The sequence below is a fragment of the Stomoxys calcitrans genome, chromosome 2, assembly GCF_963082655.1.
Source record: "Stomoxys calcitrans chromosome 2, idStoCalc2.1, whole genome shotgun sequence".
Lineage (NCBI taxonomy): Eukaryota > Metazoa > Arthropoda > Insecta > Diptera > Muscidae > Stomoxys > Stomoxys calcitrans.
Genome location: NC_081553.1, coordinates 68,319,420 through 68,463,598, shown reverse-complemented (window position 1 = coordinate 68,463,598; position 144,179 = coordinate 68,319,420). Strand labels below are relative to the sequence as shown.

Genomic DNA, 144,179 nt, shown 5'->3' with positions numbered 1-144,179 from the left:
ACTATGTTATCTGTTTTTCTTCTCATGACCTCGAGCCCCAGATTCTAAAACACAATATTTTTTAAATTTTAGTTTTTTTATGTAATTTATTTTTTTATTTTTAATTTATTTTAGTTTTATTTTTTTTAATTCAATTTCTTCAGTTTTTATTTGTCAATTTTTTAAATTTTTTACTAAACGTTGTTTTATATTTTTTATTTTTTAAGTTTTATTTTTACTAAATTTTTTAATTTATATTTTTCTGTTGTTTTTTTTTTTACTTATTATTTATTATTATATGGTCCTAATTTGTTTTAATTATTATTTAATTAAGTTTGAATTGTTTAAAGTTTGATTTGTTTAATGTTTGTACAAATAATTTTTCAATTTTTTATTTATTTAAATTTTGTATCTCTTTTTTTTATTTAATAGTTTTTTTGTTTGTTTTATATGTAAAAATTTTTTTTTTTTTTTTTATTTTTTATTTTCGTATTTTTTTCACTTTTATCGATTTTTTTATTTTAAATTTTTGTATTTTAGTTTATTTTTTACACGTATATTTTTTTGTATTGATTTTTTTAATTTTTATTTCGTATTTTTTTTTTTATTTTTATTATTTTATATTTTTTTAAATTTTTTATTGTTTATTTTTGACATTTTTTTTTTTCTTAGTTTTATTTGTGTTTCACGCAATTAAATTCTTTTAGAATTTAATTTTTAAGTTTTCCTTTAGTGTTTTTTTGTTTTAAATATTTTTTTTATTTTTTTTTATAGTTTAATTTTATTTATTTTTTAGAGTTTTAAATTTGTTTGTTTTGATTTATTTTAAAATTAGCTTCAGATTTTTACTTAATTATCTTTTTTAATTTTTAATTTTTTTATCTATATTTTTTTTATTTTTGTATTTTTTTTTTAATTTTTTGTTTAATTTTATTTAACCTTTTAATTTTTAATTTTCTATTTTTTTTATTTGTTTTTTATTTTTTTAATTTTTTTAAATTTTTTTTATATTCTTTTATTTTTTTTATTTTTATTTTTTTTTATTTTTTTTTAATTTTTTTATATATTTTTATTTTTTTTTTTCTATTTTTATTTTTATTTTTTTTTTATTTTTATTTATTTTTTTTATTTTTTTTTTATTTTTTTTAACGTTTTTTTTTTATTTTTTTTAACGTTTTTTTTTAATTTTTGGTTTAATTTTATATTTTTCCTTAAGAATTTGGTTTTTCATTCCATTGTTCTTTAACGATTTTTTCTTGTTTTAGTTTATGTTTGGATTTTGGCCTAATTTCTGTTCCCTTGCTTAATTTTTTGATTTGTTTTTTAATGGTTACATTATATGTTAAAGTTGATATTCAATCAAATTTTGTCTCTCCGAAGTTTTTTTTTTTATTTTGTCTTTTCGATATGAATTTTTGCATATATACTATTTGTGAAAGGAATTATGATGATGAACGAGGGAAATGAGAGCCGAAATGCAAAGAACAATTTCATTTTTTTTTGAAATGCTTTGAGTTTTGCTGTTAAAGAGTGTCATTGATGAAGGCTCGTGTCATGTCATAAGGCTTAGATATTTCCTTAGTTACCTATTTTATATTTCTTTGGTTTTCTTAATTTGGGATCTTTACGAGAAAAATGCTTTGGTAATATGTTTTGGTATTTTGTAAATGTTCTCTCTTTATCTCTCAGTTGCTTGCATTTCGGCTCTTTTTCTCTTCGCTCTCATTAACAACCCGCAAATGCCTAAAAATAGACAGGGATTTTGGGCTTTTAATAAAATCTGTATAGGGACTTACCTTTTTGCAAACTTGGAAAATGGCCAAACCAACCGAGACAATGAATGAGAAGAAACCCAAGCCCAAGGCATTCATGGCCTTAATTTTCAAAATACCTATGGCCATGGGAATAATGGTGATGGCTTTCAGCAAGATCAAGACCATGATGGGCATGGCCATTTTACGCAAACGATGTTTCTTGCCTGTTGGGAGAAAATTTAAAGAAAAAAAAAACAAATTTTAAAATTTATGTTTGCGGTTTTTGGGTGGCAAGTAGAAGAATTAGTAAAAAAGCATGCAACACACCCTTCTTGAAAAGGCCTCCCTTCTTACCCTTGCCCTCGACGACACCGTCTCCCGCAAATTTGACATTGAGATTTAATTCATCATTGGCCAAATTACGGGATGAGACAGTGACTTTGGCATCAGCCATAGGCAAGTCCATGGTAACGTCGTGGCCTTGCAAATACTTCTCAACAACATCGAAGAAATTGCCAGTGGAACGAGCTTCACTGGCGGGTGATTGATAGCCATTTGATTTAACCTCAACATTGGAGATCTGGGAATAAGAAAAAAATTAAGTGTTTCTTAAAAAATTTGTTTACCATTTTTTTAAACAAAATCAATTATGAAATAAATTTTTAGAAAATGATTAAAAAACTAAAAACAAAAATATTTTTAAAGAAAAGTATTTTTAAAACGGAAGAAAAATGTTACAGTAATATTCATATAAAGAATTATTTTTTTATTAAAAAAATTATTTATTTTTTTATTAAAAAAATTATTTATTTTTTTATTAAAAAAATTATTTATTTTTTAATGACAAAAAATTTATTTCTTTAAAAAAAAATATTTTCTTATAAAAATTAATTTATAATAAAAATTTTTTATTAAAAAAATAATTTTTATTTTAAAACAGATTTTTTAATAAAAAAAATTGTATTTAAAAAATTGTATTTTTTATAGAAAAATATTTTTTTTTAAGAAATACATTTTTTTGTTGTTAAAAATTTGTATTAAAAAAATAGATTTTTAATTAAAAAATTTTTATTAAAATAAATTGATTTTTAATAAAAAATTTTTATTATAAATTATTTTTTATAAGAAAATATTTTTTTTAAGAAAATAAATTTTTTGTAAAAAATTAATAAAAATTTTTTATTAAAAATCAATTTTTTTAATAAATTTTTTTTTTATTAAAAATCTATTTTTTAATACAAATTTTTAACAACAAAAAAATTTTTTTCTTAAAAGAAAAATATTTTTCTATAAAAAATAATTTAAAATAAAGATTTTTTATTAAAAAAATCTATTTTTTTAAATAAAAATTTTTTATTAAAAAATCTGGGTTTTAATAAAAAATTTTTCTTAAAAAATATATTTTTTTTAATAAAAAATATTATTAAAAAATCTATATTTTTAATCAAAATTTTTTATTAAAAAATATATTTTTAATAAAATTTTTTGATTAAAAAATATATATTTTTAATAAAATTTTTTTATTACAAAGAGTTTTTTAATTTAAATCTTATTTTTTCTTAAGAAAAGTTTATTTTTAAATTATTTTTTTTTTAAATTTTTCATTTTTTTTTTTTTAATTTTAAAAATATTTTTTTAGTTTTATTTTTTGTTTCACTATTCTCATTTCATTTGTTTTTCCACTCACCTTAAATTCATCTTTCGTCATCACTGTATCCACAAGCCTCATAGCTCTCACCTTCACACAAGCCATGCTGTCAGTGCCGCTTTCACATTTGGCATTTTCCTCATCGATCATGCTCTGCATGTTGACGGCATGACAGGTGATGGCCGATAAACCCAAAAGGGCCACAAGGATCATGTATTTGGAAGACATCTTTGTTGATCTTCAATGACTCTCTGGCACTGCTGCTGCTGCTGCTCCGATATCCCCACTGGTGTCCGTCTGTCAAAAAATGTGTACCAAACTTCCCAATTCTCAAAAGGCCAACCGACGAGCTCTGCTGTGTGGTCAGTGTGAATTGACAATTGCAAATAATAATTAAATTTCTATTGTCGACGTTTTTTATACTAAGCATTAAGCAGACAAAAATAAAACAAACAACATTCAATGAAAAACAAAAAAAAGTCGTACTCGAAAATAAAAACAAAAAAAAAAATCAATCGATTTCAGACGCAACTCTACTCTCACACACAACACAAAAGTCACTGTCAATGGTGGATGTGCACAAAAACTACAATGTAATGTTGGCCGGGTTGGACGCGCTGGCCAATTGAAATGACAGACATGGCCAACGGCTCAACCATTACCAACACCACCATTAGCAACTCAGAGACCATGGCTTCAACAAGGGCCAAATTGCTTGCCATTGTCTCATTTCTGCAAGAGAGCCATCTCAACGATATGCAAGAGCTTCACTGGATTTTTACCACAATGGCGTATGCTTAATATTTTCCCAAAGACCATAACGTAGCACACCAACGGGGGACCTAACCCTCTCAGACTACCTCTTTTTTTTTCATTGAATCGAATTTCATTCATGTTCAATATTCCATTTTATTTTGTTGCTGCTGCCGCCTGTCTGCTGTGCACTGCATTTTGGAATCTTCTCACGTTTCTCTGTCGTTGATATTGTTGATGTGCTCGAAATGTTTGTTTTTTCTTTCTGGTTTTCATTCAATCAAATTTCTTTGCCTTGGTGGTTCAAAAATCTCGTTACCAAGTATCACCATGCCTTTGTTAATTTTTCTTTATAGATTTCTGGCTGCAATATGAACCTAATTAGAAAAGCAATTTATCTCAATTCTTCTTGATATAATGAAGAACTAAAGTTTTGGGATTAATTCTAGTGTTTCTAAGCCAACAATTATCACAAACTTTATTTTTTGTTTTGCCAAAATTCGTCTTAATTAGATTTTTTTAAGGAATGTTAAGAAAAATTTCCCACATTTCGTAAAATGTGGGAACTATATCTGGTTATGGACCGATTTGGACCCTATTTCGCACAGTTGTTGAGAGTCCTATATGCAAAATTTCAGCCAAATCGGATAAAAATTGTGGCTTGTAAGGGCTCAAAAATCAAATCGGGAGATCGGTTTATATCCGAGCTATATCATGTTCTTGACCGATTTAAACCGTACTTAGCACAGTTTTAGGAAGTCGCAACAGAACACTATGTGAAAAAGTTCAGCCACATCGGACAAAAATTGCGGCTTCCAGGGTCTTAAGAAGTTTAATCGGGAGATCAGTTTATATGGAAGCTTTATCGAAATCTGAACCGATATGGCCCATTTGAAGTCCCCATCGACCGACATAAATATTTAATGTCTGTGCAAAATTTCAAGAGGTTAGCTTTACGCGGTACGACCGCTATCGTGATTTCGACAGACGGACGGACGAACGGACATGGCTAGTTTGACTTAGAATGTCGAGACGATCAAGAATATATGTACTTTATAAGGGTCCTAGATAAATATTTCGAGGTGTTACAAATGGAATGATTAGATTAGTATACCGCCATCCTATGGTGCTGGGTATAAAAAACTAAAATAAATGGACAACTGTTTAATTTAAGTTTAACCGACTAGCATCCCGGTGGTCCGCTTCGTTAGACCCGTTTTAGATACTCCATTTTTACTGTAGGACTTCCAAAAACTTAGGTAGTCACTCAGTTTATAATATTATGAAGTTTTGTAATCATTCCGTATAAAATTTCAGAAAATTATTAAGTCGCCTAATATATATTGTAAAGGTTTAAGCTCATTTCGTGAAGAAAGTACCATTTTTAGTACCCAAAAGTAAAGCTTTTAATAATCTTCTCGTCATTTTGAGAACTTTAGATCATTCCGTTAAATATACAAATAAAAAATATCTTTTAGTTTCCCAATATATTCTTTCAAAATACAAATTACACCACAATTAGTTTGTTTTCTTAAACATGTCGTATTTTTGTACGAAATAGCTTAGTTGTGTCTTTATGCAAAATTTCAGACCTCTAACTCTAAAGAAATTACCAATTGGTACCAATTTCGAACCAAAATTAATGCATTTTAATAGAGAATAAGTCATCAATCATACATTTTTTAGTTGTACCTACATGCCAAATTTCAGACCTCTAGCTCCATCTGCACAGAAAGTACCAATATTGGTACCCAAATGTACGAATTGCAAAAAGATCATAGTCATCTGTCATAGTTTTCATAATTGTATCTGCATGCTAAATTTTAGACCTCTAGCTCCATCTGTAAAGAAAGTACCAAATGGTACCAATTTTTGTACCAAAAAGTACGAATTGTGATATGATCACCTATCACATATTTCCTAGTTGTACCTACATGACCTTTAGATCCTTCTATAAAAAAAAAGGCAAATGGTACAAATTGCGGTACTAAACGTACGTTTCGTCGGTGACAGTACTATTTTTCCCTTTTTGATTTTCATTGTCATCGTTTTGCACCAGATGTCTTAAGTCAAAATTCAAAATTCTAGCTCCATCCATCCGCCCTGTACAAAGTTTATCCATTTCGTACCTTTTTTCCAAAAACTCTTACAGCCACCAACTAAGGTTGCCACAGTGTTCCTAAGTCTCAAAACTCAGAGCTCGAGTTCAATTTACAAAGAAAGTACCAAATAGTACTAAACGTACTATTTCTCCCACTTACGAAATTTTTTTACCAAATCTTATTTTTTCGAGTCGTTCTTTAATTTGAGCCCAAGAACATAATTCTAGCCTCTTCCGCTCATGTTGGGCAAAAAAGTACCATTTCGTAGTTTTTGGTACTCTTAAGTATCTATACCAACGAATATCACCAAATCCAGCCTTATCCCTTTGAACCAAAACCAATATTTTGTGCAAAATTTCATGAATTTAGCTTAAGCCATTTGGATTGTTTGAAGTATGGTTAAAATCGGTCTATAACCTGATATACCTTCCATATAAAACAATCGCTCGATTTCACTTTTTGAGCCTCTAGAGGTCACAATTCTTTTCTTTGGATGAAATTTTGCATGTGGTGTGGTTGACTTCTAATAACAGTGCCAAGTATGGTCCATAACCAGATTTTCAGATTGCCATATTGGTTCAGATTTGGGCTTGATCAGATTAGGATAAAGCCCCATATAAGCCGATCTCCCGATTTGAATGCAACGGCTTCTAGAAGCCGTTGTTGTTGTCCGATTTGAATGCAATTTTGAACGGAGTGTTCTTTAAGGACTTTTTGGTACCGCAACAAGTGCGGTCCAAATCAGTTATTACTTGATAAAGCTTCCATATAAACCGTTCTCCCGATTTTGCACCTTATATAAGTTCAAAACTGTTCAAAATTACATACTTCTAAAAAGCATTTTATTAAAAAAAAAATTATACCCATCGTAGTAAGGTGCAATGTACACTAAATCTCAAAATATTGATCTGGACGAATAAAGTTTATACAATTCTTGAACATTTTGTTCGTCCGTCTGTCCCTCTGTCTGTCTGTGAAAATAAATATAACAGTTGAACGAATTAAGGCCAGGCTAGTGTATTGATGACGATTTTTATAACAACCACCATAGGATGGGGGTATACTAATTTAGTCATTCCGTTTGTAACACCTCGAAATTTTGATCTTCGATCCCATAAGGTATATGTATTCTGGGTCGTCTCGACATTTTGAGTCGATCTAGACATGTCCGTCCGTACATCTGTCGAAATCACGATAGCGGTCGAACGCGTAAATCTATCCGTTTGAATTTTTGCACACATACTTACTATTGATGTAGGTCACTTGGAATTTGCAAATGCTTTCTTTCGGTTCAGATTTAGATATATCTAACATATAAACCGATCTCCCGATTTGACTTTGAGCCCATGGAAGCCGCAATTTTCGTGCGGCTTCCAACAACTGCGTCAAGTACAGTTCAAATCGATCCATAAACTGATATAGCTCCCATATAAACCGATCTTCCGATTTGACTTCTTGAGCCCTTACAACCCGCACTTTTTGTTTCATTAGGCTGAAATTTTGCATATAGTGTTATGTAATGACTTTCAACAATTGAACTAAGTAAAGTGCAAATCGGTGAATAATCTGGTATAGCTCTCATATAAACCGATTTGCCGATTTGAATCCTGATATAGCTTTCATATAATCCGCCTGCAGGGCTGTATTATGGTCAGGCAGTCTAAATCAGATCTCAGTCCCTGGGTTCTCAATGTAGACCCCCAGGCCCACTCTCTTCTCTAGCTTTGATTCATTCGCGTAACATGATCTTCTAGATGGCAATACTAGGGTTCCGTCAATCAAAGACTGTGCCGCTGGCAGCAGCGCCTCAAATTCCACCTCAAGTGTCGTCTCAGGTATCAGATCGTAAACCTCTTCCATTCCTTCCAGGTTTCCTATCATCGTCTCAATTATACCGCGTTGGTATGACCTGCTCCTATTCTCTATCCATTCTCCCATCGCTTTAAGAGTTTTATAGCCGCAATGGCTGCCTCACACTTATTATTTTGTCTATGGGTCGAATATCTAGAATAGTCTCCAGTGCCCTGGTGGGAGTGGTCCTCATCCCTCCGCCTATGCCAGGACAACGTGTTCTTTGAACCTGTTGTCCTAACGTTGCATTTTTCTCCAAACAACTGAGGCGTAACTAAATATTGGCTTAATCACGCTCCTGTAGAACCAGTGGACTATTTTCGGATTTAGGCCCCATTTCGAGCCTACGGCACGTCTTCATAGTGCCCAACATCTGTGAGCCTTTTTTGTGCACTCCTGAATATGACACTTCCAATTCAGTTTCCTATCCAAGATCACACTTAAGTATTTGACCTTGTCAGATATCGAAATCGTTCTATTGAGGAAACGTGGTGCGTTATAGCATGTTTACATTGAAACTTTTATGATCCGTATTTAAGTAAATCCAAAAACAACTCCCGTCCGTTTACACTGTGTTTTTTTTTGGATTAAAGTGACATACACAAGAGTACATGTGCATACATCAATTGGCATATCACACACAACCATACACAATTTTTGAAAACAGTTGCATAATTTGGTACTTTTATCGATCATTTAGCCAAGAAGTCGGGTTTATTTGGGATTTAAGAAGTAAAAGCGTGCTAAGGACGGCCAGACCGAATTTTATATACCTTCCAACATGGATCGAATTTGTCGAGTTCTTTTCCCTGTATCTCATTTTTGGCAAACATAGGATAAAAGAAAAGAATTGCTATGCTATTGGAGCTATAATCCGATTCAGACCATAATTGAATAGAATATTAGAGACCACAGTAGATATCATTGTGTAAAATTTCAGCCAAATCGAATACGAATTGCGCCCTTTAGGGACTAAAGAAGTAGAATAGGGAGATCGATTTATAGGTGAGCTTTATCAGGCTATAGACCGCTTCACACCATATTTGACACGCATGTCGAAGGTCTTGGGAAAAGACGTTGTACAAAATTTCAGACAAATCGGTTAATAATTGCGCCCTCTAGAGGCATAAGAAGTAAAGATTCAAGATCATTTTATATGGCAGCTTTATCTGGTTATGAACCAATTTGAACCATATTTGACACAGTTGTTGGAAGTCATAAAAAACACGTCATTTAAAATTGCAGCCAAATCGGATAAGAATTGCGCCCTCTAGTGGCTTAAGAAGTCAAGATTCAAGATCGGTTTATATGGCAGTTATATCAGGTTATGGACCGATTTAAACCATACTTAGTACAGTTGTTGGTGGTCATAGCGAAACACGTCATGCAAAATTTTAGTCAAATCGGATAAGAATTGTGCCCTCTAGTGGCTCAAGAAGTCAAGATACAAGATCGGTTTATATTGCAGCTATATCAGGTTATCAATCGATTTGAACCATACTTTGTACAGTTGTTGGGAGTCATAGTGAAACACGTCATGCTAACCAAATTGGGTTGGAATTGCTCCATTTAGAGGCTCAAGAAGTCAAAACCCCAGATCGGTTTATATGACAAATTTATAAGGTTATAGACCGATTTCAACCATACTTAGCACAAGACACCTCTTGCAAAATTTCAGCCAAATCGAACAAGAATTGGACTCTAGTGGCTCAAGAAGTCAAGAATTAAGATTGGTTTATATGGCAGCTATATCAAAACATGGACCTATATGACCCATATAGGTCGACAATATATATACTTTATTGGGTCTTAGACGAATATTTCTAGGATTTGCAATCAGAATGACTAAATAATTGTACCCCCACTCTATGGTGGAGGGTATAAAAATTAATCCTGCAAAAATGGGATTTATTTTTGTGTGATAAAACCTGCAAAAAACTCAAGATTTAGCACTTAAATCTCAAAAAGGCCATAAATCCGGATATAGCGACCAATGTAAACGTAGTTTGAATTGGCCCACCTTTGTCTTCCTCGTGCACAAACAGATTTCTGTCTTTTCTGGTTTAACATTGAAACCCCTATGTCTAGCCTAGTTGTGTGCCATTTGCAAGATCCTTACCATCTACTTAGCTGGTAAGGATCCTTACCCTTTGAAGTATTTTAACATCGTCTTCATAGCAGATGGGTTCGAATCCCTCCTCAATAAGCATCTGTAATAGGTTATTTATGGTTATCACCCATTGGAGTGGCGATAAAATTCGCCCCTATGGCGTGTCCTGTGCCACTTTCTCCCTTATATTTATGTCATGGGATCCACAATTTATCCACCTATTCCTTAGCATATGGTTTATCCAGTGGTGGTTTATCTAGATGAACTCAATCATTAGTCCTGCAGAAAATGGGCTTCTTGGGAGTGGTTGATGGTGTAAACGTCTACTCCCTATTCTTTGGGCTGTATTGAGTTTCCTCTCACTTCTATCTATCAGGCAAAAAGGTTTCAATAATAAATTAATAAAGCTGAAACTTTCATTCAACTGGTGCTCTATGTTGGAAAAACTGAAATCTTTTCACATTTTTTTCGATTTTCATATCGTCGATATTAATATAATCGAAATGCTTGGTATTTGTTATTAAATCTTTATTGACATTTCAAACTCTCATTACTGGGAGCCACAATTCATTCCTCTGCAACATGTATTGATATCATGTTCGGAAATACAATTATCAAAGAAACGGTTCAACTTGATTTTTTTTGCATTCTACGAATCAACTGATATTGATGTCTATCCCTATGTAATTAAGTTTATGTGAATGGCATTTTGCGGTCATATTCTAGGGCAATAACAATGCGATTTATGAGGTTTGCTTTGCTGGATGTGCGCTAGGAATAAATTAATCTTCAGTATTTGTTCGCTACGAGCATGAGATAGGGGAACTCAATTGAGACGTTAATAAAACGAGTAAAAGCGTGCTAAGTTCGGCCGGGACGAATCTTGGAAATCTATCACCATAGATTCTTCTAAAATATGGGAGATATATCTATTGTAGTTCTAGAGCGAATTGGAACAGAACACTTTATGCAAATTTCAGCCAAGTCGGATTAAAAATCGCGGCTTGTAGGGGCTCATGAAGTCAAAACGGGATATTAGTTTATATGGGAGCTATATCATGTTCTTCACCGATTTAGACCGTACTTGGCACAGGTGTTGGGAGTCATTACAGAACACCATGTACAAAATTTCAGCTAAATCGGACAAAAATTGCGGCTTCCAGGGGCTCGGGAAATCAAATCGGGAGATCGGTTTATATGGGAGCTATATCAGGTTAAAGACCGATTTCGACCATACTTGGCTCCGTTGTTGGAAGTCATAACAGAACACTATGTGCAAAATTTCACTCAAATCTGACAAAAATTGTGGCTTCCAGGGGCTCAAGAAATCAAATCGGGAGATCGGTTTAAATGGGAGCTACATCAGGTCCTTGACCGATTTATACCGTACTTGGCACAGTTATTGAAAGTCATAACAGAACACTATGTGCAAAATTTCAGTCAAATAGGTCAAAAATTGTGGCTTCCACGGGCTCAAGAAGTCAAATCGGGAGATCGTTTTATACGGGAGCTATATCAGGTTAAAGACCAATTTGGACCGTAATTGGCTTCGTTGTTGAAGGTCATAACAGAGCACTATGTGCAAAATTTCAGCCAAATCGGACAAAAATTGCGGCTTTCAGGGGCTCAGAAAATCAAATCGGGAGATCGGTTTACATGGGAGCTATATCAGGTTCTTGACCGATTTAGACCGTACTTGGCACATTTATTGGAAGTCATAACAGAACATTATGTGCAAAATTTCAGTCAAATCGGACAAAAATTGTGGCTTCCACGGGCTCAAGAAATTAAATCGGGAGATCGGTTTATATGAGAGCTATATCAGTTTAAAGACCGATTTGGACCGCACTCGGCTCCGTTGTTGGAAGTCATAACAGTACACTATGTGCAAAATTTCATCCAAATCGGACAAAAATTGTGGCTTCCTTGGGCTCAAGAATTCAAATCGGGAGATCGGTTTATATGACGGTTTATATTCAGAGTCGATCTAACCATGTCTGTCCCTCTGTCGAAATCACATTGGCGGAAGCGGAACCCGTAAAGCAACCCCCTGTAGTTTTGCACATATACTTCTAATTTATGTATATCGTTGTTAATTGCAAATGGGCCATATCGGTTCAGATTTGGATATATCCCCCATACAAACCGATCCTGCGATTTGATTCTTCATCCCCTAGAAGCCTCAATTTTCATTCGATTTGAGACTTGAGTCATCCATGCCAAGTATGATCCGATTCGGTTTATGAACAGATAGAGCCCCCATATAAACCGGTCCCCGAATTAGAATTTCATCGGATTTGGGTAAAATTTTAAACAATCACTTGAGTCATCCATGGCAAGTATGACCCGATTCGGTTTATTAACAGATATAGCCCCCCAGATATAGATCCCCGGAAAGGTCGCCCTAATTACCGATATCCCGATATGACTTCTTGAGACAAAAAAGAATCACGTTTTTAGCGGAATACATGGTAATGCGTACCCAAGATTTGGCCCGGCCGAACTAAGTACGTGTTTACTTCTTATTTATATTATTTCTAAATATCTATCCTGTTTGTCTTATCGTTCTGAATCTATCTTGGCATATTCGTCCATCTGTCTGCCTATCAAAATACAAAAGCGATACCACGAACAAAGTTATTTGCTTAAAAAAAAAAATAATTTATTTTTTTTCTGTTTTTATTTCCAGTTACATCGACATCTTCGTGTTATTCCTGGTAAGTAAGAAAAATTAATATCCTGCTCTGCAGAATAATTTGTTTAACAGATATCGTATGTTGTCCAATTATTGATTCTTGGGCAATTATTGTTCGTTTTAATCTGGTAATCAGAGCTCGCTGCCAACTCCGCTACCGGAACGCTTAGATTTTATTATATACTGTCAACATAAGATGCATAACACCCACGTCGTTTCTATGTGATGTTGAAATATACGTGCCAAACTTGATCAATATGCTAAAATTCATCGAAATCGGGTGGTAAATGCGCCTTTTAGGGCTTCAAGTCCGTTACTCCACACATTGATCTAAATGCGGGCTATATCTGGATAAAGTCCAATATAGCCCATCTCGAACTTGACCCGCCTATGGACAAAAAAGAATTTGTTCCAAATTTCAGATCGGTATTTCTATTTTCGAATCTGTAGCGTGATTACAACAGACAGACGGAGAGACGGACGGACATGGCCAGATCGTTGTAGAATTTTGCGACAATAAAGAAATGAAAATTAAAAATTTTGCCCATGAACATTCCACTAAGGAACAGGGGCAAACTTCTCATATATCAATGAGTGAAGTCTGATTCAAATTTAAATTCAATGATAAGGGGGCCTCCTTTTTATAGCCAAGTCCGAACGACGTGCCGCAGTGCGACACCCCTTTGGAGAGAAGTTTTACGTGGCATAGTATCTCACAAATATTGCTAGCATTAGGAAGGGAAAACCACTGCTGAAAATTTTTTCTGAGGTTTTCGCCAGGATTCGAACCCAGGCGTTCAGCGTCATAGGCGGACATGCTAACCTCTGCGCTACGGTGGCCTCCAATCAAGAAATGACGAAATGAATACACCGCAATCCTTCGGTGGTAGGTATAACCAGTAAGGAAAGGCAAAAGTCGGTCGGTGCCGACTTTATAATACCCCACACCTACCCTTTAAATACAAAAGTGGGACTATATCTAATTCTGAGCCAATTTTGATTGACCTCGACGGATGTATTCAGATAGGTTATTAAAATTACTGTATCAAATTTCGAGCAAAGCAAACATGTTCAAAATGTCATAACTACGGTTGATTAATGACGAGATATGGGAGCTATATCTGAATCCGAACCGATTTCGATCAAACTTTATGGATATTGTGGAACTCGTCGAGGAAAGCGTTGTACAAAATTTTGGGAAGATTGGTCAATAAATGCGCTTGCAGTGGGTCTAGGAGTGAAAATCGGGCGATATATGTTTATGTGAGCTATACCTAAATCTAAACCGATTTCTATAAAATTCACCAGTAAAATTGAGGGTCATAAGCAAATCTTTCCTGCCAAATTTCGAAAGAATCGGTTGACAAATGACCATTTTATTGCTGTATTACTACAAATCGGACGAACATATATATGGGAGCTATATCCAAATCTGAACCGATTTTTATCAAATTTACCAGTAAAATTAGGGGTCATAGGAAAATCCTTCCTGCAAAATTTCGAAAGAATCGGTTGACAAATTACCATTTTATTGCTGTATTACTGCAAATCGGACGAACATATATATGGGAGCTACATCCAAATCTCAACCAATTTCTCTAATATTCACCAGTTATATTGAGAGTCATAAGAAAATCCTTCTTGGCAAATTTCGACAGAATCGGTTAACAACTGACTATTTTATTGCATTATTACTGCAAATCGGACGAACATATATATGGAAGCTATATACAAATCTGAACCGATTTGTTCCAATTTCAATTGGCTTTGTCTCCAGGCCGAAAAACATGCCCATATCAAATTTGAAGACGATCGGATAAAAATTGCGACCTGTAGTTTGTACACAAATTAACATGGACAGACGGACAGAACGGCCGGATGGACAGACAGACAGACGGACATAGCTAAATCGAATCAGAGAGTGATTCTGAGTCGATCCGTATACTTATCAATGGATCTATCTTTCTTCCTTTTGGGTGTTACAAACTAATTCACTAAGTTATAATACCCTGTACCACAGTAGTTGTGTAGGGTATAAAAATGTATTATTATAGGCCTTGCCAATCTTTGCGAACCTACGACGAGGAATATACGTTAAAGTGCCCCAAAAATCAAAAAGTATTTTTTTTTTAACAAACGCATACCCTCCATTTCGAAACTGATTAAAATGCAATTTGACAAAAGCTTTCAGATGGGTATTAAAACATTTCATATAAAATTTCGTGCAAATCGGTTTAAAATTTTAGCAACTACGTCCTTATAAGTGTAAATCGGGCGTATTATATATGTGAAAGCTTTCTCTAATTTTGAAACGATTTTTGTCAAAATTCAAAGTGCTTGTCTTTTGGCTAAAAAGATAAGAAGCGCCTCATTTTTTTTTGGACAAATGGATATTCATCTTGATTGAAAAATAGACCGACGGACATTCAGTACAGAAAGGATAGATCGGTCTGTAACCTGACATAGCTCCTTTTTAAACCAATCTCCCGGTTAGTCTTCTACGGCCCCTTTATGCATGATTTGGCAGAAATTTTTTTGGGTAAAGAACACATCTTCCCTTCAACTAAATTTCTGTATTGTTTTCGAATGAGTCCGATTTACTTTCGGAACAATCGAGTATCGCTGAATTGGTAAGTGTGGCAGCAGCCGTTTCCATTGCTCTCTTTCGCTAAGATGGGTGGAAGGTATTGGCACTAGCGAGTATGCCGCTGAAATAGCCTACGCGGCCTTCACTCAACAACTTGTAGTTTGTAGAAGTTCTCATCTTCTTTGCACATCCATTCGCTTTTTATCTTGGTTATGTCAAACAATTCCTTCAATAAATCAAAGTTTAGTCTTTTTCTGCAGCGCTCGTTGTCTTTAAGAAGTTTTTTAGTTTTGCACAAATGGCTTGATCAGATGTATGTGGGAAGTTTAATGTTTTGCTCCATAGGGACTTTAAATCTATAGCAGTTAGATCGATCCTCTCTCTTCGTGGACTTAAGAAGCGTTAAATGATGGGGGTTTTCACAGGCATGCGACTCCGTTCACCTAATAGTCCTTTAACAATTGCCACGTTGCATGACAAAGGAAATGCTCCAACGTCTCACCATCTTACCCGCATGCCCTACACATGCTATCACTTGCTGCACCGATCCTACATAAGTGAGCTCGTAGTGTCCCGTTATAATAGCTTCGTCTTCTCACGATCTGGATACCCCCATAGGATTTTCGCCGTCCTATCAACCGTTTCGCTGTTCCACAATGTTGCATGCGCATTCGTCGCCCACGCCTTTAACTGGGACTGCATCGACCCGAAAGGTTTCGGGTTAAACAAGTTTATTGACGGCAGTCCTCTGGCCTTCACCGCCAAATCGTCTGCCCTTTCATTCCCTCTTACTCTGTTATGGCCCGGCACCCAATCAATGCGGATTTTGCCATCCTCAGAGAAGGCGTTAATCTCCTTGTTACACTGCAAGACTGTTCGTGACCTTACCGTCCTGGTTGTTATTGCCCTTATGACAATTTTACTTTCCATAAAAATGTTCACACTTGACGTCCTCGCGTCAGCACAACACCACTTCATACATTCCGTGATTTCCCGGATCTCCGCCTTCAGCACCGTATTATGGTTAGGCAGTCTAAAACAGATCTCTGCCCCTGGGTTCTCAATGTAGACCCCAAGGCCCACTCTGTCCTCTAGCTTTGATCCATCCTTGTAACATGATCTTCCAGATGGCAATACTAAGGTTCCGTCAATCCAAGACTGTGCCGATGGCAGCCGTGCTTTCATCTCAGGTATCCGATCGGAAACCTCCTCCGTTTCTTCCAGATTTCCACTCGTCGCCTCGATTATACCGCTATGGTATGAGCTGCTCCCATCCTCAATCCATTCTCCCATCGCCTTTAGTCTCTTAATCGCAGTGGCTGCCTCACACTTAATCTGTATGTCAACGGGTCGGACATCTAGAATAGTCTCCAGTGCCCTAGTGGACGTGGTCCACATCGCTCCGCCTATGCCAAGACAACATGTTCTCTGAAGCTGTTGTATGGTCCTTATGTTGCATTTTTTCTCCATAGCAGTCCACCAAACTACTGAGGCGTAACTAAGTAATGGTCTAATCACTGTCCTGTGGAGCCAGTGGACTATCCTCGTATTCAGGCCCCATTTCAAGCCTACGGCCCGTCTACATAGTGCCCAACTTCTGTGATCCTTCTCAGTACGCTCCTGAATGTGACACTTCTAATTCAGTTTCCTGTCCAAGATCACACCTAAACATTTGACCTTGTCAGATATCGAAATCGTCTTATTTAGGAAACGTGGTGCTTTAAATTGGCCCACCTTCGTTTTCCTCAAGAACAGGTTTTTTGGATGGGGCGTTCACCTATGTACTTGACCTGACCCGTAATTTAACCATCGGAAATATGTTGTTGGGCTACGCTTCTGGTGGAAACGAAAATTCGCTAAAATCGTGTTACCTATATTTTTAAAAGGGTGATTTTTTAAGAGCTATAGGAAAGTTTTTCAAAAAAATAAACACACAAAATTCAGAAAAATTTATGAATAATATGAATATAATTTAATGTTTGAAGATTATTTCATGCAAATTTTGACCGTGACTGCTCCTCAAATGGTTCATCCGCTTAGTTCAATTTTGGCATGCTCTTTCCAACATTTCGGAGGGTATCTTACGAATAAATGTTTCAATGTTGACATCCAAAACGTCAATTGTAGCGGGCTTGTCTGTTTAAACATGAATTTAAATATAGCTCCACAAAAAATAGTCTAAAGGAGTTAAATCGCACGATCAAGGCTGCCCGTTGACCGGTCCCGAATGTAAAATAAAATTTTCACCAAACTCGCCTCTCCATAAGTCCATTGTTACGCGTGCTACTTGGCATGTGGCACCGTTTTGTTGAAACCACATGTCATGCAAGTCCAAAAAAAGTTGGATATCATTTCACAGTAGCGCTCACCATTCACAGTAATGTTACGATCCGCATCATCTTTTAAGAAGTACTGCCCAATGATGCCACCAGCCCATAAACCGCACCAAACTGTGACCTTTTCTGGATGCATTGGTAGCTCTTGCAAAGCTTCTGGCTGATCTTCACTCCAAAATCGACAAGAAGGAAGAAGCATGCTTTTTGATAATAAAATTCAATGATTTGCAAGCGTTGTTCGTTTGTAAGTCTATTCGTGGTTAAATTGTAGAACAAACTGAAGTTAATTGACAGCGAAACAAAACACGAATCGTGCCTAAGCTGTTTAAACTAGTGTTGCCAAAATGATAATAGCTAAAAAACACCCTTTATGTCTCAAATATAAGCAAAATATAAGCAACCGCTCATCTTTGTTCAAGGCCATGTATAAAGGCGTCTAAAAAAGGTTGATCTTAAAACTCCAAACTCTTTAAGGATTTTTCTTTACCTAATAAAGGGTGATTTTTTTGAGGTTAGGATTTTCATGCATTAGTATTTGACAGATCACGTGGGATTTCAGACATGGTGTCAAAGAGAAAGATGCTCAGTATGCTTTGACATTTCATCATGAATAGACTTACTAACGAGCAACGCTTGCAAATCATTGAATTTTATTACCAAAATCAGTGTTCGGTTCGAAATGTGTTCATTCACCGTAACGTTGCGTCCAAGAGCATCTTTGAAAAAATACGGTCCAACGATTCCACCAGCGTACAAACCACACCAAACAGTGCATTTTTCGGGATGCATGGGCAGTTCTTGAACGGCTTCTGGTTGCTCTTCACTCCAAATGCGGCAATTTTGCTTATTTACGTAGCCATTCAACCAGAAATGAGCCTCATCGCTGAACAAAATTTGTCAACATTTGAACACATTTCGAACCGAACACTGATTTTGGTAATAAAATTCAATGATTTGCAAGCGTTGCTCGTTAGTAAGTCTATTCATGATGAAATGTCAAAGCATACTGAGTATCTTTCTCTTTGACACCATGTCTGAAATCCCACGTGATCTGTCAAATACTAATGCATGAAAATCCTAACCTCAAAAAAATCACCCTTTACTATCATCCTAATTACCAATTTTCCACCATACCCCTACACCATGACCTTGACATTTTTTCACAGTGTAATATGTCACAAATCGCCACCATCCACAGATAGAGCTTTCACTGGAAAAGCGAGCAATGACTAAGTTGCGCAATAATTGTTTGTGTATGAATATAAAAACAAGTAAAAAGGCTTTAAGTTCGGCCGGGCCGAACCTTGGATACCCACTACCTCGGGTTATATAAAATCATCTTTCGTCGTAGTCCGGTGGAAAATGCATAATTTATGCCCCTATAGCAGGCAGCTGTATCATCATATGGTCCAATCTTGACCAAATTCTGCACGGACATTGATTGGTCTAATAAGTGCAAGTCATTGTTCAATTTTGTGGAACAAAATATTGGTCTTTTTGGTAGCCATATCCAAATATAGACAAATCTGAACCATATACGACATGGATGTTGAAAAGCCTAACATAAGTCGAATTTCAGCGAAATTGGATTATTAATGTGCTTTTTATGGGGCCAAGACTTTAAATCGAGAGATTGATCTATATGGCAGCTATATCCAAATCTGATCCGATCGGGGCCAGACTGAAGAGGGCTCACCCAACTCACTGTCCCAAAATTTCGGCGAAATCGGACACTAAATGCGCCTTTAATGGGCCCAAAACCTTAAATCGAAAGGTCGGTCTGGGTTGGGATATATCCTCTGCTTGTATCAGAATGTCATATGTATCTGTGAGATGGAGGGACTCGAAGGTCATTTTCATTCCGAAAGCAGGAAAATCCTACCACACGACGAAGGCGAAAGAGTTTCGTCACATTAGTCTGTCATCCTTTATGCTGAAGACTCTTGAAAGGTTGATAGAAACATATCTAAGGGCAAAGATCCCTGGAGATCGCCTGTCGCGGCAGCAGCATGCTTTTAGTAAAGGCAAATCCACTGAAACAGCCCTTCACGACTTAGTCGGCTACATAGAGTGTTCTCTCGCTGTCAAGGAATATGCAATGGTAGCATTTCTTGACATTGAATGGGCTTTCATGAAGGAGTTGGAGTTCATAGGCATCAACTCTTCCGTAAGAAAGTTTACTTACTTACTAAAAGATGCATTATGGCAGGCTTGGGATCTGTGGATCTTAAAAGATGAGTCGGCAGAGGAACACCTCAAGGAGGTGTACTGTCTCCTCTACTTTGGAATATAGCCATTCAAAATGCATTAAATTTCTTTTAAAAAATCCGCAATTACTTTTTGGGCAATCCAATATTATTGTCTCTGGACGAAAAAGGTGTGAAAGTGGTCGCGTATGCTGATGACGTGGCAATTGCGGTTAGGGGAAAGTTTCCCAGCACTCTAAGAGATATACTTCAGGAAGCTCTACGTGCAAAAGCCAAGTTGGCTATTGAAAATGGTCTGGGTATAAAACCGTGCAAAACAGAAGTAGTTGTTTTCAGCAGGAGATACAAGTTGCCTACAGTGCAACCTGTCTCCTCGGGTGGAGAGAATGTTCAATTTCCAGAGAGCGCAAAATACCTATGTATTTTGCTGGACAGGAAACTGAACAATCAAATCAACATTTTGGAAAGGGCAAGAAAGGCCACTCTTGCCCTATACACGTGCAAGAGAGCCATTGGCAAAAGTTGGGGATTTAGACCGCGTGGCATGCATTGGGTTGTCAGACCTATAATGCTATATGGTGTTGCGGCCTTGTGGACGGCGCTTCAAAAATCCACCTACTGCTCAATACTTAACCGGATCCAAAGGATGGCTTGTTTGTGCATCACAGTCGCACTAAGGCCGACTCTATCTGATGCACTGAATTAAATGCTACATCTTATGCCTCTGGACATTGTGGTTACCCAAATTGCAGCGACCACTGCCGTGAGGTTAAGGTAGCTTTCTCATTGGTCATGTGGCGGCTACGGATACTGTGTTATCCTTAATACAATATCCGATGTTCCAGCCAGTGTCGATTACACCCTACCTGAGCCGCTTTTTGATAAAAATTACTGTACCACTATTCCTGATAGAACCGATCGAAACTTCGATATCCCTGGTAACAGAAGTTACATAGACTTCCATACGGATGGTTCCAAACTAAACGACCAGTTGGACTTTGGGGTGTACTCTAAAGATCTAGAACTGGTCATATCGAAGAGGTTACCCGACCACTGCAGTGTGTATCAGGCAGAGATCCTTGCAATTAAGGAAGTGGTGGAATGGCTAAGATATAATGTCTTAATGACGATTGGCATATCTTCTCGGACAGCCAGTCGGCCATTTAATCCCTGGGGAACGTATTTCTGAACACAAAAACCGCCCTCGACTGTCGCAAATCTCTTAACGAGATGGCTGAATAGTTTAATATTCACCTGTTCTGGGTGCCGGGCCACAGAGATATCCCAGGGAATTGTAAAGCAGATGAGCTTGGGAGACTAGAGAGATATCCCAGGGAATTGTAAAGCAGATGAGCTTGGGAGACTAGGAATTACCTTACACACTCCAGGGATACTGGAATCTGTGGGTATGCCTCTAGCGACATGTAAGCTAAGTTTTCAGGACCAGGCCCGAAGAGCAACGAATGCTAGATGGTCCCAAAGAGGGGGCTGTGAGCATTCCAAAACTATGTGGTTTCATCTAGACTTGAAGAGGTTTACTGCTTTGCTGTCATTGGCTAGAACAGACGTCTCAGTCATTGTATCCGTCATGACAGGTCACTGTCTCATCGGAAATCATGCTGACAGACTGAAGGTTGCCAGCAACGACTTTTGCAGAAGCTGTAGGGACATCAAAGAAAAAGAGACTATAGAACACCTTCAGTTAGAAGGAGATCCACTTAAGGTTCTCATTTCTGTCTGATTTAACGGATGTGAACATTCGCAAGTTACTGGGCTTTCTAAAGCGATCTGGATGGTTCGACGGTAGGAACTAGAAGGCATCTTCCTTCTTCTGTTCCTGTGGTATCACAATGGACGAAAACGTCTAAGCAAGTCTGATACCATACTGCCACTTAAACCTAACCTAGGCTATTCAAATCTGGACCTATCTGGGCCAAATTGCACAAAGTTATCGAAGAGCCTAACGCAACTCACTGTCCCAAATTTCAGCGAAATCGGTCACTAAATGCGCCTTTTATGGGCCCAAGACCTTAAATCGAGAGATCGGTCTATATGGCAGCCATATACAAATCTGGACCTTTCTGGGCCTAATTGCACAAAGTCATCGAAGAGCCTAACGCAACTCACTGTCCCAAATTTCGGCGAAATCGGACAAACAATGCGCCTTTAGACCTTAAATCGAGAGATCGGTCTATATGGCAGCTATATCCAAATCTTGACAACATTGAGGAAGGATGTCGAAGGGCCTAACACAACTCACTGACCCAAGTTTTTGCAAAATCGGGCAATAAATGCGCCGTTTAGGTGGCCAAAATTTTATATCGAGAGATTGGTCTTTATTTTTTAACCGATTTCGCTGAAATTTGAAACAGTTAGTAATTTTACGCTTCCGAACATAGGACCCAAATATGGTTCAGATTGGACTATATTTAGGTATAGCTGCCATATAGACCGATCTGCCGATAAAGGGTCTGAAGCCCATAATTCTTTATTTATTACCCGATTTTGCTGAAATTTGAAACAGTTAGTAGTTTTACGCTTCCGAACATAGGACCCAAATATGGTTCAGATTGGACTATATTTAGATGTAGCTGCCATATAGACCGATCTGCCGATAAAGGGTCTGAAGCCCATCAATCTTTATTTATTACCCGATTTTGCTGACATTTGAAACAGTGGGTGGTCTTAGTTCTTTCGACATTCGTCCCAAATATGGTTCAGATCGGAAAATGTTTCATACAAAGCGATCTGCCGATGAAGGGTCTGAAGCCCATAAAAGCTTTATTTTTTATCCGATTTCGCTGAAATTTGAAATACAAAATTCAACAGTGACTTATATTTATTAGACCACTCAATATCAATGTCGAATTTGTCAACATAAGCTATCCAATTTTCCCCGGATTGTGAAGAACGGAGGTTTTCATATATACCCGAGGTGTTGGGTATCTAAAGTTCGGCCCGGCCGAACTTAATTCCTTTTTACTTGTTAAAGACTGTAGCGTGATTTCAACAGACAAACGGACGGACATGGCTAGATCGTCTTAGATTTTTACAGTGGAGGATGTATTTCGATCTGTTGCAAACGGAATGACAAAATGAATATACCCCCATCCTGCGGTGGTGGGTATAAAAATATTAATATTTGCATAGCATTTTAGTTTTTCATATTTCCTGTTGTTGACTTTCCGGCCGCCTTAGTGCAATGCCTGAGTTTGTATGTTTAATTGGTTTAGTTACATACTTTTAATATAGTTCAAGGTAAATAACGACAACACCAAAATTGAGCTTTTGAATCCCAAATTTCTTTTACATAAACTAGCCTACCGGCACATGTAATGTCAACAAACAAAATGACATGTATGCGGAATTTTCCTCCATCGCTATGCAATTCCAATAAATGTTATGTAATTGCGATTTTTGAAAATATTAAACCATAAATGTCAAGGCATATCAAGTTAAGGCATGTTTGTTTAGCTTGAACTCATTAAAGATACCTCCCCCCACCACCACGATTAGGTTAGGTAACGGTTACAAAACATTGCGTATCCGTACAATATTTAAATATCCAACGGTGACCAATGCGCACATAGCCATGTATTTTAACAAGTTTGGAAATGTTTGTGCGTGTTTCGGACACGTTTTCCGGCCCCTTTGGGGTTGCAGGCTTACAAGACCCACAGCAGAATCCCTACGCTCTGTGTACATGAACATGCGGCACTGCACCATGACCACTACCACATAAGTGGCGTCAAAACGAAAGCGTGGTAAGATACAAAATTCAAATTCACTGAATGCCTGGCAAAATTATTTTTACGCATTGCATGGTACTCGCATGAATTTTGATTGTTTCTACGTAGGGGCCATTTCAAATTGAATTTTTGGTTGAATTTATGAATTTATATGTCCGCCTTACAAGACTTAATGGAAGTGTCTTTGCTAGTACCCCAAAAAAAAAAACAAAAACCAAACAAAACGTTGGTTGACATTTGGTTACAAAGTTTCACCAAATGGCTTGCCTGTGAGTGTGTGCTAACATGACACCTATTCTGAAGACGCGTGGCAGCCCATGTCTTGCGGATCTTCTCATTTGCTATTCCCTAGGCATAGTTCGTCTTTTGGCTACTTAACATGCATTTAAGCAGAAATTATTTCAGAAATTTCATTTTTCTGCATTAATTGTCTTTGTTTTTCTCATCACCACCGGCCTAACCCCCCGGCTCCGTCAGTCTGCCTGCTGGCGGGAGGCGTATGTTTTGGCTGCCCATTATCATTTGATCACAATTGCAAGGTGCGTAAACAATTTTGGCATTATAATTACCTCAAAGTGAGCCAAACCATAGTCGATGTTGTAAAACATAATGTAGCTAAAAATAAAAGCCAGATTTTTACATTGATTTTGTGGAAATTGTTGCACGCATTTCTTAACGAATTGCAGACATTGGTATTGTGGGCAGACATTGCAGGAGAATAACCTTCACTTTCGAAAAAGGTCAACCCAGGGCAGCCAGCTTTCAGTTGTCAGGTCGTTAAAAAAATCGTATAGAATGATGTTGCTAATATTTGTGAATGTGGTGTATTTTAGTTTTCATAATAATTATAACACATTAGAGTGTCCCAAAAAAACAAAAATTATTTATTTTTGAAAAGCATAACCTCCAATTTTTTTCCTTTTGATACCAATAAACGAAATATTATGGCGGTCTGTTAACGACAACCAATCAGTGCCGCTACGACGCACAGTGGGAGAACATCGAAAAAAAATTAGGTCAAACCAGTAAGGAAGGGCAGAAGGCGGGCGGTGCCGACTGTATAATACCTTACACCTACCCTATAAGTACAATGTGGGAGCTATATCCAATTCTGAACTAATTTTAATGGATCTCGGTGGAAGTTTTCAGATGGGTTATTAAACAATCCGTATCAAATTTCGAGCAAATATGTTCAAATTGTAATAACTACGGCTGGCAAATGACAAAATTATTGCAAATAGCTCCCATATATATGACGAACATATATATGGGAGCTATATCTAATTCTGAACTGATTTCGAGCAAAATTCTCATATATTGTGGTAGTCGTCGAGGAAAGCGTTGTGCAACATTTTGGCAAGATTGGTCAATGAATGCGCTTGCTGTGACTCTAAAAGTTAAAATCGGGCGATATATATGTATACGAGAGCTATATATAAATCTGAACCGATTTCCATAAAATTCACCAGTAATGACGAGAGTCAAGAAAAAATCCTTCGTGCCAAATTTCGAGAGATTCGGTTAACAAATGAGAACTCTAATATAATATTTCTCAAAATCAGACGAATATAAAGGGTGATATTTTTGAGGTTAGGATTTTCATGCATTAGTATTTGACAGATCACGTGGGATTTCAGACATGGTGTCAAAGAGAAAGATGCTCAGTATGCTTTGACATTTCATCATGAATAGACTTACTAACGAGCAACGCTTGCAAATCATTGAATTTTATTACTAAAATCAGTGTTCGGTTCGAAATGTGTTCATTCACCGTAACGTTGCGTCCAACAGCATCTTTGAAAAAATACGGTCCAATGATTCCACCAGCGTACAAACCACACCAAACAGTGCATTTTTCGGGATGCATGGGCAGTTCTTGAAATCCGCATATAGAGCAACCCTGCAATCAGTAGCAACGCCCCAGATGAAGGAGAGGTGAGAAAGGAAGAGAGGAGAAACGTCTATTCCGCAGAAAGAACAAGGAAATGGAAAGACGTAAGTGTGAGTGAATTGAGATGTACAGGAGTCAGAATGAAGTCCGGAAATTCTACCAACGCATTAAACATCAAACAAATTGCTTTGGTGCCGGCACATCCCCCTGCAGAGACAAAGAACGAAATCTGGTAACTGACACAGATAACATGCTGAGGATATGGAAAGAAAATTTTACCCAACTGCTAGTGTCCGACGTTGACGGCGAAGAGGATATCGCAGAACCAATCAAGGATGATGTTATAGAAAGTTAACCTCCTACTCAGAATGAGGTCCAAGTAGCAGTGACCCGGCTAAAGAACAACAAAGCAGCAGGAGCCGACGGGTTACCCGCTGAACTGTTTAAGACCGGAGGCGACACGCTGATAAGGCGTATGTATCAGCTTTTCTGCGCAATCTGGCTAGAAGAACGCATACCCGATGATTGGAACCTCAGCATCCCGTACCACAAGAAAGGAGACAAGACGGAATGTGCCAACTACAGACGAATTAGGCTCCTCCCTAAATTCATTTGAATTTTCATAAATACATACGAATTTATATAAATTTATATGCATTTTCATTATATTTATGAATTTTCATTAATTCATTAATTTTTACAAATTCTATGAATTAAATTCTGTGTATTCTCATATATTCTATGACATTTTATAAATTCTATTAACTTTTATAAATTCTATGAATTTTTGTTTGTTTCTCTTCTAACCAAAGACGAAACGCGTCCCATAGTGGTTGGTGTGTGTTGCTACCTTTGCCTTTCCTTTTCCATTTGCATCATCGATCATTCAGCTCGTCTCGAAAGAGAAAAAAAACAAAAATTGTAAAATTTATTAATCTCACCCTAACAGGCAAGTAAATTTTCATGAATTCAGTAAATTTTCATAAATTCTATGAATTTTCCCTCATGCTATTTATTTTCCCACATTCCATGAATTTTCACAAATTTTATGAATTTTCACAAATTCTATAAATTTTCACAATATCAACATCACAAATTCTATAAATGTTCACAAATTCTATGAATATTCATAAATACTTTTTCACAAATTCTATGAATTTTCACAAATTTTATGAATTTTCACAAAATCTATGAATTTTCACAAATTCTATGAATTTTCACAAATTCTATGAATTTTTACAAATTCTATGAATTTTCACAAATTCTATGAATTTTCACAAATTCTATGAATTTTCACAAATTCTATGAATTTTCACAAATTCTATGAATTTTCACAAATTCTATAAATTTTCACAAATTCTATGAATTTTCACAAATTCTATGTATTCTCACAAATTCTATGAATTTTCACAAATTCTATGAATTTTCACAAATTCTATGAATTTTCACAAATTCTATGAATTTTCACAAATTCTATGAATTTTCACAAATTCTATAAATTTTCACAAATTCTATAAATTTTCACAAATTATATAAATTTTCACAAATTCTATGAATTTTCACAAATTCTATGAATTTTTACAAATTCTATGAATTTTTACAAATTCTATGAATTTTTACAAATTCTATGAATTTCCACAAATTCTATGATTTTTCACAAATTCTATGAATTTTCACAAATTCTATGAATTTTCACAAATTCTATGAATTTTCACAAATTCTATGAATTTTTACAAATTCTATGAATTTTCACAAATTCTATGAATTTTCACAAATTCTATGAATTTTCACAAATTCTATGAATTTTCACAAATTCTATGAATTTTCACAAATTCTATGAATTTTCACAAATTCTATGAATTTTCACAAATTCTATGAATTTTCACAAATTCTATAAATTTTCACAAATTCTATAAATTTTCACAAATTCTATGAATTTTCACAAATTCTATGAATTTTCACAAATTCTATGAATTTTCGGAAATACTATGAATTTTCACAAATTCTATGAATATTCAAAAATATTATGAATTCACAAATTCTATGAATTTTCACAAATTCTATGAATTTTCACAAATTCTATGAATTTTCACAAATTCTATGAATTTTCACAAATTCTATGAATTTTCACAAATTCTATAAATTTTCACAAATTCTATAAATTTTCACAAATTCTATGAATTTTCACAAATTCTATGAATTTTCACAAATTCTATGAATTTTCGGAAATACTATGAATTTTCACAAATTCTATGAATATTCAAAAATATTATGAATTCACAAATTCTATGAATTTTCACAAATTCTAAGAATTTTCACAAATTCTAAGAATTTTCACAAATTCTATGAATTTTCACAAATTCTATGAATTTTCACAAATTCTATGAATTTTCACAAATTCTATGAATTTTCACAAATTCTATGAATTTTCACAAATTCTATGAATTTTCACAAATTTTATGAATTTTCACAAATTCTATAAATTTTCACAAATTCTATGAATTTTCACAAATTCTATGAATTATCACAAATTCTATGAATTTTCGGAAATACTATGAATTTTCACAAATTCTATGAATATTCATAAATATTATGAATTCACAAATTCTAAGAATTGTCACAAATTCTATGAATTTTCACAAATTCTATGAATTTTCACAAATTTTATGAATTTTCACAAATTCTATGAATTTTCACAAATGTTATGAATTTTCATTTATCGTATGAATTTTTATATGTTTTATGATTTTTCATAAATTCTCAAGGTATTTTCATCAATTCCAAACCATGCTGTTTCCTCAACCACCCAGATCATCACAAAAGAAACGGCTCCCCAGTAAGGAGAGCCTACGTCTCTGTAGACCGGGACAGGAACACAGCAAGTGCTCAATAGTCTCATCCTCATCGAGACAATTTCTTTAGAATTCATTGTGCGGTATCACCATACGCGCCGCCATTCGGCTGACCGATGACCGACCATAGCGCTTCGCTGTCCGGCAACCATCTACCGAGTCCCACCTCGCCACCGACGCCGCCCTGCCCATCCCATCTACTGCGTTCAGTAGCTCGACATATGCCACGTAAGCAAGGCCGACGACTGCTCCGCCCGGCGCAGACGAACCCTTTTGGCGCACTCGTCCGCCCTCTCATTTCCTGGAATCCCTTCATGCCCATGAACCAATGTCAGCGTCATATCGTGGGCCCGCAGCCTATCCAGGGATTCCAAACAGTCCGCCACACATCTCGACCTCACCATCCTCGAACCCAAGGCCCTGAGCGCCGCCATATTGTCCACATAAATTTGAGTTTCGAGTACGACAAGGCCCTTGTCAGAATTTTTCTTGCGGCTACTGCAATGGCATAGACCTGAAAGACCGTACACTCGTCTGGTAGTCTCAGAGACATACTGATATTGATAGCATCAGAGTAGACCCCCAATCCAGTCCCTGACTCCATATTGGATCCATCTGTGTAGATCGAGGTCTCATCTTCCTCAAGTACACCATCCGCTCTCCATTCATCTATCGCAGGAAAACGAATCGCGAACGCCCTCACTCCAGTCGGCACTGGTGCCAGGTAATCGGAGATCCTCCTCAGTCTACCTTCCGTATACATAACACCCAGAATCGAACTGTGGCCGCAACCATCCTCCTTCAGCACGCTGAGCTCTCCCATCCTAAGCGCGACCCTGGCGACGCAGTTCCATATATAGGCGCCAATGGGCTGCGTATCCAGCATTGCCTCCAGGCCTGCCTGCGGTGCGGATCTCATTGCCCCTGCGATCCCGACGCAGACCAGTCTATGGACCTTCTCGAACTCCCTCACACACGTCCTCTTCGCTACAGCATCCCACCATACCAGTGTTCCATAGGCCAGTGCTGGTCTCACGATGGCCTGCCTGCGGTGCGGATCTAAGTGCTCCTGTGATCCCGACGCAGACCAGTCTCTGGAACTTTTCGAACTCCTTCGCACGCGTCCTCTTCCTACGGCGTCCCACCATACCAGTGCTACATAGGCCAGTACTGGTCTCACGATGGCCGAATACATCCAATAAATCATCTTAGGAGTCAGCCCCCACTTCCTACCGAACATCCTCCTGCAGGAGTAAATAGCGCACAGTGCCTTACGGCTTCTTTCCTCGGTGTTCCTCTTCCAGGACATTTTCGAATCGAGGACTATGCCTAGGTACTTCGCCTCCTTCGAAAGCCTCAGGGAATCAAGAACGGGAGTCTGAACTCCGGTATCTTATATCTACGCGAAAAAAACACCAGCTCTGTCTTCCTTGGGTTGGTCCTCAACCCCATCGCGACGAACTCCTCAGTGACTCTTCCATGATCCCGCTGATCGTCGACAGAAACTTGCCTACTACTCCACTACCTACCGAACATCCTCCTGCGCACAGTGCTTTACGGCTTCTTTCCTCGGTGTTCCCCTTCCGGGAAATTTTCGAATCGAGGACTATGCCTAGGTACTTCGCCTCCTTCGACAGCCGCAGGGTGATCCCGTCCAAGGACGTGAGTCTGAACTCCGGTATCTTATATCTAAGCGTAAAGAGCACCAGCTCCGTCTTCCCTGGGTTGGTTCTCAACCCATTTCCTCAACTCGACTGCGACCACCTCCTCAGTGACCCTTCCATGATCCCGCTGATCGTCGACAGAAATTTGCCTCAGACCAGCAGAACGACGTCGTCCGCATAAGCGACAATCCTCGTGCCGTTCCCAACGAGATCCATCAGGATTTCATTAATCACGAGGTTATCCCCTTACAAATGCAACTTGTCGCTGTGCGGCACGCCGTTCGGACTCGGTAGTAAAAAGGAGGACCCCTATCATTCCTTAATGAAATGTTCCTACTGTGTGACTTTTCGTTTTAACACATTTTTGTGTAAGGACACTTTCCAAATTTGTATGAACTGTATACATTGGTTTTTTTTTTTAATTTTATTTCTTGTTTATGATCCCAATTATCCATTGCCTGCCAATTATACTGCAAATTTTATGTAGATTTAAAAAACAAAAATCAAAACATACCGCCCTAACGCCGCCAAGCAATTGATATTCCATTTAGGCTAAGGCGAACATAAATCTTTTCTTTTTTGTGTGCTCTACGCTTTTGCATTACCTAACGGAAGTGCCTACCAAATTTCAATTGTATTTTGTAGGGTATTTGAATATTGACATGCTTCACAACATTGTTTGCTGCGGTTGATTTGTTTGTGACCCATGTCATCATCATAATCAACAACATCATCTGCTCGACGTCTTGAGCCCGGTCCTCATTGTGATGTCTGAATTTAAATTCAGCAGAGCTACCCACGTTATTGAATTTTAATTCCGATTACATTGAGTGCCAACTATGGACTGCATAAGTGACACCTTATTTGGCTGTATTTTATAATACGCACATACTCGCAGTTACCCGGCTGACAATCAAAAAGGGAGAAAAACATATCAAATATGCCACCAGAAAATAAAAAATAACTTTCACTTAGGGCGATTTTGGCACTAATTTCATGAAAATATTTGAAATTTTTCACAGATAAGAGAAAAAAAAAAAAAAAAAACTGCATTAAATTAATTGCTAGTGCTACTGTTTCCGGCAATATCCGCAATGCATGAAAATAAAACTTGATGCAGATGTTATCAACTTGTTAAAGGTTTACGCAGACACTAGAAAATTCTACTATTTGTTGCATTAGTGCAACAATTTAAATATCGTATGTTTATATTTCGTTAACTTTTTCTGTGAAAATTGAATTTTGATAAAATTTTTATGAAAACTTTAGTTGAAAGTTTGGGCAAACTATGTGAAAGAGATGCTACGATTGGGCATTGCTTGATTTTTTATGGACACACGAATAAGAACCATTTCCCTCTATAAGCATGTTGTAGGAGATACAGCCAATATAAAGTTTTCTCTCTAGAACAAATAGTTTGGGAGATATAGCCATTTTAAAGTTTTCTTAATGAAGTTTCGATGTTTGATGGATTTTCGATGAAATTTTGAGTATTTTGATGGAGTCACGAAAAAAGCCACATTTACCTCAAGGTTGCATAGTTTACGAGAAACAGCCACTTTAAAGGTATCTAAGTAATGTCTGTAATGTTGGGAATTTTGATGGAGTCAGGAATTGAAGCCCATTTCCCTCTGAACGCATAGTTTGGGAGATAAAGCCATTTTAAAGTTTTCTAAGTGAAATTTCGATGTTTGATGCATTTTCAATAAAATTTCCCTCTTGGACGCTTAGTTTACGAGATACAGCTATTCAAAATTTTTTATAAAATGTTGAGTTTTTTTGATGGTGTCACGAAAAAAAGCCCATTTCCTATAGGACGCATAGTTTAGGAGATATAGTCATTTTAAAGTTTTTTAAGTGAAATTTCGATTTTTGAAGGATTTACGATGAAATTTTGATTATTTTGATGGAGTCACGAATTAAGGCCCATTTCTCTCTATGACACTTAGTTAAAGAAATACAGCCATTCCAAATTTTTTCCAACGAATTTCGAGTTTTGATGGATTTTGATGGTGTCACTAAAATAGCCTATATCTATAGGACGCATAGTTTAGGAGATACAGCCATTTTAAAGTTTTCTAAGTCAAATTTCGATGTTTGATGGATTTTCGATGAAATTTTGAGTATTTTGATGGAGCCACGAATTAGGGCCCATTCCCTCTAGGACGCGTGGTTAAAGAGATACAGCCATTCCAAAATTTTCCAAGCGAAATTTAGATTTTTGATAGATTTTTTTATGAAATTTTAAGTATTTTGGTGCAGTCACGAATTAAGGCCCATTTCCCGCTAGATACAGCCATTCGAAATTTTTCTAAGCGAATTTTTTTGGATTTTCGATGAAAGTTAGATTTTTTTTGATGGTGTCACTAAAAAAAGCCTATTTCCTATAGGACGCTTAGTTAATACAGATACAGCCATTCCAAATTTTTTCCAAGCGAAATTTTGAATGTTTGAAGAATTTTCGATGAAATTTTGAGTATTTTGAATGAGTCACGAATTAAGGCCCACTTCCCTCTAGGACGCATAGTTTAAGAGATACAGCCATTAAAAATTTTTCTAAGCGAAATTTCGATGTTTGTTGGATTTTCGATGGAATTTTGAGTTTTTTTTATGGTGGCACGAAAAAAGACCATTTCCTATAGGACGCATAGTTTAAGAGGTAAAGCCACTCAAAATTTTTCTAAGCGAAATTTCGATGTTTGTTGGATATACAATGAAATTTTGAATTTTTCGATGGTGTCACGAATTAAGGCCCATCTCCTCTAGGACGTATAGTTTAGGAAATGCAGCCATTTTAAAGTTTTCTAAGTGAAATTTAAATTTTTGATGGATATTCCATGAAATTGTGAATTTTTCGATGGAGTCACGATATAAGGCCAACTTCCCTCTAGGACTCATGGTATGGGAGACATCCATTTCAAAATTTTCGATTTTTGATGGATTCTCAATGAAATCTTGAATTTTTCGATGGAGTCACGAATTAAAGCCCATTTCCCTCTAGGACCCATGGTTTAGGAGATACAGCCATTTTAAAGTTTTCTAAGTGAAATTTCGATTTTTGAAGGATTCTCAATGAAATCTTGAATTTTTTGATGGAGTCATGAATTAAGGCCCATTTCCTATAGGACGCATAGTATAGGAGATACAGCCATTTTAAAGTTTTTTAAGTGAAATTTAGATTTGTGATGGATTTTCGACGAAACTTCGAATTTTTCGATGGAGTCACGAATTAAGGCCCATTTGTCTCTAGGACGCATAGTTTAGGAGATACAGCCATTTTAAAGTTGTTACAGCGAAATTTCGATTTTTGATGGATATTCGATAAAATTTTGAATTTTTCGATGGAGTCACGAATTAAGGCCCATTTCCCTCTAGGACGCATAGTTTAGGAGATACAGCACTTTTAAAGTTTTTTTTGTGAAATATCGATTTTTGATGGATTTTCGATGAAATTTTGAATTTTTCGAATTAAGGCCAAGAAATATGGCCCATTTCCCTCTAGGACGCATAGTTTAGGAGATACAGTTTTTTTTAAAGTTTTCTAAGTGAAATTTCGATTTGTGATGAAATTTAGAATTTATCGATTGAATCACGAATTAATGCCCTTTCCCTCTAGGGCGCATAGTTTAGGAGATAGAGCCATTTTAAAGTTTTCTTAGTGAAATTTCGATTTTTTATGGATTCTCAATGAAAACTTGAATTTTTCGATGGAGTAACGAATTTAAGACCATTTCCCTTTAGGACCTATGGTTTATGAGATACAGCCATTTTAAAGTTTTCTGAGAGAAATTTAGATTTTTGATGGATTCTCAATGAAATCTTGAATTTTTCGATGAAGTCACGAATTAAAACCAATTTCACTCTAGGACCCATGGTTTAGGAGATACATCCATTTTAAAGTTTTCTAAGTGAAATTTCGATTTTTTGATAAATTTTCTATGAATTTTGGAATTTTACGATGGAGTCACGAATAAAAGCCCATTTCCCTCTAAGATGCATAGTTTAGGAGATACAGCCATTTTAAAGTTTCGATTTTTGATGGAATTTCGATGAAATTTTTATTTTTTCGATGGAGTCACGACGCATTTGTTTAGGACGCATTGTTTAGGAGATATTGCCATTAAAATTTTTTTTTTTAATTAAATTTCGATTTTTGACGGATTTTCGATGAATTTTTGAATTTTTCGTGGAGTCACGAAATAAGTTTTCAATTTTCATTTTCATTTTTTAATGTTTTCATAACGACGATTGACATAATTATCTTCTCAGGCAGGCTTTAAACTCCTGGAGAACGTATTTCTGAACACAAAAACCGCCATCGACAGTCGCATATCTCTCAACGAGATGGCTGAACAGTTCAAAATTCACTTGTTCTGGGTGCCGGGCCACAGAGATATCCCAGGGAATTGTAAAGCGGATGAGCTTGCGAGACTAGGATCTGCCCTACACATTCCAGGGATACTGGAATCTGTGGGTATGCTTCTAGCGACATGTAAGCTAAGTTTTCAGGACCAGGGCCGGAAGGACAACGAATGATAGATGGTCACAAAGGGGAGGCTGTGAACACTCCAATACTATGTGGCCTAATCTAGACTTGAAGAGGTCTACTGCTTTGCCAGAACAGATGTCTTAGTCATTGTGTCCGTCATGACTGGTCACTGTCTAGTCGGAAAACATGCTGACAGACTGAAGGTTGCCAGCAATGACTTTTGCAGAAGCTGTGAGGCAGAAGAAGAGACTATAGAACACCTTCTATGTCTATGTCCCGCACTAGCATTCAGAAGGAGTTCCACTTTAGGTTCTCATTTCTGTCTGGTTAAGCGGATGTGAATATTCGCAAGTTATTGGGCTTTTCAAAGCGATCTGGATGGTTCGACGGAACAAGAAGGCATCTTTCTTCTTCTGTTCCTGTGGTATTACAATGAACGAAAACGTCCAAGTGAGTCTGAGAGCAATGTGTTTGAATGAGATGGAACTCGATCCTCATATGATGGTCATGAGATTTGAAAATTGAAATTTTTGTGTATTAAGCGCCAGCAAAAACTTTAAAATCCGTTCTGCAACATACATTCTAATTCAAAAATATTTTCATAATATTGTTTATTATTGTTTCCATCTTTTTGCTCTTGGGGAAATTTCTTTTTTTTTTTTAATTTTTTTTGTATTTCATAACAAATAAATAAATATTTACAATAAATAAAACAAGTCACTACTACAATCGCACTTTGTACAACATCTCTAAAAAACTTTCAAAACGGCTGGATCATCTTAGCCGCTTTGGGCTTCTTTTTTTTTAACAAACAAATCTTTGGAAATTTGCATATTCTTTTGGAACTTAACAGCTAAATTAAATCAAAAATAAATAAATAAATAAAATTTTCATATGAATAAAATGAGGCATTGTCATCATGGTCTACGTCATTGTCTAAAATGTTGGTGGTTGTTTTTGGTAAATGCTCCATTAACGTTTCTTTTGTCCGGCAAAAGCCATGTCTTGAGCATCACCATGTGTCTCCTGTGAGGAACGGGCCCAGGCATGAGGATCCCAGGTGGGGGCAGCATGTTCCAAATGTTCCACATGCTCAACATGATGGGGTATTTCCAAATGATGATCTAAATGATGATCGACATGATGCTCCAAATGATGGGGGACAATGTGTTCAACATGATGGGGCACTATGTGCTCAACATGCTCATAATGATGGGGTATATGCTCGATGTGTTCATGGTGATGGGGATAATGGACGACCTCGTAGTTGACAATCTTGGGGGAAAGGAAAACAAATTTAGAAGGGACCATGTTTTGATTAAAAAGCTCAGCTTCTTACCTTTGGCTTGGCAATTTTGAAGACCACCAAGGCTCCCGACAACACCAGAGACAAGAGACCCAAAGTCATGGCCTTCCAGGTCTTCAAGGCGATAAGGGCAAGGGCTATGGGCACCAAGACAGTGGTCTTCAATTTAAGACCCAGCAAGAAGGGTAGCACAGCTTTGCGTATCATGCCACGACCTTTAAAATTTTGAAAAAAATTAATAAAATTACAAAAGTTGGGTTTGGTTTTCCCTGACTCACCCTCTGTATCACGTTCGGCCAATGGAATCATAGCACCCTTGGTCAAGGCATTATTCAACAAAAAGTCTGGCACAAATGATCTGGCCTCGGCGCTTTGGAAATATTCCGGAGCCCGTATGCGCAACGAATGTGTCACCAAGTAATTGTCAATTTCTTGGAACATTCTCTCTTGGGCATCCATGGCCCTCTGTTGGGGATTACGCATAATTCTGCCCGTACGCACTATGGACAATTTATCTGTGATCATGACCTCATCTTGCTGAAGGGCCGTATTGAACCAACGCATGGCTTTGGGTTGAACACAACTTGTGCTGAAATCCTTTAGACATGATCTGTACATGTCAAAGGCCAAATCTGTGGCCGACTGTGGGTGTTGGGCAATTTGGGCGCCAACGCCCACTGCCAGAACAACAATAACAATCAAGAATCTATTCATCTCCTTGCCAAGCGTAATCCTTGCTGCGCTTTCACTTTTCTATGGCCGCTCAAATTGATGTGTGTGTGTGTTTTTTTTTAATGACGGTGCGTGCGTTATTACCCTCTGGCTGGTCAACTGGATATGTAAATGTCAATTGTGGCCACTGAGCTTTTTATATGGCCATTTTTCTTTCTTACATATTTGTCTATCAATTTCAATTAAAAACAAAAAATGGTCTTCGATTTTGCTCACTTTATTGTGTTAGTCGTTGTCGCTCCAAGACGTTGCCCCTGTCGCAGTGTTTGTGGGTATGCGCTCATGCGCAACCATTCGTAGGAGTGTTTCTTGCGACAGCCGCAAGCCTAACGAAGAAAGACTTTTCTTTTTTTCGATTTTTGGCCCTGGCTTAGTTTATTGGCTTAGTTCGAAATGGTTTTTTTTGGCATTTGATTGGTCAGCTTATCAAAAACTCACGCACACACACTCACACTTTGTGTACTCTCCCCGGTTTTGGCCTCGCTCTCTTTTCCCTTATGTCTCTTTGTTGGATTTTGTTGCTGCTCCGTTATACAATATTTTCACTTAATCGTGTTTAGCCTAAGAATTACTTCATTTCCTTATTGGCACTTTGTGTCTTTGTGAGACTGTTTGGTGTGGCTGTGGCTACAACACTGACCATCACTGTCTGGCCATCGCGTATACTCCAAAGAATTTCAAGTTAGCCTAGGTCCAATGTTTTGGTATTTAAACGCCCAAATTACTTTCTTGATGGACACTTGGAATGTAAACAAACAAAAAAAAAGTCGTTCTTATATATTTCGAAAATTACAAAAATTGCTATACTCTCTTAGGCCGCTCTACTCGCCCCTCTTTCTATTTTGAAGGTTCAGCTTTCAGAAATAATGAAATTGGAATGTCGGTCAACGGATAGGCGGAGTTTTGAGCCCAGTTAGATGACGGGCTAACAGAAACGGTCAATCCACAGCTCAAGCGCCTCATAATTCCGTGAGGGGGATTTTTACTTACAATGCAAATATGCCCATGAACTTTCCATTCAGGGACAGAGGCAAACTTCACACATATCATCAATGAGTGCTGTCCGAATCAAGTTTAAGGTCAATGAAAGGGGATTCCTTTTTATAGCAGAGTCTGTGCCGCATTGCAACACCTTTTTGGGGAGATGTTTTTACATGGCTTCTATACATGGCATAGTAGCTGACAAATGACAACAGCTGAATGGGATAATCACGGCTGAATGATGTTCTCACCAGGATTCGAACCCTGGCGTTTAATGTCATAGGCGGACATGGTAACCTCTGCGCTACGCTGGCCTTCTTATTTCTAATGAAAAACCCTATGCCTCTCTAAACAAAAACGAGCCTTTAATAAACTTCAGACCCCGAAATGGGGATCGACCTAATTTACCGCTATATCCGAAATAAAATAATAACAAATGACAAGTAAAAGCGTGTTAAGTTAGGTCGGGCCGAATCTTGCGAACCCACTACCATGGATTCTGCTAAAATATGGAAGCTATATCTGATTGTAGGAAAATCGTGGCTTGTAAAGGCACAAGAAGTCAAATCGGGAGATCGGTTTATATGGCGGCTACATCATGTTCTTGACTGATTTGGACCGCACTTGACATAGTTAGTGAGAGTCATAACAGACCACTACGTGCAAAATTTTAGCTAAATCAGACAAAAATGGCGGATTCCAGGGGTTCAAGAAGTCAAATCGGGAGATCGGTTTATATGGGAGCTATATCAGGTTTTAGACAGATGGCGACCGTACTTGGTACAGTGGTTGAAAGTCGTAACAGAATATCGCATGTCAAATTTCAGCCAAATCGGACGGAAATTACTGCTTTTAAAGACTCAAGAAATCAAACCGTAAGATCGGTTTATATATGAACTATATTAGGTTATAGACCGATTTGAACCGTACTTGGCACAGTGGATGAAAGTCATAACAGAACACAATGTTCAAAATTTCAGCCAAATCAGATGAAAATTGCCGCTTACAGGGGCTCAAGAAGTCAAATCGGGAGGTCGGTTTATGTGGGAGCTATATCAGGTTATAGACCGATTTGGACCGTACTTGGCACAGTGGATGAAAGTCATAACAGAACACAATGTGCAAAATTTCAGCCAAATCGGACAAAAATTGCAGCTTGTAAGAGTTCAAGAAGTGAAATCGGGAGATCGGTTTATATGGGAGCTATATCAGGTTATGGACCGATTCGTATATATGGGATCATGTTCTTGACTGATCTGGACCTCACTTGACATAGTTATTGAGAGTCATAACAGAACACTATGTGCAAATTTCAGCTAAATCAGACCAAAATAGCGGATTCCAGAGGCTCAAGAAGTCAAATCGGGAGACCGGTTTATATGGAAGCTATATCAAGTTTTTGACCGATTTGGACCGTACTTGGCGCAGTTATTGGAAGTCATAACAGAACACAATGTGCAAAATTTCAGCCAAGTCGGATGAAAATTGAGGCTTCCAGGGGCTAAAGAAATCAAATCGCGAGATCGGGTAATATGGGAGCTATACAAGTATCTAGACCGATTTGGACCGTACTTGGCACAATGGTTGAAAGTCATAACAGAACTCTACGTACAAAATTTTAGCCAAGTCGGATGACAAATTGAGGTTTCCAGGAGTTCAGGACGTCAAATCGGGAGATCAGTTTATATGGGACCTATATCAGTATCTTGACCGATTTGAACCGTACTTGGCACAATTGTTGAAAGTCCTAACAGAACACTATGTGCAAAATTTAACAAAATCGGTGGCTAAAAAAATTTTAATCGGGAGACCGGTTTATATGAGAGCTTTATCCAAATCTAAACCGATATGGCCCATTTACCATCCCCAATGGCCTACATCAATATTAAGTACCTGTGCAAAATTTCAAGCGGCTAGCTTTACGCGTTCGATCCCTATCTTGATTTTGACAGCATACGGACATGGTTAGATCGACTCAGAATGTCGAGACGATCAAGAATATATATACTTATGGGGTCCTGGATGAATATTTTGAGGTGTAACAGACGGAATGACTAGATTAGTATACCCCCATCCTATGGTGATGGGATCGCATGTCACGATCATATTCAAGATCCAGGATCGATTTATATGGCAGCTATATCAAAACATGGACCATTATGGCCCATTTACAATCCCAACTGGAGGTATTTGACCAAAGTTTCAAGCGCCTAGAGTCGAGGTCACCGATGCAGGTCCAAAGAAAGTCCAGAACTTTCCTTTTACCGCATTCCATGACCTTGACGCTCTTCTGCCACTTGGCGCCATCGAAAGCCTCGAAGGAGTCGTCCTCGCCTTTTTCGATGGCTTCCGATAGAGCTAGGAGAATCTTCGACTAGTAACCATCTCTCAGTGGATAGCCGGCCTTCATGATTGCCCCGGTCCAGGATAGGCATATGTAATTCAGGCTTTGATGACAAGCTGACCAATTTCCTAGGCCTTTTGCCATCAGGCGCCTGTGCATCGCCAAATCGCTGCTATTTCTTCCCTGGATTGGGCTTGTCATTTGATTGACATGCCTTTGTCGGGAGGACACTCTGCTGACCACCCTTCCTGGCTCTAGCGGCAGGATCAACAAAAGGCCTTGGCTTAACGGTTTTGTCTTTTTCTGGGCTTGGTATTATGCACTCGATGCTTGCCACTGGCGGTCTCGGTTTTGTTTTGTAGCGTAAGTTGTAATTGTTGTAGTCTTCGCATCGGTGTCAGTTCCAGTATCGTCCGATGTAGCAGGGGGCAGCATTCGTTCCACGACAGTAGTATTCATCATAGACTAGTACTTCCTGATGTGAAACCTATGTTTGCGCATCAAACGCTTGTCACGGATCGTCAGAGTGGATGGCTCTAGACCCTCTATTTTCCTCAGACGAGCGTTTGTGGCCTTCTTCCCGTTTCTGCTCGTCCGTCTTCTGTACTTTACCCCTCTGCGAGGTTCCCGCCACTCCACCAGGAGTTGAGGTTTCGGCTGCTGTCGGTTCTGAGAAGATCATCTGGGCGTCCTCCTCATCCGTTTCATAAAACTGCACTGCTCCAACTCCCAAGATTCCATTGGAAACAGGAATCTTCCCAAGGGGGCGAGTCAATGTTGTCTTGTCAGGTCAGTATATTGTGTGTAGAGTTTGGGTAAAGTGTATGTTGTGTGCGTGTTAGCTGTATATAACATGAGATTGGGACCTGTAGATCTTGCGTCCCTGCCGAACCTGTTGGTTCGGGTGGATTCACGGTGTTGGACCGCTGACCACCTGCAGAGTTACTCTTTGTGATAGTGTCACTCATATTTGTATTTTTGGGATAACTTTTAGTTCAGGTTGGATCCGAAGTCACCACATTCACCTAGGAAACCATGGCGCCCTTGGGCATTATGATTTCCCCGGTGAATGCACCGTCTCTAGATTCAACCCTTTAGCCCCCACATCGCGTCCTAAAAAAATTAGTCAACAAAATCGAAAATCAATTTTGCGCTGATCAATGTGCAAAAATAGAAATACTAAGGTCGATGAGATAGGCCTCAATCAACAGCTCATGAGGCCTTGTTTCTAATTCATATTAAGTTTTGTTCCAAATAATCGTTGCACTGTCGAATTTTAGGGTAAAACTTGGAGAAAACAGTCAATATTCGAAAAATCATTTTTGCGTGGACCACTGTGCAAAAAGGGAAATATTTCGGCTTTGGACAACCCTTGTGTTGCAATCTGCCAACTTACAGTTCTATCGTAAAGCTTGACATTTTTGAGGTTATATGTACTCAGAACGTTTTGACATACGAGCGTTATTTGTATTCTTTACAGTAACTTAGAAAATTCGCCTCTCCCAAAAAATGGAATTAAGTCGTGAACATTTTTGTGTGATTTTTTTACAACCCCTGTGTTGCAATCTGCCAACTGACAGCACTATCGTAACGCTTGTAGCCATACCTGGTTTGGCTGTTGGAGACCAAAGTGAAATTCATTGTGCAAAATTTCAACCAAATCGTATAAGAATTGCGCTCTATTTTGGCTCAAGAAATAAAATCGGGAGACCGGTTTATATGGGAACTATATCAGGTTGTGAACTGATTTAGACCATACTTGTCACAATTGTTGGAGGTCAAACCAAAACATCTCATGCAAAATTTCAGCCAAATCGGTTAATAATTGCGCCCCCTAGCGGCTCAAGAATTGATGATCCGAGAACGGTTTATATGGGAGCTGTATCAGGTAATGAACCGATTTGAACCATACTTGGCAAAGTTGTTGATGGTCAAACCAAAACACCTCATGCAAAAATTCAGCCAAATCGTTTAATAATTGCGCCCTCTAGCGGCTTAAGGAGTCATGATTCGAAATCGCTTTATATGGGAGTTGTATCAGGTAATGAACCGATTTGGACCATAAATGACACAGTTTTGGTCCAAAATTGCACTTGGTGCAAAATTTCAGTTAAATTGGGTGAGAATTGCGCCCCCTAGAGGCCCAAGAAGTCAAGATCCAGGATCGGTTTCTATGACAGCTATATAAAAACATGGACCGATACAGCCCATTTACAATCCCAACTGACTCACACTAATGGGAAGTTTTCGTGCAAAATATCAAGCGCTTATCTTTATTCCTTGGAACGTCAGCATGCTTTCGACAGACGGACGGACAGGGCTAAATCGACTTAGAATGTCAAGACGATCAAGAATATATACCTTGATGGGTCTTATCAAAATTTCGATGTGTTGTAAAGGGAATGACGAATTTAGTATACCCCCATTCTATGGTGGGAGTATGAAAACATTGCATTTCAAATACCTGGAGTCCACTCCGGAAACAGAATCCAGTTCAAATATCGTTTCTTGCAGCCCTGTTTGACACCTGAGTCTCTGTTGCAACTACCAATCATTTTTCCCGGTTGTGTTCACCGACCAACTCGCTTATCTCCTGGCTGAGTTCATTTATCCTTGTAGTGATAGGCTTGGTTCGACGAAGGTCATCTTCATCTTCTAATTTCACCGCTTTGGTCCAGAAATTTGGATTCCCGGCTCAGGATAACTATGAGCTCAACACGCTGAAACTTTAAGCTCCAATCTGTGTGGTGTTCTTCGTTACCATGAGAAGTTAAGCTGGGAGCTATCAGGTTCGTTCACGGATTGCGGATACTGGAATGCTTCACACGGAGTAGCTGCAACTGCAGTCGTAGACAATCAGCTGTATCGAGTGGAGAGCCCTAGTCAGAGGCCGAGACGGGATAACTATGAGCACCACACAGGCTGGAACATTGAGCTCCGACTTGTGTGGTGTCCATCGTTATCGCGGGAAGCTTAGCTGAAAGCTACCGGGCGCGTCCACAGGTTGCGGATGGTGGAAAGCTCCGTTTTTTTATGCGGAGTAGCTGCAAATGCGGCCGCGGGCAGTCAGCGATTTACGAGAGGAGAGTCTCAGTGAGTGCCAATGATACTCGAGATGACAAGGCGAGTTATTGGCGCCTTCAAATAACCAATGGCCAACATCAGCGTCTGCTCCGACAAACGTAATATGTCTTCGGTATGGTCCCCAACGCCTGACCAGTTCGTTTTTATACCCTCCACCATAAGATGGGGGGTATACTAATTTCGTCATTCTGTTTGTAACTACCCGAAATATTCGTCTGAGACCCCATAAAGTATATATAGTCTTGATCGTCGCTACATTTAATGTCGATCTAGCCATGTCCGTCCGTCCGTCCGTCTGTCTGTCGAAAGCACGCTAACTTCCGAAGGAGTAAAGCTAGACGCTTGAAATTTTGCACAAATACTTCTTATTAGTGTAGGTCGGTTGGTATTGTAAATGGGCCATATCGGTCCATGTTTTGATATAGCTGCCATATAAAACGATCTTGGGTCTTGACTTCTTGAGCCTCTAGAGTGCGCAATTCTTATCCGATTGGAATGAAATTTTGCACGACGTGTTTTGTTATGATATCCAACAGCTGTGCCAAGGATGGTTCAAATCGGTCCATAACCTGATATAGCTGCCATATAAACCCATCTTGGGTTTTGACTTCTTTAGCCTCTAGAGGGCGCAATTCTTATCCGATTGAAATGAAATTTTGCACGACGTGTTTTGTTGTTATATCCAACAACTGTGGCAAGTATGGTTCAAATCGGTCCATAACCTGATATAGCTGCCATATAATCCGATCTTGGGTCTTGACTTCTTCAGCCTCTAGAGGGCGCAATTCTTATCCGATTAGAATGGAATTTCGCACGACGTGTTTTGTTATGATACCCAACAACTGTGCTAAGTATGGTTTAAATCGGTCCATAACCTGATATAGCTGCCATATAAACCGATCTTGGGTCTTGACTTCTTGAGCCTCTAGAGGGCACAATTCTTATCCGATTTGAATGAATTTTTGCACGAAGTATTTCGTTATGATATCCAACAACTGTGCCAAGTATGGTTGAAATCGGTCAATAACCGGATATAGCTGTCATATAAACAGATCTGGGAATTTGACTTCTTGAGCTTCTAGAGGGCGCAATTCCTATCCGATTTGGCTGAAATTTTGCATGAAGTATTTTATTTTTAGTTTCAACAACTGTGTCAAATAAGGCTCAAATCGGTTCATAACCTGATATAGCTGCCATATAAACCGATCTGGGATCTTGACTTCTTGACCCCTAGAGGTCGCAATTATTATCCGATATGCCTGAAATTTTGTACAATGGATCCTCTCATGACCATCAACAAACGTTTTTATTATGGTCTGAATCGGACTGAATCTATAGCCCGATACAGATCCCATATAAATCGTTCTCTCTATTTTACTTCGTGAGCCCCAATGGGCGCAATTCTTATACGAATTGGCTGACATTTTACACAGGTCTCCAACATATAATTTAATTGTGGTCCGAACCGGACCATATCTTGATATCGTTTTAATAGCAGAGCAACTCTTTTCTTATATCCTTTTTTGCCTAAGAAGAGATGCCGGGAAAAGAACTCGACAAATGCGATCCATGGTGGAGGGTATATAAGATTCGGCCCGGCCGAACTTAGCACGCTTTTACTTGTTCTATTTGACGTACGTTTGCCATTTAGAGTCTATGATAAGAGGAGGGTGGTCTGAGGTGAGAATGAAGAGCCTTCACTATGCCGTGAGGTTTATGAGACCTTTACGATTAAGGTGATGCCAGACGAACAACATGAGAATTTTCCCATTATCCTGGTCGAGGTGTTTGCATTTATGCTGAATAATGTGGAGTCCTTATTTGTTCAGCCAGTGCTGAGACTATGGTCGTCGCAAGTGCCTGGTTTCCAGAGTTCATGGTAAAAATTTTTCGTTTTTCCTATAAAAACAATGCAAATATTTCATGAATATTTCCCCATGAATATTTCATTAAGAACAGGGACAAACCTCTCACTTATCAATGAGTTGTGTCCGATTCAAGTTTAAGAACAATAATAAGTGGCCTCCTTTTTATAGCGGAGTCCGAATGGCTTGCCCCAGAGCGACACCTCTTTGGGCAGAAGTTTTTACACGCCGTTTCGCCAGCTTTAGGAGGGGACAACAACCGCTGAAAAATGTTTTCTGATGTTTTCGCCAGGATTCGAACCCAGGCGTTCAGCGCCCATAGATATTTTCTTCTCTTAGGCTTCCTCCCTAAGAGCAATGCTCCAATATCAGGGTTATGAACGGGGGAACAAACAGCAACTGACAAGATCTAAACATTATACAATTTAATGTCGTTATATCTTGACCTGATAATGATGGCCAGCGAGTCAAATAGTCATCTTTATGCTTCTGGTTAAGTTCAAGCATCTTGCATTTCACCAAACAGTGGATTATAAATTCGATGCCCTCTCTCTTGCTTCATAAATGGTCCTTGCGGATGTTGCTATAGTCATAATAGCTGCGAAGTTTGTAAAGGGTGATTTTTTTGAGGTTAGGATTTTCATGCATTAGTATTTGACAGATCACGTGGGATTTCAGACATGGTGTCAAAGAGAAAGATGCTCAGTATGCTTTGACATTTCATCATGAATAGACTTACTAACGAGCAACGCTTGCAAATCATTGAATTTTATTACCAAAATCAGTGTTCGGTTCGAAATGTGTTCAAATTTTGACAAATTTTGTTCAGCGATGAGGCTCATTTCTGGTTGAATGGCTACGTAAATAAGCAAAATTGCCGCATTTGGAGTGAAGAGCAACCAGAAGCCGTTCAAGAACTGCCCATGCATCCCGAAAAATGCACTGTTTGGTGTGGTTTGTACGCTGGTGGAATCATTGGACCGTATTTTTTCAAAGATGCTGTTGGACGCAACGTTACGGTGAATGATCACATTTCGAACCGAACACTGATTTTGGTAATAAAATTCAATGATTTGCAAGCGTTGCTCGTTAGTAAGTCTATTCATGATGAAATGTCAAAGCATACTGAGCATCTTTCTCTTTGACACCATGTCTGAAATCCCACGTGATCTGTCAAATACTAATGCATGAAAATCCTAACCTCAAAAAAATCACCCTTTAGTTGTTCCTACGCATGAAAACTGTAATCAAATTTGCCCATGAACATACCATTAAGGAACAGGGGCAAACTTCTCCCCTAAGAGGTGTCGTACTGCAGCATGCCTTTCGGACTCGGCTATTAAAAGGACGATCCTTACCATTGAGCTTAAACTTGCATCGAACAGAACTCATTGATATGTGTGTGGGTCGTTACATTTGGATTGCTATTCGTGTTGGCACATTGAGTCGGTGTGTCAGACATCGATGTTGTAGCATGGCCTTAGGCAATGGGGCATTTAGGTGGGGTTATGTTGGTGGGTTTCCCTGTGGCTATAGGTGAGATGGAGGAATTGGTGCGATAGGCCTGGAGGGCACGTGTGCGTGAGGTGTCAGACTTCAATGTTGAGGCAGAAGTTGAGTGTGTGTGTGAGTAGGTGTGACATACATACATACATCGGGATCAAGAATGATGCCGTGTATGCTGCGCTAGCAGTGCAACAATCTGCTGCAAACGTAGAGCTCCCGTCACTATATCTACTCAGGCTGGAGCACTTATTCCTGTGGCACGAGCCTTTGTAGCTTATTTGCATTTAATCGAAGTGGAGTGGATAGCACTTTGGCAAACTGTGTTGGCGCTTCCCACAATCATAGGTCAAAAATAGCTAGAGTTAAAATATAGATTTGAATATTTGCACAGATGTGTGTATTTGCTCTCAATGTGGAAATATGTAAAGTATGGTTCAAACCGGTCTATATCCTGATATAGTTGCCATATAAATCGATAAGGCGTAGAGACTGACTCCTCCCTAGGGGGAGGACACTTTCACTACGTCCAATAATCAAAGTCTAACTGCACAAGTTTGCCACTGTTCCTCAGTGGTTCATGGGCAAATTTGCATTTGCATCTGCAGAAGCATGTTCTATTAGCTCCATACTATTCTGAACGAGGAATATGCCTGGTCAGGGGGTTTTTGGGTTGTAGAAATTTTAAGAAGGATTAGGGGCCTTATTAGGTTATTGATCCAATGTGCCGGTTACGGTGGTTTAACATTGTTAAGGAACTATAAATCTTTCCCGGATCTTCATTTTAGAATACATTTTTCATGATGGTTTTCTATTCCAAAATTTCGATAAAACATTTTCCGCATCAGGTTACATGTCCGCTTGGGAGTTTTGCGGGGGTTGGGTCACATTTGTACAATACCTTCTCACGAAAAAAGTTCATACTAAAGAATGGAATCGTGAACATTTTCGTGCGATTATTTTTTGGAACCCCTGTTTTGTAATCTGACAGCTGATAGTTGGAGACCAAAGTGGTATTCATTGTGCAAAATTTCAGCCAAATCGGATAAGAATAGCGCCCTATTTTGGATGAAGAAATAAAATCGGGAGACCGGTTTATATGGGAACTATATCGGGTTGTGAACTGATTTAGACCATACTGGGCACAGTTGTTGATTGTCAAACTAAAACACCTCATGCAAAATTTCAGCCAAATCGGTTAATAATTGCTCCCTCTAGCGGCTTAAAGAGTCATGATCCGAAATCGCTTTATATGGGAGCTGTATCAGGTAATGAACCGATTTGAACCATACTTCGCAAAGTTGTTGATGATCAAACCAAAACACCTCGTGTAATATTTCAGCCAAATCGGTTAATAAATGCGTCCTCTAGCGACTCAAGGAGTCATGATCCGAAATCGCTTTATTTGAGAGCTGTATCAGGTAATGAACCGATTTGAACCATACTTGGCAAAGTTGTTGATGATCAAACCAAAACACATTAAAATTACAGCTAAATCGGAAATTGCCCCCTCTAGCGGCTTAAAAAGTTAAGATCCGAATCGGTTTATATGGGAGCTATATCTGGTAATGGACCAATTTGGATCATACATGGCACAGTTGTTAGAAGTCACTTGGTGCAAAATTTCAGTTGAATGGGATAAGAATTGCGATCTCTAGAAGCCCAAGGAGGTAAGATCCAGCAGCTATATCATAAGGCCATTTACAATGCCAACTCACTCACGTTAATGGGAAGTTTTCGTGCAAAAAATTAAGCGCCTACCTTTATTCTTTGGAAAGTCAGCATATTTTCGCCAGACGGACGGACCGGGCTAAATCGACTTAGAATGTCAAGACGATCAAGAATATATTGGGTTGCCCAAAAAGTAATTGCGGATTTTTTATATAGTCTGCGTTGACAACGGCTTGTGACTCTGTAATTGCATTCTTTCTTCTGTCTGTTATCAGCTGTTACTTTTAGCTTGCTTTAGAAAAAAGTTTAAAAAAAGTATATTTGATTAAAGTTTATTTTAAGTTTTATTAAAAATGCATTTACTTTCTTTTAAAAAATCCGCAATTACTTTTTGGGCAACCCAATATACACCATGTTGGATCTCAGATCAAAATTTCGATGTGTTGCAAACGGAATGACGAATTTCGTATACCCCCCTATTGTGGAGGGTATAAAAACATAGCATTTCAAGTGCCTGGAGTCCACTCCGGAGACAGAATCCAGTCCAAATTTTGTTTCTGGCAGCGCTTTCGCTGCAAGTAATTGAGTGCTAAGTTCGGGCGGGCAGAATTTTATATGCCCTTCACCATAAATCGCACTTGTCAAGTTCTGTGAATGACATTTTCAAAATTATTGACAGCTATGGATCGTATTTGTCATGGTTGTTAGAAGACATAGAAAAACACCACCTTCAAAATTTCAGGCAAATCGAGTTATAATTGCGTCCTCCAGAATCTCAGAAAGTCGAATTTAGCGACTGGTTTTTATCAATTGATTAAGACCATACTTGGCACAACTGTTGTTGTTGTTGTAATTCAATCGGGACATCGGTTGATATGACGACGGCTATATCATAGGGATCTAAAATTCGACTTTCAACCAATCGATTAATCGATTTTTTATGTGAAAAAGTCGAAAAGTCGAAGTAGACTTTTAGGGTTTAAAAAAGTCGAATAATCAACTTTGAAGAAAACTCAAAAAAAAGTCGGTTTATATGACGGCTATGTTATAGGGATCTAAATTTCGACTTTCCACTAATCGATTAATCGACTTCTTGTATAAAAATGTCGAAGTCGACTTTTACGGTTTAAAAAAGTCGAATTATCGACTTTGAAGTCAAAAAAAATCGAGAAGTGGAAAAAAGTAAAAAAATTTAAAAAAGCCGAAAAGTACAAAAAAAATAAGAAAAAAAATCGAATAAAACTCGAAAAATGTCCGAAAGTCGGAAAAAAGTCGAAATGGATTTAGTTTCACTTCGATTTTTGCCGCCGACTGCTTCGACTTTTTTTTTTGTTATGTCGAAGTCGACTTTTATGGTTTAGAAAAGTCGAATAATCGACTTTGAAATCAAAAAAACTCGAAAAGTCGAAAAAGTCGGTTTATATAACGGCTATATCATAGAGATTTAAAATTCGACTTTCGACTAATCGATTAATCGACTTCTCGTGTAAAAAAGTCGAAGTCGATTTTACTGTTTAAAAGAGTCGAATAATCGACTTTAAAGTAAAAAAAAATCGAAAAGTCGAAAAAGTTTAAAAAGCCGAAAAGTACAAAAAATCGAATAAAAGTCGAAAAAAGTCCGAAAGTCGGAAAAAAATCGAAATGGATTTAGTTTCACTTCGATTTTTACCGGCGACTGCTTCGAATATTTTTTTTGTTATGGTTACAATAGGAACAATCGTGATCTTTATAGGGAAAAATATCGAAAATATCTTGAATGGAGCGTTTAAGAAAGGAAAGTAAAAGAACAAAAAAACCCCAAAAACACCACCCAAAATCAAAAGAGGATCTATCGGGACATTGTGGTTATCAAATGAAAGTTTTTGAAGAGAAGAATACGAATATGATATTAAAACTTAGGCTCCAGTACCCATGGGACCGCTCCAACCCTAAAACTACTTCAAAATAGACTTATTGGAGTTCATGCCAATATGGGGCTCAGATGAAAGGTATTTTGGAGTAGATGAGGAAGTCAAGATCCAAGATCGGTTTATATGACAGCTATACCAGATTATGAACCGATTTGAATCATACTTAAAACAGTTGTTGGAAATGATGCCAAAACACTACGTGCAAAATTTCAGTCAAATCGGACGAACATTGCGCCCTCTAGGGGCTCAAGAAGTCAAGACCCAAGATCGGTTTATATGGCAGCTACATCAAAACATAGACCAATTTGAACCATACTAAGCACAGTTGTTGGAAGTGATACCAATACCCTTGCAAAATTTCAGTCAAATCGGATGAGAATTGCGCCCTCTAGGGGCTCAAGAAGCCAAGACCTAAGTTGGGTTCATATGGCAGCTATATCAAAACGTGGACCGATGTGGCCCATTTTCAATCCCAACCGAACTACACTAACAAAAAGTATTTGTGCAAAATTTTAAGTGGCTAGCTTTTCTCTTTCGAAAGTTAGCGTGCTTTCGACAGACAGACGGACGGACGGACAGACGAACGGACATGGCTAGATCGACTTAAAATGGCATGACGATCAAGAATATATACCCTTTATGGGGTCTCAGACGCATATTTCGAGATGTTACAAACAGAATGACGAAATTAGTGTACCCCCAACCTATGGTAGAGGGTATAAAAAAAGTCTCAAAGCTCATTTTTTTTTTTTTTGTAAAATTGATAATTGATAAAGTCAACTTTTTGATTATCAGAAAATGTCGTAAAGTCAACTTTTCAATTTCACTTTAGACCTCTACTATATCACGTTATAGACTGATTTGGACCATGCAGTTGTTAGAAGTCATACCAAAACGATATATGCAAAATTTCAGCCAAATCGGATATGAATTGTGCTCTCTAGAAGCTCAAGAAGTCTAAACGGGAGATCGATTCATATGGCAGCTATATCAAACATGGACCCATTTATAATCCCGACCTACACAACCTACAATCCCGACCTACCCAATAAGAAGTATTTGTGCAAAATTTCAAACCCCTGGCTTTACTCCTTCAAAAGTTTTGACAGACAGACGGGCGGACATGGCTATATCGACTTAAAGTGTCATGACGATCAAGAATGTATATATTGGGTTGCCCAAAAAGTAATTGCGGATTTTTTAAAAGAAAGAAAATCCATTTTTAATAAAACTTAGAATGAACTTTAATCAAATATACTTTTTTTACACTTTTTTTCTAAAGCAAGCTAAAAGTAACAGCTGATAACTGACAGAAGACAGAATGCTATTGCAGAGTGAAAAAATTTGTCAACGCCGACTATATGAAAAATCCGCAATTACTTTTTGGGCAACCCAATACTTCAGGCGCATATTTCGAGGTGTTACAAACGGGATGACGAAATTAGTATGCCCCCATCCTAGGGTGGGGGGCATAAAAAACGCCCGAAGAACTTGTTGAACCCGTACCATGGTGAAGGGCAAGTACCGACTTTTGGCCTGAAGTACGAAATTGAGAAAACTTCAATCAAGAAAAAACATATTGGTTCGCCTCTTAAAAAATTTTTACCAATAAACATTTTTTTCCTGGCTATTATTTTCTTTAGTAGAAAATTATTCAAATTATTTTTTTTTTTTTTTTTTTTGGTTTCTTTTTTTTTGGTTCAAGGTCTTTATTCACAGACACATTCCCACACATTAGCCATAAAATATCGATTGGGTGTGGTTATGGTAAAAGCGTTTACCCATTCATATCATCACATTTAGAACATAATTTTGAATTCTCCATTCCATTTCCACTTTGAAGTACAATGAAATGTATGCCACAAATGCCAAGTGTGGTTATAACGAAAATGAAATTTCATATTAGACACATGGTGTAGCTGAAGCTCAAGCTCAGTTCATTGATAAAAGCAAACGAGCATAAAATGTGTACGAAAAATGTCTATCAAATAACATAAAAGCGACATATTATGGCCAATTTACATTACCTGGTTTGTTGGCTTTGATTTGGTGTGTGTGTGTAAATACCACGTTTGATGTTTTCGTATGACTGACTGTAAGTCGCATGAACTGACTGCTGTGGATGTTCGTTGTTGGTTGGTTACACAGACGTACGATACTTGGTGCAATTTGCCTGGTTTGCGTCGAAAATCAAATGCAAACTCAAGTCTTTATTATATATGGGGCAATCCATTGGATTTTATAGCACGTAAAAGCGTGCTAATTTCGGCCGGGCCGAATCTTATATAGCCTCCACCATAGATCGCATTTGTCGAGTTCTTTTCCCGATATCTCTTTTTAGACAAACAAATGAATAAAAGAAAATAATTGATTTAATATTGGAGCTATATCAAGTTATGGTCCGATTAGGTTGAGTGTTGGAGAACATAGTAGTAGTAGAAGTCATTGTGTAAAATTTCAGCCAATTCGAAAAAGAATTGCGCCCTTTAGGGGCTTAAGAAGTAAAATAGAGGGATCGGCATGTCCGCCTACGACGCTGAATACCTGGGTTCGAAACCTGGCTAGACCACCAAAAAAAATTTTTGGTTGTCCCCTCCCAATGCTGGCAACATTTGTGAGGTACTTTGCCATGTAAAACTTCTTTCCAAAGAGGCGTCGCACTGCGGCACGCCGTTCGGATTCGGCTATAAAAAGGAGGTCCCTTATCATTGAGCTAAAAACTTGAATCGGACTGCACTCATTGATATGTGAGAAGTTTGCCCCTGTTCCTTAGTGAAATGTTCATGGGCAAAATTTGCATTTGCATGCAATTGTGGTGTGTTAAAGTTATTGGGGCGGTTTGCAAGGATAGCAAATTCAGCCTTTGCCAGGGGCCTCATCAGCTTACTATGCAACCAAAATTTGGGTTAAAAATATTTTTTTTAGAAAATTTTGTCAAAATTTTATTTCGATTACAAATTGTAAATGTTGGTAAAATTTCAATTTCAATAACAAATAATACAATCGGATATGGTCTGGAGGCGAACCATAGGGTTATCTGTGTCAATTCCAAATGGAAAATCGAAAAAAAGAAACTTTTCTAAAGTTATGCAGGAAAATTCTATTACAGAGCAAAAACACATTTGCTGTCTAACTTAAAAAGTGGTTTTTATACCCATCACCGAAGAATGAGGGTATATTCATTTTGTCATTCCGTTTGCAACACATCGGATTAACCATTTCCGACACTATAAAGTATATATATTCTGGATCAGCGTAAAAATCTAAGACGTTCTAGCCATGTCCGTCCGTCTGTCTGTTGAAATCTCCCTATAGTCTTTAAAAATAGAGATATTGAGCTGAAACTTTGCACAGATTTATTTTGTTTTTTGTCCATAAGCAGATAATTTATTGTCCGATTTTGGCAAAATTTGGGACAGTGAGTTGTGTTAGGCCCTTCGACATCCTTCTTTAATTTGGATCAGATCGATACAGATTTGGATATGGCTGCCATATAGACCAACCTCTCGTCCTCTGTCCAACCTCTTAACCTCTGTCATATAGACCGATCCGCCGATTTGGGGTCTTACGCCCAAAAAAAGGCGCATTTATTGTCCGATTTTGCCAAAATTTGGGAAAGTGACTTGTGTTTGGCCCTTCGACATCCTTCTCCAATTTGGCCATTATCGATCCAGATTTGGATATAGCTGTCATATAGACCGATCTCTCGATTTAAGGCTTTGCGCCCATTAAGGGCGCATTTATTGTCCGATGTCGCAGAAATTTGGGACAGTGAGTTAAGTTAAGCCCCTCGATATACTTCTGGAATATGACGCAGGTCGGTCCAGATTTGGATATAGCTGACATATATACCGATCTCTCGATTTAAGGCTTTGCGCCCATTAACGGCGCATTTATTTTCCGATTTTGCTGAAATTTGGGACTTGAGTTAAATAAAGCCCCTCGACATACTTCTGGAATATGACGCAGATGGGTCCGGTTTTGGATATAGCTGCAGACCCGCCGATTTAGGGTCTTGGGCCCATAAAAATCACATTTATAATCTGATTTTGCTGAAATTTGGGACAGTGAGTTGTGTTAGGCCCTGCGACATCCTTCTCCAATTTAGCCGATATCGATCCAGATTTGGATATAGCTGCCATATAGACCGATCTTTTGATTTAAGGTCCGATTTTGCCAAAATTTGGGAAAGTGACTTGTGTTAGGCCCTTCGACATGGTTCTTCGATTTGGCCAAGATCGGTCCATACTTGGATATAGCTGCCATATAGACCGATCACTCGATTTAGGGTTTTGATCCCATAAAAGGCGCATTTATTGTCCGATGTCGCCCAAATTTTGGACAGTGAGTTGTGCAAGGACCTTCGACATCCTTCTTCAATTTGTCCCAGATCGGTTCACATTTGAAGATAGCTGACATAAAGACCGATCTCTTGATTTAAGGTTTTGGGTCCATAAAAGGCGCATGTATAATGCGATTTCGCTGAAATTTGACACAGTGACACAGTTAGTGTTAGGCTTTTCGACATTCGTATCGTATATGTTATACACAATTGAACAATGACTTGTTCTTATTGGTATTTGGTAGAAATCGGAACATATTTCGATATAGCTGCTATGGGGCATAAGGTATACATTTTTTCCGGATTTTGGATGAAAGGTGGTTTACGTATATACTCGAGGTGGTGGGTATCCAAAGTTCGGCCCGGCTGAACTTAAAGCCTTTTTTACTTGTTGTTGTCCTACGGTCTGCAGCTGTATAATATCTGATTGTATGAAATATTTCTAAACCGAATAAATTTAGCTCAAAACGTGTAGATTACAAATAATATTAAAATTTAATTTTTAAACAAAAATTCTTAAAAATTTTAAATGTTTCGAAGATTCTCTCAAAGTTGTATTTCTATGAAAATTTTCATCAAAATTTCATTTCTAAGAAGATTCTGAAAAAAAAGCGGCATTCTTCTCGCTTAATGGCTCATATAAATTCTTTGCCGTTTTTTTTTTATTTTGAATCCAATGCGTTATAAAATTGAATAGTATTCGTCTTAGTCAGAGCCACCGTCTTTACCATCATACCAGCACAAAAGTACAAAGAAACAAAACAAGAAAAAACAACAACACCCTGCCGGTATAACACTGCAGGGAAAGCAGGTTGTGGACTGAGAAGCTACGTGTTTGGAAAATCAAATATTCTTCTTCTTCTTCTTTTACATTTCTTGTTCGTTCGTTAACATGACAACAATGGTCGATGACAAGTCTATCCTTTTGTTCATTTCGACTGTGAAAACTTTCGAGCATTGAAGTGTAGTTGAAGTTTTTCTGAAGGAATGAAAACAAGTGTCATTAATTCAGATTGAATCATTTCTCATGCAAAAATAATCATTGAAATGTAATTTCATAGATAAGAATAATTCAAAGGGGTTTGTGTGTGTGTGTGTGTGTGTCTGTTTTTTTTATTACTCTAAGAATGGCAATTGAAAGGAAAATTGGTTCTGACCCTCAAAAGGGTATTACGGTCATGTTGATTATTTTCCTAAGTAGATAAAATATGGGCAAGCAAAATCTTTGACAGATGAGCTCGATGTTAATGTTTATTTAATGTTGGTTTAAAATTTATTTTGCGGGTTGAATATCAAATGCCCGTTTTTCAGCTGTCATATTAGAATTGGCTCGAAATAGACATTTCCGAGCATACAATGTACAGTTCGGCATTGACTTTATGGAATGGTCGGAATCGGAAACTTTGGAAATTATCGATTTCCCGATTAATTGGGGTGAACTTTTCGACTCGTTTTAACATTAATGTTTGTTGTAGGATTCCTGGAAATATTTCCGACATTCCTAAAGCAGAAGGCGGACTACCTGGTGCCCCATCCAGCTCGCATACACTCCGAAAGTCTAGTAAGGGTAGTATCCCTGCCCAAACCCGGCAATTCATACAACAGGTTCAGAGAACATGTTGTCTTGGCATAGGCGGAGCGATGAGGACCACGCCCACTAGGGCACTGGAGACTATTCTCGATATCCGACCCATTGACATACAGATTAAGTGTGAGGCCGCCACTACGGCTATGAGACTTAAGGCTGAGGATGGGAGCAGCTCATACCATCGTGGTATAATCGAGGCGACGATAGGAAACCTGGAAGGAAGTGGAGAAGTTTCCGAACGGATACCTGAGATGAACCTTGAAGTTGAGTGCGACGCACTGCTGCCATCGGCACAGTCTTGGATTGACGGAACCCTAGTATTGCCATCTGGAAGATCATGTTACACGGATGGATCTTTTGATCCTGAGGACAGAGTGGGCTTGGGGGTTTACATTGAGAACCCAGGGACTGAGATCTGTTTTAGACTAGATCAAGATCTTTTGATCTAGAGGACAGAGTGGACCTGGGGGTATACATTGAGAACCCAGGAACTGAGATCTGTTTTAGACTGCCTGCCCATAATACGGTCCTGCAGGCGGGGATCCAGGCGATCACGGAATGCGTGAAGTGGTGTGGTTCTAACGCGAGGACGTCGAGTGTGAATATCTTTACGGACAGTAAAATTGCCATAAGGGTAATAACGACCAGGACGGTAAGGTCACAAACAGTCTTGCAGTGTAGGTGCTTAACGCCTTCTCCGAAGATGGCAAAATCCGCATCGTTTGGGTGCCGGGCCAAAACGGAGTAAGGGGGAATGAAAGGGCAGATGATTTGGTAGTGAAGGCCAAAGGACTGCCGTCAATAAACTTGGTTAACCCGAAGCCTTTCGGGTCGACTCAGTCCGAGTTAAGGGAGTGGGCCACGAATGCGCATGCAACATTGTGGAACAGCGAAACTGTCGGTAGGATGGCGAAAATCCTATGGGGGGATCCAGATCGTGTGAAGACAAGGCTATTACTGAAAGGAAGTAAAAAGGAGCTCAGTATGGCTATTGGTATCATAACGGGACACATAGGAGAAATGAAAGGGCAGACGATTTGGCGGTGAAGGCCAGAGGACTGCCGTCAATAAACTTAGTTAACCCGAAGCCTTTCGGGTTGACGCAGTTCGTGTTAAAGGAGTAGGCGACGAATGCGCATGCAAATTTACGGAACAGCGAAACGGTCGGTAGGACGGCTAAAATCCTATGGGGAGATCCAGATCGTGAGAAGACAAGGAAGTAAGAAGGAGGTTATTATGGCTATTGGTATCATAACAGGGCACATTGGACTACTAGCTCACTTATGTAAAATCGGTACGGCAAGTGATAGCATGTGAAGGGCATGCGGGAAGATAATGAGACGTTGGTGCATTTCCTTTGTCATTGCCCGGCTTTCGCGTCTAACAGATACCGGTACTTCTTAGGTGGGTGTTATTGAAAACAATTAAGGATTTTGTAAGTAGCACGGAATTCCTAACTTAAAATTGTCTTTTTTAATGGATACTTTATAGTTTTTAGAGCGCACAACAATCCGATTACTGGCTTAGGTGTATGTCCATAGTGGCATGGGGCGGAATAATATCTGCTATTGATGTAGGTCGATGGAGATTTCAAATGGGCCATGTCGGTTCAGTTTAAGATATAGCTTTACTGTTCTAATCGGTTTATAAGCTGATATAGCTCCCATATAAATCGATTTCCCAATTTGACTTCTTGAGCGCCTGGAAGACGCAAGTTTTGTCCGATTAAGCTAAAATTTTGAAAATAGTTTTCTGTTCCAACAACTGTGTCAAGTACGGTCCCAATCGATCTATAAGCTGATATAGCTCCCATATAAATTGATCTCCAGATATGACTTCATGAGACCCTGGAAGCCGTAATTATTTCCCGATGTGGCTAAAATTTTGCATGCAGTGTTCTGTTATGACTTCCAACTACAGTGTAAAATACGGTCTAAATCGGTTTATAGCCTGATATAGCTCCCTTATGAACTTATCTCCCGATTTGACTTCTTGAGCCCATGAAAGCTAAAAATATTTGTCCGATTTGGCTAAAATTTTGCACATAGTGTTCTCCTGTGACTTCCAAAAACTGTGTTAAGTGCGTTCCTAATAGGTCTATGAGCTAATATATTGGGTTGCCCAAAAAGTAATTGCGGATTTTATAAAAGAAAGTAAATGCATTTTTAAAAAAACTTAGAATGAACTTTAATCAAATATACTTTTTTTACACTTTTTTTCTAAAGCAAGCTAAAAGTAACAGCTGATAACTGACAGAAGAAAGAATGCAATTACAGAGTCACAAGCTGTGAAAAAATTTTTCAACGCCGACTATATGAAAAATCTGCAATTACTTTTTGGGCAACCCAATAGCTTCCATATATCGCTGCTGGTTTGACTGAAGTTTTGTTTGTAGAATAAAATGATGCTATTCAACTAAATTTATTTTGTATAAATTTTTAGCAGAATCCATGGAGATGGGTTTCCAAGATTCGGCCCAGCGGAACTTGGCACGTTTTTACTTGTTTTTCTTTGTGGGTCCGATTGGCCCAATTGCACAGACAGCAATGTTAGGACAAATTTTCCGGAAACTATTTTCACGAATTCTTGTAAAATTCCAATCATATTTGCTCCTATGAAAGATGCATTACGTATATTGGATATTTTGCGACCATATAGATTTATTTTTCATGCACATACTAGAAATATTTGAAATACTGGCAACTTTCGAATGATGTATTGGGGTTTGTTGGCCTTAGACCAGCATACAAATGGTCACTTTGCTTGCGATGACAACAAATCATGCATTAAACGATGCCAATAACTGTTGTTAAAATTCCAGTACAATATTTGGCAGTGTAATAAAGGAGCTTTACAATGTAATTTGAAATTTAATTTCCTCAAAGTGTGAATGGCAATTCGTTGCCAAGGTTTGGCATTAAAATTTACATCAAATGGTTTCCTTAGAACATTTTCCTGTTGGTAAATCTTTTAGAAAATTTCCCATAAATAGGAAATGATATTAATGTGAGTGTGCAAGTTTTATAACAAATCGTTTCCCTAGAAAATGCTCATTTTATAAAATCTTTAAGAATTCTCACATAAATAGGATATTATGTCACATATCGAATGTGAGCAGCGAAACAGCATTTTATGTTTATGTTCTCAATTTTTGTTTGGAAATATTTAATTTCCTCAAATGAGATCTTATTATAATTTCTTGGAATATGTCGAACTCCGAAAGTTATTAATGCTAGCAATATGTTGTTCCGGGAAACCCATAATGTATTGGCTTTTTGTTATTTACTCTGGTTATTCCATGAAAATAAAGAAAATATTATATGTCAATATCGAGATATTGTCTTAAATTTCCCCCACCACCATTGAGAGTACATTTTTATGGAATTCCATTTGCTTTTCAAACACGTCCAAGTTAAGTATTGTTCTTTTGCATTACATGGGTATTTTCCTGAATTATAATTCAATAACCTGGGGAGGGGAAAAAATACAAAACTTGGCGAAAATGTGTCTTTAAAAATGCATAAAGTTTGACTGGGCCAAATTTCGAATATCCCTCATAAAGGATGTTAGAGTTGCTGACACGAATCGTTACCAATTCAAACGACAAAATAATTTTTGTGCGAACATATTTTCACACAAAAAATCCACCATAGGATGGAGGATACACTAATCCTGTCATACAGGCCAAACAATATAATAGTCTTAAATCAAATTCATAACGTCTTGGAGACCATAACATTGTGATATAATGATGTATTTATAGCTGGGGACTTTAATTCCAATATTCTTAAAGATTCCAAATTGACGGACAATATGTTAGCACTGGGTCTCTCCCCTACCAAATCTAGAAACGCCACTTATTGTTGGTCAACTGTTAATACCCTTTTGGATATGTTCTTTGTGAATAATACTTCTAATATTTCGCTCTATGACCAAATATCTGCCCCGTGTTTCTCAAGACATGATTGATTGATATGGCTTACCATTTCACTGTGTCAAAGGCAATGGAGAAGTTTTCGTTATGCGACTTCAAAAATTAGATGAAAGGATTGAGGAAGTCTATTGGAATGGAATATATGATCTTATATCTATCGATGAGAAACATAGCTTTCTTCAAGATAACATTGGACGTATCTATGATACAACAGTCCCCATTCGGGCTAAGATGAAAAAATCGCATACTAAGCATTGGTTCAATTCCACTATTAGAAATTTTACTCGTTACATTTTAAAATGCCTCAACTTCATGAGGAATTCCGAACGGCAAGAAATAAAGTTAATGCACTCATTAGTGATGCAAAATTACGATATTATTCATCCAAATATTATTCGGCGTTAGACACGAAAGGCAAGTGGAGCGTTATAAACGATATCGCAAATGGAAAATCCAAGGCAATTTCTAATTACCATGGTGATATAAATTAATTCAATGAAAATTTTGTTAATATTCCGACCTTAGATATCGACTCGACTTTTTAGCAAGATACTAATAGGCTTTCGGAAAGCGCAAATGTTGATTGCAGTTTTGAGTTAAGATGTGTATCGCACGACGAAGTTTTACATTGTCTTAGATCAGTCAAGTTAAATGCTATTGGTCTTGATAACATTGACCCAAGATTCATTAGAATATTAGTTCCTTACCTTCTACCTTATTTTAATCATCTCTTTAATTCAATTCTAATCACCAGTGCTCATCCGACTATTTAGAAAAGGTCAAAGATAATCCCAATCCCTAAATCGAATAATGATTTCCGTCCGATATATTATGTTACCTCTCGTAAGTTTTCGAGAAGATTTTGCATAAACAAATGTCTGAATATCTTCCTCATGAATCTTTGTTTTCCGATAGACAATCCGTGTTTCGTGCCCATCATAGTTGCGTTAGAGCATTAGTTGAAGTTTCGGAACCAATTAGAAATGAAATTGATGATGGCAATGTTACTTTTCTCGTCCTACTTGATCTTTCCAAGGCTTTCGACTCTGTTGATCATCATACCCTATTGGGCTGCCCAAAAAGTAATTGCGGATTTTTTAAAAGAAAGTAAATGCATTTTTAATAAAACTTAGAATGAACTTTAATCAAATATACTTTTTTTACATTTTTTTTTCTAAAGCAAGCTAAAAGTAACAAAAGTAACAGTAAAATTGATATAGTGCTTAGAATTAAGGTGTGATTTTTAACAGTTCTTTAACTTGATTTAATCATATAAATGCTGTAGCTGGTCAAACATATGTAAAGCTGCGTACACTGTGGATAGCACACTCTTAAACACCAATCGAAATACGAATTCTGTTAGCAAAGACATATCCAATTCCTAGTCTGATCTATGGGTGTGAACATTTTTCAAAAGCGATTCACTAAGCCCACGAATATTAAATGTAGTATTCAACAGGATTATTAGGTAGGACTTTGGTATAAGAAGGACTCAACATGTTTCTCACTTGGCTACATCCCTTAATGGCTGTAGCTTCGACAATCTACTGAGAACTAGGTCTCTATCTATTCTTACATAAAATCATTTGGAAGCAAACACCTAAATACCTCTATTACAAATTAATATTTGCCCGATTTAGAAGAAGTAGGAAACTTGTTCCTTTTAGAAGAAGGAGCTTAGTATCTGAATGGGAGTTTTATACGACTACCATACGTCTTTCGAATACTATTCTTCACAATATCCAAAACATCAGCAACGCGTCAATTTTCAAAAAAGACTTTCCTTTTTCTTCGTGTGTTATTTTCTTACCTATTCTAAAGTTTATTTTAACTATTTCACAAAATTCTACAGTTTATTTTAATTATTTTCCATAAAGATATTTGAACATGTTTATTTCTTTAAAAATTGTTTTATTATTTCTTAAGAAGGATACATGACTGTTCTTGTAAGCTTGCACTATAACTAAAAGATTTAATCTTGTTGTGTAGGTATTCATTAAATAAATATATATTAACTAATAGAGTAGTACTATGTATGTATATTCTTGATCGATCTTGTCATGTTCGTGCGAAAACCTGATTGATGTAAGTCCTTGGATATTGTAATTAGACCATATTGGCTCAGATTTTGATATAGCTTCCATATAAAGGTTTATTTTGACTTTACTTCTTGATCCCCTAGAAGCCGCAACTTTTATCCAATTGGTCTGAAAAAGAGCACGTAATGTTCTGTTACGAATGCCATCTATCGTCTGATATAGCTATCATATAATCATCTTTAGAGCGCACAACATGCCGATTACTGCCTTTGGTGTATGTCCATAGTGGCATGGTCCAGATTAATATCCGCACACTCTTTTCAACCTAACCTAATCAGATCTACCGATTTGACACATTGAACCACAGAATGCAGTTTTCCGTTACATCTTCCAACAACCATGCCAAGGTTCTAATCGGCTTATAGCTTGGTATCCCACATAAACCCTATCTCCCTATTTGACGACTTGAGCCCCCAGAATCTCCAATTGTTGTCCGATTTGGACAACAAAACAACAATTGTTTTGCAAGTAGTGTTTGTTACGACTTCCAACATCTATGCTATCCAAATCGGTTTTTAACCCGAAAATAGTATATCGCTTGACTAACAGTTTAACAATATAAGTGCCTTTGTCTGTATCCCATATGATCTTTGTTGGTCTACGAATTTAAATTTGGATGTTAGGTGTACTCCACTCTTAAAATACTTCATTTCAGACCGATGTTCTCATGATGTCTGATTTAGTGTTGTTTTCGGGGGAGAGGTGGTCCCCCAGATACTTGGCCCTGAAAAAATATCAGCATCGTGCTCTTCTCTAAAATACCATTTATTTAAACCCCATATTGCCATTGGCTTAAGAAGAGTTTACAGTATGAGGCGTACCCCAAACATATGGCCCCCAAATAGGTTATCAAATTCGTTTTCTAATCTCAAATACCTTTCATTTGAGCCACATATTGGCATGGTCGATTGGGGTGGTCCCCCAAACACTAAGCCCTGAAAATATATCAGCAACGTGCTATATTCTCATATATCTATTATTTGAGCCCCATGTTGCCATTGGCCTCAAAATTGGATATCAAATTCGTTTTCTAATCTCATTTAAACTCCTTATTGAAAAAGGCAGCAAATATGTCCGGTTTGGGGTATGGGCCCTAAAAACTATAAACATTTAGTTCCACTCTCTTTAAGACCCAAATTGTCTTGGTGAGCAAATACGACCTTTTTGGGGGTTGTTATGGTTGTGGGACATCTCCTAGACAGTTGGTTCTCCCTAATGTTGATATCAGATACGTGGTCTACACCCACATACTTTTAATTTGGGCCCCATATTTCCATAGTCGGCAAACATGACCGGCTTGGGGGTGTTTTGGGGGATGGGCGGCCACTCAGATAAAGGCACAGTGAGTTGGCCTTGAAAATATGTATCGGATTCGTGTTTTACTCTAAAAATCTTCTTATTTGAGCCTCATATTGCAAAAGTCAGCAAATACTTCCTATTTGGGTGGTGTTGTGGGGTTGCCCCATAGACACTTTTCCCGAATATTGATATCAGATTCGTGCTTTACTTCCAAAGACCTTTCATTTGGGCCCCATATTGCTATGGCCGTAAATTTGTCCCCTTTGAGGGATGTTTTTCGGGGGAGAGGCGGCCCCCCAAACACTTGGTCCCATATTTAGATATCAGATTTAAATTCTACACTCAAATACCTTTTATTTAAGCCCCATAATCCCATGGTCAGTAAATATGTCTTGTTTGGGGGAAAGGGTGGACCCCCAGAAACATGGTCCCACATTTGGATATCAGATTCGTATTCTACTCGCAAATACCTTTCATTTGAGTCCCATATTGCCATGATCGTTAAGTATGTCCGATTTAGGGGTGTTTTCCCTAACACTTGGTCCGACTATTGGATATCAGATACGTTTTATTATCCTAAATACCTTTTATTTGAGTCCCGTTATGTCTTGATCGGTCTAAATATATGTTTGGTAGGTTTTAGGGTGGGGCGGCCCCCCTAGGTACCCCATCCGAAATTTGGATACCAAATATTTACTTTTAGGGTACTTTATGAGAGCATACAAAATTTCGCTTAAATCGCACCACCCATCTCTGAGATCTGGCGTTTGTAAAAATTAGGGTAAGGGGTGGGTCCGCCCCCCCCTCTAATATCAAAAAATTTAGTACCCTGTTTTCACCACGGGATTATTATCTGAGTCTATAAGGAACACACAAACAAACCTTCAAACAAACACAAATTGATTTTTATATATAAGACGAAGTTGGGCCTCATATCAATATTTCGATGTATTACAAACGGAATGATGATATCAGAATACCCCCATCCTATGGTGGAGGGTATAAAAATACACATGTTATAAGCTTATGATTTTTAATTTGAAGATTGCTTTGCTACACAAATCTCCAAATTAGACATCTTAAGCTAAAATCAGCAGATAAAGTTGTAGACTAATACCCAATTTTTTTTGTCGTTTGGCCCACTGTGCATCATAATAAGAACTTGCGCTCATTTCAAATATTTTATTCGTTATTTTATTTGTTTTACTTAAGTATTGTAGTTAAATATAAATATGGAGAAAAATAAAAATACCAATTTATTTTTTTTTAATTTGTTAAAGCCAAGATGTAAACAAGGTTAGGATTATGTTATCGAAAAAACTTTAAAAAGTGTTTTTAAATATTTACATAGAATAAATCAATATATAAAAATATCTAAAATAAAATAAATAAATTAAGTAAATATAAATTATTTAAATAAATAAATAAATTAAATAAATAATTAATAAATTTATATTTATAATATATTTTATATATTATATAAACAAATAATAGAAAATAATAAATAAATAACTTAATTAATTAGTCTATTATTATAAATTAATTATATTTAAATATTTAATTCTACATAATATGTTAGCAAAAGTTCTAACAGAAACATTTAACAAATAATTTAAATTAAATTTAATGACTTTACACAAAGGACTCGCACCGTAAAGGGTTTTTATTTCACTAAGGCTTGGACACATCTTTTACTCGGTATTAATGTTGCAATTGGGATAAAGGTCCAAGCAATTCTTACTGTCCTGACCATCACGGGCCGCTTGTATGAAGCGGAAGAAACGTATCACCGATTGATTGGTACTCGTAATGGGCTGCAATTCATTTGTATCACTAAAAACATGAACAATAAGGGATTTTCTTTAGAAAAGGTTTACAAACATTAAATTTTTCATCTCTACCGGCTCAATTCAGCTGAAACAAAATTACTATGAGGGCTATAACGATCTGGATCCTTGTACATGCTGCAAATCACTCGCTCCTTGCAGGCCTCATCATTGATGCCAAGTTGTTCAATGATTTTATCGATTTTCAATAGTATAGGACTATAGAAAGGGTCATAGTTTAAGGGCATCAAGGGCTGCAATGCAAAAAAAAAAAATGTTTTCATAAGTATTTATGGCCGGTTTAAAGCCTTTCAAGAGCATAATTGGTTTCCTTGAAGCCACAAACCTGTCCATCCTGCACAAATGGTTGTTTTTCCAATATCTGTTGCTGCTGTTGCACCAAACGCTGTTCAGCTTGTATCCTTAGAGCTTCCTTCACCTGAGCTGCTTGTTCTGGCTAAAAGTATAGAAAAAGGAAAAATGTCGAAGTGAAAACGAAAAAGAAAAATGTTAAGAATTCAGCTATTTGTGTGGAAAACTGTTTTGGCTTGAACAACACAAACATACGGTCGGTTTGCTAAGCATATCACAAATTTCTAAGAAATTATGTATCACCAAGGCAAAGGACAATAGTTTCTCCTTTCAATATTCAACATGGAACAACAACTTTTCTCGAAACTCTCAAGAGAAAGAGAAACTATGTAAATTTCAACAGCAAACCGACTGGGGGGAAACAAATAAAGTAGGATTCGACTACTTGCTATGCCGTTCGTAGTATCGTTTGCTCTTAACCTTGGTTGGAAAAATTATGGCTAAAGATAAAACTGTCTTATGTGGTGTGGAGAGTACGCCCAATAGTGAATTTATTCGAACTGTTGAGAATTTCCTATCTTCTCTCGGTAGCTTTTAGTGTGCCTGGCCTTCAGTTCTTTCATTTATCCTTCCGTAACGTATCTAGCAAGGTTCCTCCGACTTCTATTTCAACCAGAGTACAATGTGGAAGAACGGCTGGAAAACCATTTTTAATGGCTATGAACCCATTTGCAAAAATATTGCTTAGTGTGTTCATCACATCCATTTTAAAACAACAACACGATTCAAAAAGGGGCCAGAATGCTGCATTCCATGGCTTCTGCTAATCTCACTTAACATTAGCAAAAGCAGCAAACACATAGCGATTGATTTGAATGTTCTCATAACATACAATGCTTTCATGTAAATATTTTATTTGGTTTTTTAAGTTTTTTTTCTCAATTTCTCAAATAAACGAAAAGGAATGTGAAACAAGTACAGTTGTGTTAAGTTTGGCCGTGCCGAATCTTATATACCCTCCAGTATGAATCGCATGTGACAAGTTCTTTGAATGAAGTTAAACAAGTAATAAGTTCAGCCGGGACGAATCATGAGAACCCACCACCATGGATTCTGCTGAAAATTTATACAAAATAAATTTAGTTGAAGGGCAAAATTTTATTCTAAATACCTTCACTTCAGTCCGAGCAGCAAAAATTAAAGCTTCTAGGAACCGAATATGCATAATCGAGAGACCGATTTACATGGGAGCTATATCAGGTTATAGACTGATTTGGACCGTGCGTAGCACATTTGTTGGAAGTCGTAACAGAACACCCCATGCAAAATTTCAGCCAAATCGGACAAAAATTGAGTCTTGTAAGGACTCAAGAAGTCAAATCCGCAGATCGGTTTATATGGGAGCTATATCAAGTTATAGACCGATTGGGATCACACTTGGCACATTTTTTTACATTTAATTGGCTATGACAGAATATTTGTTCCACTAGCAGAACGTAGAATAGCGTTCCAAGCGCCTCGATCTTCTGCGCTCATTCTAAAATCTCTGACACCAAGTTTCGAGGTGTCTCCCACAACTTGATCTTTCCATCGGGCTTATGGTCTTCCCGGTGCGTGTACCACCGTGTTTGCCTTCAAAATACAGAGTGATTTGTTAAGAGCTTGATAACTTTTTTAAAAAAAAAAACGCATAAAATTTGCAAAATCTCATCGGTTCTTTATTTGAAACGTTAGATTGGTCCATGACATTTACATTTTGAAGATAATTTCATTTAAATGTTGACCGCGGCTGCGTCTTAGGTGGTCCATTCGGAAAGTCCAATTTTGGGCAACTTTTTCGAGCATTTCGGCCGGAATAGCCCGAATTTCTTCGGAAATGTTGTCTTCCAAAGCTGGAATAGTTGCTGGCTTATTTCTGTAGACTTTAGACTTGACGCCCCACAAAAAATAGTCTAAAGGCGTCAAATCGCATGATCTTGGTGGCCAACTTACCGGTCCATTTCTTGAGATAAATTATTCTCCGAAGTTTTCCCTCAAAATGGCCATAGAATCGCGAGCTGTGTGGCATGTAGCGCCATCTTGTTGAAACCACATGTCAACCAAGTTCAGTTCTTCCATTTTTGGCAACAAAAAGTTTGTTAGCATCGAACGATAGCGATCGCCATTCACCGTAACGTTGCGTCCAACAGCATCTTTGAAAAAATACGGTCCAATGATTCCACCAGCGTACAAACCACACCAAACAGTGCATTTTTCGGGATGCATGGGCAGTTCTTGAACGGCTTCTGGTTGCTCTTCACTCCAAATGCGGCAATTTTGCTTATTTACGTAGCCATTCAACCAGAAATGGGCCTCATCGCTGAACAAAATTTGTCGATAAAAAAGCGGATTTTCTGCCAACTTTTCTAGGGCCCATTCACTGAAAATTCGACGTTGTGGCAGATCGTTCGGCTTCAGTTCTTGCACGAGCTGTATTTTATACGGTTTTACACCAAGATCTTTGCGTAAAATCTTCCATGTGGTCGAATAACACAAACCCAATTGCTGCGAACGGCGACGAATCGACATTTCACGGTCTTCAGCAACACTCTCAGAAACAGACGCAATATTCTCTTCTGTACGCACTGTACGCATTCGTGTGGTTGGTTTAATGTCCAATAAAGTAAACTGAGTGCGAAACTTGGTCACAATCGCATTAATTGTTTGCTCACTTGGTCGATTATGTAGACCATAAATCGGACGTAAAGCGCGAAACACATTTCGAACCGAACACTGATTTTGGTAATAAAATTCAATGATTTGCAAGCGTTGCTCGTTAGTAAGTCTATTCATGATGAAATGTCAAAGCATACTGAGCATCTTTCTCTTTGACACCATGTCTGAAATCCCACGTGATCTGTCAAATACTAATGCATGAAAATCCTAACCTCAAAAAAATCACCCTTTACTTCTTTGCTGGAGCTTCTTCATCCATTCTGACAACATGACCTAGCCAACGCAGCCGTTGTATTTTGATCATACAGCTCGTGGTTCATACTTCGCCTATATTCTCCATTAATGCAAACTATTCCATATATTTTATGAAAAATCTTTCTCTCAAATACTCCAAGCACTGCCTCATCTGCTTCTACGAGTATCCATGCTACAGAAGCATGTAACAGCACGGGTAGGATCAGTGTCTTATGTAGTGTAATCTTCGTCTGTCGAGAGGTGGCCTTGTTTCTAAACTGCTTACTTAGTCCAAAGTAGCATCTGTTTGCCAGTATACTCTTTGTTTAATTTCAAAACTGGTGTCATTCCTTTCGGTTACGGCGGTGCCGAGGTAGATAAAGTAACTGACTGTCTCAATGTTATGCGTTCTTCTAGCCAGATTGCGCAGATACGCTGATGCATACGCCATATCAGCGTGTCGCCTCCGGTCTTTAATAGTTCAGCGGGTAACCCGTCGGCTCCTGCTGCCTTGTTGTTCTTTAGACGGGTCACTGCTACTTGGACCTAATTCTGACTAGGAGGTAAACATTCTATACCATCATCAGGGATTGATTCCTCTTCGCCGCCAACGTCGGACACTAGCAGTTGGGTAAAAAGTTCTTTCCATATCCTCAGCATTGAGATATTGTGGACCTCATGCAAACTTTTTTGAAGGAATTTTGGAACACTATCGAGCAAAAGCATAGTTTTGAAAATCGGACCACAAGATTTTGCAGCCCGCACAATTTTTCGGTATGCCGAGGTGAGCAACTTTAGGGGCCTGCCAATAGACGCCAGTGGCATATTTTTTACTTGCTTTTTTCGATTTTCATCCACTGTGCGCCGCTTGAAATATCGCAAAATACTTTTAACTCTTGTTGGTTGTTTGGGAATGTAAATATTCAAAATCGGTCTACGTTAAAATATAGCTCTTATATAAACCCGTCTCCAGATTGAACTTCTTAAACCCTTCAGTTTGGCGGAAATCGATTTAAAAACTGATTTAGCTCCCATATAAACCTTTCTACCGGTTTTATTTTTAGACTCTTAGCTTAGCTGTACAAGAATAGGTTTGTTATTAATTTACTTTCCCATTAGTTCTTCATTGGGAAACTAAGGAATCCTTCCCTCTCACAATGAACACATTTTTTTTTAAATGAGTCTGATGACAGACAACCACTGTAATCTGCACTAATCTTCTCAGCTGTAGTTTAAGAATAAATTTGTTTTGTTTGATTTTGTTTGCTTCAAATCTGCTCTCATCATTAAGGCTGTTATGCTGAAGAATTTGCATTCACTTAAAGAAATGTTTTTCTGGGTTTCTTCGAAGATCCTTCGAAATACACTTAAAAGGAAACACTCAACTTCATTAAATTCATTTCATTGAATTTTAAAGCAGTAGAGCTTTCAAAGAATATCAACATTGAAAAGTTACTTGTTTGTGAATTATTTTCGAGCTCTTATTTTCTTTAAGAAGTTTCATAGAAAAACCTTGCAGCACCTGAGGTGATTTTTGTGCAGAAAAAAAACAAACTTGCTGAAAAAACATTTTTTGCCACTTGCCTTCATCACCAGCTGTGTTAAATCCTACAAAAAAATCTTCTGGTGAGTATATTGGCGTTCGTTCTTGAAATTAGCACTTTGACTTTTTGCTAGGAAATCCTCATTGCGTTTAGTATCTTTTTCGCATTTGGTATTTATTTTGCAATTTTCATCATTTTGTTTTACTTTACTGTTTAAGGATAATAGAAGTGCGAAAGAAAGTTTTTTCCATTGAAATGCTAATTACAATAATTTGATGTCTGATGATGAAAAGTGTGTTGTATTAAATTCTCTATCTTTCTTCTGCTCACTTCTGTTGAGTATCTAGATCCAGGAACTCTGCAACTAAGGTGGGGTGTGTTCATAAGCGTAGAAAGGCCTCTGGGTGGTGCTTAGTCCACCAGTTTTAGCAAGCCCCTGAATTTTAAAAATGTCATTGTTTTTTACAAAATTTGCTAATTTTATTGAAATTTAAAGGATTTTAGCCCCCATCCTCCCCAGCTGGACTGGCTTTGCTAATGGGTGTGTCCAGAACGATTTGGGTCTGAGTCGAGTGGGCTTGGCTGGGCTTCTCACCGGTGACGTGGGTCGCGTGGTCCCTGAAACGCCCATCATGTACTTTGGCATCAATCTTTGCTCTGTAGCAGTAGAGGCGGCTGCACTGGCCGGGTCGTAATTGAGCCAAACTTACTCTGGTTTGCCGGGAGAGATATACTTCCTCAGGTGCGATTTTAGATGGCATAGTACCTCACAAATGTTGTCGCCAGGATTCGAACCCGGGCGTTCAGCGTCATAGGCGGACATGCTAACCTCTGCACTATGGTGGCGGCAGTTCTCCAAAAATAACAGTCATACTGTAGCTTTGCACCGTCTGCTTCCGTGTCTGCATTAATGTCGTCCAGACACGCATGATATGCCTTTTGATCTTGTGGTACTCTCTTGAAGCGTTGAACCTCTCGCTCTAGATCATGAAGATTCACCTTGAGGCTTCTGGGCGTTGGATACCTATCCACAAGATGATGATTTGGATGGTCCCTGCGATAACAGCCCAAAAGGTATTGCAAAGACAGCTTATTATTATGTCTTCGCACGGGTAGGATCTTTGTCTTCTAATGGAGGTGGTCCACATGAGAACTGAAGAGACAGCCCGTCTCAGTTCGAACAGCGGTATTCTGACAGATTAGGTTAGGTTGAAAAAAGGGTGCGTGTATTTATCCTCCCTATGCCACTATGGACATACACCTAAGCCAGTAATCGGCTTGTTGTGCGCTCTAACTACTAAAAAGTAACCTCGTAAAAGAAAATCTAAGTTAGGAATAAATCGAATCAACAAAATCCTTAATTGCTTCCATGCCACGCCCCTAAGTTGGTTCATTTGTGGTATTGTGCCCCACCTAAGTGCCGTCTGTTAGTCGCGAAAGCCGAGCAATGACAAAGGAAATGCTCCAACGTCTCATCATCACTTCTTTCTCATCCCATCTTTCCCTACCGCACAGATTTTACAGAAGTGAGGTCGCAGTCCTATGTGTCCCGTTTTGATACCGAAAGCTTTACTGATATCCTACTTACTTCCTTTCAGTAATAGCCTTGTCTTCTCACGATCTGGATCTCCCCATAGGATCGACATTCTACCGACCGTTTCGCTGTTCCACAGGGTTGCATGCGCATTCGTTGCCCACGCCCTTAGCTCGATCTGCGTCGACCCGAAAGGCTTCGTGTTAACCAAGTTTATTGACGGCAGTTCTCTAGCCTTCACCGCCAAATCGTCTGCTTTCCCAGTTACTCCGCTATGGATCGGCACCCAAACGATGCGGAACGCACCATCCTCAGAGATGTCATTAATCTCCTTCTTTCATTCCAAGACTGTTCGTGATCTTATCGTCCTGATAGTTATTGCACTTATGGCCTGTTCAAGTCCGTAAAGATCATACTCGACGTCCTCGCGTTAGCACTACACCACCCCATGCATAACGTGATCGTCCGGATCTCCGCCTGCAGGACCGTATTATGGTCAGGCAGTCTAAGACAGATCTCAGTCCCTGGATTCTCAATGTAGATCCCCAGTCACACTCTGTCCTCTAGCTTTGATCCATCCGTGTAACTTTATCTTCCAGATGGCAATACTAGGGTTCCGGCAATCCACGACTGTGGCGCTGACAGCAGTGCACTCGACCTCAAGTGTCGTATCAGGTATCCGATCGGAAACCTCTTCCATTCATTCCATGTTTCCTATCGTCGCATCGATTATGACCTGCTCCTATCCTCTATCCATTCACCCATCGCTGCAGTGGCTACCTCGCACTTAATCTGTATGTCTATGGGTCGAATATCTAGAATAATCTCCAGTGCCCTAGTGGGGGTATCTCTGCGTGTTCTCTGAACTTGTTGTATTAGCTTTACGTTGCACTTTTTCTCCATCGCAGTCCACCGAACTATTGAGGCGCAAGTAAGTATCGGTCTAATCTTTCTGCTATAAAGCCAGTGGACTATCCTTGGATTCAGGCTCCATTTCGAGCCTACGGCCCATCTATACTGCATGTTACACAGTTGACGAGACCACACTGGCGCTGCATAACTTAGCACTGACCGTACAATTGTTTTGTACGTGGTCAACAAGGTTTCTTTTTCAGTACCCCAAGTGCTGCGGACAAGTGACTTGAGGACCTTGTTTCTATTTTTGACCTTATGGCAGATTGCAGTGGCATGTGCGGAGAATGTGTAATAACTGTCAAATGTGATACCAATCATTTTGGAACACTTGTTGGTCGGAGTCATTACTCCGTCGACTATCACATACGGCTCCCAAACCTCCTCATGCGTGTATTTTAGAACAAAGTGGCTGAGGATTTGGTGGCGGATACCAGGAACATAAAATAAAAATTCGTTGAAGCTGAGAGATATCACCCCGCCTTGAGGAACTCTACGGTGTTTCGACTTCTTATCCCAAAATTCCACGAATGATTGGCGACCACGCAGGCAATTCGTGACCCAATGATTCAGGCCTAACTTGAGGGACGTGTTGACAATGTCCTCAAATACTTTGGCATAGCTGACCGTGTCGAATGCCTTCGACCTATCGAAGGCCACACGGACCGTCCAGAGCCACACGGACCGTCTAATCACATGGCCTGGGCTGATGGAAACCACGGCAAATGTGTGCGGTGATGGCATGCAAAGCAGTCTTCAAAATCCATGCTGATGTTCGGCGAATGGAATTTTTCCAGCGAGGTTCGGGAATAGTTGTCCCTCAAGCGTCTTGGCTACTGGTGAGTGAAGGGAGATCGGTCTGTGCGACTCCCGCTTACTTGGGTCACAGGCTTCATTAGTTGGATCACACTGCACATCTTCCAAATATCGGGTATTGTATGTTCAAGGACTGGTTGAGAACAGTTGTAAGGTACTCGACCCCAGAGACATCCAGATTCCTCAGCATCAGTGTAGAGACTACGTCGGGGCCCAACGCCTTGGATGACTTGGCGCCACGGATGACATTCATCACTTCGTCCACGGTAAATTGTGATGCCTGTCCATCTGCTCAAAGACCACGGATACGACGAATGGTTCTCATCCAACCTTGTCACTCTAGCGGTGTTCAATAAATTGTCGCTTGAAAAACCTGACACATCTTTTCGGGTCAGTCGCAGTTACATCGCCAAAAGTTACTTAGGTCGAATCAACCCTCCTACCGCGGTTCATGGGTGACATTACTGTAGACCACAGCTTGCCTAAACCGGTGGCTAAGTTACATTGCTCTAAGCGTTCCAGCCACAAATTCCGATTTTGTTCGTTGACTGCCCAATTAATTTTCAGATTCAGCTCTCTGATTCGGGGGTTAGTAGGGTCCGTGCAACGAATCCGTCCGTGCAAACCCATCACGCTCGTCTGCGAGTACCACTCCCTGCGACGGGAAATTGCGCGGAACTTGGGGTATTCGACTTGCTGGTATAAAGCGAGCGATTGTTGCGTTTATGATGTCCCGAAATTTCCACATTTGAGGGGATGCCAGCTCATTAAAGCGGCGACTAGTGTACTCTCTAAAGCCTACCCAATCGGCCTTCTTCTGATTGATAAACGTCCGGCGCTCAGAGGTTATGTATTCGGGTGGTCGATCGATGTTGAGGAGGGGAGGTGCTCCGATCCCTAAGAAATGACGGCTTGCCAGCATAGGTCACCCAGGAGATCAGGGGATGCAATGGAAATGTTTGGCGTGCTTCTGCACGGGGGCATCCTCATTCACCGTGCATAACGTGACACCTTTAACCTGCTCTGTCAAAGCTATGCTTATCGTTACTTAGAGGAGAATGCCATGAAACGTGTTACGCCTTGAAATCTTCTAGAACCAATCGATTATGGCCAGATTGTAGGTCACTAATGCCCTGCCTGTAAACTTGGCCATTATTTGGATCACAACCACCAAACGGCGGTATGTACACATTGTACAGCTCTATCTGGGCAGTACCTGACTTGCCGAGATAGAGCTATCCCCAAATATTCCTTGAAGGGGTCACTAACGACAGACGCAGGCGAGTTTGCTCTGTACCGCACTGAATAGTGTATCACCAAGGCTATTATTTTATTTGCAGGGTGTTCAAGTTGTTCAAATATTTCTATTGTAGTGATTTATAGATCTGTCGCTCATAAAAAGTTCTCATATAATTTAGTTTTTTTTGTTTTTTTTTTTTTTTAGATTTAATTTTTCAACATTCGCAGCGTTGGTGCAGATATAAACAGGTGAGTACAGCTTCTAATCAATTAATGATTTCTTTTAGAGTTTATCTTTATCTAGTTTATCTAGCAGAATGATGTTCTATTGTTAATTTTGGTTTAACGGTAGGCTACGTTTTAAACGTCCCATGCCCGATGACATTAACATTGGGTCGTATGCCAACATCTTTTGCGGGCCCTACTTTTTTATTATTTCTTAGCCAAGACACGAACCTGAAATTTTAACAGAACTGTGTTAAGGGATTAACAGAGCACTGTTAATTGGTTTTTTATATATTTTTGCTGCTTAAAATTAAAATCACATTTAAAGAATTTGTCTGCCACCATAAAATGTTTAATAATAACCAAACCCCCAGACCTCGATGTAAAACATACATATGTCTTGTTGACATATATGAGCCATTTTTGGATCCACCATCATAAGATGGGGGTATACTAATCTAGTCATTCCGTTTGTGACACCTCGAAATATTCTTCTAAGACTCCATAAAGTACAAAATATTCTTGATCGTCTCGACATTCTGAGTCGATATAGCCATGTCCGTCCGTCTGATAGCGCTCGAACGCATATAGCTAGGCGCTTCAAATTTTCCACAGATACTTAATATTGACGCAGACAATGTTATAATACTTCCAAGGGGTAAGGATCCAAACTAGCTATGCAAAAGGGCCGAAGGGGTCTTGCATATGGCATATGACTGGGCCAGAGGTCTCAATGTTAACCAGAGAAGACTGAAATATGCCTGTTCACGAGGAAGACCAAAGTGGGCCAAATCAATGCACCACGTGTCCTCAATAACAGGATTTAGATATCCGACAAGACAAATATTTAGGTTTGATCTTGGGCAGGAAACTAAATTGGAAGTGTTACGTTCAGGAGCGTACTGAGAAGGCTCACAGATGTTGGGCACTGTGTAGGTGAACCGTAGGCTCGAAATGGAGCCTGAATTCGAGGATAGACCACTGTCTCTACATGAGCGTGATTAGACCAATACTTAGTTACGCCTCTGGTGAACTGCGATGGAGAAAAACTGCAACGTTAGGCGGAGCGATAAGGACCACTCCTGCTAAGGCACTGGAGACTATTCTAGATATCCGACCCATACAGACAAACAGATTAAGTATGAGGCAGGCATTGTGGCGATGGGAGAATGGATAGTGGATAAGAGCAGGTCATAATCAAGGCGACGTTAGGAAACCTGGAAGGAACGGAAGAGGTTTCCTCTCGGATACCTGAGACGACACTTGAGGTCGAGTGCGTGGCACTGCTGCGCCACAGTCTTGGATTGACGGACCCTAGTATTGCCATCTGGAGAGTGGGCCGGTCTCAGACTGTCTGACCATAATACGGTCCTGCAGGAGGAGATCCAGGCTGTCACGAAATGCGTGAGGACAGTAAACAGGCCATAATGGCAATAACAACCAGGACTGTAAGATCACGATCAGTGTTTGAATGTAAGGAGAAATTTTGAATAACAGCTTCTCCCATGACCTTCGACATACGTGTCTAATATGGTCTGAATCGATCTATAGCCTGAATCGATCTATAGCCTGATACAGATATTAACCGATTTCCCGATTATGCTTCTTGAGCCCCTACAAGACGCAATTCTTATTCGAATGGACTGAAATATTGCCCAATAACTTCTACTATGGTCTTCAACATTCAATTCATTTATGGTCCGAATGGGACTATAAATTGATATAGCTCCAACACCATTACAATTCTTATCCATTATTCTTTGTTTGCCGAAAAAGAGATACCGCGCAAAGATCTCGACAAATGCGATCCATTGTGGAGGGTATATAAGATTCGGCCCGGGCGAACTGAGCACGCTCTTCCTTGTTATAATTAAGACTAGCTGAACAGGGACCGCTCCGCTGCGCCTTCTTTCAATCTTTTTTTTCTGAGCCCTATTCTGACACGGGCGGGAAATAAATCCTGTTTTGGGGTGCTGGTATGCCCTTTCAGATATTTCGCCTAAATGTGGAAATAATTTTCGTGCTCTACTCCCAAATACCTTTCATTTGAGTCGGTAAATATATCCAGTATGGGGGTATTTCAGGGGGTGAGGTGGACGCCTATATATCAGATTCGTAATCTATTCTGAAATACATTTCATTTCAGCCCCACATTGTCATTATAGGTTTATATTTCCATTTGGCGGATTTTGGGGTTGGGGAGGCCCCATAGACCCCTTAGATCAAATTTTTATAACAGATGTGTACTACACTTCCAAACACATTTCATTTGATATCCAATTGGCAAATAAGCCCTGCTAAGGGGTTTTTGGGGGTGGGGAGGCGTCTTTAGATACCAAGGAATAAATGTTGATATCTGATTCTTACTCTACATTTAAATACCTTTCATTTGATATCCATATTGTCCCAATTGGTAAATATGCCCTGCGGGGGATTTTTGACGGTGGGGAGGCCCCTAAGACACCAATGAATAAGTTTTTGTGTCAGAATTGTACTCTACTCTTAAATACCTTTCATTTGTTATCCATATTGCCGAAAGCGGTGAAAGAGTTTTGTTGTGGGGTGTTTTGGGGGTGGTTGACCACCACAACACTTTGGCCGAAATTTATATACCAAGTTCGTACTGTACTCTTAAATACCTTTCATTAGATACCCATATTGTCCTAATCGGTAAATATGTCCTTCCATGTGGGTTTTGGGATGGGGCGTCCCCCCCAGGTTATTTGACCCAAAAATTTTATAGCAATTTCGGATTTTTGGGTGACATACCAAATTTCACTTAAATCGGTGCACTCATCTCCGAGAGCTGAGGGGCCCGGACCCGTCTCCATACCCCAATTTTCAAAAATGCCTAATCTCGGAGATGAGTGCACCGATTTAAGCGAAATTTGGTATGCCCCCTTATTGTCGCCCAAAAACACGAAATTGGTATAAAATTGTTGGGTCAAAAATTTACTGGGTATTATAACTTAGTGAATTAGTTTGTAACACCCAAAAGAAAGAGAAATAGACCCATTGATAAGTATACAGTCGATCGGTATACTTATCAATGAAATCACTTTCTGATTCGATTTAGCTATGTCCGTCTGTCTGCCTGCCTATCTGCCTATCCGTCTGTCCTTGTTATTTTGTCTACAAACTACAGGTCGCAATTTTCATCCGATCGTCTTCAAATTTGGTATGGGCGTGTTTTTCGGCCTAGCGACGAAGCCTATTGAAATTGGAAAAAATCGGTTCAGATTTGGATATAGCTCCCATATATATATTGGTCCGATTTGCAGTTATACTGCAATAAAATGGTCATTTGCTATCCGATCCTTTCGAAATTTGGCAAGAAGGATTTTCTTATGACTCCCGACATCACAGGTGAATTTCATTAAAATCGGTTTAGATTTGTATATATCTCCCATATATGTGTTCGTCCGATTTGCAGTAATAATGCAATAAAATGGTCATTTGCTATCCGATTCTCTCGAAATTTGACAGGAAGGATTTCCTAATGACTCTCGACATTACTTGTGAATTTAAGAGAAATCGGTTCAGATTTAGATATAGCTCTCATATATTGGGTTGCCCAAAAAGTAATTGCGGATTTTTTAAAAGAAAGTAAATGCATTTTTAATAAAACTTAGAATGAACTTTAATCAAATATACTTTTTTACACTTTTTTTCTAAAGCAAGCTAAAAGTAACAGCTGATAACTGACAGAAGAAAGAATGCAATTACAGAGTCACAAGCTGTGAAAAAATTTGTCAACGCCGACTATATGAAAAATCCGCAATTACTTTTTGGGCAACCCAATATATATTTTTACTCCTAGAGCCACTGCTAGCGTATTTATTGACCAATCTTCCCAAAATTTTGTACATCACTTTCCTCGACGACTGCCACAATGTCTATAAAGTTTGCTCGAAATCGGTTCAGATTTAGACATAGCTCTCATATAAATATATTCTGATCCGATTTGCAGTAATATTGCAATCAAATGGTCATTTGTTAACCGATTCTCTCGAAATATGGCAGGAAAGATTTTCTCTTGCTTCTCGACATTATAGATGAATTTGATAGAAATCGGTTCAGATTTAGATAAAGCTGTCATATATGTATATCCCCCGATTTTAACTTCTAGAGTCACAGCAAACGCATTTACTGACCCATCTTGCCAACAATTTTGCAAAACGCTTTCCTCGACAACTGCCACAGTATCTGAGAAGTTTGCTCGAAATCGGTTCAGATTTAGGTATAGCTCCCATTTATATGTTGGTCCGATTTTGTGAAATATTGCAATAAAGTGCTAATTTTTTAACCGATTCTCTCGAAATATGGCAGGAAGGATTTTCTCTTGCTTCTCGACATTATAGATGAATTTTATAGAAATCGGTTCAGATTTAGATATAGCTGTCATATATGTACATCGCCAGATTTTCACCCCAAGAGCTAATGCAAGCGCATTGTTTGACCAATCTTGCCAAAATTTTGCACAACGGTTTCCTCGACGACCACCATAGGGTAGGTGTAGGGTATTATACAGTCGGCACCGCCTTACTTTTGCCCTTGCTTGCAGGTTAAATAAGAGATTATTTTATTTTATAAAACTTTTTTAGAAATTTGCTTCGTTTAAAATGTTTGAAAATTTTTACCGCAACTTACCGTCAAGTCATTTGATGCTTGTGCCAATTGATTGCGTGTGAGATCATATTGGGCAGCTATGTGCCCAGCTGTTGATAAGGCCTCTTGAATTTGTGGCTTTAGCGGCGATTGTCCTCCGGGACTGTAGACAGGACCTGGTGCTGATTGTGATATGATGTTATTTCGGTATTTGTTGTTGAAGAAACTGAAAATGGCAAAATTGCATCAAATTATTTCGGTTTTAATTGTCAAATCTTTTTGGTGGGGTGAGGGTGGTGATTTTTGGGATCGAGTTCAAAGTACCTTTGCTTGTCGTCAGGCGTTTGAAATGGATTAAATGTCTGACTAGTGGCTTGAGGCTTTTGATAATTTTGTGGGGTTTGGTTTAGAATATTTGGTTTTTGTAGAGGTGTTGAGAATTTTTTGTGTGGTGGTGTACGCTTTTTCTGTGTGGTAAAGGGCGTTGTGCCCAATCCCCAAGCGTGTAATTCATTAGCATCCTCGCTGGAGTGCGGTTTAAAAAAATTTGAATCGTCTTCGACATGTGCTACACGATTAATATCGCTTATATATCTGATGATAACATGTGATGTTGGTGTTTGTTTTTGAAAAATAAGAAAATAATTGAATAATTGAAATATGTATTAGAGTGTGTAGTGCAAATTTTTGTCTGTCTCTGTGCTAGAACTCACTCTGATCCTAAGCCAGGACCGGAATTTTCCCAACCACCCTCATAATGTGCATGACCATGACCGTGGCCGGGACCATGACCACGACCAGGTGGTGGGGGACCATAGTTTTCATGTATAGGAGCTCCATGTAGATAGGTTGAAATATGTCCTTTGGGAGGATGTGAGTAAATGACTTCGGGTACATTGGATGCCTCCGCCGAATGCCATGGAGGAACAACCTGAAAAATAGAAGAGAGATAAGAAAATTCAAAGCTGTAAATATGCGTAAAACTTGTGAAAATAAACCCACTTGGCATATTTTTCTTAAGCTTATCAATTTTTGAAAAATCTTTAGGTGTGGAGGGTGCTTCTCCCACCTGCAAAAATGAATCTTGACATTACCTAACTATTAATTTACATAAGAATGATATGGAAAGAAGCCGTTGAGATTGCCCTAAACAAACAGCCAAATGCCATTTCTCCGCATAAAGTCATAATGTAAGATATTATGCAACTAATTCAACGATATTTCACCCAACAGCAATAAAATCTGAAGAATGAACATCATCAGCATTAAACATCAAACACACGCAAACAGACCCAAGACCAAGACGACACTCAAAGATACTACCCAAAGATATCTATTTACATATGTTCGACTTATCCCATCTTATTTGTCAGTCCAATGCATAAAAGTCTATCTATGTAGCCTTGGATGCTTTCACACATCCACACCATCATTACCATACGAATTTGTATACGAATGGGGGCCAATAAAAGCGATATCGGATGTATGAACCGGAGAGAGGAAGATACTCTGACAGCCAGACATACTTCACCATTTGCCTTTAAGCCAAACAAATGCGTTAGAGTGTAAAATGTTAATAGAATATTTAAGGCTCGTTTCTTCTCCGGTAGTAACAAAATCTGTTTTCTCTTGTTGTTGGTTGCCATTGGTTGTTGTGCTGAATATCATTTCGCTTTCGTTCGGATTAAAGTGTCAAAACAGTGTGAAAAGATTCAACTTTCTTTAAAATGCTGTTATCAGAGAGACACACACACACACAATGGGTGGAGATCCATTTAACGAATAACAATTAAATGTAAATTTTTTATTATAAAAAAGTTTGATAACTTTTGGCAAAAATATTTGCAATATTTTTTTGGAAATCAAATTTGGATGAAATTTTAGTATCGAAAAGTAAAAGCGTGCCAAGTTTGGCCAGGCCGAACAAAGGCAATCCTCCACCATGGAAAGCTTTTGCCAAGTTCTTTACCCGATATCTCTTCTTGGACAAACATAGACTAGTGGATAAGAATTGCTATGGTATATCAGATTATGGGCCGATTCGGGCCATACTCGGTTTGGATAATGGATACTATAGTATAAGTCACAGTGCAAAATTTCAAGGTAGCCCTAAAGGGACTCAAGAGATATATTTTGGAAGTCATAGGATTAGTCGTTGTGCAAAATTCTTATCAGCCAAATCAGACATGAACTGCGACCTCTAGGGGTTAAAGGAGTGCAATCCGGAGATCGTTTTATACGACAGCTGTATCAAGTTTGGGCTGATTCAGACCATACTTGGCACATCTGTCGTATGTCATACAAATGGTCATGCGAAACATTTCAACCCAATCGAATTAGAATTACGCCCTCTATAGGTTCAAGAAGTACAATCAGGAGATTGGTTTATATGGGAACTGTATCAAGTATTATAAAGGGTCTTGGCCATTAAAGTTAATATAAGCTACGTGCTCCACTTTCAAATACATTTTATATAAGCCTCATATTGGCATGATGGAGTGCGGTGTACCCCAGGGTCATTGTCCCGAAATTAAGTATCAATTTCCATAAAATCAATCAATTTCCTCCCCAAATAGCTCTTATACAATATAATAGGGAGGTATTTTGTGGTGGGACGGCTTCCCAACTACATGGCTCTTCAAATGGATATCAAATTCGCTTTTTTCTCTCAATCACTTTTCGTTTGAGCTCTAAATTATCGTGATTGGTCAAAATGTCTATTTGGCGGGTTTTGTTCGTTTTCTACTCTCAAATACCTTTCATTTGAGTCCCATATTGTCATAATGGGTCAATAAACCTATTTGTCGTATTTTAGGAGAGAAAGCGCCACCTGGACTTGATCGCAAATTTCATATACCTTAGCTCCAAAACCCCATAAAATAGGTTTATTTAACGATCATGACAATATGGGACTCAAATGAAATGAATTCGGGAATAGATTACGAATATGGCCGCGAAGAAGGAATATACTTTATAATTTTTTGATATCGGAAGGGGGCGGACCCTCCCCCGTTAACCCAAAAACTCCATCCAAATTCGAAAGTGGACCGATAAGCACAATATGGTTATCAAATGAAAAGTATGCGGGAGTAGATAACGAATCAGGCACACCAAAAACATGTCGAAGTGCAGGGAGTCACCCCACACCCCAAAAACACCCAAAATGGGCACATTAGGCAATCACGGCTATACGGAACTCAGTTTGTTTGTTCCATATAGACTCAAAAACGGCAGAATCGATTTTCTCCAAATGTTCGCATATTGGATGGACTGGAAGGAAACATAGGCTATACAATTTTTCGATATCGGAAGGGGGACGGACCCTCCCCCTTACGATAAAAACTCCACCCACAATCAAAAGTGGACCGATCGGGACATTATAGGTATGAAATGAGAGGTATTGGAAAGAGTAGAATACGAATATGTTATTAAAATTTGAGTCTAAATACCCATCGGGCCGCCCCAACCCCAAAACTTCCTCAAACAGACATATTGGAAGTTCATGTCAATATGGGGCTCAAATGATAGGTATTCGGGGGTAGATTTTGAATCTGACATACAAAATCAGATGGAAGTATAGGGGGTTACGACACTCCTCAAAAACACGATTAGACCCATTATGACTATATACTTGGCTCAACCGATTGTCATAGATTGTGTACGTTTGTCTGGAAGGAAACATAGGCTATATAACTTTAAGATATCGGGTGCAGGCGAACCCTCCCCTTTAACCAAAAAACGCCACCCATATCCGAAAGTTGTCTGATGGGCACAATAAGGGTATCAAATGAAAGGTATTGGAGACCAAAAAACGAATATGGTATTAAAATTTGGGTCCAAATATCCAACGGGCCCCCCGTATTTGAGACGAAATGTCTGAGGTGCCGTATCTCCCCTAATGAGAACATTACACTAAGGAAGAACATTACCTCCAGGAACCGAGAAGGATCGAATTCTCACACATCAATGAGTGTTTCGCTTCAAGTTTAAACTCAATGATAAGGGACCTTTTTTAATAGACGAGTCCGATCGGCGTCCCGCAGTGCGACACCTCATTTGGTAAAGTTTTTTAAATTATCATACATGGCATTGTACCTCGCAAATGTCGCCAACATTAAGAGGGGGGATAAACATCGCTTTGTACGATGTTCTCGCCAGGATTCGAACGCGTTCAGCGTCATAGGCTAGAACGGCACGAATTTGATATTCGCATTCACGGCGAAATATCCCCATCCTAAAAACATGTCCGGCCCGGTTTAGGCTAGTAATATATAAAAATGAGAATCGAACCACAAATGTCTTCGGAAATTGCAAAATACGAAGCCAATATGGACCGAAATTTCATTTTAAGCACTTTCCAGCAAAAAAAGATTTTTTAAAATCGGACTATTTTTTCGGTTTTAACTCACAGTCCTTTGGAGCTTTCAATACGTCATTGCCCGGCTTCGTGGCTAAGAGACTCCCACATTTTGGTGGGCACACAATACCAGATTTTAATCCATTTAGTAGCGTGGAATGAAATTAGGAATTAGGAATTTCTGATTCCTCCACCATAGAATGGGTGTCTACTAATTTCGTCATACTGAAATACTAATCTGAGGTCCCACAACGTATATATATTCTTGATGCTCTTGACATTCTAAGACGAATTAGCCATGTCCCTCCGTCTGTCTATCGAAAGAACGCTAACTTTCGAAGGAATATTGCTAGGTACTAGAAATTTTGCCCAAATATTGGGTTGCCAAAAAAGTAATTGCGGATTTTTTAAAAGAGAGTAAATGCATTTTTAATAAAACTTAGAGTGAACTTTAATCAAATATACTTTTTTGCACTTTTTTTCTAAAGCAAGCTAAAAGTAACAGCTGATAACTGACAGAAAAAAGAATGCAATTACAGAGTCACAAGCTGTGAAAAAATTTGTCAACGCCGACTATATGAAAAATCCGCAATTACTTTTTGGGCAACCCAATACTTCATTTTATTGTACGTCAGCTGGGATTGTAAATAGACTATGTCGCCTCTAGATAGCGCAGGTCTTACCCAATTGGGCTGAAATTGTGTTTAAGTTGTTTTGTTATGACTTTCAACAAAAGTAGGGTCCAAATCGGTTCATAACCTGGAATAGCTGGCATATAAACCGATCTCCTGATTTGACTTCTTGAGTTCTATACGACGCAATACTATTCAAATTTGACTGCATATGTCGGTGTGATTTGGTGTGGCTTCCAACAAATATGCTAAGTATGGTCCACATCAGTTCATAACCTGGTACAGCTGTCATATAAACCGAACTGGGGTTTGATTCCGGGCTACTTACTATCCGATTTGCCATGAGGTTTTGCATGGAGTGTTTTGTTTTGACTTCCAACAACTATGTATAGTTCAAATCGGTTCATAAAATGATAACCTCGGAAACACCTCGAAATATGCGTCTTAGACCCCATAAAGTATATATATTCTTGATCGTAGTGACATTTTAAGTCGATCTTGCCTTGTCCGTCTGTCCGTCCGCCTGTCCGTTCGTCTGTCTGTCGAAATCACGCTTACTTTTGAAGAAGTAAAGCTAGGTGCTTCAAATTTTGGACAAATACTTCTTATTAGTGTAGGTCGCTTGGGATTGTAAATGGACCAAAACGGTCCATGTTTTGATATAGCTGCCATATAAACCGATCTTGGGAGCCTCAAGAGGGCGCAATTCTCGTCCGATTGAACTGAAATTTTGCACATAGAGTTTTGTTATCACTTCCAACAACTGTGCTTAGTATGGCTCAAATCGGTTCATAACCTGATATAGCTGCCATATAAACCAATCTTGGGTCTTGACTTCTCAAGCTTTTAGAAGGCACAATTCTTATCCGATTTGACTGAAATTTTTCACATAGTGTTTTGATATCACTTCCAACAACTGTGAGAAGTATGGTCCAAATCGGTTCATAACCTGATATATTGTAGCTGCCATATAAACCAATCTGGAATCTTGACTTCTTGAGCCTCTAGAGGGCGCAATTCTCATCCGATTTGGCTGAAATTTTTTACATCGGCTCCTTTCATGACCTTCAACATACGTTATGGCGATATGGTCAGAATCGATCAATGGCTTGATACAGCTCCCATATAAACCGATCTCCCTAATAAAATGGTTTTTTTATTATTAAATATTTGCTGTTAACTTTATAACAGAGCTCTGTTAACGTGTTAACATTACGCTGAAAATTGAATTGGTTTGTGTCTCTACTAGTTAAAGTTAACTTTATCGTCACGGACATAACTTTATATAGCTCCACTGCACCTCTGTCCTTTTTCATTATTCTTTGTTAGCCTAAAAAGAGATACTGCTCAAAGAACTCGACAGATGCGACCATGGTGGAGGGTATATAAGATTCGGCCCGTCCGAACTTCACGCTCTTACTTGTTATTAATTATCCCAATTCGCTGTAATTTTGTACAATGACTTCTACCATGGTCTCTAACATCCAAACCATGTATGGTCTGAATAGGTTCATAACCTGACATAACTCCAATGGCATAGCCATTCTTATCCATTATCCTTCGTTGGATAGATACGAGGCATGGAACTTAACAAATGCGGTCCATGGTGGAGGATATATGAGATTCGGCCGGCCAGAGGCAAGTCGATCTTTGGCTCAATAAATAATTAATACCAACACCCTCTTTTCAACCTTACCTTACATAATTTTTTACCGATTGTACAAATACAACGGTATGCCAAAGTTAGTATACCCAAATCCAATTGTGAAGGTCATACAAATATGCTTTAATATATTTGAAAATTTGTTATCCCATTTCTTTTGAGCAACTTGAAGCTGATAGTCGATGTGATTTGTCCTCTCACTGTATCATATGAAACCATTAACAGTTCTAACGAACAAAATTGCTTAAAGTCCCGTTACAGTGACCTGTATTAAATTCTTTCCCCATTCATTCAACATTCTTGGCGGATTAGCTAATGTCTTTGATAGCTTAATATCCATTTTTCAAATTGTTTATGCTAATTGGCTAATTTGCATATGTAATCTTGTAATCGTCCACTGTGTGACAAGATGTTTGTGTTCAACAAAAAAAAAAACACAGACAGCATCCACGGGTTTTATGAAGCAACACCATCTCCCCATTCATGACTTGCGAACACTTTCAGTATTTTTTCTTTTGTTTTTTTTTTGTTATCTTGGCTTTCTATGCTCATTTCCATTTCTATTACTCACCGTATGATGATGATCAATGTGATGATGATGATGATGGTATTTCGTGGTCGAATGATATGTCTGCTGATAATACGAACATAGCTTGAAGAGATGTGACAATGCCGGAAATAGGAAGAGAAGGAATTTCAACAGCAACTTTTTGGCTGCTCCCACACCAATGATGAGGGGTAGTAACCAAAATAGTTTAACTTTGATTATCTTAATGATCAAAACAAGGGCCAAAAATGATAACAAAATTTTGCTCTTCATTATTTTTTCTAAAGGAAAGGAGAGTTTAAAGAAAAAATCAAATTAAAACAGAAAAACACTCATGAAAGCAAAATCTCTTTTAAATATTTCGTTCACACTTACGAAGTTTCTTCATGAGAATCAATCCAGCCAAACGTGCACCATTGGTTGGCTTTGGTATTAGCTCCAGTTTGGCTATGACACCATTACCCTCAATGGACTTGGGTGAGATGCGAAATGTGGCCCCATCAAACATCATTTCGGGCAATTTCAATTCAATGTTGTGCGTCATGGCAAATTTTACACTTTTGCCATACAATGCATTTGTGACTTCCTCGATTGGTGTTTCCGTTGTTGGAGCTGCAATAAAAACACAATAAAAATGAGAAAATGAGATTCGGGAATTGTATTTTCTATTGGGTATTTGAAAGTTAGTTAATTACACGCAATGTATAACACCTGATGGTCTTAGGATGCTACAAGGAGTAGGTTCTATTGTAAGGCAAAGAAAAACAAAATAAAAACTTCCTAATCTATAGTAACCTTACTTTAATTGGCTACGACAGAACTTTTGTTCCACTAGCCAAACTTAGAATAGCGTGTCATGCGTCTCGATCTTCTGCGCTCATTCTAAAATCTCTGACACCAAGTTTCGAGGTGTCTCCCACCACTTGATCTTTCCATCGGGCTTTTGGTTGTCGCGGTTTGCGTGTACCCATGCCTCAGAACCATATAACAGCACGGGTAGTATCAGTGTCTTGTAAAGTGTAATCTTCGTCTGTCGAGAGATGGCTTTGTTTCTAAACTGCCTACATAATCTGCCAAAGTAGCATCTGTTTGCCAGTATTGTTCTACGCTTTATCTCAAAACTGTTGTCACTCGTTTCGGTAACGCCAGTGCCGAGGTAGATAAAGTTGCTTTACTTTACTTTAATTGGCTACGACAGAATATTTGGTCCACTAGCTGAACGTTAAATAGCGTTACAAGCGTCTCGATCTTCTGCACTCATTCTAAAATCTCTGCCACCAAGTTTCAAGGTGTCTCCCACAACTTAATTTTTCCATCGGTCGTTTGGTCTTCCCGGTTTGCGTGTACCACCGTGTTTGCCTTCAAAAGACTTCTTTGCTGGAGCTTCTTCATCCATTCTGACATCATGACCTAGTCAACGCAGCCGTTGTATTTTGATGCATGTAACTATGCTATCGTCGTCATACAGCTCATACAACTCGTGGTTCATACGTCGCCTATATTCTCCGTTAACGCAAACTGGTCCATATATTTTACGAAGAATCTTTCTCTCAAACACTCCAAGCACTCCCTCATCTGCTTTCACAAGTACCCATGCTTCAGAACCATATAACAGCACGGGTAGTATCAGTGTCTTGTAAAGTGTAATCTTCGTCTGTCGAGAGGTGGCCTTGTTTCTAAACTGCTTACTTAGTCCAAAGTAGCATCTGTTTGCCAGTATTATTCTTCGCTTAATCTCACAACTGGTGTCATTCGTTTCGGTTACGACGGTGCCGAGGTAGATAAAGTTACTGACTGTCTCAAAGTTGTGGTTCCCAACTTTCTCCATTTTCTTTATCTGCTCGGTTGTACAAGGCTTTTTGGGAGTGGAGACCATCCATTTCGTCTTATCTCCATTTACTGCCAGACCCGTTTTCAGTGACTCTCTTTCGATTCTTTCAAAGGCTGCAGTTACTACTTCCGGTGACCGACCTATGATATCGATGTCGTCAGCATAGGCGAGTAGCATGTATTGTCTTGTGATTAGTGTGCCATATCTATTCACATCGGCATCTCGTAAAATCTTCTCCAGTAGGATATTGATTACACGATAGGCTGTTTCCTTGTGTGAAATCGCGTTTGGCATTGGTTCGGAGAGATTCTTTCCTATTCTTACTGAGGAACGCGTATCAGCAAGTGTCATCCTGCAGAGTCTTATTAATTTTGCAGGGATTCCAAACTCAGACATGGCTTGAAATACCTTTGAACGTAAAGGGGTTTCAAAAGCGGCTTTGTAGTCAACGAAGAGGTGGTAGATGTGGATTTGTCCTTCTCGGGTCTTTTCCAGGATTTGGCGCAGTGTAAATATCTGGTCCAGGGTGGACTTACCAGGTATAAAGCCTCATTGATAAGGCCCAATTATCTCATTGAATTTAAGTTTTATTCTTTCACAAAGTACGCTCGAGAGTATCTTGTATGCGATGGGGAGGAGACTTATTCCTCTGTTGGCACATTCCGTCTTGTCTCCTTTCTTGTGTACATGACATAGTATGCTGAGGTTCCAATCATTGGGTATGCGTTCTTCTAGCCAAATTGCGCAGATAATCTGATTCATACGCCTTATCAGCGTGTCGCCTCCGGTCTTAAAGAGTTCAGCGGGTAACCCGTCGGCTCCTGCTGCCTTGTTGTTCTTCAGACGGGTCACTGCTACATGGACCCCATTCTGAGTAGGAGGTGAACATTCTATACCATTATCATTGATCGGTTCTGTGGTATGCTCTTCGCCGCCAACGTTGAACATTAGCAGTTGTGTAAAATATTCGTTCCATATCCTCAGCATGCTATCTGTGTCAGTTACTAGTTTTCCTTCTTTGTGTCTGCAGGCGGATATGCCTGCACCAAAGCCATCGGTTTGATGTTTAGTAGCCACCGGAGTAATACTGGAGACAAGGTGTTTCAGTCTCCGACTAACCAGAAATCCACAGCCGAATGCATGCTTCATGTTGTGGCAGCTATAGTATAATTCGTCACCGTGTGGTATTCCTGTAAGACGGTAATATCTGCCTTGTAAATAGTTCTCCAATACATCCGCCAGCGCGTATACCGCACCTTCTCTATAAAGGGTGCTGACATTCCAGGTGCAGATCCGCAAATCATGGTTCTTTTTTTGTTTGCGTGGGTCGTCAACGTTGGAGGGGTCCGTTTTTACTATTCCTTTGTTTCTCATAGTATTCCGTGGTCGGCTTACTGGGCCAGCGCCCCAACCGCATGGGTTTTGTGGGATTGCACATGCAACCCTCGTTGTGACGAGCCGCTTGCTCCAAGATCCGACGCTCACCTCCAGCCGCCCCTAACCTGGGAACAGACGATGATGTTGGCCTTTGGTTATTCGAAGGCGCCAATAACTCGCCTTTTCATCTCGAGTACCATTGGCACTCAGTATTTAATTAAGAGCCAGTGCCAACTGACTCCACATTGAGGCTCTCCTCTCGAAAATCGCTGACTGCCAGCGGCCGCATTCGCAGCTTTTCCGCTTAAAAACCTAGCTTTCCACCATCCGCAGCCTGTGGACGCGCCCGATAGCTTTCAGCTAAGCTTCCCGTGGTAAAGATGGACACGACACAACTCGGAGCTCAAGTTCCGGCCTGTGTGGTGCTCATAGTTATGTCGTGCCGGCTGAGAATCTGTAGTAACCACCATCACTAATTTTGGCAAAAAATATTTCGTAATTAACAAAGTTTGTATTAGGATCTATTCCAGATATCCGACACAATCATACAGATTAAGTACAACGCAGCCACTGCGCCTATGAGACTTAAGGCCATCGCGTTATAGTAGAGCTAACGATTGGAAATTTGGATGGAATGGAAGCTATTTTGGATCGGTTACCTGAGGTCGAATTCGAGGCACTACTGCCGGGCACAGTCATCGATTGACGGAACACAGGTATTGTCATTGGGAAATTCATGCTACACGAATGGATCAAAGCTAGTTGACAGAGTGGGACTGGGGGTATATGTTGAGAACCCAGAGACTGTGATCTGTCTTCGACTGCCTGACCATAATACGGTCCTGCAGGCAGAGATCCGGCCGATCATCGAATGAATGAGGTTGTATGGTGTTAATGCGAGGAGGACAGTAGACTGGCCATCTGCGCATAAAAACCAGGAAGACAATGTCACGAAAACTCTCGGAGTGTGAGAAGTACAGTAACGCCTTTCCTGAGTATGTCATGGTGCGCTTCTTTTGGTTACCATATGTTGGAACGAAAGAAAAGGCGAATTGGCCTTAGGGACTAGAAGACAGTTATCTTGGAATTGATGAATTCGAAGCCTTTCGGGGCGACGTAGTCCGAGTTAGGGAGAGCACAACGAATGCGCATGTAGCACTGTGAAACAGGAAAATAGTCGGTAGAACAATAAAAACCCTACATGGGGTTCGTGATCGTGGGAAGACGAGGCTTTTACAGAGAGCAAATAGAAAGGAGCTCAGTATGACTTTTGTTATCATTGAGTGCATCCTTATGTCTTCTAGGTGCGTTTAGGTGTAGGACAAGTGGACAATATGACGTAAAGTTGGGACATTTCCTATGTAAATGCCCGATTTGGCCGAAATTTGGAAAAAGGAGTTTTTGTTTAGACATATCTACATCTGTGCCTAATATGGTCCAGGTCGGCCCAACTTTAGGTGTAGGTGCCATTCAAACGTACCCCCAATTTTTGGTATTTTTGCTCTGGAACCCACATTTTTGTTCCAATTTTCCTTAAATATACCCCCAAGCCCACTCAGCCCCTAGCTTTGATCCATCCGTGTAACACCATCTTCCTGACGGCAATACTAGGGTTATGTCAATCCAAGTCTGTGCCACTGGCAGCAGTGCCTCGCACTTGACCTCAAGTGTCGTTTAAGGTATCCGGAAACCTCTTCCATTCCTTCCAGGTTTCCTATTGCTGCCTCGATTATGACCTGCTCGTATCCTCTATCCATACACCCAACGCCTCTAGGCTAACAAAGATTCTGTCCTCGCTACTTATTACGGTGTCTAGTGAGGAAACACTAGAACTATTCGTTGATAGACATTTCCCGGGAAATTCTAAGAAGTTAAGACTCCTTTAAATCGCTAGGCCCTGATGATTTATCACCGCTTGATTTATAAGCTGTGTCTGATAGACTGGTTCCTTAGATTAGGGAGATACACTCTGCATGTATCAGCATGTCATATACACCAGTGGGATGCAGGGATAAGAAGGTCATTTTCTGAAAGCAGGAAAACCTTACCATGCGAAGGTGAAATATTTTCGTCCTATTAGTTTGTCATCCTTTATGCTGAAGTCTCTTGGAGTTTCAAGGCGTCAACTCTACCATAAGAAAGTTTGTTAATAACTTAATTACTAAAAGATGCATAACACCTCTCCTCTACTTTGGAATATAGCCATTAACAATAAATTATTGTCTCTGGAAGGAAAAAGTGTAAAAGTGGTCGCGTATGCTGATGACGTGGCAATTGCGGTTAGGACATAGTTTCCCAGCACTCTTAGAGATATACTTCAGGAAGTTCTACGTGCAACAGTAAAGTGGGCTACCGACAGAGGTCTAGGTATAAGTCCGTGCAAGACAGAAGTAGCTCTTTTCAGCAGAAGATACAAGTGGCCTACAGTGTAACCTGTCTCGTTGCGAGGAGAGAATGTTCCATTTACAGAAAGCGGAAAATAAGTGGGTGTTTTGTTGGACATGAATATTAACTTCAAAGCCAACATTGCCCTATACACCTGCAAGAGAGCCATTGGCAAAAGTGGGGGGCTTAGACCGCGCGTCATGCATTAGGTATATACTGTCGTTGTCAGACCTATAATTAAATATGGTGTTGTGGTCTGGTGGATGGCGCTTCAAAAGTCCACCTACTGTTCAATATTCTACCGGATCCAAACGATGGCTTGTTTGTGCATCACAGCCGCACTGAGGACGACACCATCTGACGCTCTGAATTGAATGCTACATATAATGCCTCTAGATATTGTGGCTACGCAAATTGCAGCGACCACTGCCGTGAGGCTAAGTAAGCTTTCTCTTTGGTCATGTGGCGGCTACAGACACTGTGTTATCCTTGATACAATATCCGATGTTCCCGGCAGTGTCGATTACACCCTACCTGATCCGCTTTTCGATAAAAATTACTGTACCATTATTCCTGGGAGAACCGATTGGAACTACAATATCCCTGGTAATAGAAGTTACATAGACTTCTATATGGATGGTTCCAAACTAAACGACCAGGTGGGCTTTGGGGTATACTCTAAAGATCTAGAACTGGTCATATCGAAGAGGTTACCCGACCACTGCAGTGTGCATCAAGCGGAAATCCTTGCAATTCAGGAAGTAATGGAATGGCTAAGATTTAATGTCATAACGACGATTGACATAAATATCTTCTCAAACAGCCAGGCAGCCAATAAATGCCTGGAGTACATATTTCTGAACACAAAAACCACCCTGGACTGTCGCAGGTCTCTCAACGAGACAGTTCAAAATTCACCTGAGAATTGTAAAGCGGACGAGCTTGCGAGACTAGGAATACACACACATTCCAGGGAAACTGAAAACTGTGGGTATGTCTTTAGCGGCATGAAGCTAAGTTTTTAGGACCAGGCCCGATGGACAACGAATGATAGATGGTCACAAAGAGGGGCTGTGACCATTCCAAAACTATGTGTCCTAAACTAGACTTGAAGACGTCTGCCGCTTTGCTGTCACTGGCTAGAACAGACGTCTCAGTCATGGTGTCCGTCATGACAGGTCACTGCCTAATCGGAAAACATGCTGACAGACTGAAGGTTGCCAGCAACGACTTTTACAGAAGCTGTGTGCGTATCGAAGAAGAAGAGACTATGGAACACCTTCTGTGTCACAGGCAGTCAGAAGGAGTTCCACTTTAGGTTCTCATTTCTTTGAGAACCTGTCTGATTTAGTGGATGTAAACATTGCGCATTGTTGGGCTTTTGGAAACGATCTGGATGGTTCAACGGTAGGAAGTAGAAGGCATCTTCCTTCTTCTGTTCCTGTGGTATCACAATGGACGAAAGCGTCTAAGTGAGTCTGCAGGCAGACTGTCACTTAAACCTAACCTAATAAGTTTTTCAGTTTATATTCTAATATCTTTTTCGTAAAAATTTTTGCTTCTCTGCTCTTTAATATAAGTCAACGTTCGTATAAGTTTTACATGTCCACAAAAAAAGTGAAATTTCTGAGGTGTTTTAATAATTGATAACCCAATTTAATTGCAAGTGTATATGCATGGCAGATAGTATTTCCTTTTTTTTTGTAGGAGCGAAATGTCTTGCAATTTTAAATATGTTAGGTATTATAAAAAGCAGCCTTATATTTTATTTATAGATTGCAAAATTTAGTTAGTTAAAGAAATTGTGATGTCATCGTAGAATTTTCCTCTACAATTTCATTGGAATTTGTTTGTCGTTATTTAAAATTAAAGTCGTTGAGAAAGAAAATCGCTCCAGATGTTCCACAGCCACAAATCACTCACACTGCTAATGTAGTTGTCGTACTCATCGTCATCAGAGTAACAGAAATGTTTGCGTGTGTTTTGGAAGACATTTTGAATAAATCAAATTTGTTTATGGCTTTTTTCGGTAACAATATTTTGTGCTTTACCATTTGCAACTCCTCCTGCTTGCTTTTGGCTGTAATAAGATACTCGCAGGCGGTTGTCATGCATTCCACTGCTAAAAGTAAAAGTATGTTTTGAAATTTTATCAACCTTTTAGCACTGAGTTTTGTCCTTTTTATACCCTCCACCATAGGATGGGGGGTATACTAATTTGGTCATTCTGTTTGTAACTACTCGAAATATTCCTCTGAGACCCCATAAAGTATAGATATTCTTGATCGTCATGACATTTTATGTCCATCTAGCCATGTCCGTCTGTCTGTCTGTCGAAAGCACGCTAACTTTCGAAGGAGAAAAGCTAGCCGCTTGAAATCTTGCACAAATACTTCTTATTAGTGTAGGTCGATTGGGATTGTAATGGGCCATATCAGTCCATAACCTGATATAGCTGTCATATAAACCGATCTTGGGTCTTGATTCCTTGAGCCTCTAGAGCGCGCAATTCTTATCAGATTGGAATGAAATTTTGCACGACGTGTTTTGTTATGATATCCAACAACTGTGCCAGGTATGGTTCAAAACGGTTCATAACCTGATATAGCTGCCATATAAACCGAACTTGGGTCTTGACCTCTTGAGCCTCTAAAGGGGCAATTCCTATTAGATTGGAATGAAATTTTGCATGACGTGTTTTGTTATGATATCCATGAACTGTGCTAAATTAGGTTCCAATCGGTCAATAGCCTAATGTAGCTGCCATATAAACCGATCTTGGGTCTTGATTTCTTGAGCCTCTAGAGTGCGCAATTCTTATCCGATTGGAATGACATTTTGTTCGACGGCTTGTCTCATGACTTTCAACATACTTGTCTAATAGGGTCTGAATTGATCAATAGCTTGATACAGCTCCCATATAAACCGATCTCCCGATTTTGCTTCTTGAGCCCCCAAAGGGCGCAATTCTTATTCGAATTGGCTGACATTTTACACAGGTCTCTAACATACAATATAATTGTGGTCCGAACCGGACCATATCTTGATATCGCTCTAATAGCAGAGCAAATCTTTTCTTTTATCCTTTGTTTGCCTAAAAAGAGATACCGTGGAAAGAGCTCGACAAATGCGACCCATGGTGGAGGGTATATAAGATTCGGCCCGGCCGAACTTAGCACTCTTTTACTTGCTCCTTCTTCTGTAGCTCAAGCAGCTCAATCTTCATAACCACATTCATGGGCGGATGGTGTCTCTGTTTGGGTATGAGGGGGGACGAGCAGATGGATCATGAAGTGATTTACTGTGCAATTTAGCTAGCTGCTGTATTATTGAGAATCCCAACATTAGGTATAATTTTAATCAACAAATTTAAATTTTTGAGATGAAGCAATTGTGGATGATGCCATACCAATTTGCAGGGTGTTTATTCTGAGCAAGCTTGTTATGTTAGGTCTTCATTTGCAATTGCTGGTTATGAAAAATTGTATCCTTTAATGAGGTGGGGTAATAACACATTTCAAATGAAATAAATTGTTTAACATTTATTATGAAAAAAAAAATGTTTGATTAAACGGAAAAATATCCAGACGCCAAGTGTACATTCACACACACATGCTTTAAAATTTTTCTTTATATCTCAATTTTGCGATATTTTCTACGAAAAAACGTTGGAAAATGTAATGCGAATTTAAATTCGAAGAAAATAAATGTTTATTGTGTAGGTTGGACTGGAAGGAAACATTGGCTTTATAATTTTTATACCCTCCACCATAGGATGGGGGTATACTAATTTGTTCACCTCGAAATATGCGTCTGAGACCCCATAGAGTATTCTTGATCGTCATGTCATTTTATGTCGATCTAGCCATGTCCGTCCGTTCGTCTATCCCTCCGTCCGTCTGTCCGTCCGTCTGTCCGTCCGTCCGTCTGTCCGTCCGTCCGTCTGTCTGTCGAAAATACGCTAACTTTCGAAGGACTAAAGCTGGGCGCTTGAAATTTTGCACAAATATTTCCTATTAGCATAGGTCAGTTGGGATTGTAAATGGGCCATATCGGTTAATGTTTTGATATAGCTGTCATATAACCAGATCATTTGAATTTTTTTGGTCTTGACGTCTTGAGCCACTAGAGGGCGCAATTCTCGTCCGATTTGACTGAAATTTTGCACGTGGTGTTTTGGTGTCACTTTCAACAACGGCGCTAAGTATGGTTCAATTCGGTTCATTTTTTGATATAGCTGCCATATAAACCGATCTTGGGTCTTGACTTCTTGAGCTTCTGGAGTGCGTAATTCTCGTCCGATTTGACTGAAATTTTGCACGTAGTGTTTTGGTATCACTTCCAACAACTGTTTTAAGTATGATTCACATCGGTTTATAATCTGGTATAGCTATCATATAAACTGATCTTGGGTCTTGACTTCTTGAGCCAATAGAGCGCGCAATTCTCATCCGATTTGGCTGAAATTTTGCATGAGGTGTTGGGTCCAAATAACTGGGGGGCTGCTCCAACTCTACGTCCTCCTAAAAGAGGTTCAAATCAAATCAAAGGTATTCGGGAGTAGATTACGAATATGGTCAAGAAGAAGAAATATGCTTTATAATTTTTTGATATCGGAAGGGGGCGAACCCTCCCCATAACCACAAAAATACCACCCAAAATCACAAGTGGACTGAAAAAGACAATATGGTTATCAAATGAAAGGTATTGAAGAGCAGAATATGCAAATGGTATTAAAAATTGGTTCCAAGTACCCAGGAAGTCGCCCTAACCACAAAATCTCTAAAAGCAGACAAATTGGTTGGCCATATCAATATGTGGCTTAAATCAAAGGCAATCGGGAGTCTATTACGAATCTGGCATACAAAATCAGATCGAAGTGTAGGGGGTCAACCCACCCCTTAAAACCCCCCAAATGGGCATATGACACATCATGACTATATGAGACTCGGTTCGGAAGTAGATTACGAATCTGGCATACCAAATCAAATCGAAGTGTGGGGGGTCACCCCACCCCTCAAAAACCCCCCAAATGGGCATATGACCCATCATGACTATATGAGACTCGGTTTGTTTGTGTGTTCCGTGGAATGAAAAAAAATAGGTTATATAATTTTTAGATATCGGATGGTGGCCCTTACACCAAAAACGCCACTCAAAACCAAAAGTGGACTGATAGGCACAATATGGATATCAAATGAAAGGTATTGGAGACAAGTTAATGAATATCGTATTAAATTTTGGATCCAAGTACCCTGCGGGCCGCCCCAACCCCAAATCTCCTCTAAACAGATAGATTTAATGTTCCTATCAATATGGGACTGAAATGAAAAGTATCCGCCAGTAGATTACAAATATGGCAGGTCGCCCCTACTTGGACCTAATTTTGTATGTCAAAATTAGGTCGAAGTAATGGCAAAATACCCCCAAAACCCGAAATATTTACTAATACGGTAATATGAATGGAGTAAAAATTTACCCAGGAACTGAGCAGGGGTTTTTTCTTCTTTTCACACCTCAATGAGTGCTTTTCGATTGAAGTTGACTTTATCAACGATAAGGGACCTTTTTTATAGCCGAGTTCGAACGGCAGTGCGACACCTCTTTGGGGAGAATTTTTTACATGACCATGCATTGCATGGTGTATCGCAAATGTCGCCAACATTTAAAAGGAGATAACCACCGTTTTAAATTTTGTCCGAATTTCCGCCAGGATTCGAACGCAGCCATTCAGTGTCTTAGGCGGACAAGGGCTACAGTAGCACGATATCCACATTCAGGGCAAGTGTCCCCACCCTAAAAAGATATTAGAGAGTTAAAGAAGGCGTAGCAGAGCGGGCCCTGGGCAGTAGTATATATATTCTTGATCGTTTCGACGTTCTGAGTCGATCTAGCCATGTCCGTCCGTCTGTCGAAATCACGAAAGCGGTAGAACGCGCAGAGCTAGCCGCTTGAAAATTTGCCTTGATACTTAATATCGATGTAGGTCATCGGGGCTTGCATATGGGTCATATCGGTTTAGATTTTGATATAGGTCCCATATAAAGCGATTTCCCGATTTGAATTCTTGAGCCCTTACAAGCCGCAATTTTTCTCGATTTGACTGAAATTTACAACGTAGTGTTTTGTTATGACTTTCAAAAATTCTGCCAAGAGCGGTCCAAATTGGTCTATAATCTGATATAGCTCTCATATAAACCGATCACTTGATTTGACTTGTTGAGCCCTTACAAGCCGCAATTTTCTTCCAAATTGGCTGAAATTTGGCATGTAGTGTTCTGTTACGACTTCTAACAACTGTGCCAAGTACTGTCTAAATCGGTATATAACCTTATATAGCTCCCATATAAACCGATCTCCCGATTTGACTTCTTGAGCCCTTACAAGCCACAATTTTTGTCCGATTTGGCTGATATTTTGCATGTAGTGTTCTTTTACGACTTCCAGCAACTGCACTTAGTACGAATCCAATAATCTGTTTATCCCCCATTTTAAACCGATCTTCCGATATGACTTCTTGAGTTCTTTCAAGCCGCAATTTTTGTCGATATGGCTGAAATTTTGCATTGTGGCTTCCAACAACTGTGCCAAATACGGTTAAAATCAGTCTATAACCTGATATATTGTAGCTCCCCTGTAAAGCGGTCTCTACTATCCTTGTTAGGTTCCTAAAATCTTTGATTTTTGCTAGTTCAAAAATTCATTAGTTTGTGGAACAGGAAATTTTTATTTTTTTTTTGAAAAAAAAGTCAAAAAGTCATCACCCTAGTCTACATGTCCTGTAAATGCAAAAATCACATACCATCTTTCTCATTAATGCAATGCGACTCTACACTTTGTTTAGCTTCGTACTCCTTCCGAGGTCTTAAATAATCAGTGTCATGGAATATTTATAATGCAACCCGTTTTACTATGAAATCATATTTCAAATACAACATTACTCAGCTATAACTCTTCGCTACAGAAATGAGACAACCTTCAGAGTTAATGTGTGTTAACATGCACTGACATTGATATAGTGCAGTTCATTCTAGTGTATTTTCCCTCCTCATGCTAATGTGATGATATGTTCTTGAATTGAGAAAATTTGTTGAATCTAGAAACAAGAAATTCTTTAAAATCAGTTCGTTAAGTAAGTTTAAAAAAAATTCTATTACAATGAGAATTTAATTCAAATCAATATTGTATGAAAAAGTATATCTGAGAGAAAGTTTGCTTAATTTCGGCAGATGGAAAAAGAGATGGATGAAGAAAAGACGTACGGCCATGGCTAGATAGGCTTAAAATGTCATGAATTCACTCAACAAACTTTGTTATTCAAAACACCAAAAATGGTTGCTAAAACAACACAGTTTTTGATTGCTGAAAAAGGAAAAACAGATATGACGGCTGTTTCAGCAAACATAGTTCTGCTCTTGTAGCAAACATTTCGTACTGTTCCTGCTGTTTTAAACACAAAAAATCTGCTAAAATATTGAAAATAAAATCTTCGGAAATGAAAACAAGTAAAAAGGCATTAAGTTCGGCCGGGGCGTACTTTGGATACCCACCACCTCGGGTATATATGCAAACCCCCTTTCGTTGGTTAATTTAAGCATCAGAATTCGGCACAGACAAAAAGTGGTTAATAAATATAAGTCTCTGTTCAATTTTGTAGAACAAAATATTGGTCTTTTTGGCAACTATATCCAAATATAAACCGATTTGAATCATATAGGACACGGATGTCGAAAAGCCTAACATAAGCCACTAGGACACAAAAAATTGCAAATTTTGCCCATGAACATTCCATTAAGGAACAGGGGCAAACTTCTCACATATCAATGAGTGCAGTCCGATTCAAGTTAAAGCTCAATGATAAGGGGCCTCCTTTTTATAGACGAGTCCGAACGTTGTGCCGCAGTGCGACACCTCTTTGGAGAGAAGTTTTTGCATGGCATAATACCTCACAAATGTTGCCAGCATTAGGAGGGGAAAACCACCACTGAAAATTTTTTCCGATGGTCTCGACAGGATTCGATCCCAGGCGTTCAGCGTCATAGGCGGACATGCTAACCTCCGCGCTACGTCACATTTCTACGAACTGGAATAATAAATGCGCTTTTTATGGGACATGACTTTAAATCGAGAGATAGTTCTATATGGCACCTATGACCAAATCTGGACCTACGTGGACCAAATTCAACAAGGATATAATAATCATCCTATTTTATTATAACTTCACTACTATATCCGATCATATTTTATTCAGGTCCCGAGAACTCAAATACAAGTAACATTTTCAGCCAATGAATCTATTTTTTATGGGATTAATATCCTGAATTGAAAGATCGGTCTATATGACAGCTATATCTAAAAACAACTCACTGATTGAAATTTCAGCGAAATTGGGTAAAAAATGCAGCTCTTATGGGTTTCAGACCCTTAAACGGCAGAACGGTCAATATGACAGCTATATCTTAATATATAGGCTAAACACAACACACTGTTTCAAATTTCAGCGAAATCGCATAAGAAGTAAAGCTTTAATGGGCTTCAGACCCTTTATCTGCAGATTGGTCTATATGGCAGCTATATGGCAGATTGGTCTATATGGCAGTAAAGCTTTTATGGGCTTTAGACCCTTAATCGGGTGATCGGTCTATATGGCAGCTATATCTAAATATTGCCCTACCTGAACCATATTTGGGTCCTATATTAGGAGGTCTTAAACTACTCACTGTTTCAAATTTCAGCAAAATTGGTTCAAAAATAAAGCTTTTATGGGCTTCAGACCCTTTATCGGGCGATCGGTCTATAGGGAGCTACACTAAATATAGTCCGATCGAAACCATATTTGGTTCCTATATTAGGAGGTCCTAACCTACTTACTGTTTCAAATTTCAGCAAAATCGGTAAAAAAAATATAGCTTTTATGGGCTTTAGACCCTTATTCGGGCGATCGGTCTATAGGGAGCTATATCTAAATATAGTCCGATCTGAACCACATTTGGGTCCTATGTTAAGAAGCCTACAACTACTCTTTGTTTCAAAAATCAGCGAAATCGGATAAGAAGTAAAGCTTTTATGGGCTTTTGACCCATTATCGGCAGATCAGACCATATGGCAGCTATATATAAATATAATCCGATCTGAACCATATTTAGGTCTTGTGTTAAGAGGCCTACAACTACTCTTTGTTTCAAAAATCAGCGAAATCAGATAAAAAGTAAAACTTTTATGGGCTTTAGACCCCTTATCGGCAGATCGGACCATATGGCAGCTATATCTAAATATGATGCGATCTGAACCATATTTGGGTCTTATGTTAAGAGGCCTATAACTACTCTTTATTTCAAAAATCAGCGAAATCGGATAAAAAGTAAAGCTTTTATGGGCTTTAGACCCTTTATCGCCGGATCGGTCAATATGACAGCTATATCTAAATATGGTCCGATCTGGACCATATTTAGGTCAGATGTCGGTAGGCTGTTCAGTTATGGAAATTTGACCCTTTATCGACAGATCGGTCTATATAGCAGTTATATCGAAATATGATCCGATTTGGCCCATTCAAGAACTTAACCAGCGTGCATGAAAAAGATATATCTGTGCCAAATTTTAGCTTAATATCTCAATTTTTGTAGGCTGTAGAGATGGACGGACAGACACACGCACATCGTTAAATAGTCTTAGAACTTTACGACGATCCGAAGCAACATGAATGGATTGAAATTGCTTAACTGACAGCATTGACCAGCTATAATAGGCAACCATAAGAAATGGAACCTATGTTTGTTTGTTTGTTTGTAAGTCTGTTTGTTCCGTACAGACCCTATAAGGGCTGAACCAATTTGCTTCAATACTTCGCAGAAATCAAGATACTACTGGCTCAAGATGTCAAGATCCAAGATCCGTTTATATGGCAGCTATATCAGGTTATGGACCGATTTGAACCATACTTAGCACAGTTATTGAACAGCACAACAAAACACGTCGTGCAAAATTTCATTCCCTGTAGAGGCTCAAGAAGTCAAGACCCAAGATACGTTTATATGGCAGCCATATCAGGTTATGAACCGATTTACACAATACTTCACACAGTTATTGAATAGCACAACAAAACACGTCGTGCATAATTTCATTCCCTGTAGAGGCTCAAGAAGTCAAGACCCAAGATTGGTTTATATGGTAGCTATATCAAAACATGGACCGATATGGCCCATTTACAATCCCAACCGACCTATACAAAAAAGAATTATTTGTGAAAAATTTCAAGCGGCTAACTTTACTCCTTCGAAAGTTTGCGTGTTTTCGACAGACAGACGGATGGACAGACAGACGGATGAACGGACAGACGGACATGGCTAAATCGACAAAGATCACGACGATCAAGAATATATATATCATATGGGGTCTCAGACGAATATTTCGAGTTACAAACAGAATGACGAATTTAGTATCGCCCCATCCTATGGTAGAGGGTATAAAAATCAAAAAAACTTTGGTGACTATTTTTTCAATAACAAAATCTTTTTCAGAATTTGCAATATTCAGTGTATTAAGGATAAATTCTTCAAAAAAATCCCATTTTCCATAAAAAATAATTTTTTTCCAACTTTTGTTCTCGTATGTCAGTTCATTCATTGAAAAATTTCTAAAAATTTCCACCAATCGACTTTCATTGTGGCTAGACGTAAACTAAAACTCCCATATTATTATTGAAATCGTAGCAGACACGTCTTTAAATTTTATTTTCGTATTTTTATGACATGCTAACACTCATAACAAACAGAAAGCTTACGCGTTAAACATCTTCGAAATCCGTAAAAAATGTGCAAATATTAGAGGACAGACACGCAGCAGTAAACCTGTGTCCGCATTGTGAGAGAGCACTTGTTTTAAGCTGCTTAGACATAAAAGCTATTAGTGAAAGTTGCCTTTGGCGAAAAATGAAAACTAATCAAAATCCGAGTCAAAGATGAAAGCCTTCAAGTACATAAACAAAGGCTAGAAGCTTGACAACAAAAAGTTTACTGAACTCACTCACCTTCAAAGGAACGCCCTTCATGGGGAATTTCATTTTCATGCTGCTCCACCTCCTCTTCCACTACAGGGTCTTTGGCCGCTGAAGCTTGAGTTGCTTCCTCCTCCTGCACATCTGTCTTGAGCTCAGCCTCTCCCATGTAGATGTTGTCATTGCGATAGAATTTCAAACGCTGTGTCACATTTACATCCTCAGCATCGAGTACTTCATTGAGATAGACATAGACGTTTTTCTGGAAGCAGGAAAATGTAGGCCTGTGATAGCAATCCTGTATGATACCGGACACCAGGTTATTGTCATCCGTAAAACGTTTGGCAAAACGCAAAAATATGGAATCGTCCCCATTGAATTTATTCTTGAGTTTCTTTTTGGCAAATCTTGAAGTGTCATTTCTCAACCATTCGCTTCTTGAGGCTGTACCATTCAAGGCCATATTTGGCGGTAGCCAGGGGGCAGAATAGCTCGCCAAAATTAGTGATGATGATGTTGTGGTAGGTAGTGATGACTCTGTAGTGGTTGTTGTTCCATTGCCATAGTTACTGCTGCCATCATCATGCTCAGCATTAGCTGTTGCATTGGCATCGAAATTTTGATACGCTTTGACTATTGGCACTGAGTATTCTAAGAAAGTGGCGACCATAAAAAGTGAGCCAAACAGAAACCACCATTGTTGTCGTGATTGTGTATGATGATGATGGCATTCTCGTGGTCTTAGTCGCTGTCGTCGTCGCTGTTGACTCTTTTCAGGCTGTTGATTTTTCAGATGAGCCTGAGTCTCCGGTGTTTGCTGAATTTGATGATAGTTGTGCTTATACAGCTCAAGCTGTGACTTTTGCTGTTTTTGTTTATATTTGGCCTTAAGTGCCCCTAAACCGCTTAGGCATGATCTCTTCGTCCGGTTTGTACTGCTGCTACAGCTGCCTTCTATGTTTACTCCTAACCTACTGAGCTGATTTTTATTACAGCCTTGGCCATAAATCGCACAATGATTTAACATTTCTTTGGAGTCCGCCAACAAAAGCCGCTGCTCTTCATTCTCTCTCATTTTTAATGATTTTCTATTCGCCGCATTTAATGGACGAGGAGGAGGAGGAGGGTATTGTTCTGATTGGGTTTCACTTGGAAAAAGTCGAACGGAATTTAACATTTTGAATTTAAATGGCAGCTATCGGAACTTTGTTTTTGTGCGTTGTTTGGCTTAAACTTTCTCACACATGGCCATGATTCTAAAAAAGGTATAAAGATCTGAAAAGAAATTAAAGAGGGAAACTGTTATATTTTTTTTTTAATTGATAATCATGGGAAAACGGAACAAAAATATTTAATAACATGTTTTAATTTTTTACCCACAATTCGGGGTGTATAATTTTGTTTATTCCGTTTGGAACACATTAAACCGTTGGTTTAACTATTGACTTCATGTCGGGCCAGACAGAGTGCTAATTTTCTAAAGTGATTTATAAAGCTCCCTTTACAGATTATACAGCATTTACAACAAGGGGTAGTAACGTAATGAGCCTTTAATTTCATGAATTTTTATGTTTTAAGCAGAAACTAAAAACTTATGCAAATGCTAATATTGCCCATGAACACTCCAGGAAAGAGCAGAAGCAAATTTCTCACATATAAATGAGTGCAGTCCGATTCAAATTTAAGCTCAATGAGAAGGGGCCTCCTTTTTATAGCCGAGTCCGAACGGCGTGCCGCAGTGCGACACCTCCTTGTAGGGAAGTTTTACATGGCATAGCACCTTACAAATGTTGCCAGCATTAGGAGGGCAAAAGCACAGCTGAAAATTTTTTCTGACGGTCTCGCCAGGATTCGAACCCTTGCGTTCAGCGTCATAGGCGGATATGCTAACCTATGCGCTACGGTGGCTTCGAATAATATATGCGCCCAGGTTTCCAAGATACCAAAAGCGGGAAATCTCGCTCATTTAATATCTGAATTTCTGGGATGCCCTTGGTCCAGTCTGGGATGCCCTTTTCCGTCCGCCAGAGTGGACTCATCTTTCTCTAAAGTGAAATTGCTCTGATATGGCCAATATACAATAATATGGCCAATCTAGACTCGAAGAGATCTACCGCTTTGCTGTCACTGGTTAGAACAAAGGTCTTTTAAGCGATCTGGATGGTATGTACCTCTCCAGTACTATTTGTTTATATACTACCAAATTCCTTTTATTGAACCCCATATAGCCATGAATGTCATATATTCACTTTTTGGGAGTTGTTTTGAAGGGTAGACAACCTCCTATCACTTGAACCCCATTTTTAATACCATATCCGTAATCTACTCCCGAAAACAGTTTATTTGAGTCCCATATTGTCATTATGGTCTAACCCAAGAGGGAATCCCTTGAGACGGTTTCGGGGCGTTCCCCTGGGTAATTACAACCAAATTTTAATGTTCGATAATCGTATTCATATTCGTATTCTATTCTCGAATACCTTTCATTGGAGTTACATGGTCCCGATTGGTCCACTTTTGATTTTGGAAGGTTTTGGGCTTGGGACCTAGGTGCTTGGATCAAATTTTGAATATCATACTGATACTCTACTCTTGAATACCTTTCATTGGGGTCCTATATTTTGATGGTACTTTTGGGGTGGTTTGGGCTTTGGACGGCTCGCTATGTACTTGGACCCAATTTTAAATGTCATATTATGGCCAGTATACTGTCTGTCAAGATGTTAATACTCGAAGTCCTCGCGTTAACACCACACCACTTCACGCATTCCGTGATCGCTCGGATCTCCGCTTGCAGGACCGTATTGTGGTCAGGCAGTCCATGGGTTCTCAATGTAGACTCCCAGACCTACTCTGTTCGCTAGCTTTGATCAATCCATGTAACATAATCTGCCAGATGGCAATACAGGGTTCCGTCAATCCAAGACTGTGCCGCTGGCAGCAGTGCCTCGCACTCGACCTCGTGTGTCGTCTCAGTTGTCCGATGGGAATCCTTTTTCATTCTTTCCAGGTTTCCTATCGTCGCCTCGATTATACTCATACCGCGATGATATGACCTGCCCTTATCCTCAATCCATTCTCCCTTCGCCATAAGTCTTATAGCCGCAGTGGCTACCTCGCACATAATAAGTATGTATATGGGTCGGATATCTAGAATAGTCTCCAGTGCCCTAGTGGGTGTGGTCTTCATAGCTCCACCTACGCCAAGACAACATGTTCTCTGAACCTGTTGTATTACTTTTTCTTCATCGCTGTCCACCAAACTACTGAGACGTAAGTAAATATCGATCTAATCACGCTCATGTAGAGCCAGTGGATAATCCTTGGATTCAGGCTCCATTTCGAGCCTACGGCCCGTCTATATAGTACTCAACATATGTGAGCCTTCTCGGCACGCTCCTGAATGTAACACTTTCAATTCAGTTTCTTTTTCCAAGATCACATCTAAGTATTTGACCTTATCAGATATCGAAATCGTGCTATTGAGAAAACGTGATGCGTCAAATTGGCCCATTGATTCTCTTTCAATTCTTTCAAAGGCTGCAGTTATTACTTCCGGTGACCGACTCATGATATCGATGTCCTCGGCATAGGCGAGTAGTATGTGTTTTCTTGTGAGTATTCTGCCACATCTGGATCTCGTATAATCTTCTCCAGCAGGATATAAAAGAAATCACAAGATAAGTTGTGTCCTTGTCTGAAGCCTCGTTTGGTATTGAGTGGTTCGGAGAGATTCTTTTCTGTACTTACTGAGGAACATGTATCAGCAAGTGCCATTCTGCAGAGTCTTATAAAGTTTTTTATACCCACAACCATAGGATGGGGGTATACTAACCCAATCATTCTGTTTGTAACAACTCGATGTATTGATCTATTGTAGAACCCTATAAAGTATATTTTCTTGATCGTCTCGACATCCTGAGTCAATCTAGCCATGTCCGTCCGTCCGTCTGTTGAAATCACGATAGCGGTCGAAAGCGCAAAGCTAGCCGCTTGAAATATTGCATAGCTACTTAATTTGGATGTAGGTCGTTGGGGATTGCAAATGGGCTGCATCGGTTCAGATTTAGATATGGCTTCCACATGAACCGATCTCCCGATTTGACTTCTTTAACCCCTTACAAGCCGCAATTTTTGTCCGAATAGGCTGAAATTTTGCACATATTGTAACGTGATGACTTCCAACAAATATGCTAAGTATCATCCAAATCGGTTGATGTAGGTCGTTGGGGATTGCAAATGCACCGTATCGGTTCAGATTTAGATATAGCTCCCATATAAACCGATCTCCTGATTTGACTTCTTGAACCCTTACAAGCCGCAATTTTTCTCCGATTTGGCTGAAATGGAGCACGTAGTGGGTTGTTACGATTTCCAACAAGTGTGTTAAGTACGGTCCAAATTGGTCTAATACCTGATATAGGTCCCATATAAACAAATCTCCGCATTAGACTTTTTGAGCTCCTGGAAGCCGAGTTGGCTGAAATTCGGTCTATAATCAGATATGGCGCCCATATATTAGCAGAATCCATGGTGGTGGGTTCCCAAGATTCGGTCGAACTTAGCACGCTTTTGCTTGTTTGCTTTAATATTACATCTAATAACATTATCAACATTTTTAGAATTTTAAGAAAGGAAGAGTGTTGGCTCTTTTGAGTAATTTGAGCATTTCTTTTCGATTTGCTATTTAATTTAATGACTTTGTGTCAACTCTAATGATGTTTTCTTAATCACTTTAAAAGAAACCAAAAACAGGTTCTTTATGTTGCAGAAGTTTTCTTTTTTGGTTTTAATTCTTGGTTTGTACATTTTCACATTTTTTTGGTTTTGTTGATTTATTGACTAATACTGTCTGTCTTTTTCACTTGGCACGCTGCTATGTGCCAATGCCATTCAAAAGGAATTAAGAACATTGTGTTGTGGTCATTAATGAATGGTCATTTGAAGATATTTGGTTTTTTTGCTCACTTATTTTTTAGAAAAGCTTAAGAATGCCGAAAGAAAATGAAGATAAATCTTTGCAGAAATCTATTCATTTTAATTAGCATCAAGCTGAGTCATGGCTATTATATCGGTGTTTGCGATACTTAAAATTGCTTAATTGTTATACCTTCTACCTCAGGATGGGATTATATTCATTTTATCATTCCGTTAGCAACACATCGAAATATCCACATCCGGCCCTATAAAGTTCTTGACCGTTGTAAAAATATAAGACGGGCTAGCCATGTATGGCCATTCCGCTGTTAAAATCACGCTACAGTCTTTAAAAATGGAGATATTGAGCTGTAGCTTTTTTCGCCCATAGGTTAGTTATGTTCGGAGTTGGGCTATATCGGACTATATCTTGACATAGACTGATCTCTCCATATATGATTTTGGGACCACATGGCGCATACAGTGAAGCTCGAAGCTGGGCTATATCGAACTATATCTTGGTATAGAGCGATCTCCTCATTTATGATCTTGGGCCCACAAGGCGTTTGTATTGAACTATTGACACCATGAGCTGAATTATGTTCTTTAACATCCCTGGTCAATATGGTTTAGATCGGTCTATATTTACATATAGCTGTCATATAGACCGATGTGCCTATTTAGGGTCTTAAGTCCATAACAGACGCATTTGTTACCCGATTTTTTTTTTTTGAAATTTGCAACAGTGATTAAACTCACTGTCGTAGACTCAACTATATCTGAATAAAACATGGTCCAGATCGGAACATATTTGAATAAAGTTGCCATATAGACCCATCTGCCGAGTTTAGGTCTTAGGCCCATGACTGTATTGAACTAGAATTTGAATTGAATAGCTCTTTTCTGCTGTCAGAAGCTTATTGAAAATAGTGGGATCTACGACCTAGGTTTATGCACTGGCTATACTCGGCGGTGGTAAGGCCAGTTATGATGTATGGCTGTCATGTTTGGTGTCCGGTGACGGATAAAGGGACACATGTGCGCGATTTAGACAGGGGTTGCTCTGAGATTCATGACTGGGGCTATTGGTACTACTACTGCAACAAACCGATCGATTTGTTTATAAAGAAATCGGCAGAGAGGACCCTGTTTAGACTAACACAGCTTGACCTGCTTAGGAAAACTCCAGTTGGATATTCCCCTATAATACAGTAGTAGTAAGACAGTACATTGAAAAAGCAGACTGCCGACTATATATTAGGATCTCGAATCTGACGGAATGGCTAAAGGGCCGAATTAGATTTACTCATATTAATATATATTCAGAAGGATCTAAGATGGAGAATGGGGCCTACAATGGTAGCATTAATTGAGGTGAAGTTGACATCAAAGCCTCTTTGCGAATGTGTTAGCATTTTCTAGGCAGAGGTTCTTGCGATAACTAGGGCGGCAGAGATTGTCCTATCTAGAGGCATAGATCGATCTAATGTCTCCATGTACAGCCATAGTCAAGCAGCACGAGTATAAGATCTAGGGTTTTGGGTCGCTGTTGAGAGATCTTAAACTGCTTTCAGAGGAATCATAATCTGGGTTTATGTTGGATTCCCGGACATAAGGATATTATAGGAAATGAGAAGGCGGACATGCTTGCGAGATAAGGTTATAAGGATAGATGCGTTATAATGATAAATGGTTAAATCAATGGAATTCAACAGCTGGATGTGAACAAACACAGTTTCTGTGGGATGAACATTCAAGATCGAACATAGGCAGTCTATTCTCAATGGAAAACGAACATTTGAGTATGGTTATCGGGGTTATAATATGTGAGTGAAGTTAAATTCCGAATTAAACTAGTGGAGACTTAACGACTTAACAGTCCTCTGTTACTGGCATTAGCAGAACACTGTTAAGCAATTTGCACGCAAATAATTAATTTCTAGAAAAAAAAAAAATATTTGGTCATGAAAAGTTAGTTTCAAACAACACAAAAAAGCAAAAATAATATCTAGAAAAAAAGGTGATCCAACATTAAAATTTGGTTCACTCAACACCCGCAAGTTGTACTAACAAGATAAAGAAGATTGTAAAACTGTTTGGTCCACTGCGTAGAAATGGAAAATAGTAAGTCGATGAGACCCACCTCAAACAACAGCTAAGGAAGGTTTGTTTCTTATACATATACCTTAGTTTTGCAAATAATCGTCTAAGTATCGAATTTTTGGCAAAAACTCGAAAAAATTACCCAACAGAGAGAAGAAACAGGATACTGGGCAAAGTAGAAACAGGATACTGGGCAAAGTAGAAACAGGATACTTTCAGCACTTCTCACATCTCATTGATTGTAGTCCGATTCAAGTTTTAAGCTCAATGATAAGGGGCCTCCTTTTTATAGCCGAGTCCGAACGGCGTGCCGCAGTGAGACACCTCTTTGGAGAGAAGTTTTACATGGCGTTGTATCTTACAAATGTTGCCAGCATTAGGAGGGTAAAACCACCGTTGAAAACTTTTTTTTCTGATGGTCTCGGCAGGATTCGAACCCAGGCGTTCAGCGTCATAGGCGGACATGCTAATCTCTGCGCTACGGTGGCCTGAAGAACTGAGAGGGGTAAATACGTGCAGGATCAAGGCATTTGCTTTTTCAACTGGGCGGCTGCCGAAAGTACGTTAACGGCGGTTTGCTTTGCAAAGTGAATTCATCGAAAGGAGAAAAAGGAACATGATGACATACAATAGGAATTAATCTGGACAACGTGGATGTCGAGACGACTAAGGCCTTAGCATCATCCTAACCTAACCTAGGCCTATGACAGTTGCATTTATTACTCGATTTCGCTGAAATATAAAACAGTGAGTTCTATTAAGACTTCCGCGATCTGTCCCGAATATTGTCCAGATAGTGCTATATTTAGATATAGCAGCCACATAGACCGATCTTCCACCTTAGGGGGTCTAAAGTGCATAAAAGACACATTTTTATCCAATTTCGCTGAAATTTTAAACAGTAAGTTGCTTTAAGGCTTTCGACATCCGACACAAATATGGTTCAGATCGGACCATTTTTAGATATAACTGCCGTATAAAGGGTGACTTTTTAAGAGCTATAGGAAAGTTTTTCAAAAAAAAAAGACACATGAAATTCAGAAAAATGTATCTTTATTTGCATCGATAGCATTGTCCATATAATTTAATGTTTGAAGATTATTTCATGCAAATGTTGATCATGACTGCGCCTCAAATGGTTCATCTGCTTAGTACAGTTTCGGTATACTCTTTCCAAAATTGAAGCGGATTTGTCTGTATAGACGTGAGCTTTATCATAGCCGCACAAAAATAGCCTCATAGCATTTAACATAGCCCTACAAAAAATAGTCTAAAGGCGTTAAATCACACGATCTAGGCAGCCAATTGAGCGGTCCCGAACATGAAATAAAAATTGTTCACCGAAGTTGCCACTCAATAAGTCCAATTTTACGCGTGTTGTGTGGCATGTGGCACCGTCTTGTTGAAACCACATATCATGCAAGTCAAGCTCATGCATTTTGGGTGAAAAAATGTTAGATATCATCTCACGGAAGCGCTCACCATTCACACTTACATTACGATTCGCATCATCTTTGAAGAAGTACGGTCCAATGATGCCGCCAGCCCATAAACCGAACCAAATTGTGCCACTTTCTGAGTGCATTAGTAGCTCTTGCAATGCTTCTGGCTGATCTTCACTTCAAAATCAACAATTCTGCTTATTTACGAACCCATTGAGCTAAAAATGAGCTTAGTCACTGAAGAAGAAGAAGCGCGCAATGAACTTTTTCCTCTTGCCACTTTCTGGGTGCATTAGTAGCTCTTTCAATGCTTCTGGCTGATCTTCACTTCAAAATCAACAATTCTGCTTATTTACGAACCCATTGAGCCAAAAATGAGCTTAGTCGCTGAAGAAGAAGAAGCGCGCGATCAACTTTTTCCCCTTACCCCAAAAGCACCACCCAAAAATAAAAGAGAAGCGATCAAGGCAACATGGGACTCAAATGAAAGGCATTCGGAGTAGAGTACGAATTTGATATGTAAAATTAGGTCCAAGTACATAGGGGCCGCCCCTTAAGTGGTAGGGGGCCGCTCCAAAAAAACAAAAAAGACCAAAAATGACATTATTACCGATTGGGGCAATATGGGTATTAAATGAAAGCTAATTGAACGTAGAGTATGGCATGTATGTCCAAGATCACAAAGTGGGTATCATATAAAAGGTCTTAGGCAATTGACAATAAATCCGGTTTACAAATTTAGAACAATGGGTCGGGGGACCGCCCACTAAAGGAAAGGTCTAGAACGGTAGAAAAAGAATCTGATTTTGTTGGAAGAACATTTTGGTTGAAGCGATCCAGGAGACAAAGCTAACCAACACCCCCAGCTTGCAAGGTTGTCACGGATATAATGTGCTACGTAAGGATCGCTCAAGGAATGGAGGTGGGGGATTGGCCTTCGTGATACACCATTCCATGCAGTATAGACTCATTACGCCTGCGTCTGGCGCTAGTCAGGTCCGGTACTGCCGAGATAGAGCTATATAACGTGTACATACCGCCGTTTGGTAACTGTGTCCCAATTAATGGCCACACTTACAAGACCGACATAAGTGGGCTACTATCTGGCCATAATCGTCTGGTGTAAGGGCTTCAATGTGCATCACACTTCATGGCATTCTCCCCCAGGCAACGACCAGCGGGGCATAGCTTTGGTAGAACAGATTAAAGCATTCGGCAACAAGCAGATTTGCTTGTTGCCGAATGGAAATTCCGAGACATCATTAACGCAGCTGCCGCTCGCTTTATGCCAGCCGGTCGAATACCCCAAGTGGGGCCTAATTTCCCGGCGCAGGCAGTGGTACTCGCCGACGAGTGTGATGGGATTCGTTGTACGGACCCCACTAACCCCAGAATTTGGAAATATACAGGATAGTCAACCAACATAAGCGGAATTTGTGGCAGGAACACTTGGAGCAATGTAGCTTAGGGAAGCTTTGGTCTACTCTTAAGTCACTCTCAAACCCCGATTCACGGAATAACAGGACCTTAGGACTGTTGGCGAAGTAACCGTGACTGATCCGAAGAGATGCACCAGGTTGTTCAACCGCCAATTTATTGTGCATCTCTAGAGTTACAGGGCAAGTAAGAGAGCCATTCGCCGTATCTGTGGTCTCCGAGCCGATGGACAGCCATCGCAATTTACCGTGGGCGAAGTTACGAATGTCATCTGTGGCGCCAAATCATCCAAGGCGTTGGGCCCTGACGGAATCTCTACACTGATGCCAAAGAATCTGGATTTACCTGGAGTTGAGAACCTTACTACTGTCCTCTACGTGTCTTTGAACATTCCTATAGATCCCGATGTCTGGAAAATGGGCATAGTGATCCCGCTGCTGAAGCTTGGAAAGGACCCGAGTTTGGGGGAGTCGTACAGACCGATCTCCCTTCTCTCACCAGTAGCCAAGGCGCTTGAGGGACTACTTCTCCCGAGCCTTGTATCAACATGGATTTCGAAGACTGCATAGCACAACAACTGCTCTGCTTGTCATCACAGCACACATTGCGTGGCTTCAATCAGCCCAGGTCTTGTGATAGATTCTCGTGGAAATGGACCAACCGAAAGCAGCCATGCCAAACTGTTTGAGGACATCGTCAATACGTCCCTCCAGCCAGGCCTGGAACGCTGGGTTGCAAATTATCTGTATGGTCGTCAGACATTTGTGGAATTTAGGGAGTTCCTCAAGGCAGAGTGATATCTCCGGCACTGTTTAACCTCTATCTATCCCCCATTCCAGCCCCTCCAGACGGCATAGAGGTCGTATCATATGCGGACGATTGTACGATCATGGCATATTTACATTATCTAGAGGGTGAAATTCAGCGCTACAAGAGAGAACCTCTAGATCAAGCGGCATATCAAACGGGTCTAGACAACATTCATGCAGACGCGTTAGTAGATGCGGAAAATAGCTACCGGGTGCACGTAGTCCTTGGAGAACGACCGCCTCCCATTACACCTTTAGAAATTGACGTCCCCAGGCGAACCATAATAATTCAGGCTCAATTACGTTCTGGCATCTGCCTCAGCGCCTTCATACCAAATATTGATGGCGACGTCCACGATGTATGTCCCGATTGTGACCAGGGACCACTCGATACACGTCACCTGTTTACCTGCCCAGTCAGACCCACTCGTCTCAGACCCAGATCCCTCGGGACGCACCCCATCTTAGGCGCAGAGTTCCTGGATGTGGACACTCAACAGAATCGGGCAGATGAAAGACAGAACACAACAAACTGCTGCAACAACAACAACAATTAACCGAGGATAGTCCACTGGCTCTACAGGAGCGTGATTAGACCAATACTTACTTACGCCTCAGTAGTTTGGTGGACTGCTATGGAGTAAAAGTGCAACATAAGGACCATACAACAGGTTCAGAGAACATGTTATCTTGGCATAGTCGGTGCGATGAGGACGACGCCCACTAGGGCACTGGAGACTATTCTAGATATCCGACCCATTGACATACTGAATAAGTGTGAGGCAGCCACTAAGGCTATGAGACTTAAGGCGATGGGAGCAGCTCATACCATCGCGGTATGATCGAGGCGACGATAAGAAACCTGGAAGGAAGGGCAAAGTTTTCCGATCGGATACTTGAGATGAACCTTGAAGTCGAGTGCGAGGCACTGCTGCCATCGGCACAGTCTTGGATTGACGGAACCCTAGTATTGCCATCTGGAAGATCATGCGACACGAATGGATCAAAGCTAGAGGATAGAGTGGGCCTGGTGGTTTACATTGAGAACCCAGCGACTGAGATCTGTTTAAGGCTACCTGACCATAATACAGTCCCGCAGGCGGAGATCCGGGCGATCACGGAATGCGTGAAGTGGTGTGGAGCTAACGCGAGGACGTCGAGTGTGAACTTCTTTACCGACAGTAAAATTGCCATAAGGGCAATAACAACCAGGACGGTAAGGTCACGAAAAGTCTTGCAGTGTAAGAAGGAGATTAACGCCTTCTCTGAGGATGGCAAAATCCGCATCGTTTGGGTGCCGGGCCATAACGGCGTAAGGGGAAATGAAAGGGCAGACAATTTGGCGATGAAGGCCAGAGGACTGCCGTCAATAAACTTGGTTAACCCGAAGCCTTTCGGGTCGACGCAGTCCGAATTAAGGGAGTGAGCGACGAATGCGCATGAAACATTGTAGGACGGCGAAAATCCTATGGGGGATCCAGATCGTGAGAAGACGGGGTTTTTACTGCAAGGAAGTTAGAAGAAGATCAGTATAGCTATTGGTATCATAACGGGACACATAGAAATAGGAGCTCAAAAATGCAAATTTTGCCCATGAACATTCCACTAAGGAACGGGGGCAAACTTCTCACATATCAATAAGTGAAGTCGGATTCAAGGGGATGAAGATGAGACGTTGGAGCAAGTACCACGGAATTCCTGCCATATATTTTCTTTTTCGAGATTACTTTTTTCCTGTATTTAGAGCGCACAACCAGCCGATTACTGGCTTAGGTGTATGTCGGATTAATATCTGCCCCCTTGGGGCGGATTAATATCTGCACCCTCTTTTCAACCTAACCTAACCTGATGTAAGTCGTTGGGGATTGCAAATGGGTCATATCGGTTCAGATTTGGATATACAAATTTTGCCCATGAACATTTCACTTAAAAACAAGGGCAAACTTCTCACATATCAATGAGTGCAGTCCGATTCAAGTTTTAAGCTCAATGATAAGGGACCTCCTTTTTATAGCCGAGTCCGAACGGCGTGCCGCAGTGCGACACCTCTTTGAAGAGAAGTTTTTCATGACATAGTACCTCACAAATGTTGCCAGCATTAGGAGGGGAAAAATTTTTTCTGATGGTCTCGCCAGGTTTCGAACCCAGGCGTTTAGCGTGGCGTACTACGGTGGCCCCCTCCTCCAGGAATACGAGCTCACTTATGTAAAATCGGTGCGGCAAGTGAAAGCATGTGTAGGGCATGCGGGGAAGATGATAAGACATTGGAGCATTTCCTTTGTCATTGCCCGGCTATCGCGTCCAACAGACACCAGTACTTAAGTGGAGACACAATATCAGACATGAACCAACATAGGGGAGTGGTAGTGAAAACAATTAAGGATTTTGTAAATAGCACTGCATTCCTAACTCAAACTTTATAGTTTTTAGAGCGCCCAACAAGCCGATTATTGGCTTAGGTGTATGTCCATGGGGCGGATTAATATTGGGTTGCCCAAAAAGTAATTGCGGATTTTTCATATAGTCGGCGTTGACAAATTTTTTCACAGCTTGTGACTCTGTAATTGCATTCTTTCTTCTGTCAGTTATCAGCTGTTACTTTTAGCTTGCTTTGGAAAAAAAATTGTAAAAAAAGTATATTTGATTAAAGTTCATTCTAAGTATTATTAAAAATGCATTTACGTTCTTTTAAAAAATCCGCAATTTCTTTTTGGGCAAACCAATATATGCACCCTCTTTTCAACCTAACCTAACCTAATAGTAAAATTCACATAAAATATTTCTCCTTAAAACTCATTATTGCTTGAGTCACACAATAACGCTTACATTTAAGTTAATATCTTATCATCGCTTTCATTTCTGATGCTCATAATTCGCATGCGCATATGCATAAATGCATGTGCATTCAGAGAGCAGGTCGCCAACCTTGCAAGCAAGGCGTTGCTTAACATGCACCCATTTCCATTATCGCCCCTGCCAAAGAGTGTTACAAGCCCAATAAGCCTTATTTGTATTGTACTCGGAGCAGACTCACAAAACTTTCCATTTCAATGCCAAATACGAAAAGAGCAATCAACAACCAGCAACCAATAATGACGATGGCTTGGGGTGAACACAACACGAAAGCAAGGCAATCGTTTAACCAAATTTCATATTTGGCCAAAACAAAAAAGTGGGTCAGTTTGCTGACTGGCTGACGGAGTGAGCTGCTCAATGCTGCTTGGGCAGCTCAACAGATAAACAAGAACGATTTTGAAAAAGCATTTGCTTGAGTATTGCAGAAAATCGAAAGTAGACGATACAAAGCCAGCAGATTCGATGTGCAACAGGTTGAGTTGATTGAGTGAGAGAGAGGTGCCATAAATCCATGCTTTCATGTCAATATGTCAAATTACTTTAGCAAACTTTTTTTTTTTTGGTTTGCACCACAAAAGAGTACCTAAACTTTCCTACTTTCATAAAACAAATTTTTTTTAAAAAAAATTTCCTCATTACCCTAACAAATACTTACGCTTTCTGTATAGCGAGTATATGTAAATTTTTTAAGTAAATAATATTTTTAGATAATAAAAATGTTTAAGGCCCCTCTTTTTGAGAAGCTTATCCACACACCTACTATGAAGTTTATGTCGTTTTTGGTGCTGATATTTTCATCACTTTCACAAAATTGGAATTTGTCACTTTATTTGCTTTTTATGGATCTTGACGTCGATGGTCGTCTTACTTGCTGAGGTTTGTCTCAAGCTTGGTTTTTATTTAAAACTTTTTTTTTCAAGTTCCGTGCGTATCAATGCGTGCATTTAAAACTGTGCCACCATAACGTCGCGTAGCGAAATGAAGAAAAAAACAAAACAAATATCTTGAAAAATCACCACAAGATCATGGCCAACATACCAAAGTTGGAAAACTGAAGTGACGGAAAACCATTCACAAAACGAGTTAGTTAAAGCACTTGCTAGCAGGCAGGCTGGCTGGCTGACTGACTAACCGATTTACCGATTTACTGACTGCCTGTATGTCTTCTTTCGCAAATTTCCTTTTATTGATCTCAAGTGCAGTTTGGCAAGTTTTAATTATAAAAATTGCATTTAAAAATTTTAAAAATATAACACACACACATACAAAATCTTTGTCGTTTGTTTTTTTTAATTTTTTCTTTAAATTTGTTTTATTTATTTTTTGTTTTTTTTTTTTTTTTTGTAACGTTTCGTTTGTTATGCGCCGTATGTCGTGAATACGTTGTGTCTTCCTTCTAAACCGGTGACAAACTGATGCTGTTAACACCGCATACAGTTGGTAATGATCTTGTGAAATGCCTCACTGCCGCCACTCTAAGCCAAAGCCACCATCACTGTACTCAGTGGCTTCGAAAAGAAAGTCCACACTGAAATACCTTCGTTAAGATTGCTTATTTGGATAGGTTGTGGTGTAGAGTGGTGTTAAACGAAAGAGAGCAAACAGCAAGTCAATGAGAGATAGTGCGATCATATGTCAGAGTTATGCACTTAAAGAAAATTATGTTTGAAAAGTTTTGTGTGTAAACTAAAAAAGTAAAAACGTGCCAAGTTCGGCCGGGCCGAATCTTATATACCCTCCAGCATGGGTCGCATTTGTCGAGTTCTTTTCCCGGCATCTCTTCTTAGGCAAAAAAGGATAAAAGAAAAGATTTGCTCTGCTATTAGAGCGATATCAAGATATGATCTGGTTTGGACCACAATTAAATTATATGTTGGAGACCTGTGTAAAATGTCAGCCAATTTGAATAATAATTGCGCCCTTTGGGGCGATTAATATGGGAGCTGTAACGGGCTATAGACCGATTCAGACCATAATAAACATGTATGTTGACAGTCATGAGAGAATCCGTCGTACAAAATTTCAGGCAAATCGGATAATAATTGCGACCTCTACAGGCTCAAGAAGTCAAGATCCCAGATCGGTTTATATGGCAGCTATATCAGGTTATGAACTGATTTGAACCATACTTGGCACAGTTGTTGGACATCATAACAAAATACTTCGTGCAAAAATTCATTCAAATCGGATAAGAATTGCGCCCTCTAGAGAATCAAGAAGTCAAGACCCAAGATCGGTTTATACGACAACTATATCAGGTTATGAACCGATTTGAACCATACTTGTCACACTTGTTGGACATCATAACAAAATACGTCGTGCGAAATTTCATTCCAATCGGATTAGAATTGCGCACTCTAGAGGCTCAAGAAGTCAAGACCCAAGATCGGTTTATATGGCAGCTATATCAAAACATGGACCGATATGGCCCATTTACAATACCAACCGACCTACACTAATAAGAAGTATTTGTGCAAAATTTCAAGTGGATAGCTTTACTCCTTCGGAAGTTAGCGTGCTTTCGACAGACAGACGGACGGACGGACGGACATGGCTAGATCGACATAAAATGTCGCGACGATCAAGAATATATATACTTTGTGGGGTCTCAGACGAATATTTCGAGTAGTTACAAACAGAATGACGAAATTAGTATACCCCCATCCTATGGTGGAGGGTATAAAAAGCATAGAAGCACATATTGGATAAGACATCTCAATGGACATTGTAATAGATATAGCAAATTGCAAATTTGTCCCATGATCATTCCACTAAGGAACAGGGGCAAACTTCTCACATATCAGCGAGTGCAGTCCGATTTAAGTTTTAAGCTCAATGATAAGGGGCCTCCTTTTCATAGCCGATTCCGAACGGCGTGCCGCAGGGCGACACCTCTTTGGAGAGAAGTTTTACATGGCATAGTACCTCACAAATGTTGCCAGCATTAGGAGGGGAAAACCACCGCTGAAGATTTTTTCTGATGGTCTCGGCAGAATTTGAACCTAGGCGTTCAGCGTCATAGGGGAACATGGTAACCTCTGCGCTACGGTGGCCTCCATAATACATAGATATTAAGACAACGAATTAAATAAAGAATGATTTTTAAGAGCTATAGGAAAGTTTTTGGAATGAAAAACACATTAAAATCAGAAAAATTGATGAAATCTTTATTTGAATCGATAGTACGGTCCATATAATTTAAAGCTTAAAGATTATTTCATGCAAATTTGACCGTGACAGCGCTTCAAATGTTCCATCAGCTTTGTCCAATTTTGTCATACTCTTTCCAATATTTTGGCCGGTATCTCAAGAATAAATGCTTCAATGATGTCTTCCAATGCGTCAATTGAAGTGGGCTTGCCTGTATAGACATGAGCTTTAACATAGTCCCACAAAAAATACTCTAAAGGCGTTAAATCGCACGATCTAGGCGGCCAATTGCACGGTTCCGAACTTGAAATAATATATTCACCGAACTCGCCTCTCAATAAGTCCATTGTTACTCGTGCTATGTGGCATGTGGCACCGTATTGTTGAAGCCACATGTCAAGCTCTTGCACATTTGGCAAAAAAACAGTTGGATATCATCTCACAGTAGCGCTCACCATTCACAGTTACGTTACGATCCGCATCATCTTTGAAGAAGCACGGTCCAATGATGCCACCAGCCCATAAACCGCACCAAACTGTGAATTTTTGTGGATGTATTGATAGCTCTTGCATTAGTAGCTCTGATCTTTACTCCAAAATCGACAATTCTGCTTATCTACATACCCATTAAGACAAAAAAAGGGCTTAACCATAAAATGGAAGAAGCGCGCGATGAACTTTCTTAACACAGCACGCATTTTGATAAAAAAATTCTTTTTTGAACATAGCCCCACAAAAAAGTAGTCTAAAGGAGTTAAATATCACGATCTAGACGGCCAATTAAACGATACCAAACGTGAAAAAAATGTTCACTGAACTCGCCTCTCAATAAGTCCATTGTTATGCGTGCTGTGTGGCATGTCATGCAAGTCAAGCTCATGCATTTTGGGCAAAAAATAGTTGGATATCATCTCACGATAGCGCTCACCATTCACAGTTACCTTACGATTCGCATCATCTTTGAAGAAGCACGGTCCAATGGAGCCACCAGCCCATAAACCGCATCAAACTGTGAATTTTTGTGGATGCATTGATAGCTCTTACATTGATAGCCCTGATCTTCACTCCAAAATCGACAAATCTGCTTATCTACGTACCCATTAAGCCAAAAAAGGGCTTAACCATAAAATGGACAAGGCGTGCGATGAACTTTCTTAACAGAGCACGCATTTTGATAACAAAATTCTTTTTAACATAGCCCCACAAATAATATTTTCAAAGGCGTTAAATCTCACGATCTAGGCGGCCAATTGCCCGGTCCGAACGTGGAATAAAATATTCACCAAACTCGCCTCTCAATAAGTCCATTGTTACGCGTGCCAAGTTGCATGTGACACAGTCATGTTGAAAGAACATGTCATGCAAGTCAAGCTCTTGCATTTTGAGCAAAAAAAAAAGTTGGATATTCACATTTCACAGTTTCATTTCATTTCACTCACCATTCACAGTTATGTTACGATTCGCATCATCATTGGAGAAGTACGGTCCAATGATGGCACTAGCCCATAAACCGCACCAAACTGTCACTTTTTCCGGATGCATTGGTAGCCCTAGCAATGCGTCCTGCTGATTTTTACTCCAAAATCGACAGTTCTTATCAGAGCACGTATTTTGAAACTAAAATTCAATAATTTGCATGCGTTGTTCGTTTGTAAGACGATTCATGGTTAAATTATAGACCAAACTAAAAAAAACCCATGTCCAAACTGAAACGTTAGTAGACGATATAGGAGTGAGAGCAGAGACAACGGAGGACAAGTTGAGGTTTTTGATGAAAACGCACTTTCCACAGGATACGACGGAACACACGGAGACACCGGAATCTTGGAATAATGTGGTTGATCGAAGGCTTATCATAACGGAATTTATGGTCAAGAAAACCTTGAGGAGCTTCAAACAATTTTAAGTCACCCGGAACTGATGGAATATTTCCGTCGTTACTATAGAAAGAGGCAGACTATCTGGCGTCTCAGCTGGCCACTATTTTCACAGCGTGCCTAGGACTTGCATATACCTCGAAAGCCCGGCAGGAGGCAAGAATGGTATTTATACCTATGCCTGGCAAGTCAAGTTATGCGACACCAAAGGCCTGGAACATGTTGTCTTGGCATAGGCGGAGCGATGAGGACCACACCCACTGGAGACTATTTTAGATATCCGACCCAATGACATACATTGAGTGTGGGGCAGCGACGGAGAATGGATTGAGGATGATAGCAGTTCATATCATCGCCGTATAATCGAGGCAACGATAGGAAACCTGAAAGGAAGGGAAGAGATTTCCCATCGGATATCTGAAACGACACTTGAGGTTGAGTGGGAGTCACTTCAGCCAGTGGCACAGTCTGAGACTGACGGAACCCTAGAATTGCCATCTAAAAAATCATTTTACACGGATGGATCAAAGCTAAATGACAGAGTGAGCCTTGTGGTCCACATTGAAAACCCAGGTCCTGCAAGTGGAGATTCGGGCGATCACAAAATGCGTGAGGTGGTGTGGTGCGAATGTGGACACCTTACGGATATTAAACTGGCCATAAGGGCAATAACAACCAGGACGGTAAGTTCACGAACAGTAAGAAGGAGATAAATGCCTTCTCTGAGGATGGCACAATCCGCATCGTTTGAGTGCCCAGCCATAATTGAGTAAGGGGAAATGAAAAAGCAGACGACCCGAAGCCTTTTGGGTTGACGCAGTCCGAGTTCAAGTTAAGGTAGTGGGCGACGAATGCGCATGCAACATTGTGGAACAGCGAAACGGTCGGTAGGACGGGGTAAATCCTATGGGGGCGATCCAGAAGGCGAGAAGACGAGGCTATTACTGAAAGGAAGTAAGAAGGTGAGTTGTGTTAGGCTAGTCGATATCCTTCTTCAATTTGGGCGCCATCGATTTGGATATAACTGCCATATAGACCGATTTCTCGATTTAAGGTTTTGGGCCCATAAAAGGCGCATTTATTGTCCGATTTTGCCGAAATTTGGAACATTGAGTTGTGTAAGGCTCTTCGACATCCTTCTGCAATTGGACCCAGATCAGTTCAGATTTGGATATAGCTGCCCTATAGGCCGTTCTCTCGGTTTATGGTTTAGGACTCATAAAAGGCGCATTTATTGTCCGATTTGGCCGAAATTTAGAACAGTGAGTTGTGTAAGGCTCTTCGACATATTTCTGCAATTGGACCCAGATCAGTTCAGATTTGGATATAGCTGCTCTATACACCGTTCTCTCGGTTTACAGTTTAGGACCCATAAAAGGCGCTTTTATTGTCCGGTGTCGCCGAAATTTTGGGCAGTGAGTTGTGCTGGGGCCTTCGACATCCTTCTGCAATTGGACCCAGATCAGTTCAGATTTGGATATAGCTGCCCTATAGGCCGTTCTCTGGGTTTATGGTTTAGGACCCATAAAAGGCGCATTTATTGTTCCATGAAATTTGGGACAGTGAGTTGGGCTAGGCCCCTCAACATATTTCTGCAATTTGGTCTAGATCAGACCAGATTTGGATATAGCTACCATATAGACCGATCTCTCGATTTAAGGTTTTGGGCCAGTAAAAGGCCCATATTTTTGTCCAATGTCGCCGAAATTTGGGACAGTGAGTTGTATTAGGCACCTCGACATCTTTCTGCAATTTGGTTCAGATTTAGATATAGCTCCTATATAGACTGATCTCTCGATTTAAAGTCTTCGCCTCATAAATGGCGTATTTATAATTCGATTTCGCTGAAATTTTACACAGTGTAACGTATGTTAGGCTTTTCGACATCCGTGTCATATATGGTTCAGAGCGGTACATACATATGGCTACCAAGAAGACCAATATATTGTTCTACAAAATTTAACGATGACTTGTACTTATTAGACCACTCATGGGGGCATACATTATGCATTTTTCACCCGAATATGTTTAAAGCTGTTTTATATATACCAGATACCAGGTATCCAAAGAACTTAACGCCTTTTTACTTGTTATACCCTCCACCATAGGATGGGGGTATACTAATTTCGTCTTTCTGTTTGTAACTACTCGAAATTTTCGTCTGAGACCCCATAAAGTATATATATTCTTAATCGTCGCGACATTTTATGTCGATCTAGCCATGTCCGTCCGTCCGTGTGTCTGTCTGTCGAAAGCACGCTAATTTCCGAACGAGTAAAGCTAACCGCTTGAAATTTTGCACAAATACTTTTTATTAGTGTAGGTGGGTTGGTATTGTAAATCGGTCCATGTTTTGATATAGCTGCCATATAAACCGATCTTGGGTCTTGACTTCTTGAGCCTCTAGAGTGCGAAATTCTTATCCGATTTGAATGAAATTTTGCACGACGTGTTTTGTTATGATATGCTACAACTGTGCCAAGTATGGTTCGAATCGGTCCATAACCTGATATAGCTCTCATATATACCGATCTTGGGACTGGACTTCTTGAGCCTCTAGAGGGCGCAATTCTTATCCGATTGGAACGAAATTTTGCAGGACGTGTTTTGTTATGACATCCAACAACTGTGCCAAGTATGGTTCAAATCGGTCCATAACCTGATATAGCTGTCATATAAATCGATCTTGGGTCTTGACTTCTTGAGCTTATAGAGGGCGCAATTCTTATCGGATTTGAATGAAATTTTACGTGATGTATTTTATTCTTACTTTCAATAACTGTGTCAAATTAGGTTCAAATCGGTTCATAACCCGATATAGCAGCCATATAAACCGATCTGGGATCTTGACTTTTTGGGCCTCTAGAGGTCGTAATTATTATCATGACCATCAACATACGTGTTTATTATGGTCTGAATCGGTCTACAGCCCGATGCAGCTCCCATATAAATCAATCTCTCTATTTTACTTCTTGAGCCCCCAAAGGGCGCAATTCTTATTCGAATTTGCTGACATTTTACACAGGTCTCCAACATATAATTCAAATGTGGTCCAAACCGGACCATATCTTGATATCGCTCTAATGGCAGAGCAAATCTTTTCTTATATCCTTTTTTGCCTAAGAGATGCCGGGAAAAGAACAAATGCGCTCCATGGTGGAGGGTATATAAGATTCGTCCCGGCCGAACTTAGCACGCATTTACTTGTTAGTCTTAATATAGTCCCACAATTTCATATGTACTGACTATAACTTGACTACAATTTTCAAAAAAAAGTTCTTGTATGTCCAATAACTCATAAACCGTTAGAGATATACTAAACAGCATGTATTTTGTACGGATAGAGATATAACTATCCGTTCAAAAGTTCCAAAACTGTTTTTAGGATTTTTCGATTTGGCAATACTACGGGACGGCTGGACATAGCTCGATCACTATCCTATGGCGGTGGGTAAAAAATAAATTAAGTGTCATTTTGAGTATCAAATGTCCCACCATGGGTGTTAGGGTGTAGTGTGGAATAATTTTCAGATTTCAGATCGTAACATTCTTTTACGTACTATTTTCTGTCTTATAAACTTAATTTTTCAGTGTACCAAAAACTTTCGTTAAGTTTTTATATGCAGTGTCGAAGCTATAAACATAACAAACGTGTTTATGAATAACACGCTCTCGAAGCTCATCGTAGCCAAGCTGAGAGCAAGCATGTATGCAACATTTACGTTTAGCAGGTTTTAATAACAATAAGTCAGTGTCAGAGTCAGCGTCACCATCGAGGTTGATGTTAGTGTTGGTATTGGTATTGGTGTTGCTGTAATGCTTAGAGCTCAGTGGGTTTTTGGGTAACAGCAACAGCTGTTTCTGTTGTTTGTTATTGTTTGTGCGATTCCGAAAAGTCATGTTCATAGAATCACAGGCATTCACATTTCCGCTTCTATTTGGCATGTGCATGAACCGAAAGTACACTTTCATATGGAATTTAGTTAGCCGCCGTTTTTTTTTTTTGCTGGGTTAAACTTAACAAAACAACTTCATTGTAGTTTTTGCGGCTACCCATGGCCAATTAAGGCAAAGAGACAAATGTTGGCCAACAGTTTTTTAGTTAGATTTTGCATATGCATCAACCTATCTGCGTAATGGTGAAAATCTTTGAATTTGTTCACACATAATTGGAAAAGAAAGGAAACTTTTGGATGTGGTGTACCAGAAGTATTGTGTGGTGCGTCAGTTTGAATATTTTCTTCTTCAAATATTCACAAGCAAATGCTACTTTTTTAAATAATGACATTCCAGAGATGAAAAGCTCGTAAATTTTGGGCTTTAACACCTTGTATTTCCATATGTCTTTAATTAATATATAACTAGCTGAACCGGGCCCGCACCGCTGTGCCTTCTTTTACTTTATGTGGAACAAAATTTGGATGTGAGATGTACCCCATTCTTTAAAGACTTTATTTGAGTCGATATTTCCATGGGGATTTTAGGAGTCGGCAAGGTGGTGTGGACCCCCCAGGGTGGTGCGGACCCTTCTAGGGTGGTGTGGACCCTTCTAGGGTGGTGTGGACCCTCCAGGCTGGTGTGGACCCCCCAGGCTGGTGTGGACCCCCCAGGCTGGTGTGGACCCCCCAGGGTGATTTGGACCCTCCAGGGTAGTGTGGACCCCCTAGGGTGGTGTGGACCCCCGGGGTAGAGTGGACCCCCGGGGTGGAGTGGACCCCCGGGGTGGAGTGGACCCCCTAGGGTGGTGTGGACCCCCTAGGTTGGTGTGGACCCCCTACGGTGATGTGGACCCCCTAGGGTGGTGTGGACCCCCCAGGGCGGTGTGGACTCCCCAGGGTGGTGTGGACGCCCCAGGGTGGTGTGGACCCCCAGTGTGGACTCCCGAAAGTGGTTATCAATTTCGTGCTCCCAAAAACCTTTAATTTGAGCCCCATATTGCTGTGATCGGTAAATATGTATGTCCGATTTAGTTGTGTTTTTGGGGGTGCGGTGGTCCCCCCGATATTTAGACCTGAAAAAAATATCAGCATCGTGCTCTATTCTCAAAAACCATTTATTTAAACCCCATATTGTCATTGGTTTATGGGGAGTTTATGGGATGAGGCGTCCCCCAATCACTTGGCCTCAAAATTCGTCATCAAATTCGTTTTCTAATCTCAAATAGATTTCATTGGAGCCACATATTGCCATGGTGGGTAAATTTGTACTCTTGGGTGGTGGGGGGTGTTTTAAGGAAGGGACGGTGCCCTTAATATATGGTCCTACATTTGGATATCAGATTCGTATTCTACTCCCAAATACCTTTATTTGAGCCCCATATTGCGATGGTCAGTGAATAATTGCTGTTTGTGAGATGTTTTGGGGAAGGGGTAGACCCACAGTAAATTTGTTCCGAAAGTGGGTATTAATTTCGTGCTCTTCTCCCCAATATCCTTCATTTGGGCCCTACATTGCCATGGTCGGTAAATATGTGCGATTTAGAGGTGTTTTGGGGAGTGGAGTGGTCCTCCAAGCACTTAGCCCGGAAAATAAATTAGCATCGTGCTCTGCTCTCAAATATCATTTATTTGAACCCCATATTGCCAATAGCCTCAAAATTGGATATCAAGTTCATTTTCAAATATCAAATATCATTCACTTAAACCCCTTATTGTAAAAGTCAGTACATATGTCCGGTTTGGGTATGGGCCCTATAAACAATCAGTATCGAGCTCCACTCTCTTTAAGCCCCAAATTGTCATGGCAAATACGTCCTATATGGGGGTTGTTATGGTGGTGGGACGTCCCCCATATAGTTGGTACCGAATGTTGATATCAGATTCGTGGTCTACTTCCAAATACCTTTCATTTGAGCCCCATATTACCGTAATCGGCAAAGATGTTCGTTTTGGGGGGTATTTTGGAGGATGAAGAGGCTACTCAGTAACTTGGTCCTGAAAATATATATCATATTCGTGTTGTTCTCTGAAATACCTCTTATTTGAGCCCCATATTGCAGGGGTCAGTAAACACGTCCTATATGGGGAAGGGGTGTCCCCTATATTGATATCAGATTCGTAATTTATTACCAAAGTTTCCTCAATAAGACGATTTCGAAATCTGACAAGGTCAAATACTCAATACTCTATATCGGGAGATCGGTCTATATGGCAGCTATATTCAAATGTGGTGCGAAGATCTTTCAAAACTCACTGTGACAATTTTCTTTGAAATCGGATGAAAAATTCTCCTTTTCTGGCTCAATCTTCTATATTGGGAGATTGGTCTATATGACAGCTATATCCAAATATGGTCCGATCTGAATCACAGGAATGGGTAGGAGTTTACCAAAACTCACTGTGCCAAATTTCATCGAATTCGGTTAATAAATGGATCTTTTTTGGCCTTAATTTAATATATCAGATATTGGGCGGTCCAAATATGGTACGAACTGGTTCACATTTCACAGGAATGGGTAAAGGTCTACCAGAACTCACTGTGGCAAATTTCATCGAAATCGGATAAAAAATCAGCAATTTTTTGCTTCAAGTCATTAAGTCGGGAGATCGGTCTATATGGCGGCTATATATAGCTGGACAGGAAACTCAATTGGAAGTGTCAGGAAACTCAATTGGAGGAGCATACTGAGAAGGCTCACAGATGTTGGGCACTATGTAGATGGGCCGTAGGATCGAAATGGGGCCTGAATCCGAGGATAGTCCACTGGCTCTACAGGAGCGTGATTAGACCATTACTAAGTTACGTTTCAGTAGTTTGGTGGACTTCTATGGAGAAAAAGTGCAACATAAGGACCATGCAGCAGGTTCAGAGAATATGTTGTCGTGGTATAGGCGGAGCGAAGAGGACCACGCCCGCTATGGCACTGGAGACTATTCTAGATATCCGACTAAGTTTGAGGCAGCCACTGCGGCTATGAGACTTAAGGCGATGAGAGATTGGATTGAGGATGGGAGCAGCTCATACCATCGCGGTATAATCGAGGCGACGATAGGAAACCTGGAAGGAAGGGAAGATGTTTCCGATCGGATACCTAAGATGAACGTTGAAGTTGAGTGCGAGGCTCTGTTGCTATCGACACAGTCTTGGATTGACGGCACCCTAGTATTGCCATCTGGAAGATCATATTACAGGGATGGATAAAAGCTAGAGGACAGAGTGGGCCTGGGGGTTTACATTGAGAACCCAGGGACTGAGATCTGTTTTAGATTGCCTGACCATAAAACGGTCCTGCAGGCAGAGATCCGGGCGATCACGGAATGCGTGAGGTGGTGTGGTGCTAATGCGAGGACGTCGAGTGTGAACATCTTTACCGATAGTAAAATTGCCATAAGGGCTATAACAACCCGAACGGTAAGGTCACGAAAAGTCTTGCAGTGTAAGAAGGAGATTAACGCCTTCTCTGAGGATAGGAAAATTCGCATCGTTTGGGCACCGAGCCATAACGGAGTAAGGGGAAATGAAAGGGCAGACGATTTGGCGATGAAGGCCGGAGGACTGCCGTCAATAAACTTGGTTAACCCGAAGCCTTTCGGGTCGACGCAGTCCGAACGTTGTGAAACAGCGAAACCGTCGGTATGACGGCGAAAATCCTATGGGGGGATCCAGATCGTGAGAAGACGAGACTATTACTGAAAGGAAGCAAGAAGGAGGTCAGTAAAGCTACTGGTATCATAACGGGACACATAGGGGAAATGAAAGGCCAAGAGATTTGGCGATGAAGGCCGGAGGACTGCCGTCAATAAACTTGGTTAACCCGAAGCCTTTCGGGTCGACGCAGTCCGAGTTAAGGGAGTGGGCGACGAATGCGCCGGTATGACGGCGAAAATCCTATGGGGGGATCCAGATCTTGAGAAGACGAGGCTATTACTGAAAGAAAGCAAGAAGAAGTTCAGTAAAGCTACTGGTATCATAACGGGACACATAGGAATTCGAGCTCACTTATGTAAAATCGGTGCGGCAAGTGATAGCAGGCATGCGGGGAAGATGATGAGACATTGGAGCATTTCCTTTGTCATTGCCCGGCTTTCGCGTCTAACAGATACCGGCACTACGGTGGAGACACAATACCTGGCATGAACCAACTTAGGGGAGTGGTATGAAAAACAAATAAGGATTTTGTAAGTGGCACGGAATTCCTAACTTAGAATTTTCTGCTTCGAGGTTACTTTATAGTTTGGTTTACATGTACATTACATATTTACCAGAAATTCAGCCCGGCCGAACTTAACGCCTTTTTATTTGTGGTATATAAGAAGATATAAGATTCCCTTTTGGCTTTAAGACTACCGTTGTATTGAGTATTTGGACTTTAAGGCACTTTCATACCTCAAAATCAATGTGATGTATCTGCTTAGTTACTCAGTATTGCAAATTTCCTTACCAATCCGTAAAATCGATCTTTCGAAAAAAAAAATCATTCAATAATCCTTTTACTAAACTACACCAAAGCCTAATAACGAGTTCCAGTACAGCCACAACACATTTCGTTTTTTCTATGAAACCCATAAAACTCTTAATGGATTTACATGAGCTTGCCCATTGGTTTAATGCCATAGAATAAAGGCTTTGCTTTTGTTGTTTAGCCTTAATGCCTCAAAAAATGTCCAGAACATTCAGAGTACATAGTCTTGCCCACAAAGTTTCTATTTCCATACAATGCTCAAATTATAACCTATGGCCAAACATGGAGAGTAAAAGGCAATTTCCATAAATTCTAACCCCACACCACCATACCTCACGAAAGTAATCGAAATAGAAATTCCAAGACAAAAAAGTTTTAATTACACAGATAAATGCACTTCAATTAGGCGTTGGCCGAACTTATAATTGAATTTTCTCCAGGCTGTTGGTGGTATTGAAAAAACGATTTGTTGTTTGAGGATAGCCCAACAAGGATATGCTTGTACAAAAAAAAAAAACTCCATTATTCCGCCAGGTTTGAACATTTTTCGTGAACTTAGTTTGACAATCTAGGTTTTGATGCATGATAAAGACATGTTCGTTGCAAGGAACTGATTGAAATGTTCGCTTTGTGGCCTTGGTTCCGGTGGAGTTTCCGAACTCAATGTTCTTCCCAATGTCAAACAAATATGAGAACATGAACCCAAGGAAGAGTTGTTGAAAATTTTAAGAAGAGTAAAATGATTAACCTAAAAAAATTAAAGCTGAAAGTAATGCGATAAGAAAACCTAACTTTGGATAATATGGACTATTGTGGTATGTTTACAAAAAAAAATGTTGTTGAGCAATTTTTTCAAACAGACTTGCAATATCTCTTTCTCTATCCGTCTGTCGACCTTTGCAAAATCCTATACCAAGACAATCGTGTCATTATTATTAACAGGCGTTGTTGAAAATTTTGTCAACATGTGTGTTTGATTCATGCACCGACCATTATGAACATCTTATCTACAAAATGTGTCTACTCAACCAAATTTGTTATTCAAAACAGCAAAAATGTTTGCTAAAACAGCAGTTTTTGTCTGCTGACAATTTGAAAGCAGCCTACATGGAACTGTTGTATTAGCAAACATTTCGGTCAGCTAAATCAGCAAACGAAATCTGCTGTTTTAAGTACAACAAGTAAAAGTGTGCTAAGTTCTTCCAGGCCGAATCTTGGAAACCATGGATTCTGCTAAAAATTTATGTAGAATAAATTTAGTTAAGGGGCATAATTTAATTCTATTGTACATGATAAACTTCTGTCAAACCAGTAAACATTTAAGAAACAAGGATGATCGAGAGACCGGTTTATATGAGAGCTATATCAGGTTATAGACCTATTCGGACCGTACTTGGCACAGTTGTTGGACGTCATGACGGAACACCACGTGCAACATTTCAACCAAATCGGATAAGAATTGTGGCTTGTAGGGTTTCAAGAATTATTATCGGGAGATCGGTTTATATGGGAGCTATCTAAGATTACGAACCGATTCAGATCATACTTTTCACATATCTTGGACTTCATAGGAGAAGTCATTATGCAAAGTATCAGCAAAGAACTGAAATTTTGCACCGTGACTTTTCCTTTTTTTTGAGTCCTATAATACCGTATTGGTAAAAATTTACGGTTAATGGGGTATTTCGGGGGTGGTTACTTGGCCATTAAAGTAAATCGTGAAAGATTCGTGCGCTACTTTCAAAATATTTCATATGAGCCCCATAATGGCATAATCGGTAAATAAGTTGTGTTTAAGGGTGGGGTGGACCCCAGGGTCTTTGTCCCGAAAATGAATATCAATTTGCCGAAAATCAGTCAATTTCCACCCCAAATATTTGCTTTAATAGGGAAGTATTTTTGGATGGGCCGCTTCCCAAACTCATGGCTCTATAGGGTCGTGATTGGTTTATATGTATGTCCATTTGGAAGGTTTTGGTCGGCCTCCGCGGCACTCTACCCCAACAATAGAAACCATGTCTTGTTTTTGGTATAAATGAGAGAGCAAAGAAAAATTCGAACGAATCACATTACCAATCTCCGAGATCTAATATTTTTACAATTTAAGGTAACGAGAAGTGCAGTTTAGGGGAGACATTTCGACTCAAATATGGATATCAAATTCATGTCCACTCCCAAAACCCTTTAATTTGAACCCCATATTGCCATGGTCGGTAAATATGAACTGTTTGGAGGGTGTTTTGGGCTAGGGCGGCCACTGGCACTTTGCCCTGAAAATAGATATCAAATTCGTTCTTTACTCCCAAATACCATTGATTTGAGCTCCGTATTGCTATAATCGAAAATGAAGTTCTGTTTAGGGGGTAATTAAGGGCGTACCCCAAAACACAAAACTAATCTACTATCGAATACATTTTTACTTTGAGTCCTATCTTGATGGGAGCGTTGAATATATCTGTTTAGAGGAGTTTTGGGGTAGGGCGGGCCGCTTTTAATTTGATACCCATATTGTGCCTATCAGTCCACTTTTGGTTTTTGTTAATGTTTTTGAGGTAAGGGGGAGGGTCAACCACCATCCGATATCTATAAATTACATATCCTACATTACCTTCAACAAAAACCTACACAATCTGAGAACATTTAAGGAAAATGGGTTCAGCCGTTTTTGATTCTACAGAACACACAAACAAACCGAGTCTCATATAGTCATGATGGCTCATATGCCCATTTGGGGCGTTTTTAGGGCTTGGGAGGCCCCCTAAGTTTAGATCTGATTTTATATGACAGATTCGAAATCTTCTCCCGAATACCTTTCACTTGAGCCCCATATTGATATGAACGTTCAATTTGAATGCTTTTAAAATTTTTGGGGTTAGGGCAACTTCCTGGGTACTTGGACCCAATTTTTTAATACCATATTCGTATTTGAGTTTTCAATGCCTTTCGTTTGATATCCATATTGTCCTAATCGGTCCACTTTTGATTTTGGTGGGGTTTTTGGGGTAACGGGGGAGGGTCCGCCCTCTTCCGATATCAACAAATTATAAAGCCTATTCATTCTTTTTGACTATATTCGTAATCCACTCCCGAATACCTATCATTTCAGTCCCTTATTATCATGCTAGTCCAATAAACCTTTTTTTTTGGGTGTTTTGTGGTTGGGGAGGTCCCCCAATAATTGACATCTTTCTGCAATTTGGCCTAAATCGGTCCAGATTTTGATATAGCTGCCATATAGACTAATCTCCCAATTTAAGGTCTTGGGTCCATAAAAGGTGCATTTATTATCCGATATGGATGAAATTTTTGACAGTGAGTCGTGTTAGGCTCACCGACATTCTTCTTCAATTTGGTCGAGATCGGTCTAGATTTGGATATAGCTGCCATATAGACTGATATCTGGATTTGATGTTTTGGACCCATTTAAGGTAAATTTATTGTCTGATGTCGCCGAAATTTGGGACATTGAGTCATGTTAGTCCCACCGATATTCTCCTTCAATTTGGCCTAGATTGGTCCAGATTTGGATATAGCTTCCATATAGACCTATATCTCGATTTGAGGTTTTGAACCCATTTAGGGCGCATTTATTGTCCGATGTCGCCGAAATTTGGGACAGTGAGTTGTATTAAGCCCCTTGACATCCTTCTGCAATCTGGCCTAAATCGGTCCAGATTTTGATATAGCTGCCATATAGACCGATCTCTCGATTTAAGGTCTTGGATCCATAAAAGGTGCATTTATTGTCCGATATCGATGAAATTTGTGACAGTGAGTCGTGTTAGGCCCATCGACATTCTCCTTTAATTTGGCCTAGGTCGGTCCAGATTTGGATATAGTTGTCATATTGACCGATCTCTTGATTTAAGGTGTTATGCCCATGAAAGGCGCATTAATTGTCCGATTTCGACGAAATTTGGGACAGTGGGTTGTGTTAGACCCTTCGTCATTCTTCTTCAATTTGGTCCAGATCGGTCTAGATTTGGATATAGCTGCCATATGGACCGATATCTGAATTTGATGTTTTGGACCCATTTAAGGTGCATGTATTGTCCGATGTCGCCGAAATTTGGGACAGTGAGTTGTATTAGGCCCCTTGACATCCTTCTGCAATTTGGCCCAGGTTGGTCCAGATTTTGATATAGCTGTCATATGGACCGATCTCTCGATTTGGGTTCTTGGACCCATAAATAGCGCAATTATTGTCCGATTTCGGCGAAATTTGGGACAGTGAGTTACGTTAGGCCCTTCGACATCCCTCGTGGATTTGTGCCCAGATTGGTTCAGATTATATATTGGGTTACCCAAAAAGTAATTGCGGATATTTCATATAGTCGGCGTTGACAAAGTTTTTCACAGCTTGTGACTCTGTAATTGCATTCTTTCTTCTGTCAGTTATCAGCTGTTGCTTTAGAAAAAAAGTGTAAAAAAAAGTATATTTGATTAAAGTTCATTCTAAGTTTTATTAAAAATGCATTTACATTCTTTTAAAAAATTCGCAATTACTTTTTGGGCAACCCAATATATATTTTAGGCTTTTCGACATCCGTGTCGTATAAGGTTCAAATCGGTCTATATTTGGATATAGCTACCAATAAGACCAATATTTTGTTCTACACATTTGACCAATGACTTGTCCTTATTAGACTACCCAATGTCCGTGCTGATCAATTAATTTCGGTGATTGAAAACTACTTTTATTTTTTTTTTTCGGTTTAGGTTATAGATTTTGTTTGTTTAAATTGTCTCCACTGTTGCTTTTATCCGAATTTGCATACGAAACCAAATTATTATATATTCTTCATATTTATTTGAGCTGATTTCGTTTTAAATGTATTCATGTTATGGGTCATGCATTCATTGGTGGGGATTTGGTGCATGTGAGCCACTGGCTATGAATAATGCATTATTTGTGCAATATTGGATTTTCATTTTGGGTTATTGTAAAGTGCTTGTTGATTGAGTAGAAATTTGAATCTAAGAACCACTTCATAAAAATATAATAAAAATTGACTTTGAATGAGCATTGTTATGCTTGCGGTTATTCAATCTGTTAAATATTCATTCTTTGCCATTTCATTAAGCTTTGCAAAATTTTTGCCATACATCAATATGAAGCTTTCACTTTCTGAGTTTTCTTTTGCAAATAGCTATGGTTGTAGACCTTGCTGCAGTGGTGTAGTAAATTTGAGTTTATTTGAATTTTTTAGAGTGACCTACGTCAATGCTTAAACGCCCTCTAAATCATCAAAGTCAACCGCTGAGAGTCATAAATCTTTGTTTTAATTTTGTTCACCTGTCTTTTTGAAAACTTTAACCTTTGATCCACTAGAGACTTGTTTCATGACACATACTAGGGAATTTGATTTCATATGCTACATTGCTTACCTCAATTCGATTAAAATTGATGATTAATGTTGTTATGGATAAAAAAAAAATGTTTTGGTAGCTCATGACATGTAATATGTAAAAAAAATAATATGTTATAAAAAATATAACTGGAACTTTGAGCTCTGACTTGTCTGGTGTCTACAGTTACAACTGGAAGCTCAACTGAAATCTACCGCGTGCATCCACAGGTTGTGGATGGTGGAAAGCTACGTTTTTATGCGGAGTAGCTGCAAATGCGGCCGCGGGCAGTCAGTATTTTTCCTGAGGAGAGTCTGAGGGAGGAATCAGGTGGCACTGGCTCTTAATTAAATACTGAGTGCCAATGATACTCGAGATGACAAGGCGAGTTATTGGCGCCTTCAAATAACCAATGGCCAACATCAGAGTCTGTTCCCAGGTTAGGGGCGGCTGGAGGCGAGCGTCAGATCTTGGAGCAAGCGGCTCGCCACAACGAGGGATACATGTGCAATCCCACAAAACCCATGTGGTTGGGGTGCTGAGCCAGTAACCCGCTCCCGGAAAGTTGATATTCACTTTCGGGACCAATTTTCTGGGCGTCTACCCCTTTCCCAAAATATCCCACAAACAGCAATTTTTTACTGACCATCGCAATATGGGACTCAGATAAAGGTATTTGGGAGTAGAATACGAATGTAGGACCATATATTTAGGGCATCGCCCCTTCCCGAAAACACCCCCCAAAGGGTTAAAAATTTTCAACCCTGCCAATATGTGGCTCAAATGAAAGGTATTTGAAATTAGAAAAACGAATTTGATAATCAATCTTGGGGCCATGTTTTTGGGGGACGCCTCATCCTGTTAACTCCCTTCAAAACCATTTACAATATGGTGTTTAAAAAGTGGTATTTGAGAGAAGAGCACGATGTTTATATTTTTTCAGGGCCAAGTGTCTGGGGGACCACCTCACCCCCGAAAACACCCCTAAAACAGACATCATGAGAATATCGAGCTAAAAAAAAGAATTGAGAATGGAGTAAACCTTACATCCGAACATAATTTCGTAGACAAATAAAGATGGCATTCAGATGAAGGCACTTATATTGCCAAAAGGTTAGTCAAGTAATTGCGGATTCTTCATATAGTCGTCGTTGACAAATTTTTTCATAGCTTGTGATTCTGTAATTGCATTCTTTCTTCTGTCAGTTATCAGCTGTTACTTTTAGCTTGCTTTAGAAAAAAAGTGTAAAAAAAGTATAATTGATTAAAGTTCATTCTTAGTTTTATTAAAAATGCATTTACTTTCTTTTAAAAAATCCGCAATTGATTTTTGGGCAACCCAATACTATTTTCGCAGCATGGTATTTCACTAAAAGCTAAATAAATATTCCAAGGAAAATTTTGTTCCATATAACGTAGAAGAAGGCGCAGCGGAGCGGGCCCCTGTCAGCTAGTATAGTATATATTCTTGATCGTCATAACATTTTAAGTAGATCTAGGCCTGTATGTCCATCTGTCTGTCGAAAGCACGCTAACTTTCAAAGGAGTAAAGCTAGCCGCTCGAAATTTTGCACAAATACTGCTTATTAGTGTAGGTCGATTGGGATTGGTCCCTGTTCTGATATAGCTGCCATATAAACCGATCTAGGGTCTTGACTTCTTGAGCTTCTAGATTTTTATCAGATTAAGCTGAAAATTTGCACATATCGTTTTAGATGACATTCAACAACTGTGCTAATTTTGGTTGAAATCGGTCCATTAATGGTATAGCTGTCCGGGTCTGAGGTCTTGACTTCTGGAGCCTCTAGAGGGCGCAATTCCCATCCAATTTCGCTGAAAATTTGCATGACTTGTTTCTTTAGTACTTCCAACAACTGTTCAAAGTATTGTTCAATTCGGTCTATAACCTGATATAGCTGCCATATAAACCGATCTTGAGTCTTGACTTCGTGAGCCACTAGAGAGCGCAATTCTTATACGATTGGAATGAAATTTTGCACGACGTGTTATGTTATGACTTCCGTAAACTGTGCTAAGTTTGGTGTAAATCGGTTCATAACCTGATATAGCTGCCATATAAACCGATCTTGTGTCTTGACTTCTTGAGCCTCTAGAGGGCGCAATTAGTATACGATTTGGCTGACATTTTGCGTGACTTGTTTCGTTAGTACTTCCAACAACTGTGCCAAGTATGGTTCAAATCGGCCTATAACCTAATATAGCTGCCATATAAACCGATCTTGAGTCTTTACTTCTTGAGCCTCTAGAGGGCGCAATTCCAATTGATTCGTTTGTACTTCCAACAACTGTGCCAAGTATGGTTCAAATCGGTCCATTACCTGAGAGATGCCCTATAAACTGTTCGGGGGTCTTTACTTCTTTAGCCACTAGAGGGCGCAATTCGTATACGATTTGGCTGAAATTTTGCATGACGTGTTTTGTTACGACTTCCAACAACTGTGCTAAGTATGGTTGAAATCGGTCCATTACCTGATAGAGATGCCCTGATCTGGGGTCTTGACTTCTTGAGCCACTAGAGGGCGCAATTCTTATCAGGTTTGGGGTGTTTCGTTATGACTTCTAACAACTGTGGCAAATATAGTTCAAATCGGTTCATAACTTTAAAACGGTCTTTTAAAAGGTCATGGGAGAAGACCTTCAACATACGTGTCAAATATGGTCTGAATCGGTAACAGCCTGATCCACCTCCCCTAAAGGGCGCAAATTCCTATTCGATTTTGCAGAAAGTTTACAAAATGACTTCTTCTATGGTTCACTTATGGTTCGAATCGGACCATAACTTGATATAGGTCCAATAGTATAGCAATTATTTTCTTTTATCCTTTGTCTGCCTAAAAAGAGATACCGGGAAAAGAACTCGACAAATGCGATCCTTGATGGAGGGCATATAAGATTCGGCCCGGCCGAACTTAGCACTCTTTTACTTGTTATAATAGATAAACTTAACTTTTCAGTGTTAAAATATATTATTTCTAGTTTATAGCTTTCTTTTGTTCTAGTTAGTTTATACTTAAAGGCTGGGTCTTATTTAAGATGACATTTTCAGGTTAATTTTCATGGTATTCTTGTTCTGCCCAGTTACCTAATAATGTTCCCAAGTTAATTTGTTTTTGTGTTGTGTTCTTTTTTTTTCAAGAAAAATATTTCAAGCACCTGTAGCGGGTATTACAGGTGTGTCATATCATAATAGTAATTATATTTATTATATAATCAGCTTTTCTTGGTCTGGGTCAACCATTCATTGTTTTGTGGGCCACATAACGACTTGTTCGCTCATCCACAAATGTTGGTCAACATTTTGAATGGGCATTTAACCAACATGGGAATGGGCCAAAACCATATACGGTGGCCGCCACAGCGGTCATTCTATTCTATGAATTTGAACTTGTTTTTTGGTTTTTTTTTTCCTTTGTGGAACGTTAATAGCTACATACGCTGAATGAAACTGGTAGTGCCACCGCCACTGCCACAACAACTTTATCGGATTAATAATGACCATGAAGTAAAAGGAGGAAAACACATTTTAACGGTTTCATCGCTGTTACTATGAATCATTTGAGCATTTGTTCCATTTCATTTATGCTATGACGATTTATTATCTTAACCATCTCTAGGGGCCTATGGACACAAGACGTCAACATTGTATTGGGATGTGTAGCCCTTAAGGTTATTGTTTTCTTTTGAGTGTTTTTATTTATTACATAAGCCTCTCTTCGTCGTCTGCCTTGATTTGGTTCTTTTTGTTATGTTAAGCATTTTAATAGTGTTGCATAATTTTCGAACTAAAGTTGATTTAAAAAAAAAATTCAAAGAAATCATTGTGACTTTTTCAAAGCGCATTGTGTGGTCTCTGTGTCATTGTTGAGGTGGCATAAGACCAATAAAAGCTTGCTAAGTTCGGCAGGGCCGTATCGTATATACCCTCCACTATGAATCGCATTTGACACGGTTTTTAATGAATTTTTCAACGAGTTATTTTGGAGGCCGCAGTAGCGCAGAGGTTCGCATATCCACCCATGAATCCGAATGCGTATGTTCAAATCCCGGTGTGAATATCAGGTAATTTTTCAGCGGTGGTTATCCCCTTACACAGAGAAAATAATAAAAAACCAACTACTAAATTTGTATGTGTAACTGTAAATTCTCAACGAATTTCAGCATTGAATCGAAGACAAGAGACTTGACAGACAAAATTATTGAAATTTTTTGGACTCAACAAATTCTTTAGTTGCGATAGTTGTTAAAATAGGCGTACTACATGTAGCGCACAAAACTATCATGCCATTCATGACTTGCGATCTCCCGGTCGATCAAAATGAATTTTATTTTTATACCCATCACCGAAGGAAGGTTTGCAACACATCGAAATATCCATTTCCGACACTATAAAGTATATATATTCTTGATCAGCGTAAAAATCTAAGAGGATCTTGTCATGTCCGTCCGTCTGTCTAAAATCACGCTACAGTCTTTATAAATAGAGGCATTGAGATGAAACTTTGCACAGATTCTTTTTTTTTTTTGTCCACAAACAGGTTAAATACGAAGATGGGCATTATCGAATATAGCCCCCATATAGACTGATCCGCCGATTTAGGGTTTTAGGCCCATAAAAGCCACATTAATTATCCGATTTTGCAGAAATTTGGGACAGTGAGTGGTGTCTGACCACCCGACATCCTTTTCCAATTTGGCTCAGATCGTTTTAAACTTGGATAAAGCTGCCATATAAACCAATCCGCTGATTTAGGGTCTTAGGCCCATAAAAGCCACAAATTATCCACTTTTGCTGAAATTGGGACAGTGAGTTGTGTTAGGCCTTTCGACATCTTTCTTCAATTTGGCCCAGATCGGTCCAGATTTGGATATAGCTGCCATATAAACCGATCTCTCGATTTAAGGTCTTGCGCCCATAAAAGACACATGTATTGTCCGATGTCGCTACAATTTGGTACAATGAGTTGCGTTAGGCCCCTTTGCATCTTTCTTCAATTTGGTCCAGATCGGTCCAGATTTGGATATAGTTGCCATATTGACCAATCTCTCGACTTAAGGTTTTGGGCCCATGAAAGGCACATTTATTGTCCGATGTTGCCGAAATTTGGGGCAGTAAGTTAAGTTAAGCCCCTGGACATACTTCTGTAATATGACACACATCGGTACAGATTTGGATATAGCTGCCATATAGACCGATCTCTCGACTTTAGGTTTTGGGCCCATAAAAGGTGCACTTACTGTCCGATGTCGCCGAAATTTGGGAGAGTTAGTTGTGTTAGGCCCTTCGACATCCTTCTTCAATTTGACCCTGATCGGTCCAGATTTGAATATAGCTGCCATTCAGACCTATCACTCGATTTAAGGTTTTGGGCCCATAAAAGGAGCATTTATTGTTCGATGTCGTCGAAATTTGGGATAGTGTGTTAAATTGAGCCCTCGACATATTTCCTCAATTTTGTACAGATCGATCAAGATTTACATATAGCTGCCATATAGACCGATATCTCGATTGAAGGTTTTGGGTCCAATTTATTGGCGCATTTATTATTCGATTTCGCCGAAATTTGGGACAGTGAGTTGTGTTAGGCTCTTCGACATTTTTCTGCAACTTGGCCCAAATTGGTCCAGATTTGGATATAGCCGCCATATAGACTGATTTAATGGATTGGCCTCATAAAAGGCGCATTTATTGTGCGATTTCGCCGAAGTCTGGGACAGTGAGTTTTGTTGGGCCCGTTGACATCCCTCTTCAATTTGTCCTACATGGGTCCAGATTTGGATATAGCTGCCATTTAGACCTATCGCTCGATTTCAAGTCTTTGCCCCCTAAAAGGGGCATTTATAATTCGATTTCGCTAAAAGTGACTTATATGGTTCAGATCGGTCTATATTTTGATATAGATAACAAAAAGAACAATATTTTGTTATACACAATCGAACAATGACTTGTACTAATTAGTATTTGGTCCAAATCGAAACATATTTGGATATAGCTGCCATATAGACCGATATCGCAATTTAAGGTCTTGAAACCATAGAAGACGCATTTATAATCCGATTTCACTGAAATTTGGCACAGTGACTTATGCTAGGCTTGTCTATATCTGTGTCGTCTTATTAATGTGAAACAGTACTTATTGAGTTATTTCATTACAAAGAAGATGATGGCGGTAGGCTAGTAGATGCGCGCAAGACTACCAAACATAAGATCATGAGTTCAATCCTCTGCGCTACCAAAATTATTGAAATTTGTTTTTATGGGTAATAGTAGGGAGAGTGACAGAGAAAACCCCGATAGCAGCCGTAAAACGAACGAGACAAAGCAGCGCGAGCCGAACATAGAAACTAAAAACACCACAAGCCGAAGCAAAGTACATGCGTCGAGCTCGTAGATGTTTTTTTGTTTTGCTTATGGATATATTGTTGTTGTTGTTATATGTTGGCTTGCAGAGAGTGTCTTTCAACAATAAATTTGTACTTTGGGTCGTTGAGATTCAAAATAAATTGCTGCAGAAAAATTAAAAAATTCCGTAGTTGTTTTTTTATCAAAGTTTTTATTTTCCCAAATTATTTTTATCTGTGTACTGATGCTGGCTACATGTGTGACGTATCCTGTCATGTTAAAACTTTTATAGCAGGTGATGTCGCGATCGGTATATATAATAGAGCTATATCAGGCAATGGACTTATTTGGTCCATACCTGAGAAGGCTATTGGAAGTCATAGAAAAACTGAGTGTGAAAAATTTAAGCCAAATCGGGTGGTAATTGCGCCATTTAGAGGCTAAAGAAGTCAAATCTGATGATCGCTTTATATGATTTCATGCAAAATTTCAGCCAAATCGGCTCAAATAGTTTTAAAGTATCAAGAAGTCAAGATTGGATATCGGCTTATACGGCAGCTATATGAAACCATGGACCGATATGGTCCATTTACATTCCAAACCTACATTAAAAAGAAGTATTTGTGAAAAATTTCAAGCTCGGGTGATCGGTATACATTTAAGCTATATCAGGTTATGGACCTATTTGAATCATATCTGACACGGCTGTTGGAAGTCATAGAAAAATTTCATGCGAAAAATTTCAGCCAAATCGGGTGGTAATTGTGCCTTCTTGAGGCTCAAGAAATCAATCTGATGATCAGTTTATGGCCTAATGCAAAATTTCAGCCAAATCGGCTCAAAAAGTTTTAGAGGATCAAGATCGGAGATCGACAGCTATATGAAAACATGGTCCGATATGGCCCATTTACATTCCCGACCTACATTAAAAGGAAGTATTTGTGAAAAATTTCAGGCTCGGGCGATGGTTATACATTGGAGCTGTATCCAAGTCGTAGAAAAACTTAATGTGAAAAATTTCAGCCAAATCTAGTACTTATTTCTCCTTTTAGAGACTCAAGAAGTCAACTCTGATGATCAGTTTATATGGCCTCATGCAAAATTTCAGCCAAATCGGCTCAAGAAGTTTTAGAAGATCAAGAAGTCAAAATTGCAGATCGGCTTATAGGCAGCTATATGAAAACATGGACCGATATGACCCATTTATTATTATTGTGCTGTCGCCAAACAGACGGACGGACATGAACAATACGACTTTGAATATTAAGACGATCAGGAATATATATACCTTGTGGCATCTCAGATCAATATTTCGATGTCTAACAAACGGAATTAGTATACCCCGTCCTATGGTGGAGAGCATAAAAACGCATTAAGTTCTGCCGTACATTGGATTAGAGGGCATCCAATGTTCGGCCTGGATGGATATATTTATAATACTATTTTATAGCAACTATCTGCTTTAACCATATCCATATTAGAATGATCTTATGCGGTTTTTATGGACTAAACTAAACCGGTCAATATCGCAGCTATTTCTAAATATGTTCCATTTTCGGTACGAATATCGGAGAGCGTATTGCAAATCACTGTTTCGAATTTCAGGTTAATAAATGTGGCTTTAATGGACTCAGGAGCATTCATCGGCAGATCGGTCTTTATGGCAGCAATGCTTAATGTGGTCCGATGTAGCCTATACACTCATAGAAAAAAGTCTGCTGAAAACAGTAAACACTGTCTATTGACTGTTAGTAGTTAATTTTGATCAGAACAGCAGGCCTACTGCTGAAAAGTCTGTTGTTTGCTGAGAATGACTGCTGCTTACTTTATGATGGGTTTGTTAAAAGAAATGAAAGTAAAATTTTTTAGAAAGAAAATGAGAAAAATTGCTTTTGGTCACACTTCAACACTGATGTTATCCCTTAGTTGTTGTTATTGCACACGCTGTTTGTAAAAGATTTTTGAGCACAGGCTCATGTGCGCTGCGTTTTATGACATAGTAAAACTAGATATGGAGAACTTATGCTTTATTTCCCTGTTTAAAAAACTTTGCTCTATTGTTGTTTTACTTTAATGCACACGAGAGATGGATTGTTGTTGTGTTAAAAGGCAGAATACCCGAGAATCCAAAAAAACACGGAGCTTAGATAAGTGAAAGCGTTCTAAGTTCGGCTGAGCCGAACCTTATATACCCTCCACCATGGATCGCATTTGTCGAGTTCTTTTCCCGCTATCTCTTTTTAGATAAATAAATGATAAACAATAATAAGGTTCATAACAAAACACGTCATACTAATTTTTAGCCAAATCGGATAAGAATTGCGTCCTGTAGTGGCTCAAGAAGTCAAGATTCAAGATCTGTTTATATGGCAACTACATTAAAACATAGACCGATTTGG

At 39.3% G+C, this 144,179-nt stretch overlaps 3 protein-coding genes across 5 annotated transcripts in view; all 3 read right to left on the bottom strand.

The window, feature by feature from the left end:
- The window catches only part of LOC106082249 (uncharacterized), a 13,147-nt gene extending 9,437 nt beyond the window's left edge, over positions 1–3,710 (bottom strand). Inside the window, exons 1-3 of one of the 2 annotated variants that reach the window (XM_013244639.2) lie at positions 3,421–3,710; positions 2,061–2,313; positions 1,776–1,957 (exon numbers count right to left, since the gene is read on the bottom strand). In XM_013244639.2, the coding sequence (XP_013100093.2) occupies positions 1,776–1,957; positions 2,061–2,313; positions 3,421–3,609 (624 nt within the window). In that variant the 5' untranslated portion in view covers positions 3,610–3,710. The remainder of the gene's footprint in view (positions 1–1,775; positions 1,958–2,060; positions 2,314–3,420) is intronic. The other variant, XM_013244640.2, reaches the window with a different exon arrangement.
- Positions 3,711–35,639: 31,929 nt separating this feature from the next.
- On the bottom strand, positions 35,640–36,756 carry LOC106082243 (uncharacterized). Its single transcript, XM_013244634.2, has 3 exons — positions 36,252–36,756; positions 36,007–36,188; positions 35,640–35,942 (listed from the first exon to the last, which is right to left on the bottom strand). The coding sequence occupies exons 1-3, from the start codon at positions 36,685–36,687 to the stop codon at positions 35,640–35,642; spliced, it is 921 nt and encodes a 306-aa protein (XP_013100088.2). The 5' UTR covers positions 36,688–36,756.
- Positions 36,757–64,927: 28,171 nt separating this feature from the next.
- On the bottom strand, positions 64,928–118,126 carry LOC106082240 (uncharacterized). Of its 2 annotated transcripts, none has more exons than XM_013244629.2 (10): positions 117,399–118,126; positions 103,112–104,353; positions 86,865–87,101; positions 86,514–86,770; positions 80,004–80,221; positions 79,615–79,884; positions 79,333–79,516; positions 65,498–65,608; positions 65,227–65,405; positions 64,928–65,158 (listed from the first exon to the last, which is right to left on the bottom strand). In XM_013244629.2, the coding sequence occupies exons 2-10, from the start codon at positions 104,253–104,255 to the stop codon at positions 65,017–65,019; spliced, it is 2,742 nt and encodes a 913-aa protein (XP_013100083.2). In that variant the 5' UTR covers positions 104,256–104,353; positions 117,399–118,126; the 3' UTR covers positions 64,928–65,016. The 2 variants fall into 2 exon arrangements, with proteins under 2 accessions (XP_013100083.2, XP_013100084.2); XM_013244630.2 differs by having other exon boundaries at positions 117,681–118,126.
- Positions 118,127–144,179: the final 26,053 nt, after the last annotated feature.

Coding starts and splice junctions, on each gene's coding strand:
- LOC106082243 (XM_013244634.2), bottom strand. CDS start 36,687: ATGAATAGATTCTTGATTGTTATTGTTGTTCTGGCAGTGGGCGTTGGC. Junction 36,189..36,251: donor GGCCGAACGTGATACAGAGG/GTGAGTCAGGGA, acceptor AAAATTTTAAAG/GTCGTGGCATGATACGCAAA. Junction 35,943..36,006: donor TCAAAATTGCCAAGCCAAAG/GTAAGAAGCTGA, acceptor CTTTCCCCCAAG/ATTGTCAACTACGAGGTCGT.
- LOC106082240 (XM_013244629.2), bottom strand. CDS start 104,255: ATGTTAAATTCCGTTCGACTTTTTCCAAGTGAAACCCAATCAGAACAA. Junction 65,406..65,497: donor CATTTGTGCAGGATGGACAG/GTTTGTGGCTTC, acceptor TTTGCATTGCAG/CCCTTGATGCCCTTAAACTA. Junction 65,159..65,226: donor GTTTCAGCTGAATTGAGCCG/GTAGAGATGAAA, acceptor TCATGTTTTTAG/TGATACAAATGAATTGCAGC.